The 144,179-nt window shown below is 39.8% G+C and overlaps 3 protein-coding genes across 5 annotated transcripts; 2 read left to right on the forward strand and 1 right to left on the reverse strand.

Moving 5' to 3' along the window:
* Positions 1 to 336: 336 nt before the first annotated feature.
* LOC135711059 (uncharacterized) lies at positions 337 to 59,170 on the reverse strand. Its single transcript, XM_065233803.1, has 9 exons — positions 58,288 to 59,170; positions 43,592 to 43,905; positions 42,947 to 43,535; positions 41,581 to 42,882; positions 40,609 to 41,512; positions 22,364 to 26,107; positions 15,764 to 16,414; positions 15,295 to 15,700; positions 337 to 2,059 (listed from the first exon to the last, which is right to left on the reverse strand). The coding sequence occupies exons 1-9, from the start codon at positions 58,872 to 58,874 to the stop codon at positions 1,335 to 1,337; spliced, it is 9,222 nt and encodes a 3,073-aa protein (XP_065089875.1). The 5' UTR covers positions 58,875 to 59,170; the 3' UTR covers positions 337 to 1,334.
* Positions 59,171 to 84,504: 25,334 nt separating this feature from the next.
* LOC135711067 (L-dopachrome tautomerase yellow-f2-like) lies at positions 84,505 to 101,976 on the forward strand. The gene is made up of 5 exons (XM_065233813.1): positions 84,505 to 84,734; positions 84,808 to 85,010; positions 85,080 to 85,185; positions 100,933 to 101,591; positions 101,660 to 101,976. Exons 1-5 carry the CDS (start codon positions 84,620 to 84,622, stop codon positions 101,957 to 101,959), a joined length of 1,383 nt encoding a protein of 460 aa, XP_065089885.1. The 5' UTR covers positions 84,505 to 84,619; the 3' UTR covers positions 101,960 to 101,976.
* Positions 101,977 to 122,075: 20,099 nt separating this feature from the next.
* Positions 122,076 to 133,056, forward strand: LOC135711068 (L-dopachrome tautomerase yellow-f-like). Of its 3 annotated transcripts, none has more exons than XM_065233815.1 (6): positions 122,076 to 122,141; positions 130,604 to 130,755; positions 130,811 to 131,052; positions 131,113 to 131,802; positions 131,864 to 131,938; positions 132,011 to 133,056. In XM_065233815.1, the coding sequence occupies exons 2-6, from the start codon at positions 130,632 to 130,634 to the stop codon at positions 132,161 to 132,163; spliced, it is 1,284 nt and encodes a 427-aa protein (XP_065089887.1). In that variant the 5' UTR covers positions 122,076 to 122,141; positions 130,604 to 130,631; the 3' UTR covers positions 132,164 to 133,056. The 3 variants fall into 3 exon arrangements, with proteins under 3 accessions (XP_065089887.1, XP_065089886.1, XP_065089888.1); XM_065233814.1 differs by having other exon boundaries at positions 122,083 to 122,141; positions 130,617 to 130,755; XM_065233816.1 differs by having other exon boundaries at positions 122,101 to 122,126; positions 130,617 to 130,755.
* The last annotated feature ends 11,123 nt before the right edge of the window (positions 133,057 to 144,179 follow it).

A 144,179-nucleotide genomic window follows, 5' to 3' on the forward strand; every position in this document is an offset into this window, starting at 1 on the left:
GAGCATCCCGTGCACCAGCTTGGACTTCCGGCCGTTCGGAACAAATTTATTGGTGGTAGGATCAATATTAAAATGATATTGAACCTACTACCAGTTGATTTGTTAGATTTGTTAGAGATTCAGGGCCAAACTGCTGGATGCTCACTATGCCCCTCTTACCCCTATATCCGGTGTATATTAAGATAATCGCCGGTTCTGAACCTTTATCCCGCCAGTGAGTAAGTAGCAGAGGGTTACTAGTCGTAAAATGTCGAATTCATACGAAGGAATTTCTCAATTTTTGCATAGAAAAAAAAACTTGACCCTCGACGGCAGCTATTCGGTATTACTGTTTCTTTTCATTTTCATTGTTGTTTTCCCTCGGTTGTGAATGAAGGTATTTACAATATTTAGTTAGAGCAACACTTGGAGCAACATTGTTCTCAATGTTTCTTAGGTCTGAAAGCATTTTTCGCTTCAAATTTGTTTGATCTGTTTTCTGCAAGGTAGTTTTTACACTTCTTCGATTTCAGAACAGCAAAACGTATTGGTGTTGTGGATATTCTGCAACACGCGGCGAGTTATGTATATGATTCGTCATCAACTTTAGTACGTTTGGACAACTTAAAGACGCAGCTTTGGATGAAACGCACTTCACCCTTTCGGTGTAACTATTTTCTGTTGTGATAGCAGTGGTAGTTGTTGATGCATATGTAGGTATCTACTAAACCAATCGTTCAAAAATTAAAATAAAATGAGTCATAGGACACATTATTCTTACAATCGGATTCATCTATGCATAGGCATGCAACATTTTCGATCTAACATGATCAGCAGAATGTGATACGGTATGGGAGAGTATTGAACAAGTAACACGTGGGTGAAAGCATCATTACGGACGAGTAACCTCTCGAAGAGGTGTTAAAGTTTGTATTTTCATTTGAAGACAAAAAAGCCTTCACAATTTTACGGGGCTACCAGCAAAAATACCCTATCAGATAGTCGGCATTTACGATCAGAATATACTAGAAGATAGGTTTCGCCAACTCATCTGACATGATATTTCCCTGGCACCGGGCAGGTGGGAATTCCACCAAGTGGCAGTCAAATTTGCATTTTCGTGTAGTTTTGAGCTGGCAGAGGTTCCCTTTCTAGCGCCCTACAAATCCGTTAATTTCCTCGGTGCTTCCCTAATTAACTGAGTGTTGGCAAAATGGTTTTATGGTTTCTATGGCACTTCTGTTTGAAGGCAAATTGCAACTGGCAATACAATGTCTATTGTTCAGTTTGGATTTCTAGGAACGATCGCGAGAATATTCCACCAATCACACATTACACTACTACACGATGTCGATTCAATTGCTGATAATACTTTGGGCAAGTTCAGCCGCCGAAGGCTTCCCAGCTCCTGTTCCGTTTGAGGAACTTACAACACTGCCCAAGCTGGGTGCTCTACCGGCCGTACCCACTCCGAACGCACCACTGTCGTATGCGATCGGATCCGAGTTGGACTGTTGCAGTTGGGTCAAATTCAGATTTAAATTCAAACTAAGATTACCCGTCGAACTGAGCAAATCGTTGTACAGGTCATCACACGAGTGGGCGTGGCTACTCATCGATGAAGAGATTCCGTCAAAGATCGATGCCGACGAAGCCGGACTGTCCGATGTAGCTGGGTAGAGCATTGTAGATACACCCGTCCCAACCGACGAAGCCGGAGTGCTTTGCTGTTGATGAAGACCCTTCTGCGAGGGTGTGCCAATCGGGGCTTGAGGCCGAATTGGTTGGATATCTTCACCGATACTAACGCCACCGGGATTGTTATCGTTGCTGATACTGCTACTACTGCTGCTTCCACCGCTGCCATTAGAACCACCAACGTGGTTGCCGCCAGTAACCGACGCAGAAGCACCCGGAGATTTCTTATTCGTCACCACAATGTCCTTTACGTTCAGATTAATTTTGGGCTTGTTTTTCGGTGGATCGAAATAGTAGTTGAAGCGCTTGAACGATTCAATGTCACGCTCCTCCGATTCCAGCTCGTTGAGGTTGACCATCTGGTTTGGCGCAAATATATTTTCTAGAATAGTAAGCAAAGTATTATTTATAACCAACAGATTCTTTTGCAACGGTGGACAATGTGTAACATTCCGCATTTCGATTTCATTATTATTTTCGATTTCATAGATAGGTAATATACCTACTTCCAAAATAAAATGTAACATATTCAAGATAGTTTTTGTGCGTGCGCAAATCGAGCTCCCTTTTTTCCCGAACTTACTTAATTTTCATGTTAACCAAGAAGTAAAGTCTAGGATCTCAGCTGTCAAAAATTAAAAAAAAAAAACAAAACAATAGACGGAATATGGTATTTTTTTTTAAATAACTTTGAAAAAAATAAAAACGCTACAATACAAAGTAGTTATTGAAACCAGTGGTGTGCATTATTTGCTTTTATTTACTTTCTCTTTACTAATATAAATAGCAAAAATAACCGTCTCATGGTTCTCAAAGCTTACACCGCTTGGCTCATCTTTCTATGTTACCCGTATCTACAAGCTGGCAAACTGAGCTAATTGAGTTCTAAAACGATAATGAAATCCAAGACAAACAAACGTAACTCTTTCCCCTCCATCGTCGGACACGCATTTAACTTTCAATTTAAATATTATTAGTTTCGCGAATCCCCCACCACAGCGCTGGCATCGACATTTCTATACATTCTATCGAACTATACAACATTGTTTGAGACTTTGAGTGAGTTCCGTGACGATATTTTTAAGGCCTGTCTGTTGTCTCTCTTTATTAGTTTTTGTTTGTCTTGTCCCCGTCTGGATGAGTTTTATCGTCGCACACTGGTCATCGTAGCCGGTCGAATTCTAGAACCGCACTACCGTTCGACGATTTTCGCATAGCTACCTAGGATCTTTGCTACGACATCATTGTTCTCACGGAGACATGCTTGGATTCACGCACGCTCTCTCGTCGGCTGTTCGGCGACGAATACGAAGTTTTCCGTTGCGATAGGACTGCAGCTAATAGCCGGAACGTTAAAGGTGGAGGTGTTTTAGTAGCTGTAAATTCTAGGTTTAAAGCAAGGTTACTAGAAAATAATGCTTGGATATGCTTAGAGCTGGTGTGGACGTCGATTAAACTGGCCGATCGTACCTTGTTTCTCTTTCCTCCCGACCGTATATGCGCACGTGACATCATCCAAACCCATTGCCAATCGGTTTTCTCTGTTCTGGTATACCGCTAAAGCAACCGATGAAGCTATTGTGTTTGGTGACTTCAATCTCCCGGGGATTTCATGGAGAAAAAAAATCGCAACGGCTTCCTCTATCCTGATATGGATCACTCTGTCATCGATTCCAACGCTTCACTCTATTTGGGCAATTGCAGCTCAGCCACTCTTTCTCAAATCAATCATGTTATTAACCAGGACAACCGCAGTTTGGATCTTTGCTTTGTAAGCGCCCAGAACATAACTCCTTTCTTATGCGAGGCGCCCACTCCTCTGGTGAGACTGGATCGTCACCACCCGCCGCTACTGGTGACCAGTCTTGTAAGCGGTCACCGTAGTCGACGCATTTTCTGTGATAATCGACAGCCTTTGCTTCCGACACTTGCAAAACAAGCTATCAAATTACAGTACCAAGCTAAAATGTCATATGACAGGCTCTGTCATACGACACTGTCGCCGAAGACCGTCACGAATGTATGTATTTTAGTTTTTCTCATAATAAGAGCTGCTGATGTTGTGCTTGTGTGAATTCTGAAAATAGCAAGCCATGATGTCCTTAAGCCCGATTCAAAGTAAATTCAAGCATTCAAGTGATCATAACTCAAGAATTAAATAACATAGACGGTTGATCAAAACGTCAAACAAAAGGGTATTTATTCAGCTTTCAAACGATATATAACAAGTTATTACATTTCACCGTTTCGAACGAACTGTCGCACTTTACTTGTGATCGATGCCATCATGATCTGCACAGTCGCTGGTGACACTGTACCGGCGAACTTATTCCACTTTAAACGCATATTTGTTGTGCATTTGTCACTTCTTTACCGCATACTCGAAGTTTTCGCTTGACAATTGTCCAATATTTTTCGTTCGGTCTGAACTCAGGGCAATTCGGAGGATTAATCTCTTTGGCGACGAAATTAACATTGTTTGCAGCATACCATTCTAGTACCTCCTTAGAGTAGTGGCAGCTGGCTAGATCCGGCCAAAACATAACATTGGTCTTGTGTTGCTGAATGAAGGGTAAAATCCGCTTTTTCAGACACTCTTTAATGTAAACTTTCGACGTCATTGTGTGAGACGTGATGAAAACCTTGGTTTTAGGGCCACAACAGCAGATTCCTTGCCAAATCATTAGTTTCCGAGCAAACTTATCAGCAAAAACAAATTTATACATGGAAGGGACATCCCCACGACCAGTTGCCAGGTAAAATTTTCGTCCGGAGATTTGTTTATAATCCATTTTGACATATGTTTCGTTATCCTTTAAAATACAGCCATCAAATTTCGTCAAAACTCGTTCGTATAGTAATCTTGCTCGCTTTTTGACCACTAAATTTTGTTTCAGGGAGCGATTCGGATGTTTACTGGCACAAAAAGACTTATATCCTTCTCTTGAAAGTATGTTACGCACGGTGGAAAAGTTGTAAACGTATTTGTTTGCCAAATCACGTATGGAGACACCTGGGTTGCTTTTCACGTAGGGTTTTTGATCTAATTTCCGTCGTACTAAGCACAACCCGCGCTTTACCTCTCTTTTCTGAACGAGTTTAAACAAAAAATGGAATATTTCTGTCAAAGATGATGGCAAATTTATTCACCTTTCCATACGTACCGTTGGATTTGATAAAGAGTCACAAATTGTTGAGATATTGTCTAAAATCTAACACTGCTTCTTGATTCTAAATTCGTTCTACGAGTTTCAATTCCGTCCTAACGCATTGAAACGCTATTAGATTTTCTTCGTCCTACGGATAAACGTAGAAAAAGAGGATTCGCTAGGAGCGCTTCTTTTGTTTTGAGAACAATGAGCGTAAATATTCATACAATGCGCTCTAACAGGATTTATGTTGTAGCTAATGAACTAACGCATCGGAACAAACCTATTATTGATTAAGGCACGGTGAAATCACAGACAAACAGACGTAACTCTTCATTGTGTATCTTCGTTCATGCATTTAACGGTTGATTTGAATATTATCAGTTCCGCGAACTACTCGCCGCAGCGCTGGCATCGGATCACTTTGACGTTTCTATATACTCTATAGAAATTTCATGCAATATTGTTTACGAGTTACCGAGCAAGCCTGTTTTCCGCGAGAAGCCAGATAGATGTCGTTACTGAGGTTATATGTTTTGAGATACTATGTTTTCAAGAACAAGTTTTTCAAAGAGTTACGTCTGTTTGTCTGTGGTGAAATCATTGATATTATAGATCTTTTCTGATCGATAGAACGGAAATGGGCGATTACGACGAAGTAGCGCTCTACCCTACCTCAACACCTTTCCCCTCAGCTCTTGGTCCCTAGTGCCACTTTTATGATAGATGCGCTGTGCTCTATCCACACTCAGAGTATCCTTGTAACGTTTGATTACAAGACTCACCGTTGACTTTGGGAGTTTTAACACTTTTGCTATTTTTGAGACAGACCACCAAGGGTTCTCTAGATGTTTGTGCACAATTGATTTTCTTTTCTCAAGTTCCATGATCCGTAATTTCGGGATGCGTCGATCAATCGAGTAAAACTTTTCACCAATTTCTTCGTCAATGAAACATCAACAAATGCCTGTCGTTTTTTGTTCCAACCACCAGGGGCGCGGTGGTGTACTAAACCGTGCGTCCAGATTTACTTTGAATCGAGCTTTAGGAACAACATTTTTGATCAGAAATGGTATAATTTACTCCAAATTGAGGAATTAGAACAAAATCACACCATAGTGGTTTGATAATTTTCTTTTTGCTCGAATGTTGTTCTTCCGTTCTTCCGTTTGTGTTGCGTGAGAGAGACGACAGCATGAGGTTTTCGACCCACGGTTGTCAAAACTTAACTTCTTGTTTGTCACAAATAACCATGCTCGGATAGCAGGGTTCATCGATAACTTTCCATCTATCAAATTTTAACTAAAAGTTAAAAAAAATCGCCAAATGGTTCAGAGCCTTAGATTGAAACGTTAAGCAGATGTAATGGAGAAAAGCGAAATGGAATGATGTGAAACGGAACGCAGAATCAAAATAAAACAGCAAATAAGGGGCTGTTCATTAACTACGTCGACAGTTTTTTTTTAAGATTCTGGACCCCCTCCCCTCCCCCTGCGTAGACAATAGTTCATAATTTTTTTTTGTATGGGCCGTGGATAATTTCCAACCCCCTCTAAACTGTCTACGTAGTTTATGAATAGCCTCTAAGGCTACCAGAAACTTCCTTTTTTGATGGTCATAGCGTTACTAGAACTTTAAATTAAAAATGAAACCACCGTCATCGGTTTGGTGAAACCATAGAGGTAACGAATAGCGAATCAAAACAAACATTTTGTAGTACTATAATTTTGACTAGAATTGGGTCCGTTAATCAATTTACTTGGGACCAATAGGCTAGTCAAGTAGTGAGCCAATTTAAAATCGTTAGTTTCGTATTGATTGTTGGTGAAACTGCCATAACTGAATAATAGGGATGGTCGGGTATGTGACCGACCTGAACTCGAAAAACTCGCCAGGTACGGATATGAGTTGTTTTGGGGTGTGTCCTGATCAGCTACAGTTCAATGAACACATATACTTATTTTTAAGGTTTCTGTTTTTGTCAAGTCACATCATGATATGTGATTTGTTGCAGAAATTCATCAAAAAAGCTTGTTTTGATGCTCAAAATCACTACTTTCTTAATTTTTAATACTTTACTAGCGAGATTTTTAGCTCATTGGCTAGTTCATTTAGACCATCTCTTCTGAATAGCTAAATAGGATGATTTTAATTACTGAAAAAAACCACCTTAGGAAATAGTTCCGATACTGTTCCGAATTGATTGTTTTCGGTAACAAATTCAAAATGGAGTTATCTGCAACAAGTCACATATGCAGTAATACAATATTTTGGTTTAACTTCCAATTTGAAATGTGACATTTTGACAGCCACCATAGTGATACCAATCGGTGGAAACTAACGATTTTAAATTGGCTCACTACTTGACTAGGCTCACATAACATATGTGGAACTTCATGCAAAATAACTGACTGAAAGATGACCCCTTTTCTGTGCTGCCTCAGTGGTATAACTGGTATAGTTGGCCATCAATCTGTTAAAATAAAATTTTCATGATATCGACACTGAGCGTTCACAAGGACCAATGTCGAAACCGTAAGCAATGGCTAAATGGCATAAATTTAACGTAGTTCAAAGTCAATCTAGTTCAAAGTCAATCTATAGCGGTGCCGGTGGTGTAGTGGTAAGCGTGATTGCCTCTCACCCCAGCAGGCCTGGGTTCAATCCCAGTCGGCGCCGCCGGGATGTTCTGAGGCATAACATCTCTGATCACGGGAAGTAAAGCCGTTAGTCCCCGGTTCATGAGTTGATGGGTCGATAGGTAGGGTCCAGGTGTGGGAGCTGCCTTCCTGGCGTCGGTAGCATTGGTGCTCAGCACGGAAAACAAGATCGACGGAAAACAAATCCAAGAAAGAAAAAAAGTCAATCTATGCAAGCCACCAATTCCATTGGATAGAGAGACTCTCCATTTACACAATCATCGTGGTGGATTACTTGAGTAGTTTTTCATTCTCGAGAAATTCCTTCCCGAGGCTAAACAGCTCCTTTCAGCAATCGCCAATCTAGAGCTCTCCCCGGTGTCTAGCATACATTGGTGTGGACCCAGAGATTGGAACCTGCCCGGGCCCATTATCGACTTGACGATAAAGAAGAAGTTCAAGGCAGGATCCAACTCTACGGCACTTGTGAGATCCGTCGCGGAACTCCAGAGAACCAGATACTGCAACCACACTATCCGTTACTCCGATGGATCGGTTTCCCGTGAAGGGGTTGGCATCGGCATCACGGGCCCCCAAATGTTCGTACTTCATCGACATCCAGACCAGACCAGTAGCAGAAGCGGTCTCTGCTTTTATTGCTGCTACCACTCTCTCAAACAAGACGATTGCCGTATTTTATTTCTAGCCCTCAACTCAGACTTTATCAAGCACTCATGGATCCAAGCCATTCAGCGGTATGCCCCCAAAAACACTACATTTGTATGGATTCCGGATCACTGCGGCATTCGTGGTAATACGAAAGCGGATCATCTAGCGGCTTCTGGAAGACAAGTCCAACTGTTTACCAAGGAGGTTCCATCGGGGGACCTGAAAAAATGGGTTGCCAACAAAATCTGGGACTTATGGTCACATACATGGTCCCAATCAACAAACATTTTCATTATAAATGTGAAGGCTGACACACGAAGATGGGAAGACCCCCCCTGACCACCGAACTCAGGTTATCCTGGCAAGACTCAGAACAGGCCATACCAGAGTCTCGCATAACTTTTCAGGGAGCGGGCCGTTCCAGAAATTTTGCGAGCTCTGCCGCACCAACTAACACATAATCTGGAACACATAATCTGCCACTGTACTCAATACGAAGGCTCACGAGAGCTGTACGGCAGGCCGGCCTCTTCGATCAAATATGAAACCTGCCAAAATCCCGACCACCGCAATACAAATCTTAAATCTTATCAGCCAAACCAAAGCAAGATCCTCACCAATAATGTTAACAATCAAAACTCCGAACGAAGACAGCACATTGACAGCCTCAGTACTTAACTAGAGGAGGCCTCTTATAGACCTCCTAACATGATAAAAAAAGGACCCCACACTATCTTTTCAGAGAAGAACCAGCCAGCGGCTGAAAGTCTCTATAATAAAGAAATCATCATCATCATCATTACAATGCGATGTAAATTGCTTGTTCTGCAAGGTAAACATCGAAAACATGAGTTGTAACTTCATCCTTATCGACCAGCTTCATATATGATAACAACCGTGGCCTAGTGAGATCCAAATTCAAGATAGAGCTGGAATTAGGACGTAACAGCTTTTGTAAACAATGACTTCTCTCGTTGATTGCTAGATAGTCCAGGCACACCTACACAAACCAACATATCCATCGGGTAGGGGAAGTCTTCCCCCACTCGATGGTGATGTCAATTTGCCAGAGTCATGACTTTCGAGAAATCATCGAGAGAAGTCATTGTTTACAAAAACTGTTACGCCCTAATTCCAGCTCTATTTAGAAGTAGACAACCAACGGCAGCAGCACACTCCAACAGTCCAGGATCAATTCTCAAATCAGACCCATTAAAAAAGGCATGTGTATGATCCTCGGTATGATCTGCCTTCTGGTAGGTTTGTTTATATATTTGTCGATTCAATTTTGGAGTCGGTAAAGTAGAAGTCGATAACGTAGAACATTGTAGAACTATGATGTGCAAAGCTATTGATATCACCATGTGAGGCACATAGACTCCAAGTGTGTCATAAGTCATACCAATAGTGTTGAGGCATGGTTCAAAGCACGACAGAAATGGAAAAATTTAGACTACATGATTTTGCAAGAAACAATAACGTGTCAATTATGTTGAGTGTGGACAGGACACACCAAACTACGTGACAGTTAAAATCAAGCTCTGCTAAACCGTGACCACACACCACCCACCCCAACCTCCCTTTCCATCTCCTCTCAGCCCCTGAACTGCCCAGGTGGTAAATGGGCAGTCCAACTAAATATTACATTCAGCTTTGCCACCTTCTTTAGAAAACTAGCCTAAATCGAAGACAACATATCAAGAAGACTGGCAACATTGCCTGCATCCAAGCGATAGACACAATAGCGCTGCGCGCCCGAGCGAAGGTGGAAGCAACGCATAGAAACCTTTCTTCTGAGGATGGAACCTTTGCTATCCAATTCTATAGGAGCTTTACCTTTGAGCGGCAGATGGGTTGTATGAGAAAATGGAAGAGTTGCCAGTCTTCTTGGTTGGTCTAGTTTTGGCCGTTCTATTTCAAACGTCAAAACCCGAGCAAAGTCAACAATTTTTTTACCGCGAAATTGACCTCTGATGGTCGTTTCCGGGTGAGATATGTAGCTTTAACAAAAAGCCTTGAACTGTTCGTCATTTTTAAAATTGCTTCCCAGTAAAATAATAATAAAAACCTGTATTTATCCACCTATGGTCGTATGTAATTTTTCTCGCATGATGTCGTATGTTGCGTTTTGGCTCATGTCAGAAACTGGCCACTTCCCTGGGGGTTCCTGAAAAATGCCCGAAAGTGGGTGAAGTAGTCCTGGGCACTATATTTGACTTCCATTGATCTTGTTTTTGAATTCAAGTGTGATTTGCTGTGTTGCATGATGGGTTTTGGGTCAAATCAGAAACTGGCCATTCCCCTGGAGGAACCCGGAACATACCCGGAAGGGGCCAACATGGTCCTGGGCACTATTTTTGAATTCATATGTGATTTGATGTGTCGCGTGATGGGTTGTGGACTATGTCAGAAACTGGCCACTTCCCTGGAGGTTCTCGGAATATTCCCTGAAGTGGCCAAAGTGGTCCTGGGTACTTTATTTGATAACCAGTGATCTTGTTTTTAAATTCTCATGTGATTTGATGTGTCGCGCGAAGGGTTTTAGATTAATTCAAAAACTGGCCACTTCCCTAGGGGCTCCCAGAACATGCCCTGAAGTAACCAAGGTGATCCGGTGTACTTTATTTTATTACCATTGATCTTATTTTTTGAATTCTCATGTGATTTGATGTGTCAAAAGATGGGTTTGCAATCTCCAGAACCGGTGTACCGAATCCGAAATTTACATTTTAGAACTAGTCTAAAACAAAATGTAGACCACCGGTGCAAGGGCTCGGTCTGGATCTGTTCCAAAATTTTAGATCAAATCAGCCAATTGGACCGCCGCTAAAGATCCCCTTACGTTTTGAAACCACCCAGCACAACCACTCGACTTCGGGTTATGTTCGATGGTTCAGCACCGACCGACACTGGAATTAGCATCAACCAGACCCAAATGGTGGGTCCAACGGTGCAGAACGATATAATTTCGATTTTGCTGGACTTTCGTTCGTACAAATTCGTCTTCACTGCAGACGCCCCGAAAATGTATAGGCAGGTGAGAATGCACGACGACGACATCCGTTACCAAAGTATGTTCTGGCGCGAAAACCCAGCGAGACGATTCGTGTCTACAATCTACGAACCGTTACGTACGGACTTGCTTTATGACCGTTCTTGGCAACAATGGCGCTTCGCCAGCTTGCAGAAGACGAGGGGGAAGAATACCCGCTCGCTGCTAAGGCGGTTAGAAAATCCTTCTACATTGACGACGTACTTACAGGTGCCAATACGTTGGCGGAGGCGATGGAACTCAAGAATCAAATTATCGGCTTGCTAGGGCGAGGAGGCTTCGAAGTGCACAAATTCTGTTCGAATTCAGAGATACTGCTGGCTATTGTTTCCGAGGAGAGCTGTGTGGACATAACGGATCCCACCGTCAATGCGATAATGAAGATTTTGGGGATTTCCTGGAACCCTAAAGAAGACAGTTTCACATTTTGTGTTGCGGTCTACCCTGAGTCAGATACTCTGCTGACCAAGCGAATGATTCTCAGTTAGATCTATAAAATCTTCGACCCGTTGGGGTTTTTGGGACCTGCAATAACCACTGCGAGGTTGATTATGCACGAACTTTGGGCTTTAAACATGGAGTGGGACCAACCGGTTCCGCATGCATTTGCGAAGGACGGACTATCGTGAACAACTATCCTGCTTGAACAACGTGAAGATTGCAAGATTCATTGCGACGAAGCCTGTAGTTACGAACTCTGCGGATTTGCGGATGCATCAGACTTGGCATACGGCGCCAGTCTGTATGCTCGCACGGAACGAAACGATGGAACAGTGATGATGAATATAGTGTGCAGCAAGTCACGGATTCTCCCAAGAAAGAAGAACAAACAGAAAGAAATTACAACGCCCAAAGCAGAACTACTAGCAGCCCTGTTGCTGTCTCAACTCACTGTGAAGCTATTGACGGCATCGAGAGCGTTTTCAGTTCTGTCGCATTATGGTCAGATTCACAGATAGTCCTGTGTTGGCTACAGAAATCTTCTGACTCACTGATTGTATTTGTTGGAAACCGAGTCAGGCAAATCCAGTAGCTGACTGAAGGTTTTATTTGGCAGTACATACCTTCGAAAAAAAATCCTGCTGATCTGATATCTCGTGGCATGTCGCCATCGGATCATCCAGGATGCAAGCTTTGGTGGCATGGACCGCCTAGGTTCCATAGCGCACAACCGTATCTCGAACAACCACTACCGCTATCGCAAGATGAAATACCAGAACTTCGGAGAACAGTACTTGTAACGGCACGCGGGCCGTCCAGGCTACCGACATTCGACAGAATCAGTCGGTATACTATAGTTCAGCGGTCGATGGCATATGTGATTCAGTTTTGCGATTACATTAAAAGCGGTCGAAAGCAGCTTACTAGAGGATTGCCCACAGTTTCGGAAATGCATCGAGCAGCAGTTTTGATCATCCGAATAGTTCAAATCGAAGCTTTTCACGTGGAGCTACAAGCGATAAAAGGTAATAAAGAATGCAGAATTACGTTTCAAAATTTGAATCCATTTATCGATGCGAACGACGGAGTACTGCGTGTTGGAGGACGCTTAAGGAACGCAACTGTACCGTACGAACACGGACATCCAGCACTACTTCCCGAGAAACATCCGCTCACCGTCACGCTGATACGTCATCTACATCGCGCCAATATGCATATCGGTCAGCGCAGTCTTCTTGGGGTCGTCCGGCAACAGTATTGGCCACTCAAGGCGAAGAACGTCATCCAGCAGGTGGTACGCCACTGCATACCATGCTTTCGGATGAGGCCAAAGAAATCAACTCAACTGATGGGAGAGCTTCCGGATTACCGCCTTCTCCAGTGTTCTCACACACGGGATTGGATTTTGCGGGACCCTTCAACCTTCGATCAAGTGCAACTGCAAGGAACCCGACGAGCACTAAGGGTTACGTTTGTTTATTTGTTTGCATGGCAACTCGGGCTCTCCATCGTGAAGCGGTTTCGGACCTAAGTTCGGAATCCTTCATGGCTGCGCTCCAGCGCTTTGTTAGTCGTCGTGGCCTCGTACAGAAATTATACTCCGATAACGCGACTAATTTCGAAGGCGCCAAAAATGAAATGAATCGCCTTGCCGAATTATTCCGCAGTGAGCAGCACACGCGTGCTGTGAATGAATACTGTGTACCAAGGGGAATCGAATGGTCGTTCAGTCCTCCACGTAGCCCACATTTCGGTGGGATCTGGGAGGCGGGAGTTAAATCAGTGAAATCGCACTTGAAGTTGGTTTTCGCTGAACATCGATTGACGTTCGAGGCGCTGTCTACCGTCCTTACCCAGGTAGAAGCTATTTTGAACTCCCGCTCTCTAACACCTGCTTCTGATGATCCGAATGATCTGACCGCTATCACACCGGCTCACTTCATAATAGGGAGGGAATCCCAAGCCACACCGGAATCCTTGTACGCCCACATCCCTCAAGGCAGATTGTCCCGTTTTTACAGGACATGAAACAGAACAGAAGTTCTGGAAAATGTGGATGAACGATTACCTAAACGAACTACAGAAACGCCAGCGAGATATGAAAGTCACCGAATTCAAAGTTGGAGCGATGGTCGTTATCGTTGATGAAAACGCACCGCCTCTGAAGTGGGCTCTCACCCGCATAATCGAATTGCAACCGGGCAAGGATGGGCACACACGCGTGGTGAGTTTGCGAACCGGGCACGGTACCTCTAGGAGAGCCGTTAAGAAGGTCTGTCTATTGCCACTAGACAACGAAGAGGACGACAATCCTGTGTAGGTAGCTGATGTATTGAAATTGCCAATTTCAACGCCCCTCTGGCATTAAGACAACCTACGAAGAATACAGAAACCATTACACACATCCTCACATGAACCGATTATTAGTTCAGAGTAAAATTGTCTGTTGAATCATTAACACGCGTTCTTTTGATTTCGTCCGAAGAAATTCTTTTCCACTGAAACCGAAACTCTTTCTTTACAGTCCATTTCCCGCGAGTGTCAAGGACAGTCATTTTCAAAAGACTCCACTCGATCCGAATACAAAAGCTAGTCGCTTTCGGATCGGAATCGGATGAACCTTTAGAAATCTCTTGTATCACTGTCTGTTAACTCGAAAACATATTCAAACCGTTGATCAATTCTTGTAAATAGGTAGTATATTGATTGTAACATTAACGATATTTCAAGCGTTTAAAGTCGTAACGGCCTATATAACTGCAATGATCGATTCTCTTCATCGATTTTCTCTTTTGTTAATAACTCGGTTGGATTAACATGTCTCGGTGCGTTTGAAGATGCTTTTGCTAACTAATACAACCTTCTACTAGGAATATTGCGAAGGAAAAAAAAAACGGTAAATTGGTTCACTTAACTGTAGCAAAGCAAAGAGAATATCGATGAAGAGAATCGATCATCGCAGCTAGGCCCTCCAAACCTTCATAAGTGCAACGTAACGGTAATTTTTACTAGATAGAATTGGCATGAGTAAAGGTTGACAATCACATTGTCGGAGTTTGCAAAAATAGTTACAATACATAAACAGTGAATGTACAATTATGAACAAAATGCCTAGACCATTATAAAAACTGAAAATTCACAAATCCCAACAGATTTTCGTTGAAGTTTCATACTTTTGAATAACTTATTCATTATTATAGGTGCACTGCAAATAAAGACGTCAAAGGCGAAGCAACGAATTAAGAATACTTAAACAACTAATCATTACAGCAGCAGAGAAATGCATACGGTTTACAACAAAAGCTGAAAACTTACGACATAAGCATCGAATCGCATCAATACCCACTGGAAACACCTCTCCAATTAGTTCTCGAACCAAGATCTGTCGTTGGTAATTTGGAATGCAATAGAAATCAAATAAAACTGAACACAAGTTTTCACACGATTCATCACTGATCAATCCTTTATTTCAAGTTTACGGAACGGTTCTCTTACAGTAAACTTGGGTAAGAATAATTGTAGACGCTTTTCCAGCGAATGACTGCTACACAATTAGGTATTTTTTTGAAATGACGGTATACAACAGCCGCGACTGTACCATCAAGTCAAGTCATCTAAATCATAAGATTTCAAAGCAAAACTCCTCTGTCTCTGTGATTCTACTGACCTCCATATTCTCCGAGTAACTGTTGCTGCTGCTGCCGACTGATGGGCTGCAGCTGAAGTTGTTGCATCTGTTGCTGCAGCTGCTGCTGCAACTGCATCTGCTGTTGTTGGTACTTTTGTAGGAACAAACTCGTCTCGATATCGTTCAGGGCAAGCAAATTTGCAGAGTCCCCGGCGGTACCACTGCTGGTAGCATTAGACGTCACACCGGTTGCCGCCTCACTACTGATGGTAGACCCTACCGGAGACATTAGCAGTGGGTGGGTCGCTTGGGTTGGGTGGCTAAAGCCGGAAGATGTCATGGAACTACTTCCCGCTGCCGGTATTCGTGTAATTTCAATATCATTGGACAGATTTTGGCTCTGCTGGCGCAAGAACTTTGACTCGTTGATGTTGTGAATGGTAACCTGGTTGTGGGATAGATGGCGTTTAAAAATTGTTGATGGACTGTTAGGCTCTCGCATGCTTACCTCACTATTCAAACGCTGACCGGGCTGCAGGTTCTGCAGGAAAGACAAATCATCATATTTATGATTCGTGGAAGAAGAACCCGCACCCAATCCATCGTAGAAGGGACCACCACCTGGCGACTCATCACAACAGTGTCCACCGCTGCAGGATCCAACACTAACGGAGGAACTATTTCCTCCGAATAATCTCCTGCAGCTGTGCTCATTGCCCACCGACATGGCTGCGGCCGCTTGCGCCCGTGCCTGTGACCTTTCGGAGCCGATTGCACTCACGGTCGATGATGGCGAACTCATTGGGAAATAACTGGTCGAAGGATTCGGAGTGCTACCACCATATTCTTGGCTACCACTCAGTCCGTACTGTAGGCTTTCAAACGGTGAGTAACATCGTTGAGGTTGACCGGTTCCGGTAACAGCTGACAGTGGATTGTACAGGTTAATGCCGCCATCCGCTGGTGAACCTACTCCGTTCAATTGTTGCCACGAACTCTGGTGATGGTGGTGGTGGTGATGATGTTGGTGCTGCTGCTGCTGCTGCTGTTGTTGTTGTTGTTGTTGCTGCTGCTGCTGCTTTTGTTTTTGGGCATTTTTCATCTCACTGCCAATGGCCGTGTTGCACTTCCGTGGAGGTTCAATCGTGGCCGAGAATGGCTGAAAACAGAAATCATGGAAAAAAAATATTATTTCAAATAAGTTACAAACTCCAAACAATGATATTTTTTCATTCGACGGTTCGCTTCGCAAGGAGGATTAGACTTATGGAACACTTATAGCGAATTTGTTTATTATCGGGGTTGGAACCAGTTCCAACCCAGTGCGAAACCGAACTTTTTGTCAGTGCGAACCTTAACCTGAGGTAGGTTTTAAAAACAAACGATCAAACTGACGTTTGTCAGGAAGCAAGCAGAGTCGATCTTGATACCCGATCCAGGTTGGAACTGAATAATAAACAAATTCGCTATTAGTTTGTTTCATTCTTTTATTTACCTAGTTAGGCTTAAAAAAACTCTACGAAGCCACATCGAATAAATTTATAAAAAAAAAACAAGTAACCCAGTGTACTGTATTAGCTAACAGACACTCAGTCCGCATCGTGCTCTCTTGCCGTGCGGATCTATTTGCTTTTTGCTGAAGGAAGTGTTACTACTACCTAAAGCTACAACAAATTTTAACAGCACTTTTCAGTGCTCAACCTGTAAAAAATTTTCTACCTTGTTCAACTCTTATTCCTCTTCGATCCTTGTTTGGACCCTACCCGAGGTAATCCTTCTTGGATATCGATTTGGAAAATTCCTCTTCGATCCTTCAGATTCTTATAGTAATCTGCTTGGAAGTCGATTTGGATAAAAATTTACTGCCGCCATGGCGCCTAAACGCAAAAGAAAGGGGCAAACTCTTGACCCCCCTTCTGATGAAATTAATTTGAGTAATCAATTTGATTTGCTCACGGATGATGAGAATGATCCATCATCCAAGAAAAATTCTAGTAAACTTTCCCGGCTTAATGCCAAGAAGGAAAAGATTCCCCCTATTGTGATAACCACTACCGATTTCCATGCTCTTCGCATGGAACTTTTGAATTTCGTGAAAGTTAAGTTTTCACTACAAATTGGACGTCGGGGTGAATGCCGTGTATTGGCTGAAACCTTGGACGGATTTAAATGTCTTCTCAAGTATCTTACTGAGAAGAAGCACAAATTTTTTACTTACGACACCAAAACTGAACGTGTGTTCAAGGTTGTCATGAAAGGACTGCCCAGTGGTGAATCCCTGGATCAGATCAAAGATGAACTGGCAAAATTACTTGGAGTTGTGCCACTCCAAGTAATCAAAATGAAAATGAAATCCCGTCCTGGCGATTCGCGCAACGGGATTTCTAATGATTTTTATTTAGTTCACTTCAAGTCTAGTGAACTAAACAACCTTAAGGCCTTAGAAAAAGCTAGCCTTATGCTCCATGTCCGAGTGAAGTGGGAACACTTCAGGAAGACTGGAGGAAATTTCCAAAACCTCACCCAGTGCCGTAAGTGCCAGGGATGGGGTCACGGAACTAAAAATTGCTACATGCCAGCTAAATGCATGAATTGTGGTGATTCCTCTCACGCAAAGGACGACTGTCCTGTGAAGGAAGATCCTAAGAAATTTAAATGTTCAAATTGTGGTGAAAACCACAAATCCAATTTTTGGGAATGTAAGACTCGCAAAGCGATCCTACAATCTCGTTCTAACCGTCAGGTAAGAAACGCTCCACGTTTCCGACCAGGTACAAATTCCTCTGCTGTTAACAACGGTCAGCGAGGAACAAATTCTACATTCGTACCCGTAGGTACAAATATCTCCCCTGCTTCAAATGTTTCATCTGTACCTACTCCCCTCGCTGCTAACAATGTTCAGCGAGTTAATGGAGCTACCTATGCTGCTATTGCAGCGGGTAGAAATCAAAATACTAACCAACGTTCTAATGGAAATTTTGACAATTTTGACTTAGGAAGCATTACTGCCCCCAAAATGGAATTTTTACAGAATTCATTAATTGACATGATTTCTGATATGCTTAAATCTAACTCCATGTTTGATGCTATTCAAACTGGAGTAAAATTTGCAAATAATATTGTCATGACTTTAAAATTCAGTAATGGATTTTAAAGCATTAAATATTGTAAATTGGAATGCTCGATCTCTTAAAGATAATGAAGACGAGCTATTTAATTTTTTAAGAGTTCATAACGTGCATATTGCCGTTATAACTGAAACGTTCCTTAAACCTGCCCATAAGGTTAAGAAGGACGCAAACTACTTGATTTATAGAAATGATCGTCTTGATGGACCCTGTGGTGGCGTTGCCATCATTATTCATAGACGAATCAAACATAAAATTCTTTCTTCATTTGAAACCAAAGTTTTTGAAACTTTGGGGGTTTCTGTTGAAACAAAATTTGGACAACTTACGTTTATAGCTGCCTATTTGCCATTCCAATGCGTAGGCCAGCAAAAGAATTTTCTCAAGGGTGACCTCCAGAAACTTACCCGTCATAGGTCTAAATTCTTCATTATTGGTGATTTTAATGCAAAACACCGCTCATGGAATAATGCTCAAAGCAATTCCAATGGTAATATTCTGTTTGATGATTGTTCTGCAGGTTATTACACTATTCAATATCCAAACAGCCCAACATGCTTTTCTTCTGCAAGAAATCCCTCCACTATTGATTTGGTCTTAACTGATTCATGTCAACTTTGTAGCCAATTGGTTACCCATGCTGACTTCGGTTCTGATCACCTTCCAGTAACTTTTGAAATATCCCAAGAAATAATTTGTAATCCCAACAGCTCTACTTTCAATTACCATAGAGCTGATTGGGAGCAGTTTCGAACATTTATGGAATATAACTTCGATCCAAACATTCCTTTGCAAACCAAAGATGAAATTAATTATGCTCTTGAATCTCTGACTACTTCTATAGTTGAAGCAAGAGCTGCCTCAGTACCAAAATGCGAGGTTAAATTCGATTCAATTATAATAGACGATGATCTTCAGCTCTTGATCCGTCTTAAAAATGTCCGTAGGAGACAATATCAAAGAACACGCGATCCTGCCATGAAAGTTATCTGGCGGGATTTGCAAAAACAAATTAAAAAGCGATTCTCTGCCCTGAGGAACAAAACTTTTGAAAATAATATTTCTAAATTAGACCCGAGTTCCAAACCCTTTTGGAAACTCACAAAAATTTTGAAAAAACCTCAAAAGCCTATTCCAGCGCTTAAAGAAGGTGGTAAAATTTTGATCACAAATTTGGAAAAAGCTCAGAAACTTGCTAAGCAATTCGAGAGTTCCCATAATTTCAGTTTGGGTCTTACTAGTCCTATTGAGAATCAGGTTGCTCGGGATTTTCTGAATATTTTCTCTCGGGAAAATATTTTTGATGATTCCTGGGGGACTGATTTGGACGAAGTAAGGTCTATAACTAAAAATTTTCAAAATATGAAAGCTCCAGGTGATGATGGAATTTTCTATATCCTCATCAAAAAACTCCCAGAGAGTACCTTGTCTTTCTTGGTAAAATTATTTAACAGATGTTTCCATTTGGCATACTTTCCTGATAAATGGAAAAATGCAAAAGTTGTTCCAATTTTGAAGCCGGATAAAAATCCAGCTGAAGCTTCTAGCTACCGTCCAATAAGTTTGCTTTCTTCAATAAGTAAACTTTTTGAAAAGATAATTTTGAATAGAATGATGCTTCACATCAATACGAACTCAATTTTTGCAGATGAGCAGTTTGGATTTCGCCATGGGCATTCAACTACTCATCAACTCTTAAGAGTTAACAATTTAATTCGTTCAAACAAATCTGAAGGCCACTCAACTGGAGTTGCTCTTCTAGACATAGAAAAAGCATTCGACAGTGTTTGGCATGAAGGTTTGATTGCTAAATTGAAAAAGTTTAATTTTCCACTTTATATTATGAAATTAGTTCAAAATTATTTAACTGACAGAACTCTTCAAGTAAATTATCAAAATTCCAAATCTAATCGACTACCTGTTAGGGCAGGAGTTCCTCAGGGTAGCATTCTTGGGCCTATATTGTATAACATTTTCACTTCGGACCTCCCTGATTTGCCTCAGGGTTGCCACAAATCTTTGTTCGCTGATGACACAGGCATTTCCGCTAAAGGAAGAAGTCTTCGTGTTATTTGCAGCAGACTGCAGAAAAGTTTAGATATTTTCTCTTCTTATTTACAAAAATGGAAGATTTCTCCCAACGCTTCCAAAACTCAACTTATAATATTTCCACATAAGCCTAGAGCTTCGTTTTTGAAACCTAGTAGTAGTCACATAGTCACTATGAACGGAGTTCCAATTTCCTGGTCAAACCAAGTGAAATATCTTGGATTAATACTTGACCAAAAATTAACTTTTAAAGATCACATTGAGGGCATTCAAGCCAAATGTAACAAATATATTAAATGTTTGTATCCTCTTATAAACAGGAAATCCAAACTTTGCCTGACGAATAAACTTCTAATATTTAAACAAGTTTTTAGACCGGCCATGCTTTACGCTGTACCAATATGGTCTAGTTGCTGCACTACCAGGAAAAAAGCACTTCAAAGGATTCAGAACAAAATTCTGAAAATGATTTTGAAGTTGCCTCCCTGGTACAGTACTACCGAGGTACATAGAATTTCGAATGTTGAGACTTTAGCACAAATGTCCAACAAAATAATTAATAATTTCAGGCAAAAATCGTTGCAATCCTCAATTGCAACGATTAATTCCCTTTATACTTAGATAAGATTTAGTTTTAGTTTTTAGTTTTAAGATATCAATTGTTATACTGACATGCAGGTTAAAAAACCTGTTTAAAATACTGAATTGCCAAGACATGAACAATGTAAAAACACTTAGATATATATCATAACAATTAAGGCTGGTACGTTACTGCAGTAGCTGGAGCACCTAGGTTAAAATGAAATGTAATTTATTTTGAATTTGGAACAAATAAAGAGTTAAAAAAAAAAAAAAAAAAAAAAAAAAAAAAAAAAAAAAAAAGCTAACAGACACATTGCCGGTAATCGCAAGTCAGTCCCATCTGCATTTTTATCATTTTTGAGTTAGCATCATTATTCAGTTTATCTTTCTATGTTTTTTGAGAGATGTGCTATTGAAAAAAGGTGGATTGTTCAAGAAAAATGAAAAACAATACCAAGCCAAATTGTCCCACAGCGAAAAGTAACCGCAAGTCAGTCCCATTAGAAAAACATATGTTTGAAATGTTAGACAATACATCGAATCATGAAATTTGTCTCAAGACAGATTTTGTCCACTTCCCCTAGGGTATCTGGATCAAGTCCAGATGTGGCCAATATAGTTTTAACGATACTCAGTTTGACAGTTTCTCATGTGATTTGATGTATCCGCTTGATGGATTTTGATTTAAAAAGAGGATACCCGGAACATGTCCGGGTGTGGCCAACATGGTGCTGGTCACTCATCATAACTTTTATTGATCTTATTTTTGAATTCTCATGTGAATTGATTTATCACATGGTGGGTTTGGCACGTTTATGAAAAGCTCTGGTCTGATCAAGCCCCATACCCACCAGAATATGTTCCGGCCATTGCTCTGGAACCAGCGGAACAAATCTAGAAACATTCAATAACGTTCTATGGAACCATGGTATCTTTCTACTGTTCAATGCTGTGCTAAACTAATGCAGCATCGTCATAGAATTGTGACTGACTTGCGGTTATTTTTTTCATTGACGTTAAATGTAATCGCAAGTCAGATTTTGGCCATAAAATAAAAATTTCACGATATTTTTCCAATATTTTTTGGTAAACATAGATGCATTCTATCACATTGTACGTTTATTTTTAAATTTATCCCTCCAAAATAAGTGTAAAATCAGAAAACTTGTAAAATCTTTGAACGCCGTTTTCTCATTTCCAGTTTTTTTACAAATGGGACGGACTTGCGATTATGGGCAGTACACTGATGAAGAAAGAGCCCACTGAAACCCTTGAAGAAACTTTCAAACCAATCGAAACGTCAAATGATTTTTTTTAGCATTGCTTCTAATCGTCCCATTGGTACTTACCGGACTGACATGAGACGGTCCATCCGCCAGCAGGCTCATCTCCTTGGCCGACTGCTGTTGCTGCAGATAGTTAGCCGTGGTGACGTTACTGGTGGCCGCCGAGACCTGCGGTGGAACTATTCCGTTCTCCACCAGATAGTTGGTGTTGAACGGCCGGAATCCACTGGTCGACGGTTGCACTCCACCGGCCAGGGCCTGATGCAGTGCCGGATTGCGAATAGTGAACATACCGTTGTCATTCTTGAAAATCGTTGCCCGTTGATCGTAGCCCAGGGGATGTCGAGTACCAGCCGGTTCGGCCGCGGCTGCAGGAGTAGGCCTCGCGGAGCCACCTTGGAACATTGGATTCCGAAGGGTGACAACGTTGTTGTTTCCCTTATGGTTTTTCTGTTTACCGTCGGATTTGGACTGACCACCGTCCTTCGAGGGATCATTCTTATTTTTGTTCTTATTCTTGCGTTTGTTCTTCTTGTTGGGTTTCTTTTCGCCGTCCCCAGAAGATCCTTTAAGCTTGTTGGTATCGACCATGATAACGGCATCCTGACCCGGAGCGGAGTTCATCATTACCGGAGGAGCCATCATTGGGTTCATCATGTACATTCCGGATGAACCCATCATAACTGGCGGAGGCACCACAGGCGGTTCTGGTGGCTGAACCGGCTGCATCGGTTCACAAATCTTCTTTATCGACTCCCGTTTAGCCTTGATGGCTTCCGCTTGGGCGGCATCTACCCGCGTGAGCGTGATACCAGGTGGCAGTTGAAGCCCTTCCACTCGGATTCCACGGCTCAACTGATCCATGATGCTTGCCCCAAAGGAGGTGTCGCCCGGTGGGAAGGTGTTTGGAATTTTCGGCAGAGTGGCACTGGTACCAGTTTTGGAAGGTACCGACGACGATGAGGACGACATGTTGGAATCATGTATCAGTTCCAGCGTCGTATCGGCACTGATGTTGACCTTCGATCGGCGATCGTTCATTGCCGCCTTCGAGAGCCTATCGGCATTTTTCATCGCTTTATCGATATGCCGATTGGCGGCTGCCGGTTGATGCTGTTTCTTTTGCTGGGGCTGAGATTGTGTTGGTTTGGCTTGTTCTTGCTGCTTCATGAGAAGCTTCTTCTGGCGCTTGGAAAGGTTGGGATTATCGAGCATTGGTTTTTCGGACACTTGAGCAACGCTAGCAGCGGGCTTCTTGTTGACGTTTGGTTGTTGTGAGTTGGCAGTGTTATGAGCGTTTTTAGAAGATTTCTGAACTGGCGGTGTCGGCTGAGGTGCTAGGTTCTCTTTATTTTTAACCTGTTTGACATCCTTGGCCGGAGCTAACGCCGGAGCAATTGCATGTTCTTTTACTTTTTCGTTTTTCTTTTTGTTAGCTTTCTTGTTGCCCGTTGTAGTTGATGGCACCGGGACCGGACTGGGTGGAGTCGGTGGTCTTGGTGGCTCTTCAACCTTCGGTAGTTCAGGCACCGGAACTGGTGAAGGCGTTCGCACAGGCACAGAAACTTCTTTCTGAATCACCTCAACTACACCCACTTCAACTTCGACTTCTTCATCGGATTCGGTGTCCTCCAGGTTTAACAACTTGAATGCGTTGTTATCGAACTCCGGATCGATGTAAACCTCACTCTTCTTTCGCACCAGTTTCCTTTTCGTGTGCTTCTCTTTAGCAGAAGCTTTCTTGTCTCGCTCCTTACTGTCATCAACTTTGCTCTTGTCCTTGCTCTTTTGATCCTTCTCTTCCTTCGGCTTCTGCGTACTTCCGCTGGAGCTTATCGAGTCCTTGCTGAGCTTCCTATTCAGGATCTTTCCCAGGGCCTTCTCTGGCGTCTTTCTCAAGTCGCCCTTCTTCGACGCCCCCCCGCCGACATCCAACCCGTCCAACTTGGCAACGATTTCATCAATTTCATCGATCTCATCCGCCAACTTATCTTTCTTCTTTTTCTTTTTCTTCTTTTTCCCCTCGTCACCACTCATCGCAGCGTAGTCTTGTTCTAGCTTTTTAGTCATTTTCTGAAGCATCTGCGCAGCAGCCTTAGCCTGGGCTTCGCTCATGGAATTCTTCCCCTTGTTTCTGATCTGACCTAACCGATCGGACATCCTACCGATTAGCGTGACAATGTCATCCTTCTTCTTCTTGTCCAACGTTGCCCCACCGGTAGTCTGGTGCTGTATTTTTTGCATCAGCTCGTCAATTTCTCGTATCGACTGCGCCTGTTGATTTTGCGACTGATCCCGGAGACTAAGCTTCAGCAGCTTCTCCGTGATCCAAACATCCGTATCGCTTGAGAATTGACTTTTCGCGATCAGATCGTTGAGCTGTTTAATATCACCAGCTGCCATCTTCATGGTTAGCTGATCCAAATGGTTTTGAATTTGTTGCTTGGTGGGAGCCTGGCCCTTACCCGAAGACGAGTCCGGTGAAACAAGCTGACCATTAATAAATGTGTACAGCAGTTGATCCTGATCCGGGGAAGGTCCCTTCGCCGTAACGGTTACCTGCGGTTCCGAATGTGGCAGGAAGGTTCGCTTGATGGTGACCATACGTCGGGCAGGATCTATGCTGACATTATCCTGTGGCATCATCATCGTAGATTGCTGCTGATGCTGCTGTTGGTGTTGCTGAAGAAGCTGCTGCTGTTGTCGTTGCTTCTGTTGCTGTAGTAGATTGATATTCTGCTGTAGCTTGGGAGGAAGTTGCTGAGTTGTCTCCAGTGGCACCGCCGGAACTGGGGGAGAAGACTTCTTTCCGGTTTCTGACTTTTCCTTACCATTCTTCCTTTCACTTTGTGGAGACCCTTCATCCATTTTAAAGCTGAATTCCGGATTGTTACTCCGGATACTGGTCACCAGGCTGTTGATGTCCGTTTGTAACTGGAACTTCTTGACTTCGTAGGCTTTGATGTCATCTAGAAGCTGGTTTTTGTCCTTCTTCTTAAGATTCTGCTGAAACTGTAGCCGTTTCTGTGCTTTCTGCTCCTCCAGATGAAACTCGGAAAACTTCTGACTGAGCTCTCCAAGCTCGGTAATCTTCTTGAGCTCTTGCTTTTTGTGCTTCTGTTTCACCTTCTTTGCTGTCTTTTTGTTGTCCTTCTGCTTTTCGTCATCGTAGTCGCCTTCGATGTACCGCACCAACGCATCCAGGGTTTCCTCCACGGGTTTCGGAGCTACATTTAGGAAGGATGCTGCATTATTTGTGCTTGGCCTCAAAGTCGGCTGCACCGCGTGAGGTTGAACCGGAGGTACCTCCCGAGCACTAATAGCCATCTCCGGTGCTCTTGCCGCAATGTTCATTTTGTTCACGGGAGCCTTCGTAACTACGGGAGCCTTGGCGGCCGTAACAAGCCCAGCAGCTGTTGCCACCGGTATCTTGTTATTGCTAATCTTCAAGGCTTCCATTTTCGATGTGATTCCCGACGACGGTTCTTTGCTTACCGCTGTCGTCACCTGGTTTCCGTTGGTGTTGTTACTAGTGGTACTACTGGTGCTACTGCTACTGCTGCTGCTGCTGTTGTTGTTGTTGTTGTTATTGTTGTTGTTGTTGTTTGTGGTAGCGGTGTTGGTAGTTACCGCGTTCGTTGAGTTGCTTTTGTTGGTGTTGATTTTCTTCAGCATCGCGCTGGGTGGAATCTTGATGTTTTTCAGATTCAACGACTTCAGCTGGTTATCTTTGTTGCTCTGGAGTTGCTTGATTTTCTTTCGCAATCGATCGCGCGTTTCGTTCGTTCGCTGGTTGTGGTTGCATTCCTAGTAAGAAGAGATATGTAACTATTAGTTTTCTTGTCTGCGAGATGATAATGTAGGATGAGGTGGGGTAACATGGGGCAAGATGGGTCACAAAATGATTACATACATTCAAAAGCGAATGTCTGAATTAAACTAACTTAAATCGTGATGTAGCGTTCAGCAAAGATGTTCCTCATAGTTTAAGCTACAAGTGCTGTAATTCTGAGCTAAATCGAGTGTACTTAACCAGATTCGGACCCTGGTATATTTGACGATAGTGAATATGCTTACGATGCGCACCATATACCAATTGGAGGCACCATATTCGACGCAGGTCCAAACTCGATGGACAAGTATTTCGCGAAATAGCTCCCAATAATCAACCACTAGTGTTTTATTAACACTCAACCTTTGCATTCGTCACGAAAAAATTTCTATGGATAGCCTTATTTGGCCAATATATGAGCGAGAGAAAAATTGCACAACAATTATCATAAGAAGTATTTAGTACATCATCCCAACTTTATGTAGTATGGTCGTACCATCTATGATATCGTTAGAGTATGGTACCCGTTTATTACCGCATGCGTGATAATGTTTGCACCATCGTACAAATAAGGTTCCCGTTTCACCTGTGCATACAATGCCTTGGCTTTCTTTGCATGCACGTAACCTATAGCTCATACCGTAGTAGGCTGTGTATAAAAGAAAATGATTTACTTAGTTTGACAGTTGCAGCATGACGAAGTGGCAGCGTATTCGTGATTTGTCCCACGCGCAAATGTCGCAAAAAGACATTTCAATCGCCGTGGGAGTGTTTTGGTGGACCGTCAAAAGGGGTTTAGACCGAGAAAAGAAAGGACAACTATCCGCGAAGGTGGCCACAGGTCGTCCGAGGTCAGCTCGGGTTCCGCGGGATATCGCTGCTATCAAAAGGAATATTCGGGTGAATCCAGTGCGTTCAATAAGGAAAATGGCAAAGGAACACGGGATCAGTGACTTTACGGCACGGAAGATCGTAAAGGAAGATTGCGGGGCGAATTCGAGGGCACGGAAATTAAATTCACATGACCGCAACCGCATCCGGGAGCTACGAGTCGAACGATACAAGAAAATCTTGAACTTCCTTAAGAGAAAAAATTCGGTAATCCTGTTCACTGACGAGAGCATGTTTACCGTCGATCCCGTATCAAATTCCAGAACCGACCGGTATATTAGTTCTCTTCCGGTAAAAGACGTGGCCGACGAGCACAAGAACCTGTATCTGACCAAGCATCCTGCTAGCGTTATAGTGTTTGGATTAGTGGCTTCGGGATTCGGGATTTTAAGTAAGTATGTTCTTCCGTGGATCAAAGAACAGTACGGTCCGAAGCCAAATGTTGTATTTCAACAAGATGGGGCTCCGTGCCACACCTCGAACCGCACTCAGAAGTGGTTGCAGGAACATCTTCCGTTCTGGGCGAAGGATATGTGGCCGCCATCCAGCCCCGATCTTAATCCGCTGGATTACTCAATATGGCGCGTCATGAAGGCCAAGGCCTGTTCTAAACACCACCCGAGTACAGCAAGCCTCAGACAAACATTGACCCGTACCTGGAGTGAAATGGATCCAGACTACATTATTAGAACCTGCCGTGCATTCCGGAAGCGTGTGGAGGCCGTAATTACAGCAAGTGGAAACTCGATCGACGGTTAACATAGTTTAAGACTCTGAGAAACATCCCGTTTTTAAATAAATAAAAAAAAACTCGAAAACGAAATTTTAGAGAATTTTTTAATTTTGACATTGCCTAATGGTGCAAACATTATCACGCATACGGTAGGGTGGTCAAATGCGTCAAATTTCTTCTGCCTTAACAAAGAAGCTAAGAAGTTGGTTGATCAGTTGTTCTCGGCTGACTATATTAATGCAATTTTGTCAAGTTTTTGCAAGGTTATATTAGATATGATGTTTGTGTCAAATTAGGCTCATAGTGTTCCTAATTATTCAACCCAAAATATAGAATCCGAAACCATCACGATCTCTCCTGTTCCTGGACCTTCCGAGTTCTCAACTTCCATCTCCGGACTAGACCCAGTATGCTGATTCAGAATTGAATGCCGCGTTGTGAATTAGAACGCTGGGAGACCTCGAACCACTCGATCCAGTCGTTCTATTTCCTGCCATCAGTGTCGTTCTGGACCTGCGGTCGAGTTCGGTGGTGGGGTCTCCCAACCATCGTCTTCAGGCAAGTTACAGAAATTTTCCTGATCAGCTTCCGTGTTCCAGTGCAACGTCTCAAGCATCTGCCGGCTGTTTCCAGTTGAGAAGCACTTCTGATACTGCTCATTCACAACATCCGCTTTACTGTTCGAACAATCCTAATTCATCTCCGGGACGCTCAATAGACCGCCTTTTTTTTAAGCTCCTGGTTCCCAGTCGTGCCGATTCCTACCAGCGCTCAGCATATCCGTCCTGGACCTGTGGCTCGATATGAATCAGGAGTCTTCTACCTTGCTTCGACAGGCAAGTACAATCAATATACTGACTATTCACTGCCTGATGCCGATCAAATTTTCAGCAATTTGGAATATGTTAGTCATTGTGATGATCCCTCCTTCTCAGTCCTGCCATCAGCAGCCTTCGTTCGTCATAGTCGTTCCGGACCCGCTGTTGGATGTTGAGAGGGGGGTCTTCCAACCCACTCACTATAGCGAGTATTCAATCAGACTTGATGATGGTCAATTATGGCCTGATGTATCTGTGATTTCCAGGAAGAACAGTCGTTCGATTCCTTGCCGCAAGCAGGACGTCGTGATCTTCTACCAAAACGCCGATGGAATGAATTCTGAGGTTGAAGAGTTCCGCTTAGCTGTATCGGATCGTTGCTAAGATGTAATTGTCCTGTGCAAAACGTGGCTCGATTTTCGAACGCTTTCCAGTCAAGTCTTCGGTCCTGACTAAGAGGTCTTTCGTTGCGATCGGAAACCTAGCAACAGTCGTAAATCTACTGGTGGAGGTGTCCTTGTAGCTGTCCGTGGCGGGGTGGAGACAAAGGCCATCGAGAACGGTTCATGGAACTTTGTGGAGCAGGTTTGGACAGCCATCAATCTGGGTGATCGCACACTATTTCTATGCGCTTTGTACAGACGAAAGAGCTTCGTTGGTTGAAGCCAATCAAGAGAGCAGCATTGAGAAGATTTACGAAGTATCGAACGGTTAATTTGAAACTACATTATATGAGGCTGAATCACATATACCAGCGAGTCAGTCGTAAATGCTTTTCAAGTTTTCAACGAGGCACCTAGCGCAAACTTAAGCTACACCCGAAATCCTTTTGGAACTACGTGAACGAGCAACGCTAGGAGTTCGGCCCCCTATGAAATTCAACGGAAAAGTTGCTGCCACCGTTCAGAATATATGTCGCCTTTTTTTTCGACAAGTGTATTCACTAATGAAATACTAACTGACGACCATGTTACTCTGGCTACCAGGAACGGTTCATATATTATTATTTGACGTGATTTTGAGTCGTAGGCTAGTTCATCACGTTATAAAACCGATGGTCTTTTTCTTCTTTTTCTTCTTCTTCTTTTCCTTTATTTAACATCGGTCTCTGTTCCGCAATCTAGTGCCAATCACCGACGGACATCGATTGCCATCCATTGACGGCAACCGAATGTGCAGGAAGGCAGCTTCCACACCTGCGTAGGATATCGCACCCATTCACAACAACACACATGGGCCGGGACCAACGGCTTTACTTCCCTTCCGAAGGAAGACGTGATCAGAGATTTTCATGCCTCAGAAAAATCCCACCGACCTCGGCTGGGATTGAACCCAGACCCATTGGGGTATTAGAAAGCAGTCACGCTTACCACGACATCACCGGCGTCGGCTAGCAGATGGTCAGGCTAGATCCTGCCTCAAAAAAATAGGTTTCCATTTTGTCACTAACGTGACGAATAACTGGTTTTGAATACCCAACGAATGAGACAGACAACATTTTAAAAACTTAATGTAAAGTGAGGATTACATCGGGGTTGTGGTGCGCGAATAAGGTAGAGCTCCACCGTAGGAGACAGTGCCTCGTATGGCGGAGAAACCCCGACGACAGAAATAATAGAAAGGTGAGTAAAACACGATCAGTGCACCCACCGACGGGGGGCTAGATTTGATTATACAAATGGGCGTCCTTGCACCGAGGCGGGGATGCTGCAAATTGAACAAACCTTGCGGAAAGGTGTCCCACCGAAACTACAGGAAATCCTCGCATGGCCAGTCTGGAGTCTTGAGATAATCCGTTGGTCCTTGTATTTTTGGCTGTCCAGCCAGGGGCGTACGGTTTCCTTGATCTTCCTCAGGAAAGTGGTCAGCGACTGGAACCATTCCTGCTGCCAGGCTTCCATAATAGTATTCACAATCCAACGCCTGACGTCTAGGAGGGGTATGTCCCTGGTGTAGCTGGGACGAGATGCACCGGATCCCGCCAGTCTGTACGCAGCCTCGTTTCCGGGAAGACCGCAGTGTCCGGGGATCCACGTGAAGACTGTTGAAGGTGGGGCGTACCGTGTAATGGTTTGTATCCAGGGGTGGCTCGGGGATTCGGCTACTAGCGCTTGAATGACGCTGTATGAGTCAGTTAACACGAGGATCGGTTGATCTGCCGAAGTTATGGCTACGTCTGGAATAGCTGCGGATTCAGCGAAAAAGACTGAACACTTTTCCGGTAGACTTTGACTCATTGCAGTATTCGGTCCTGCCACTCCGAGTTCAACTCCAGCCCGCGACCGCGATCCGTCCGTAAAACGATGAACGTGCCCCGGATAAACCGACCCGAGAAGCTCTGCAACAGAACGTCTCAAAGTTACAGAGTTATCTCCGGCTTGGATTACACTCTTAATCCGCTTATCTATTTTGACGACGTTTGATCGCCAACTCTTCTCTCCATGCCAGTGGACCCTGGCCACCGGGGGGAGGTCACGGTTGACTGCAGTGCGGAGGGCTCTGTTCCCCTCGTTGAGACCCTTTCGTTCCCGGATGTCTTAGCAGCGAGGGCAGCGGCTTTCATAGCAATGGCTGCAGCAGATCGATAGCGGAAAGGGAGGATTTCGATTTCCACACATACGATGCATACGTAGGTACTGTATACCGGAGCGAGGATGTGGTTGAGCTTCTCGGTGGCTAAGCAGGCTGTTTTCTTGAGCGGAATCGGATGATCTTGGATGGTGATCGGTGGTCCTCGAATCAGATGGCCCGAGTGACAGATATGGCATCGTACACTCTTCGGCCCAGAGAGCTGGAAACCAACCGAAAGCGCCCACCTGCTGACGACGGAGACTGCTGCTTGAGCTACGTTCCTGGTCCGCTTAGTCGTTCGTCCCGTTACGACGATGAGTATGTCGTCGGCATAAACGATTACGTGCACGTTCTTGGGCAGTCGGCTGAATACTCCGTTCATTACCACCAGGAATAGCGTTACCGCTATGACGGATCCCTGGGGCACTCCAGTTTCCTCGGGGAACGGATCCGAGCGAGTGTTCCCGATAGTCACCTGGAAGGTGCGATCAAGGAGGAAATTCCGTGATGTGTGATGTGACCTTCCACGTCTTAGCCGATGAGCTGCCTGATGACACCAGGTGTCCATATCCTCTTCAACGCCTTTGAAATGTCAAGGGAGACTAACTCCGCATAGTGACCGTTGTCCTGGGCTTCCTTCAGTACTTTCCCGAGGGCTGCAAAGTAAGTGGAGGAGCCGTGTCCTTGCCGGAACGCATGCTGCCGTTTGACTCCAGGAACTGCCTAAGACGACGATTTACCATTCCCTCCATCACTTTTGCCGCGGAACAAGGCGCAATGAAACATGAACGTTCCAGTAAATGATCAAACGCTGGGTGTAATTGATGTTAATGCTGAAATGATTTCCAATGCCACGACTCTGCTGAAGTCATCCTTCAATCCTGGACCTGTATTTTTAAAGAAACATATTTCTAGCATGTTAATTCCGCATTATCGTCTGTTCCGCATGTCTCTCTCTATTGGCATATGTATTTCCATCCTGCTAAAAATTTGCGCACATGTTTCTCGTCCACATACATCCTCATACGGTCCCGGATACATCGTTAAGTTCCGTTTCGAAGCTATTCGAGCTAGTGATTATGGAACCGTTGCTGTCCCATTGCAAGCAGTATTTGAGTGATGATCAACATGGGTTTACTGTCGGCCGCTCTACAGCCACCAATCTGCTGTGTCTCACTTCATATATAACCGAAAGCATGTCGGATCGGGTTCAAACGGACCCGTTATTTGATATTTAAGCAGACCTGTTAAGTGAAAATTCTAAACCTGTATTTTTGATTCAGTGTAGAGTAGGTCGATGTCCTATCCCTCAAGCGCAATTTTGACAGTTCCCTAACTTGATTTTCTTGTTACGCGTCTTCCGGTTGGAGCAGGGCAGCAGAGAAAGGATCAGTATATAAAAGTTACCGTAGAGTACGGATGTAAAAAACAAAAAAACTATACAGTCCATTTTTTATTTTGACCGCTGAGTTCCGTCCGAAACATTTGGTCCATTCGTCCCGGATGATGAATCGTGCGGAAAATAGTGGAATAGTAGTGATCGATCGTAAATCGGTGGAATAAAAGATTTCTGGCTCTTGAAGAAGCTGGAAAAGTGTGTTTTGAGCCAGTCATAGGGGCAGGCTGAAAAATTGTTCCATCCGATAAGCGGCCGAAATTGAATTGAAATGGCGTCTGGGTGGTGCGGTCGATGAAAATAACGCGGTGCGCATGTGAAACGGCTTAGAAGAGCCGATTGCGTAGTGGATTTTCGCTGTGGCAGCCATCTTGAGACGGCTATTCAAAATTTATCAATTGACGAACCACGCGGTGCGATTTTGAAAGGCCTGGAAGAGCCGAAAGTTGATTTTCGTTCCGTGAATTCGTTGTGGTAGCCATTTTGAAACGGCTTCCGAGAAAATTGAGTGATCCCTGCTGAAAAGGGAAGAAGAAAAAGTGTCGCACGGAAATTTAGCTTGTTGGAAAGTGCCATGCGACTAGTGATTGACAATTCGACACCGGTGATCCGGTGATTGAGTGAAGCATAGAAAACGAAAACAAAAAAAGAATAAGGAAGTTTTTAGTGGTATGCAGCTGCGTTCCGGGAAATTGAAGAAGCTTTTGTTCTCCTCGCCCGTTGCCTCTCCACTTGGTTCTCCTTTGTTTTTCACTCCCAGAGGGGCAGTTCCGACACCGATCCGTAGTGTGCGCGAGCAAAAAGAAGAAAAAGAAGCTCGGCTACGAGAAATCATTATGGCTGATACGGTGGCTGCTTTGGACGAGTGTTTGACGTCAACCCGAGGTAAGGTTGATAGAATACGACAAGCTATTGATGCTGCCGATGCTGATCACGGTAAGTTTAACATTCATGCCCTTAAACTATATGTTAAAACCGTGGACACAGCATATGATGATTTCAACGGATTCCTCAATCGGATCTACCTAGTTGATCCGACGAAAAGGGAAACGTTTGAGCCCAAGTTTATAGATTTCGAGGAGCTGTATCAGTTTGTGCGTATTTCTTTGTCGGAAATGATACAGCAGCATGAAGATGAGCAAAAATCTGTAGCTGATCTAGTCGCGGCTAAACAACTGGAAAGTGCAAAGGCTAACTCTATTAGCAGACTTGGCGGCAGTGGAACGACAGCTCCAGTTCAATTATTGCCATCTCTTTTACTCCAACAAACTCCGCTACCAACCTTTGATGGTAGCTATGAAACCTGGTATAAGTTTAGAGATCGGTTCACAGATGTAGTGAACAAATGCACCGGGGATTCTCCTGCCACGAAGTTGCACTTTCTCGACAAGGCTCTAATAGGGAAAGCTAAAGGAGCCATTGATCAACAGACGTTGAACGATAATAACTATGAGGGAGCTTGGAGAATACTCGCAAAAAGGTTCGAGAATTTGCGCATGGTCGTCCAAGCTCATATTGGACAGTTGCTATCGTTAAAGTCGATGGTTAAGGGTTCTCATGCAGAACTGACAAGTTTGCTTGATGTCGTTGAAAAGCGACTGGAATCACTCGAGTTCCACAATCTGAAAATGCATGACAAATTATCAGAGGCATTGATTGTAAACTTGGTTATTTCCAAGCTCGATATTGACACTCGCAAGGCTTGGGAAGCGACAGTAGAGCATGGTGAGCTGCCAGAGTACAGAAAAACCATGGATTTTCTTCGACAGCATTGTTATATGCTAGAGCGGTGTGAACAGTCGTTGGGACAAGGAAAAACAAAGAATTTCGCGCTTAATCCTCGGATTCCTGCTGTCACCAACAAGGTGCACACAGCTACAGTTCATCAAGAAACCTGTTGTCTGGTGTGCAATGCCGATCACCTGATCGAGATGTGCGACACGTTCAAAGGGTTGAATGTCAACAATCGATACACGAAAGCGAAACAAATTGGATTATGTTTTGCTTGCCTGAAACGAGGACATCGTACAGCAAACTGTAAGATCGATAGCAGCAAACTGTGTTTGTGTAAAAGGAAACACCATCCGCTCATGCACTACGAAGTGAAGAAGGAGTCTACTGAGACGGCGACGGGCAATGCTGAGACAAGATCAGTAACTGAAGGTTCCGGTTCATCAGGTGGAGAACAAATTGTGGCTAAGTGTGAAGTTCCTGTTGTTCCGAATCGTTCGGTGAAGCAAGTACTGTTGGCGACTGCAATGGTTGATATTTTCGATAGTAGAGGTGTAGCGCACAGGTGCCGTGCGTTGCTTGATTCTGGTGCGATGGCGAGTTTCGTGTCAGAAAGAACGTGTGATTTGCTGGGTTTGCGCAAGGAATGCGTGAACGTTCCAGTTGTTGGCGTTAACGGAGCTAAGACAATTGTGAGGTTCAACATTAATGCCATTGTGAAATCCAGAACGACAGAATGCAGTTTCTCCCTGGATTGCCTGGTGGTGCCTCGAGTGACTGGAGCATTACCATCGTTGAAACTAGACGCAACTAGTTGGCCGATACCGAAAAAGTTGAAGCTAGCGGATCCAAAGTTTTTCAATCCGAGTCGCATTGATTTGCTGATCGGAGCCGAGAAATTCTATGAGTTGCTTCAGGATGGGAAGATTCTTATGTCAACAGATCTTCCGTTGTTGCAAGAAAGTTTGTTGGGATGGTTGGTTGCCGGACCAGTATACAACGTTCCAAATGTTGTTAGCGTTCAGGGTTACCAAGCTGAATCTGTGGATGGGCCTATGACACGATTGGAAGAATTGATGAGGCGTTTTTGGACGATTGAAGATCAAACGTACGATCCGTTAGAGAACGATGATTGCGAGCGTCACTTCAAAGCTACTTATGCTCGAGCGGAAGACGGGAGGTTCGTGGTACAATTACCTTTTCGTGAAGGTGTGGGTAGCCTACACAGCAAAAAAATAATTTTGATATCACGTCAAAGTGGATGCACTACAATCATGTCGAAAATATGGTGTAATATTACATGCTAAAAAGGACAAAATTATCATTAATACAATGCATGAACTGACATTACGCTGCTTTTACTGCATTTGTTTATTTATGTGGTCATAAAAATTACATGAAATTTTCGACATGATTGTAGTGCATCCACTTTGATGTGATATCGAAATTATTTTTTTGCTGTGTAGGAGAATCTCGTAACCAAGCAGAGAAACGCTTCAAAGCACTGGAAAACCGACTGGATAGAAATCCAGAAATGAAGAAGATGTATTCCGATTTCGTACATGAGTACCTAGATCTCGGACACGCGAAGATTTTGAATGAAGATGAGATTAAGGTCAATGGAGCATATTACCTTCCGCACCATTGTGTGTTGAAGCCAGATAGTTCGTCGACGAAATTACGAGTGGTGTTCGATGCATCCGCAAAAACCACAACGAGCTTATCGCTTAACGATGTGTTGATGGAGGCACCTGTCGTGCAGAGCCCATTGTTTGACATCGTGTTGCGGTGGAGATTGCCGAAGTACGCTTTCACTGGAGATGCTAAGCAGATGTATAGGCAAGTTGTGATGCATGCTGCTCATACGAAATACTTGAGATGTCTATTTCGGGATGACCGGACGCAACCAATATTGGATTTGGAGTTGCTCCGAGTAACATACGGTGTTGGTCCAGCTGGATTCTTGGCCACGCGATCGTTGGTACAACTGGCGAAGGATGAACAGAATGATTTTCCGGATGCTTGTGAGGTTGTTTTGAAGTCGTTCTATGTAGATGATGCACTTACCGGAGCAGATTCGCTAGAGAAGGCACGGAAGCTGCGTGAAGATTTACAAGTTTTACTGGGAAGAGGAGGCTTCAAACTACATAAATGGTGTGCAAACGATCCTGCGATTCTTGAAGGAGTTCCGTCAGAAGACCGTGAGAAGCAACTGCGCTTCGAAGAAAGTGATGTGAACGGTGTGATAAAAACCCTCGGACTCTTGTGGGACCCAGTGAGTGATAACTTTGTATTTCGAGTGAAACCGATGGTGGAGTGTGCGGCACCGCAAACCAAGAGACAAGTGCTTTCCGAGATCGCAAGACTCTTTGACCCTCTCGGTGTGTTGGGTCCAGCAATAGTGTTAGCGAAGATAGTAATGCAACAACTATGGAGGAAGAAAATCGATTGGGATGAGCCGATTCCCATTGAAGAGTTCAGGGTGTGGAACAAATTAAGATCCGAGTTGTGTGCAATAAACAACATGAAGATACCTCGTCGCGTTACCGTTGATAATCCGTCGGTGTTCGAGTTGCACGGGTTTTCGGACGCTTCGCAAGCAGCATATGGTTGCTGTGTGTACTTGCGTAGCGTGACCGTTGATGGCATCGTTGAAGTAAAGCTACTGTGCGGCAAATCGAGAGTTGCACCGCTTAAGGAGCTGAACCGTAAGGAGAAGAAAGGAGCACCACCGGAAGAATTAACCACGCCGAGATTGGAGCTGTGTGCAGCTGTACTACTAGCTAGACAAATGAAAACAGTGCGCGAAACCTTGAGTATCGACATTTCGCGTGTCGTGCTAAGGTCCGATTCGAGTATAGTGATTTGTTGGATTAGGAAATCGAAGCCTAACCAACCAGTGTTCATCCGCAATCGGATTGCGGAGATTCGCGAACTGACCATCGATGCTGATTGGTTGCATGTTGGAACGAAGGCAAATCCAGCGGACTTGGTGTCGAGAGGTGTACTACCTTTGGAATTAACGAAAAGTGACTTGTGGTGGAATGGACCGGAATTTCTTCGATCAAGTGTAGTTGATGAAACAGTAAATGAAGAAACCGAAGACTTGAGTGAAGAGACGATTTCAGTGACTGTAGTTACAGTGCCCGATGAAGGATTGTACGAAGTGATTCAGAACAGTAGTAACTTTCGCCGACTACAAAGAGTGTTCGGTTACGTAACCCGGTTTATCCGTAATTGTCGTGCAATGCGAAACGAATCAGAATTTCGTCGTGGAAGATTGAACATTGCAGATTTTCGTGACTCACTGTACACTATGGTGAAGATTGTACAAAATGCAGTGTATCGCGATGAAATTAGAAGCGTCTTGAAAGGTGAACCGGTGAAGGGTAAGTTACGAAATTTGAATCCTGTTTTTGATAAGACGGAGAGATTGCTGCGTGTGGGTGGTCGAATCAGGAATGCCATACTACCGCTCGATCAGAAACATCCATTGATATTGCCGGAGAAGAACAACTTTACTGATATTGTCATCGAAGCAATCCACCGTGAAGAACTACATGTCGGTCTAAATGGATTATTGGCTAAAATCAGGCAACAATTTTGGCCAGTAAATGCGAAGCGTACGATCAAACGCGTCCTAGGGAAGTGCATCAAATGCTTCAGACTAAAGCCGAAGGATGTACAGCAGTTTATGGGTGATTTGCCGATTGCACGCGTCACCGCTGCTCAGCCTTTCGCTAGAACGGGAGTAGACTACGCAGGCCCTTTTTTGTTGAAGCAAGGTCGGTCGAAGACACCGATCAAGTCGTACGTTAGTGTTTTCGTCTGTATGACTACTAAGGCGATACATTTTGAGCTTGTGAGTTCCTTATCTGCAGAGGGATTCTTGGGGGCATTGCACCGCTTCGTTGGACGCCGTGGGAACGTCAGTGAGATGTTTTCTGATAATGGAACCAATTTTGTCGGCGCTGAGCGACAATTGGCCGAATTGCGAGAGTTGCTGAAATCTCAATTGCTGGAGAACAAGCTTGAAGATTTTTGTCAGCCTCGTGGAATCTCGTGGAGTTTCAATCCACCGAAGGCTCCGCACCAAGGTGGACTTTGGGAAGCCGGAGTAAAAAGTATGAAGAGTCATCTGTATAAGGTGATGAACGAATCGTACTTCACCTATGAAGAGATGACAACATTGCTGATTCAGATTGAATCCATCCTAAATTCAAGGCCAATAATACCACAAAGCGACGATCCGATGGATTATGAGGCGTTAAGTCCTGGTCATTTCCTGGTTGGCCGAGAATTGACAGCTATAGCCGAACCGTTCTACGATGGTCTCAAGGAAAATACGTTGTCTCGTTACCAATTGATCCAAAAACGAAAGCAATCGTTTTGGCGAAGATGGTCATGTGAGTATATAACCGGACTACAGAAGCGCAGCAAATGGAACAAAACTCCCACGTTGCTTCGTGAAGGACTGTTGGTGATAATGAAAGATGATAATTTGCCACCGCAAACTTGGAAACTGGGGCGTATTATCAAAACTCACCCTGGAAATGATGGCGTTGTTCGGGTAGTAACCGTACGAACTAACAATGGCACGTACAAGCGATCTACAACGCAAATTGCTGTTCTACCCATAGAAGATGCAGAACGGACCAGCCAAACGGATAAGTTGAGCCATCCGGCTCCTGGGGGAGGATGTTAAGTGAAAATTCTAAACCTGTATTTTTGATTCAGTGTAGAGTAGGTCGATGTCCTATCCCTCAAGCGCAATTTTGACAGTTCCCTAACTTGATTTTCTTGTTACGCGTCTTCCGGTTGGAGCAGGGCAGCAGAGAAAGGATCAGTATATAAAAGTTACCGTAGAGTACGGATGTAAAAAACAAAAAAACTATACAGTCCATTTTTTATTTTGACCGCTGAGTTCCGTCCGAAACAAGACCTATCCGCAGCATTCGACAAGTTGAACAAGGTGTATGCGGTAATCTTCTGAGTTGGTTTCGATCGTATCTTACGGGTCGCCAACTAATGGTTGTCATAGGAGATTACAGATCAGCTAGCTTCTTCACCACAGCAGGTATACCTCAGGGAAGTCACCTGGGACCGTTGATTTTTATACTGTACTTCAACGACGTCCATCGAAGCTCCTCGGTTATCATATGCAGATGACCTATAAATCTTCCTACGAATCCGCTCGTTCGCTGACTGCCACTTTCTTCAATGTCAGCTGAATGTATTCGCTAGTTGGTGCATTTTAAACAAAATGGTAATGAACCCAGCCAAATGCTCCGCTATTACGTTCTCCGATAATATTTAGCTATGATATGCTTGGCTCGACAGTCGAACGCGTGAATCAGGCGTAAGACTTGAGTGTGATCTTGGATTTGCAGCTATCATTTAAGCAACACATTGCATATGTTGTCGATAAGCCGTCAAGAACTTTAGGGTTCATTTTTAGGATAGCTAAAAACTTCAACGACATCTACTGTTTAGCCGGCGCCGGTGGTGTAGTGGTAAGCGTGACTGCTTTCTAACACCCCAATGGGTCTGGGTTCAATTCCAGCCGAGGTCGGTGGGATTTTTCTGAGGCATGAAAATCTCTGGTCACGTCTTCCTTCAGAAGGGAAGCAAAGCCGTTGGTCTCGGCCCATATGTGTGTTGAATTGAATGGGTGCGATATCCTACGCAGGTGTGGAAGCTGCCTTCCTGCACATTCGATTGCCGTCAATGGATGGCAATCGATGTCCGTCGGTGATTGGCACTAGATTGCGGAACAGAGACCGACGTGAAATAAAGGAAAGAAGATCTACTGTCTAAAATCTCTCTATTGTTGGCTTGTTCGATCGACGCTTGAGTATTGTTCAGTGGTTTGGAACTAGTTTGCGGTGCTGAGAGAATCGAATCTGTTCAACGTCGGTTTCTTCGTTTTGTGCTACGTAGATTGCCTTGGAATGATCCGTTTCGATTACTCAGTTACGAAAGCCGTTGTCAACTTATCGACCTAGAACTTCTCCGGCCTAGGAGGGACACAAGCAAAGGGAAAGATCCCTACCCGGAATGTTGATGTTTTGCGTTGGTATCTTATGAGTGGTGGGAAAAGGGCATAAGGTTTTTTTTACAAAAAGCTTGTATGCCCTTTTCACATGTTGTTCTTGAATTATGGGCATTGAATAATTTGCTGCCATCTTACATAATTTCTTGAAAGTATTGAATATGTATGACTATTCGCCCTTCTTCGACCCCCTTTGGCTACGCCCATGACTGAATGTACGAAAGGTAACTATAAGCATAAAAATAGGACATTGGAATGGGAATACAAAATAACCCAATACTCACCAAACAAACACTCTGACCGAACAGTGTGCAATAGTAGCACACGCATGAACCGTCCCCTTTCTCGCCACCATTGGCCCCTCGGTGGCAGGATTTCTTGTGCTCCTCCTTGGACTGGACAATGTTTGCACTAGTTGCGGCGGTGCTGGTGCTCGTGGAAGGAGTTGCTATCGCCGTTGCCGGTGCTGTTGCGGTTGCCGTTGCAGCTACCGCCGATGTCGGTGCCGGAGGAGACACTCCGCCAGTGCCAACAGCAGGCGAGGGATGCGTACTGGTAGACTTTGAACTTACCTTACCAGGTGCGGTTGCCGTGGGTCCGGAAGCAGCGCTGGATCCAGCTGTTACCACCGCACCAACCTTCGGCGCTGTATTGATAGTTTTCGTTACCACTTTACCCGTCGGTTGTTGCGAGGTTACACCTGCCGGGGCTGTTCCTTTGGGAGCGACCTTGGAGGGAGTATTGGTTGCTTGATTTAACATTGCCTTGGCAGGGCTAGCGGAGGCACCAGATTTGCTGGGCGGAGCGTGACTAGCAGACCCCACCAAAGCTAAAGACGGTATACTTCCGCTGCTGGAAGAAACTGTGCCTTTGGAAGCGGTACTGTTTCCATTTTCGGTTTGGGTGGTAGGAGTGCCACTGCTGCTGCTGCTGCTGCTGCTGTTGCTGTTCTTAGCTACGTTTGCCGATTTGCTGTTGTTGCTGTTAGTGTTGCTGCTGCTGCTGCTGCTATTGTTGGTGTTGTTGCTATTACCGTTGCTATTAGTACTACTGCTACTACTGTTTCCGTTGCCGCACTGCTGGGTTGCATTGCTGTGCTTTTGCTCGTGTATTTGCTCCAAATCTCGAACCATGTCCTTCAGCATACTGTGCTCTTTTTGAAGGGTCTTTAGCTCCGTTTCGAGTATTCTACGGAGGAAGAAAAAAAACATCAATCATTTAGATACGTATTTAGGGAAACAATCAAATAAACTTACTTGTTACTCGCCGCAAGTTTTAACGCCTCGACCAATGGTTTCTTGATTTCCTTTTCGAAAATCTCCGATTTCGTTACGGTGTCGGTGAAGCATTCCTTGCAGTCCTTGCAGATGGCACCATCGTCGCTGCAGAGTTTCACGATCGGTTCAATGACTGCGGCCGCCATCGTTGCCGAACTGGGACCCGTTGCCGGGCTGGTAGCTGTAGCAACTAGAACCCCACCGGATGTAATTCCCTCCAGCTTGGCCGTAATTGGTAGATCGTCACCGTTGATAGCAGCCAACGCTTCCTCCGGCAGAATGGAGCTCCAGTTTACACCGAGCAGCTTGCTCTGCATATCGTTGGCTATTAGCTGCCTCAATGGGGAAGCCGGTGTGCTCCAGTTGAATAACCGCGAGCCGGAAACGCTTTCGAAACATTTCATGTCGAACTCAATGTCGGTACCCTTCGCCAAGAAGAACTTGGTGAAATACTGATAGATGACATTGCGCTGCGGAAATTGGAAATCTATAAGAAACCACTCGGCGAAGGCGGACGCCATATCACTCAGCAGAGCCGACTCGGAATCGTCCGATTCCCACAGCAAGTCGAGAAAATGCAACGGATGAATCCGGTCGGCTACTTCCGTTCGCCAGCGTTTATTGATGTCATCGCAGAACCTCTGCATGAAATTCTTCACATCAATGTTCCAATTCTCGGCCATCTTCCTTCGCTCCTCTTCCTTCAGAGGATGATAGGACTTGATGAGAAACTTGGACAAATTCAACGGGTAGAGCATAGCGATAATGTTGATCGCAACCCGACATGCATTGATTTTACACGGTTCGCTTTGGAAGATGCAAAACCGCTTGGGTTCGAGTGTCGTCCAAGTGTACGGTACCCGATCCGGCAGATGCTTGAAAATGGCCCACGAGATATGGTAGAGACTAGTATTATCAACCAATGCATTGCTTGTAGCTACCACAGTGGAACTTGAACTGTCCTCGTCCTTCGCCGGAGAAGAACAACCACATTCAGCTTGCTGTTGCTGCTGCTGCTCCGCTTCGGACGAGTCTGGTAACGCAATTTCCGTAATAGAACTTGAGGACGATCCGGAAGGGGAAGAATTCGTCATGCCATTTACGTGCCTTCTTTCTAGAGCCTGTTTGTCACTGAGAGGTTTGCTGAAAAACTCCCCAATGTAGTCCAGATAATCCCGATCTAACTTTTTGAAAAATGAACACTTTGCACAGTATAGTTGCTCCTTAGACTTGCCCAAACAGGTACCACCGGCGATTAGACAAGTGCAACAGTTGCATTCACTATAAACAGAAAAAAAACGATCAAATGTAACCAACTGAAGCCAATCCCTCAGAATAAACTTACACATAATGAGTGGCCAACGCAAAGTTACACTTCCGACACTGAATGTTTTCGATCGTGGCCGCCATCCGGGGATTGGTGCAAGTGATCCACTTCGTCTTGAGACAATGCACCACATAATGCCAGACCAGATTTCGATCCTCCAGGGCTAACCACTCCACGATGGGCCGATCCCTTTGTCGCAGCACTTCAGGATCAAAGTTGAAATCCGACTCCTTCACTGCCACCAGTAACGAGTGGGCTGAGCTGACCCGCTTCCTTCGTGCCGAATCCTCCTTAGCCTTGTGGTAATCATGCAACAAGGACCAAACATCTCGCCAAATCTGCGAAGTGGAGTTCATCTCATCGTCAAATTGAATAAACCGGTAGACCATCGTTTTATATTCCTCATCGAAGAGCAATTCCTTCAACTTCAGTATGCACTCGGGAATGATCCGTTGCACTTCGAGATACACAAACCGCTGATACATTCGCTTGTTGATCAGACACCAAGTCAGCGAAAATTGCTGCAAATGACCGCGTTGCAGCTCGAACAACAACGGAGACAACGACTTGGCCGAATGGCACAGCTTGTCGTAACCGTCGAGGATATCTGAAAAGAACAATCTCACACTTATTTTGCTTGGCAACATTTAAACCAATACTCACAATTGAGCAGCTCCGTAGGATTATACTGCAACTCGCCGTCGCTGGTTTCGGTGATCAGATCCTGCAGTCCTTGACTGTAGGCTTTCACGATCGACCGTAACTGCAGACAGAGCAGCTCGAACAGCTGGTGCGGATCGCGAGTGTAGAGCATGCTGAACACCAAAATGAACGTCATCTCATTCGACAGTGGCAAGTTCGAACCGAGCGAGATTTGAATGTTCTTCTTGGTGTTGATCCGTCCGTCGGTCAGCCACTTGAGGGACGACTTCTCCATCAACTCCATGTAGCGACTGTACAGTAGCGATTCGTTTTGCCTGTAGAAATGGAAACAAGAATAGAGTTCAGTTTGTTTCTTGGAGAGGAGGATCTCAATGGACCAAAAGTCTTGGGAGGCATTAAAGGGGTAACTACTAACTAGTTCGATGAACATGTTTAAAGCTAAACTTTGTTTATTTCTCATTCATTCTGAGCTAAAATACATAATGATGATTCAAATTGGGCTAGAATAAATCATTGCTGAGGTCCAGAGACAACGTTTGACAGCGTAGCTGTATGTCCAAGGAAATCGAGACAATTACCTCGATCGGAGCGGAAATCGAACCTACCGCCTTCAGATTGGTGATAGGGTCAGGTTAGGCAAGAGTGCCATATAGGACAAGAATGCATGAAACTCTGAATGGTGTTCCTATGCAGCATTGCAGAAAGTTCTGTTTACAATGAAGTCGAAAATGAAAGTATTTATAATAATTAGACATAAAATAAGGATTTTCGAACATCAAAATATTTCTCTCTACAATTCTTGCGTTAAGGCATCACTATTAATGGTTAATGGAAATATTAATGACAAAGAATAGATAAATATTTTCTTTAATTGGTCAAAAGTCACCTTCTTAAAAATGACCCTCACATGGGGCAAGAGTGCTACCCAAGAGGTAAGTCACTCGCACACCAATCTGGGTCATCTTTCTTGTCAGTGTGTCGCAGGTGTGCCGGTCATAGAGCAAGCTGCGATTGTTTGTAAAATACCCAACTCGGTATTTCTGACACTTTGAATGTTTTGGATTGAAATTTTGGTGTGTTCATAGGATAATAAATGTCCTGTGTTTTAGGGTTTCATAATGCCCTCAAAGGCAGACCAGAAACCTAGCCTTTCGTGATATGAAAGCAACGGTCTATCAGCGGCCGGAAAGAGTTGGAACCGGTGGGAAACATTGTTGGAGACCGACTATAGAGGATGATGAATAGACTTCTGTAGATTGTGTTTTGTGTGAGTTGCAGCATTATTTAAACTAAGGCTACTAATGGGGTCTGATTAACTGCTCTCTTGAGCCCACTCTAGAACCTACATTTATTATTTAGATCTACACACTTAGATTTTTCTACCAAGATCGGCTGTGCAAATCTCGGCAAAAAAAGTTTTACTGAGATATCAGCAAACATTTCATTTGTTTGCTGAGATTCAGCTAAGCATTATCTGAGACTCAGCAATCAAATGTCACTTTTGCTGAGATTTCAGTGAAACTTATTTTGCCGAGATTTGCACAGCCGAGCTCGATAGAAAAAACTAAGTGTGTATAAGTGAACTGCTGGTCTGAGTTCCTCTGGTATATTCAATTAGAGGATGTTCCTGAATACACAATCAAACAGCAATGTTTTGAACAACTTCAATGACAGTTGCCCAGTAGTGCTCCCATTTTATTTACAACAATCCAATGCCTACGAGATTGTGCCAATGGATGTACCCAAGCTGTGCCGAATCTAATTTTGGCACAATATGCTGAGTGACAACAACAAACTCAAAACAACCCCTAAAATGGCTCCCATACTTTCACCATGCTGAATCATGAGTCCCTCCTTTTCTCATATCATTGCATGCAAAATAATAACCCAATGCAGGTCAATTGAATATGCCTAAATGAATTAGTTGCAATGAAAGTATGCACAGTAATGACAGTATAATATAGTAATTGAATAAAATTAATATTTACCTGTTAATAATGATCGAAATTGTTAGAAAGTAAGCGAAGTTGTTAGTTCACATAGTTTGGCATTAGCGTGATGGTATATTATTATGATGCTGATTAGACGAAGACTGAAATCCAGGATGTTCGGTTGATCGTCGCTACTTGAATCGCTGAGAGTATCTTCCGAGTCTTCATATTCTGATTCCACCATTGCAGTGAACAATCTTGTCGTGGTTGTTTTAAACTCGCTTCTGTAATTAACCACCTCTTGCCAATAATCCGCCAATCGATCGCTTCTTTCTACATCCTGCCTTGCGCTGATTTTCCATGATCTATCTATCTATCTATCTATCTATAGGGCTTTCCAGATAATCTTTTATGATGGTTCTGTTTCTATGAAAGTAAAATGATGGTCTATTCCTCTATCATGGCAATATGTTACTCCAGCGTGCAGATAGTCAATATCGTTGTCTTCTTCAAAACTTCATCGTTTTCATCTAAAGAAAAGAAAATCGCCACTTGATCAAACCAAATTCAAAGGTAGTACCTGTGGGATGTCGCATTCCAAAAGTTTTGAACCTATTAAATATATTTAATTTTTGCAGCCATCTGAAAATCAAATCAAAGTCAAAATCATAATTCTAAACTTCACAATTATTTAATTTTGGCTAGTAGTTAAATTTCAGCAAACTTTTGGTTCGCTACATCACAACTGGCATCACTAGTGTGCATCTTTCAAAATTTAAAGATACAGACAAGCCCTGGGACCTGGTTGCAGTTAAGTCACCAAATTTGGCATATGGCATGAGATATCATCAATAATTAGTTATGTATTGAATAATATTGTAAAATTCAATAGTTAAATTGAGTGAACAGCTGCTATTGCTGTTGCTAGCACGATTAAAAATCAAAAGGCTATGTTTATGAACAAGAGTTATTCGATTTCACTCCACTTAAGACCCATGACCCTGTTGCCCATAAAGGTTGGCACTCTTGCCAAATTATAGTTAAAAAAAAAATTGAGATGACATTTAGAAAAAAAATCTTCAACAACTTTTGACGAGATTTAATTTGCATTACATTGCTGATTTAAGAAAGCAATGTTATGGACTTGCAATACGGTGCACAAACTCCTATAAATATCCACTGTTTGACATATATACAGTGCTTACCCGATTTTGCCAGCTTTTATCCCGATTTTGTCAGCCTGAAGATTTTGCTGAACTTTTTGATTTTGACGTAGGACTACGTCCGTGATTTCTATATGGGAGTACACTTTGTGAAAAACAAAAATGGAACATGTAACAAAATTATGAAAGATTTTGAACGTTAATAACTCAGCTGCCCCTGGACCAATTTCAATAATTGTATCACCAATCAATCAGATATATTTGTACGCATTTGATAAATTTAAGATTTTATCATTTTTCAAAATATCACTATTGAAAATTGTAACTGTTACTATGCTAATTATAATTATTACCGATTGCCTGCGAAAACCGATTTCCCTAACACAGATTTCAAAGTTGAATTCCATCCGGTTTCACTAAACGGTGATCATTCAATCACCACGTGGTTGTTCTCAAGTACACAACGAAAGGTTCCCCGCAAGCAACTAGCTATCAAGACTGGCCTCAACTAATCGGATTCAGTTCCAATCACCGTGTGTGGTGATGTCCGGTCGTCGGCATCAGCAGCAGCAGCAGTGCTTTCGGCGCGTGGCGTTGCACATTGTTCTCCAATACACAACGAAAGACTTCCTACAAGCAGTGAGCTGCAGCCCACCTGAGCATCCATAGAAGGAGGAGGAAGCCGCACCGCTATTGATCGGAATCAGTAGCTCTTCGTGAGTCGCTGTGGGCCATATATGCCAAGCACGTCACCCTCATGCCAAACAATAAACAGCTCACCAGTCTCATCTGTGTTTAACACCCTAATAGCTCAGCATTACTCAACTATCACGACAAAACGATCCTTTTCAGGACCACCATAAATTTGGAAAAGAGTATTTTTTTTGACATTTGTCAAGGTCATCAAGGATGTCAGTTCCTATATCAAGATAGAGCTGGAATTAGGGCGTAACAGCTTTTGTAAACAATGATTTCTTGCGATGATGTTTTGAAAGTCAAGGCTCGCCCACGCAAAGCAACATCACCATCAGTTAGTGTGAGACTTCCTCTACCCGACGGTTATGTTGTTGTTCACAAAAGCTGTTACGCCTAATTCCAGCTCTATCTTGATATGTTTAAAACTAACATACCATGTACTTTAAGGCAACATTGGGAGTGCGCTTCCAATAACCAAAGTCGGTCGCGGCATGAAAGTGGTCTGATTTTGATCCAGAGATGATGGATTTTAATTTTTAATACGCCAATCGATATGAATTTTTCTACGAATCCGTTAAAATTAAGACTTTATCATTTTTCAAAATGTCACTATTGAAAATTGCACGGATGTGCAATTGTTGCTATGATAATTAAAATCATCACAAATTTTCTGCGAAAGGCGATTTCCCTAACACAGATTTCAAAGTTGAATTCCATCCGGGCTCATCAAACGGTGTTTATTCAATCACCGCGTGGTGTGGTGCTGTACTCCAAAATCAGTAGCTCTTCGTGAGTTGATGTGAGCCATCTATGTCAAGCGCGTAATACTAAAGCGCATAAACAGAGAGAACCCCGCTCAAATTCCTACTCCTACATAAAACACAAACTCCTTGTTAACTGCAGGAGATTATAAGCAGTAAAATTTATTATATAAGACCACGTAGTCCTACGTCACCATTGCGTACAACCCCATAGGGCTGTCTTTTGTAGTTTTTAAGCATGAATTCTCAAGCATTTCACTCCAAATGACACGCAACAATGCGACACTACACAGCTGTATCGAGTCCCTCCCGATAAAGGTAACTAGGTGGCGGATAGAGCTGGGATGGCTACAATACAAGTTATGGACAGATACCCCATTCAAGAAGAAGGTTTCATGATCGCCAAAATTAACGGAATATTCATATGCAGTTGCTACGCACCCGAAGGACGATGGAGCAGTTCTACGAGACGCTGGTTGGACTTACCGATGAGCTGAGGAGGAGACTTCAATGCTTAGGCAGTGGAGTTTGGAAACAGATGAACCAACGCAAGAGGGCACATTCTGTTGGAAGCTCTGGCGAAGCTGGAAATTAGGCTGTTCAATAAAGGCACCACCAGTACTTAACGCAGAGATGGCCGGGAATCCATTATCGACGTCACTTTATGCGGACTGCAGTCCGTCGCTGGTGGAAAACATGTATTGGAGAGTGTGTGAAGGATATACCCATAGTGACCATCAGGCAATCCGATATGGCATCGGCCAACAGAATCCTGTGGCAGTACAGAGCACGAGAACAGCGTGTCGTGATGACGAGGATCAGATGTCAAGTCATACCCGCTGAAATGTGCTTAGAGAACCTGAAAGTCATCGTGGAAGGGCTTTTCTCGAAGCACGAAGCAAAGTCACCAACGAGCAACTCGTAGCAGTGCCTGCTGGATACACTCGGAAAACTCTTGGAGAGGATCATCCTAAACAGGCTGACGAAATACACGGAGAGTGAGCAAGGATTGTCGGAGAGGCAGTTCGGATTTCGAAACAGGAAGAGTGGATGCAATTCGGACAGTTGTCGAGAGAGCCGAGAAGGCGTCGAAATAGAAGTGGAGAGGAGATCGATATTACGCTGTGATAACGATCGACGTCAAGAATGCGTTCAACAGCTCTAGCTGGGAGGCCGACGCTACTTCCAGAACCGGGTTCTGATCTAAGAGCCAAATATGGGACAGAGATCGATTAGAATCACGGTGGGAATTTCACAAGGCTCCATCCTTGGTCCAACGCTCTGGAACGTGATTTAAAAAGGTGGTCTAACGCTGCAGCTACCCAAACGAGTTGAGATCGTTGGCTTTGCGGATGCTGGAATTGATGGAAATGTTGGCGACCGAGGCGGTCGACATAATTGGAAACCTAATGCATGGAGCGAAGCTGCAGATAGCTCACAACAAAAGCGAGGTGGTATTGATCGGTAACTTTAAAGCGCTGCAGCGGTCAGAAATTACCGTTGGGGAGCACGCAGTAAACTAGAAGTGGGTGTTGAAATGCCTGGGAGTGATGGTCGACGACCTTTTTGCTTGAATAAAGGGTGATACGGTCAAAATTTGGTCAATATCAACTTGACGTATTTCTTTCAATTTTGCATTTAAAAAACCTGAACACCCCTCATTTTGAAGGTGTGTGTGTGTGTAGAATGTTGCTCCTATTTTGATTTTGGAATTCACTCTTCAGTTGTCAAAATGCCGTCCAAGCAAGAAGAGCAGCGTATCAAAATTTTGCTCGCGCATCGCGAAAATCCGCGCTACTCGCACGCAAAGTTGGCAAAATCGCTAAAAGTTGCCAAATCAACCGTTACAAATGTAATTAAAGTGTTTGGGGAACGTTTGTCGACAGCCAGGAAGTCTGGATCGGGGGGAAATCGAAAACCGGAAGCCGCTGAGACGACAAAGAGAGTTGCCGGTAGTTTCAAGCGAAACCATAACCTCTCTCTCCGAGACGCCGCAAGTAAGCTGGGTGTATCGTCTACAACCGTGCATCGAGCCAAAAAACGAGCCGGACTATCGACTTACAAGAAGGTAGTGACTCCAAATCGCGATGATAAACAAAATACGACGGCCAAAGCGCGATCCCGGAGGCTGTACACGACGATGCTGACGAAGTTTGACTGCGTGGTAATGGACGACGAAACCTACGTCAAAGCCGACTACAAGCAGCTTCCGGGACAGGAGTTTTATACGGCAAAAGGAAGGGGAAAGGTAGCAGATGTTTTCAAGCACATGAAACTGTCAAAGTTCGCAAAGAAATATCTGGTTTGGCAAGCCATCTGTACCTGTGGCTTGAAAAGCAGCATTTTCATAGCTTCCGGGACTGTCAACCAAGAAATTTACGTGAAAGAGTGTTTGAATAAACGTCTGCTGCCTTTCCTGAAGAAACACGGTTGTTCCGTACTGTTTTGGCCGGATTTGGCATCTTGCCATTACGGTAAAAAGGCCATGGAGTGGTACGCCGCCAACAACGTGCAGGTGGTTCCCAAGGACAAGAACCCTCCCAACACGCCAGAGCTCCGCCCAATTGAGAAATACTGGGCTATTGTCAAGCGGAACCTAAAGAAGACCAAAAAAACTGCTAAGGGCGAGCAGCAGTTCAAGGCAAACTGGCTTTCTGCGGCGAAGAAGGTGGACAAGGTGGCTGTACAAAATCTGATGGCAGGGATCAAGCGTAAGGCCCGGCAATTCGGATTTGGAAAAGCGGAAGCCTAACTGAATATTTTTCTGAATTTTATACTAATTGAACTTGAAAAAGAAATTTAATTTGATTTTTTAAATAAACGATTTCAGCGATTTACACGCGTTTTCCCTTGACCAAATTTTGACCGTATCACCCTTTAGCCACGTAGAATACGCCTACGCGAAGGCAGCGAAGGCCATCAACGTGGTAGCCAGAATCATACCGAACATCTCGGGACGGCTCCTGGCCAGAGCTGGTAAATATCACGGCCGTCATGTGAAAATGAGAAAACAGGTCCTCTCACTATCACGAGAGGAAACATTCATGAGATAAATTGTCATACGGCTTTGACATCAACATTTCTCATCTGATGATAGTGACAGAAGTATCTCTGTAAATATCGCGTGAGATCTTTCATTGAAAATGACATTTGCCAGCCCTGCTCCTGGGTAGTGTATTTACGTTGATACTGAGATATAAAGGTTCAGCCTTGGTTGCAACGCTAAAAAACAAGCGGAATTTAAGGAAACCGAACGGTACGTACCGGCTCAAAAAACCCTACGCAAACTTTTCGAGACATTTGGTGTACCCTTTGATGTAAGAATAGTAAACATTTATCAGTAAATCCATTAATAGTGGATAAATAATGGTTAAAATTGATTTTAAAATCATTTTGATGGTTGAAATATTGAAAAAGAAAATTTCCCGTTTTTGTCAGCCTAAAATTTCAGATGGGCTGACAAAAATGGGAAAGTACTGTAGAACGTAAAATTTTAAAATGGGCACTCTTGCTCCATAGCAGTATTGTCTAGTAATTGCAGGTTAGTGTATTTTTAAAGCAAAATATAACGGGTAAAGCAAATCAGTACTTAGGGTTGTCGGTATTATCGGGTATATTTTTCAAAAACGGTTGTCGGTATTGAGAAACCTAATACCGGTAAAACCGTGAAACCTTGAACCCGGTAGTTTATCATCATTGGAAAATGCTGCACATAATCAGGAAATATGCAGTATTCCTGCCAGAGGCGTCTCGTCCGCATATCCAACCTGTTAATGGAACAGGTAATCAATTTTATCTAATCGTATATATGTACATTTTTGATTGTTTTACTAAACCATTATATTTTGTGAAAGATAAGCAAACACCATCCTCAGCAAACAGCCACAGCGTGTTCAGCTTAGCGAATGAACGAACAAGGCAATACGATTAGTTGTCGTTGTGTAAATTCGCCTAAAGGTAGCCTATAGGTATGAACCAACAAAACGAAACGCTTACATTTCTGATACCGGAATTCGCCTAAAGGTATACTCATTCAGCGGCCAAAAGAAAGAATAGAGGGAGGTCGTTTGCTTATCTGCGTCCACCCGCTTACGGGGAACCTATGGGCACCGTTGCCAGAAGCTTTCGTTTCCATTCAACCCTATGCAGTAATAGCCATTCGAAAACCTGGCAAACCGATTGCTATGCTTTCGTGCATTAGGAAATGGTTGGAGAAAATGATCCTTCGGAGACTCGATCGGTGGGTCGAATCAAATAACTTGCTATAAAATACCACAGTTTGGGTTCCGCAAGAGCTAAGGAACAAACGATTGTCTTACCACAAATATTCAATTGGCCTTTGCGCACAAGGAGCAAGTGGCTTCACTATTCTTGGACAGTAAGGGGGTTTTTGATTCATTGTTCATTGAAATTCTGTCTGTGAATTTTTGGAATTTTAAATAATTTCTTGTACAATTCGTTGTCAGAAAAGCAAATGAACTTTTCTCTTGGACTACTGGTACCTTCAAGGATTAGTTACATGGGCAGATATCAATAACTGTTAGGCAGAACAATGCACACTAAGACAAGTTGCAGATGGCGGTGTGGTTTCCATGAGAGGTCCACATGCCGTGGACTTGCAAGGACCATTGCAAAGTTCCTTAGATAACTTGTCTTCTTGCGCTAGGAATCTAGGGATCGAACTCTCGCCGCAGAAAACTGAACTGGTGGTGTTTACTCGAAAGCGGTATCCAGCCCAAATGCAGCTTAATCCTTTGGGCAGAAACATTATCCAATCATTGTCTTACAAGTACCTTGGGGTCTGGTTTGATTCAAATTGCACTTGGAATACCTACATTACGTATTTGAAGCAAAAATGTCAGCAGAGGACCTACTTTATCCGTTCAATTTGCGGCACATGTTTATGACTGTCGTAAGAACTCTGCACTCACCAACAACCTACTCGGAGATCAAACATACAGCACCCGGTCGACTCAGGCGACAAGAGCAACGTTCGTGGAACCCCATCATATCATGTTTGATATTCAGTTGTTCTACATTCCCCATGAATTCTTGTGCAATGTCCTGATTTATTATACGAATCCGTAGAGCTTTGTGGGACCTATTCTACATCATGTGAGACGTAAGTTGTATTGGATTAAAGTATTTTAGATTCTCTAAAATGCTAATCTTGTGAACCCGGTAAGCACAAAGTTCAGAAATAAATGCTTTAATTCATCCAAGAACTGTCTTATTCAGGCTCAATACTCAGGGCTGGTAGCGATCACTGCTGTCAAAAATAGTGATTTTAGTTACCATGTTGTAGAAATAAGTGACCAAATAGTGACTTATAGTTGTAAAACGAGTGACTAAAAAGTGACCTAAGAGAAAATAAATGTTTGATGTTTTAAACTTATTCAACAAGTATCTCATAAACACTTATGTACGATATGTCCAAACCCACGGTATTAGTCAGGGTGCCTACTAACTGCAAAAACCTGGAAACCTAGAATCCTCAGGAAATTTTATTTTTCCTTAAAATACCTGGAAGGCTCAGAGAATTTAATAATTTTCTTACTAAGGATATTTAAAGAACAAAATGAATTTTAGAATACAAGCATTTAATGTTTCTCGTTATTTACATTCACACTTTGAACTTTATAGTTCCACAGTGAACTTATATTCAGGAGCAAATAAATTAAAAAAAAAAAACAGAGGCTTGAAATGTTTTTTTTTTTTTTTTGAACATGCATATTTCCTAGAAATTTTAAATTTGAACTAGTTCTCGACTTAAAAACTATAATACTTCAAGAAATTTTCAAGAATCTGTAGTAAAAATCTATGCACAGTTTTAAAAGCTCGTGGAATTTTATTATAATTTCTAAGGACCTCATTTCAATGACGTTCTGGGAAAAAATCTTTCAGAAAAACATCAAATGTAACCTGCTTTTAAGGTAGTTCTGATGAATTTAAGGTTTCTTGTGAAACCTGAAAGTTTTGAGTAAAATTTCAAAAAACCCTGAATTGAATTAAAAGCAAATTTTAATGAAAACTCTGAAAATTTCTGAGGAGCACAATCCTTCAGAGCAAAATTCCAATGGCCTTCTGAGGATAATTTTATAAAGTTGTGAAAGAAAACGAATCCGGAGCATAAGTCCTTGGAAGCTTTTTGAAAATACTAAAAGGAAATACAATGTGAGTAGAATGCCAAGGGAAGGAGTGAGATTCAAAAAGGGATTCTGAAATTGATTCAATGAATATTCAGATCCAAAGGCTTTCTTATTGTGGAGAATTTTAAGGTAATTCCGAGGAAAACTAAAAGAAAACTGAATTAGAAGGATAGCTATATTGAAATGTTGAAGAATATTTCAATGGAAATCAGAACTACCTGAAAGTTCCCAAATTAATCCCGAAATCAATAAAACTGCCTTGAAGTTCGTTTGTAGTTTGAGAAACTAGCCGGATGCTCACAATACTTCTCATCAAATACTTAAACTTCCCTGAACTTTATAGGACTTCTCTAAATTTGTTTAATAATCCGGCAAATTTCTGATTTATATATTCATAATTCCCTGACGCTTCTAACGTTTCCGGATCAATCATAGAATTCATGGAATACCCCATAATTCCACGGAACTCCTTGTAAGTCTCTGCTAAATTGCTTAAGTTCATGGGATGATTCTGAAGCTATCTGATCATCCTTGAAATACTCGGAGCTTCGCTGAATATCATGAAACTATCTAAAAGTATCTAAATTTATAATAAGTTCTCTGGAATTGCTTGAAGATAACTCTGATGGCTAAAAGTTTTCGCTTTTTTTAATTAATGGAACTTTGTTGATTTTCTCTAATCAATTTAGCTAAATTTTCGCATTTTTAAAGTTCTTGAAATCTCCATAGTATAACACGCTTAAAATACTCTCACGTTTTCCGGATGTTCATATAATTTTTATCACGTTCCAGAAATTCTCTCGGAGCTTTGCTGAAGTTTCCGGAAATTCCCTGAGTTTTTCGCAACATCTTTAAGGTTTCTACAATTTCCTTGAAATTATTTGAACTGCCCTTTGATTCTCTAATCTGTCTTGATGTTCTCGAAGCTTCCCTAAAGCTCTCAATTCTATTAAATAAATGGAATTCCCGTAAACACCTTTAAATTTCCCTAAAATTCTCGGAACATCTTAAAGGTTCTCGATTTTTTTTCAGCACATCATGGAACTATCCTGAATTATTCTAAATTTACGATTATAGATCTTTAAACTGCTCCAAAAGTCTGGACTAAAGCTACGGAAACTGTTTCTCAAGTTCGCTTGACACATGTGAAGTTCTCTGACATTCTAGGAGCTTCATAAAAGTTCCCGAAAATTTTCGGATGCTAAAAGAACCGCTTCCAGTAAGTTCCCCATATTTCCAGCGTATTAACTTCCCTTATGTTCCCGCAGTTTGTTTATGGAGCTTCACTAAAATTCTCAGCATTTCTTTTCATTACTCAGAACTTCTCCAAAGGTTCTACAATTACGAACTTAAAATACATTATTTATTTTTTTCTTGATTCTGACACTTTGAAAATTTTCAATATCTTGAACATGGAATACGAAACTTCAAGATATTGAAAAAATTTAGATCTTTGACTTACTGAAATTAAGTAAGTTTTAACTTTATTACCTGAGAAATTAAGTAAGTGTTAAACTCCAACATTCAATGGGAGTGTTCACTCGGCTGTCGACAAAAGCAGGCCACTCTCGATGTGTGCTACGCGATCGTCTGTTTCCTCGGCAGCAACCATTGTGTGGTCCTCCTCATTGTTCTTTGTCAGCAGTTCTTTCGGTCGATGCGTCGTCGACTTTGGAAAGCAACCGTTTCGTGATGAGTGTGTGAGTGCTGACCACGTTTTGCGTCCATTGCTGCAATGGACGCGCTCTGACCCTCGTTGGCGTACAACAATTTGCCATACAATGAAACTACTGGAAGCGGCTCCAGTTCTGATGGAGGAGGCTTTTTGGATAGCGGAAGATAAAGTGTTTATTGTGTTGTACCTTTTGACTATAGTTTTAAGATGTATTGTATAGTGACCAAGAATCCTCGGCTCTGTAAAGTTAATTCGGTTGAGCCTTATCAAATAAATTATTATACAAAAAAAAAAAAAAAAAAACATTCAATGGATTTGATTGTAAAGCTGTTTCTTGAAAACTGATTGCCATGTCTTAAAAAAAAGTATGGGTAAATTGCTGTTGTTTTTGATCTACCAAAAAAAAAAGCATATTTTTAACGCATTTTAAAATAGCTTTCTTATTATATTTTGAAAAACCTGGAAATTTTGAAAAACTTGAAAGTTGAAAATAGTGACTGATTACAAGAAACAGTGACTTTAGTTACTTGGCCTTAAAAAAGAGACTTTTTAGTGACTGGCTTGTAAAAATGTGACCAAGTCACTAAAAAGTGACTCGCTACCAGCCCTGAAATTGCGTTTGATGTTGCTATTGCTAGCTAATAATACAACCTTTTGCTATACTGTGAAGGAAAAATTTCGAAAATAATTAATTATTGGTTCATTCAACTGTAGTAATGCAAAGAGAAAATCGATCATCACAGTTAGGCCCTTATGATTCAAAATGCTAGATTTAACGCATCGCAGTCAAATAGTTTGCTTTTAAACTTTTTTTTTCAGAACCCATTTCAGTCACCTCTGGGATGCGCCCCAGGGTTCTCATTTGGATCCACTTCTTTTTATTTTGAACCTAAGCGACATTTCTCCTACATGAATAAAAAAATAAAGGTAGGGTAAGTGCTTCAGTTTTGGCCCTAGTGTCTAACTCAAATTTATTTGGAATAAATTTTCATGGCTTTATTCGCGTAGACATATGACAAAATCTATGTTCTAACCTTGGCAATAAATTTGAAAAAAATGATAAAAATAGAAAATCAAGATAAGACCATTAGGGAACACCATGGACCAAAAACTGGTTCACTTACCCTAGCTGTGACGAAATAAATCAAATTTATTGTTTGTCACAAGTATTTTTATTTAATGGTATTCAAAACCGAGTTATTGAGACTTTATTTTTAACAACAATCAACAAACGTAATAGGGGAAATGGATGTAATGTCGGCTCAATTGCCCCTAATTTGGGCCCATACATAAATTCAGCAATCGACTAAATTTTCAATAGCGACCAAAAATATCCTTTAGTACCATCCCAATGAAGCATTCATCTAGATAAAATTGATAAATAGCAGGGCGATGAGCGCAATCTTAGATCCATAGGTCAACATAAGAGCCATTTCCCCTACTTGAAACTATTCAGTCATTATCTTTATCGACATGACAACCATGTAATACCATGAACGAACAGTAGCCCGGATAGTATAGCTATCCCCAAGTGGTTTGTATGATACCCCGAATACGTCTTTAACGTCTTTCCAATAGTCGTTTTTATTAGAGAAACAAACAACTTCATAGGGGTACATTTGGCAAGATTTAATTTTTTTCTTACGAAAATGAAAATATTCAAAAATAAACTAAAGTATTATTTAAAAATCTATTTTGCACTAAAAGCTATAGCTATAGCTAGAATACAGGATATTTCTAGGTTGATTATTAAGGTGCTCCTGCTCAGACTATCCCGAATGGTTGCTCTTCTTTCGGTTGCATAAATAATAAGCCGTAATGTCTATTTGGCGCCATAACATTACATTCTTATAAGAATTTGAAAATAAAAAATATCACAACTTGACATTTTTCAACTTTAAAGGACGGATGCATTTACTATTCACTGCACCGAACGATTCCCAAACTTAGATTATTTAAGTAAAATTTGATATAGTTTTAGTTTTGTCTCAATTGTTCAACTTGATTGTTGAACAAAGTAACAACATAATATATTATGTTTGTACGAAAATCGTTCTACATTGCTATTATTACGGACAACACTGTAGAAGGTATTTAATTAGGAAAAACAAAAACATATGCATTAAAACCTTTACCCTAACTTTCAATTGCTAATTGACTCTATAATTATAATTTTTAATAAGGCAAATTTATGATTGTTTTGGAAAAAAAAATCACACTAACTTGGATTCAGTATGTAAACAAAGTCGAATCAGTGAAACCTAATAGGAAAAGATGTCTACCCTCCCTCCCCCAGTGGACTGTTGTACAATTCTACTTACTCCGGAATAAAGTCGTAAAACTTTTTTATCAGCAACTGCAGCCGCTCCCACAGGGTATTATACTCGAAGTCCTCCACAAACAGCTGAATGATGGTTTCCCGGTAGTTGAAACAAGCACCACAGCAGCAGCTCAGCCGGAAGAGATTACTGTCGTGCTGTTTTTGTTGTTGTTTTTCCACTGCTTCCAAAGTGTCACTTGCATCGCCATCTTCCCCGTCTTCATTGCCATCGCCTTCCATTTCAGCGGCAACAACATCAGCCGGAATGGAAGCATCCAGCTCAACCCCAGAGTCTTGCTGATTGCCACTAGTTTGCTGCTGCTGTTGCAGTACCTGATCCTCCTCAACCAGCGCCGAGGACGGGACCGAGTTCTTCTTTTCCTTCTTCACAACAACCGTATCGCCAACAATCACTTTCTGTGCAAGCACTTCTAAAGAGCGCTGCCAATAGGAAATGTCCTTCTCATTGCAGCTTTGCTGCTGCTGCTGAGGACTTCCAGGAGATCCATTTGGCAATTCCAGTGTTGTGGTCAGTGCGCTCGTTGCTGTGGCTGCTGAGGAGGCTTCCTGTAGCAGGGCAGAAGACATCTTTTTTACCGCGCCGCACCTTCGGCCCCTTCGCGCTGACCGCACTTTTCTGTGTCGTCGTCGCGAGTCGCGAATTTTTCCGCCGCTTTCCCCGTGGATTTCCGATGGATCGCTGCCGGAACTGGACGAGCTATTTAACAATTTTATTACCGCTTTTAACCAACGGGCCGGTAAGAATCCGTTTCCGAATACACACACATCAAATTAATAAGGCGTACAATGAGAAAAAAGAGTTTTTTCTTTAGTTCGTCGTCGACTCTCGCAAGAACCTCTGGCACACATAAAAAACTCTTCTAGCCGTCCCAACTTTTTTTTTTCGTCCGTGTGCGCAACGGTTGGCTACTCTGACTGTCAATCGACAGGAGCTGTCAATTTGAGCAACTTGACGTCCATTTATTGAGCAACAAATTTCTCTCAGTGCCGAGGGATTACCAAATGGGATGTCCAGAGCAATATAGTGCATGTTAGAAGTTTGTACACCACTTTTTACGAATCGGTATTCGAGATTATCGTATTGCACATTTCCCACCAAACTAGACAAATAAGCGTGTTTTTACTTATTATTGCACAATATTATCGTTTCAGTTGAAAACCGGAAAATCACACACGCGCCAATTGAATTTACACTCGTTCTGTACGTTAAACATTACGTCGGACATAGTGCGCTGTATTCGCACAATGATGCGCTATTCAGCGCACTATGTCCGACGTTATGTTTAACGTACAGAACGAGGGTAAAATTGAATGTCGCGTGTATGTTTTCCGGTGTCCAACTTGAACAACAATATTAATGTGATGAAAAGTGCGCTTTTGCCGAGACATTAAATCGTTTGGGTGTCTTCACATCGCATCGCATTGAGCAAGTTCAAAAATTCGAAGGTGGTAAAAGAGTAAAAGTCCTTGACCATTGTTTGAGAGTATTGCCACCTCCGTCCGCTACCGGATTGTACAATATGTGGGATTGATCTCGGCCATCTCCTTTAACTTTGTTCACTTTTGGGACTTCTTTCGACGCGGAGTATGTAAAATAAAAACACTAGTCACTTGTTCTGAGTTCGAGTGTTAACTAAAAAACAGATGTTTATTGAAAGGCATTTTTATATGTAAACATTCGAACAGCTCACATTTTGAATACATAGAATAACTGCATTCATGCTGTTCATCCAATTCAATCTATTCAAACCATCCTAATAAGGTTTTGCACCGTCGGGGTTAAACTCAATCGGATGACAGTTCAGTGGTACTGTTTACGTGGACTTAGTCGATTTTTTCTCGATAATTCAGACTACAGTGAGATGTAAACCACACTTCTGCAATGACCGCGAGCAACATCATTTCACCGCGCATTTCCTCGAAAATTCTCAAATAAAAAATCGGTAACTTCTAAGTGTTGGAAACAGAACCACTGAACTGTCAAAAAGATCAGCCGATGAAAACTGAGTTCGTTTGTGACGTCACGCTGCAGTACCTAATGATGGGTTCGGAACAGTTCTCGATGAACATTTCAAATGGTCCTATCTGCTTTGATCGATTCTCTTCATCGACTTTCTCTTTTCATAACCACTGCTGTGCAAACAGATTTCGCGCTAATTCTACCACATAGTTTGATAAAGGAGGTTCTTATCTAGCGTCCAAAACGTCAAATACAACAGGGAAAGGTTTTGCAGCTGAGTTATTACCGAAAGAGAAAGTCGATGAAGAGAATCGATCAAAGCAGATAGGACCATTTGAAATGTTCAACGAGAGTTGTTCGAATACGACCGAACTCCTACATCTCCAACAATCGAGAACAGTTACTGCTATGTGTGGTGTCGATCATAGCATATAATCAACAATCAATACGAAACTAACGATTTTAAATTGGCTTACTACTTGACTAGCCTATTGGTCCCAAGCAAACGATTAACGTACCCCATTCTAGTCGAAATTATAGTACTACGCAATGTTTGTTTTGATTCGCTATGACATTTTGACAGATAAAATGAGGGGTTATTGGATTTTCCTATGTTTTGAGGGGTGAATCGATTAGCTTGGGACCGAAGAGAGTACCAGAGCTGAGCCAAAAAGTTGAGCACGTTTTTCCGGGACCTACTAGTCTTAGGTCTTAGAGTTACCTCTATGATATAATTACCTTGACTTGTATTAATCTTGAAGATACTATACCTGAACCAAATAGGGGAACTGACGGCTTCGGCATGACATACTATTTTCGGCAACCCAAATTGAAACACTATTTTCACTGGATTTTTTACGAAAACACTTCGCTGAATGCATGCAAACGATTCTTTATGCTTTCAGCTTCCATTTGACTATATTTTTACCACTGAGAAAAATAAATCTAGCAGGGTTTTCTTGAAATGAAACACACGCACTACAAATTGTAGCTGATTTCGAGTTGCCGATAATAGAACAGCAGATTTACATGCAGTTCAAATGGAACGGTTGCCGAAGAAAAACTGGTTGCCGACAATACTCGCTCTTACTAGAGAAGATTGGAGCTTTGTGAAAGCATTTCAAAACAGTTTTTGACAATTCTTTCGATTGAAATTGTTAGAGCAGCTGGCAGCAAAAGATTGTAAACAAATCAATACTGCATATGTGTGCGTTCCATATAGAAAAAGGCTATAGAAAGAAGGTCGCTGCTTAGGTTGCCGAGAATACGTAAATTCCCCTACCTACACTGATAAATTTAACTATTCCCATTTTGCTTGAAATTTAATCAATTTGACATTAAACTCAGTTGATGAAAATAATCCTCTATTTCTAAAAAATAAGCATCTGAGATTAATCTCAGTTTAATCATGGTTGATTAGATTGTAGATTATCTTTTTTTGAATAAATTTTAATCATTTTTGATTCTATTTTAATAATTTTTGATTGAATTTTAATCTTTTTTGATTATGTATTAGTATTGAAAAAGAATAAAATTTAATACTGGAAAGATTATTTTGATTTTAATCATGCATGACTACTGCCGAAGTAATCATGGCTCGGACTCAATAAGGTGAAGCGGGAATCTGCATACTTTTTAAGCTTTTTTGATTTAATTTATCTTTGAGTGTAGATACATTGCTACTACCGCTGAACATACCCTTGTATTAACCAAACCTTGAAGCAGAAATAAAATAGTTTTTGTCTATCCACGAACCGGAACGGACGCGTGTGTTTATATATCTAAATTCTGATAGACCGAAACCCTACACTATGTACGTCCTTGGGTCCTTGCAACTGCTGGGGATTGGAACGATTGTTTGTTGGAAACTTATTTAAGAGAGATGCATGTTAAACGTTGCTGGCAGATTTATAATATCAATGGGGATATAATCAGGCACAGTGAAAAATTGCAAGGAAAGGGACGGGCCTGGGATTGTTTCGATGGGTGCATCGATTAGCTTGGGACCGAAAGTTGAGCACGGTTCTTCGGGACCTACTAGTATTAGAGTTACCTCTATGGTAGTACCATAGAGGTAACTCTAAGACTAGTAGGTCCCGAAGAAAATCATTATTATTTTTGGCTCACTCAGTACCAGAACAACGGTCCCAAGCAGTCCCAAGCTATTTCACTCACCCCTGCATGTTCTGCATGAATCCACACACCCCTGATGTTATCTGTCAAACTTTCATAGCGAATCAAAACAAACATAGTGTAGTAATAGAATTTCAACTAGAATAGGGTACGTTAATCGTTTGCTTGGGACCAATAGGCTACTAAAGTGGTGAGCCAATTTAAAATCGTTAGTTTCGTATTGATTGTTGCTTATTCCTTAGTTCAAAACGAAAAAGTGTGCGAACCATAACTTGACCTTAACAAAAATGGTTAAAACAACATGAGTTAATGTAAGTGATGTGAACAATGGTATTAAAGCAATCTGGATGGAAACTAAAATGTTGTTGTTCCCACTTCAGGGCAAAAGATTTAAAATAGTGGGCATGAGCAATCAGTATTCCTCCGATGCCTTCATTGAGCTTAAGCACGATTGACCACCCACGGTTGCTGTTATTGCCAGATCAGACAACAATCAATACGAAACTAACGATTTTAAATTGGCTCACTACTTGACTAGCCTATTGGTCCCAAGCAAACGATTAACGTACACCATTCTAGTCGAAATTCTAGTACTACGCAATGTTTGTTTTGATTCGCTATGAAAGTTTGACAGATAAAATGAGGGGTTATTGGTTTTTCCTATGTTTCAAGGGGTGAATCGATTAGCTTGGGACCGAAGAGAGTACCAGCACAAACGAAGTGACAGACGGAGCGGCTCGAAAACTTTGGTGACTAACCTTCTATTGCAATTTTTCAGTGTACCACATGGCAACACCACTACTACTGGATTGTACCACTACTACGATTCACCAAATGTACTAGAATATTTTGGTTCTATCTCTTTCACTCTACTCAAAACTGAAATGCATAAAAAAAATGACAAAATGATACGCACACTGTCAAAGAATCACTGTACATAAAATCAACTTTGTTCAAATCAAAACAAAAAAACTAACCAGGATGATGGCACAAGCTTCCAAGAAAAATCTATTACAGTGAACCACATTATTTAAATGGATTTTTTCACCAGTTAGTCGTCTGTCACTTCGTTTGTGGTACCAGAGCTGAGCCAAAAAGTTGAGCACGTTATTTTAGGACCTTCTAGTATCAACAATCAATACGAAACTATCGATTTTAAATTGGCTCACCACTTTAGTAGCCTATTGGTCCCAAGCAAACGATTAACGTACCCTATTCTAGTCGAAATTCTAGTACTACGCAATGTTTGTTTTGATTCGCTATGAAAGTTTGACAGATAAAATGAGGGGTTATTGGTTTTTCCTATGTTTCGAGGGGTGATTCGACAAGCTTGGAACCGAAGATAGTACCAGAGGTGAGCCAAAAAGTTGAGCACGTTTCTTTGGGACCTACTTGTCTTAGAGTTACCTCTATGCTAGTATCGAGTTACCTCTATGGATCAGATGTAATTACACAGAGAACCAACAGATGATGCCTGGTATTTACATTTATCTTCAATTTGTAAAAACTGGTGATTTAATATTTAGTAATAGGGTAGAGCACTACTTCAGCATAATCGCCCATTTTGAGCCTATCGAACAGAAAAATTCAAATAAATCCATTGTTTCAGAGATCAACCCACAAATAAAGGATTTTGTAAAATTTCGATCATCTGAACACCCCTCATTTCGCGATTAGAGCTATATTTACGGAGATAAATTGATTTAAAGGTTTGGAAGGCCCACCAGCCGACAAATAAGGATTTTGTGAAATTATCTCCTGTGAAATCCGGGTATGAAAATTTCGATCATCTGAACACCCCTCTTTTCGCGATTAGAGCCATATTTACGAAGATAAATTGATTTAATTTGTAAAATTATGTCCTGGGAAATACGGGGATAGAAATTTCGATCATCTGAACACCCCTCTTTTCGCGATTAGAGCCATATTTACCAAGATAAATCGATTTAAAGGTTTGGAAGGTCACCAACCGATAAATATAGGATTTTACCAAATTATGTAAAACCAGGTATGAAAATTTCGATCATCTGGACACGCCTCATTTCGCGATTAGAGCCATATTTACGGAGATAAATCGATTTAAAGGTTTGGAAGGCCCACCAGCCGACAAATAAAGGATTTTGTAAAATAAGGTTCTGGGAAATTCGTGTATGGAAATTTCGATCATCTGAACACCCCTCTTTTCGCGATTAGAACCATATTTACGGAGATAAATCGATTTAAATGTTTGGAAGGCCCACCAGCCGACAAATATAGGATTTTGTATAATTATGGCCTGGGAAATACGGGGATGGAAATTTCGATCATCTGACACCCCTCTTTTCGCGATTAGAGCCATAGTTACCAAGATAAATCGATTTAAAGGTGTGGAAGGTCACCAACCGACAAATATAGGATTTTACCAAATTATGTAAAACCAGGTATGAAAACTTCGATCATCTGCCCAACAAACAATTGAGAGCTCTTATAAAACACCTGAGTTGATCAAACGTTGAATAATAGCTTCCAGAGTTGAACAAGAATGTAGTTGTATTGCCATTTGATTAAAAGTTTTAAAAGCTATTGGAGCACTCCTAAATGATTATTTACGTTCGGTTTAACTATATGCTTTATAAGACCTACGATAACTTTTATAGCACCTTAGTTAAACTGATTCACAAAAGCTATACAGAACGTGGAATAAACGCATCACAACAAACCATTGGGAGCTCTTATACAACACCTGAGTTGATCAAACGTTGAATAATAGCTTCCAGAGTTGAACAAGAATGTAGTTGTATTGCCTTTTTGGTTAAACGCTTCAAAAGCTGCTTGGAGCACTCTTAAATGATTGTTTACGTTCGGTTAAACTGTTTGACAGGAGCCATATAGGATGTGGAATAAACGCATCAAAACAAACCATTGGGAGCTCTTATACAACACCTGAGTTGATCAAACGTTGAATAATAGCTTCCAGAGTTGTACAAGAATGTAGTTGTATTGCCATTTGGTTAAAAGCTTTAAAAACTGCTTGGAGCACTCTTAAATGATTGTTTACGTTCGGTTAAACTGTTTGACAGGAGCTTCTATAGGATGTGGAATAAACGCATCAAAACAAACCATTGGGAGCTCTTATACAACACCTGAGTTGATCAAACGTTGAATAATAGCTTCCAGAGTTGTACAAGAATGTAGTTGTATTGCCATTTGGTTAAAAGCTTTAAAAACTGCTTGGAGCACTCTTAAATGATTGTTTACGTTCGGTTAAACTGTTTGGCAGGAGCTTCTATAGGATGTGGAATAAACGCATCAAAACAAACCATTGGGAGCTCTTATACAACACCTGAGTTGATCAAACGTTGAATAATAGCTTCCAGAGTTGTACAAGAATGTAGTTGTATTGCCATTTGGTTAAAAGCTTTAAAAACTGCTTGGAGCACTCTTAAATGATTGTTTACGTTCGGTTAAACTGTTTGACAGGAGCTTCTATAGGATGTGGAATAAACGCATCAAAACAAACCATTGGGAGCTCTTATACAACACCTGAGTTGATCAAACGTTGAATAATAGCTTCCAGAGTTGTACAAGAATGTAGTTGTATTGCCATTTGGTTAAAAGCTTTAAAAACTGCTTGGAGCACTCTTAAATGATTGTTTACGTTCGGTTAAACTGTTTGACAGGAGCTTCTATAGGATGTGGAATAAACGCATCAAAACAAACCATTGGGAGCTCTTATACAACACCTGAGTTGATCAAACGTTGAATAATAGCTTCCAGAGTTGTACAAGAATGTAGTTGTATTGCCATTTGGTTAAAAGCTTCAAAAGCTGCTTGGAGCACTCTTAAATGATTGTTTACGTTCGACCAACCACCAACCACAATTTTGTTGCTAAAAATAGCACAAGTGATAGACACGTTTATATGACCATAAGGCAATGATTATTCGACTGCAAGAGAAGTCACTCAAGATGAGCTTCATATACTTCTCTCATATGATCAAAATATGTATTCAAGAATAGAGCAGATGGAAACAGAAGCGGCTGGCAATCCGGGATCATGAGTTCGAATCTTGCTTCGAGAAACCCTCGGTGGAGTAGAGGTAAATTATATATATAGGTGTTTATTAATAAATGCAAACATTAATTTAAGACATATATCATACAATCAACGATAACATTTCTAGATAAATTCTCTCAATTAATTATTAGGGAGATTAATCGAAAGAATATCAATCAAAGATTAAACCGATGCTAGTTACTACTTCCTCCATGATCACAGAATGTGTATTATGGCATAATTACATATTTTTTCAATGTGCACAAATAAATTAAATTAATAAAAACTGTACAAGCAATTATTTTGGCGTACCACAACAATTGTTAAATTAATTTTAATCTGTGAATATTGTGAGTACTTACACAACGGTTATTAAGGAGTCATTAAAAAGTGCTATAAACGCTTTTCACCGCTTGCTGTACAATGATTATTTAGGAGTCATAAAAGAGTGCAACAAATGCCTCTCAGGTTCACTCTCTACTAAATTTCAAAGCAGCTGTCAAGAAGTGTCTACAAACGTTGTATAAGAGCTTTCACCAAAATAATAAAGGTTGAGTTTAAATATGTATCTATAAACGTTGTATAAAATTTGCTTCTATCCGGTTGTTAAGGAGTCATTGAAAAGTGCTGTAAACGCTTTTCACCGCTTGCTGTACAATGATTATTTAGGAGTCATAAAAGAGTGCAACAAACGCCTCTCAGGTTCACTCTCTACTAAATTTCAAAGCAGCTGTCAAGAAGTGTCTACAAACGTTGTATAAGAGCTTTCACCAAAATAATAAAGCTTGAGTTTAAATATGTATCTATAAACGTTGTATAAAAGTTGCTTCTATCCGGTTGTTAAGGAGTCATTGAAAAGTGCTGTAAACGCTTTTCACCGCTTGCTGTACAATGATTATTTAGGAGTCATAAAAGAGTGCAACAAACGCCTCTCAGGTTTACTCTCTACTAAATTTCAAAGCAGCTGTCAAGAAGTGTCTACAAACGTTGTATAAGAGCTTTCACCAAAATAATAAAGCTTGAGTTTAAATATGTATCTATAAACGTTGTATAAAAGTTGCTTCTACTCCTATACCGCGTAGACATATAATGCTGTAGTTGAACAGGTTCTCCAAACCAGTGTAAACAAGAGTTTTACAGAAGTTGTAATAAACAAATTGTACAGTTATTATTCAGCATGCAGTTGAATAAAATCACAATGGAAGCGTTTCTTCAACAAGAAATTGATTGTGGGTAAACGTTTTACTGAATACGTTAGACAACACCTTTGTGTTGCAGTTGTATAGGTTCTCCAAACGAGTGTAAACAAGGGTTTTATAAAAGTTGTGGTGAACACATTGTGCAATTATTATTCAACATGCAGCTGAACAAAATCAAAACGAAAGCGTTTCTTCAACTGGAAATTGTTACTTGGGTGAACACCCCTCTTTTCGCGATTAGAGCCATATTTACGGAGATAAATCGATTTAAAGGTTTGGAAAGCCCACCAGTCGATAAATAAAGGATTGTGAAAAATTATGTTCTGGGAAATCCGGGTATGAAAATTTCGATTATCTGAACACCCCTCTTTTCGCGATTAGAGCCATATTTACGGAGATAAATCGATATAATTTACAGGCAACCAATTCGCGATATATTCCGCATAATGTTGATCGATGTTACAAAACCATCCATGGACCTTACTGACTACCATAACCATTACCAATAAATTTCGCAAATCATAAATAAAAAGGTTCTAATATAATTCCTTTTCCAAAACTGTATGGAGAAAACAATAATATGGAAAGCTTAGTGTTCTTAATAACCAATTTTTTTTTAATTCTTTATTAAAGAGATTTTTAGCCTTAGGCTAGTTCATCTCTAATTAATAACCAATTATTTGTAAGGTTCACTTAAAAAAAACATAATACTTACGGTTAAAACTTTATCACAACTTATGTAACTTTAAAGTTACATACCCATTTCAGTTAAAGTTTAGCAGGGATTATAAATAATTTTTAACCATTTTCGCAGTGGCGTCCCGTAACCTAACTTTTTACCTGTGCACCAACTTTCAAAACCAGATTTAATGCCATATTCATACTCGATTCGGTTGAAAAATACACTTAATCTTCCAGTTTACTCGATATCTATCCATTGCAAAAATATTTTGATAATTCAGTGCCGAGATTTCAAAGGGGCGTAATTGCATTTGTAAACAATGGGTTAAGTAGTCGATTTCTTGCGAATGAAAGCTCACTCATGAAAATGAAGTATTTGTAATTTAGAGGGGTGGGCTTTTATTTGCGAGAAATCGACGACTGAAGCCATTGTTTACAAAAGCAATTACGCCCATTTGAAATGATGGCACTGAATTGTTTATGTTTTGAGAGTTGGTGCATAGGTAGATTGAGGTTATGGAAACGCCACTGCATTTTTGGTAAGGTCTGCAACTGCATTCAATTGCAACTTCTCGAAAGACGGTGAGTGTATAGTCGCTATATTCATAGTCAGGCGGATAGAATTTCGGGAGCCAATTGAACTGTCATATAGCGGAACCAATCGAGCAAATCACGACCAACAACAGAAAAGTGCACATCAGCTATGGCGAACAAAATTTCGGAAACCGTTTTCTCGTGACTCAAGGCTCGCCTACACAAACTAACACCATCTTTAGGTTGTGGAAAGTTTCCCCTATCCGATGATGCTGGTAATTTACCTTCCATTGGCGAGGAATAATAATCAACGTTTTGTTTATAAAAGTTGATAGTACACGGAACCAAATTTTGTTCATTTAAGTTAAAAATATATATGTTTATTAAATAAAAATATGAATAGTTCAAAGTAAATTACAAACATGTTCTCAACAAAAATATGTATGTTTAGAATAAATTCAAAAGCATGTTTATTTCAACAATACATAACCTGGGTAATCAATTTTTAGCGTGTCCTTTTTTCCTTCTTGTTTACATTCGGCAAACTTAACCGAAAACGGCCTGCAAGCGGCGAAACCGAAGTAGAGGGTCCGGAAACCCACGCAATGTTCCAAGCTCGACAAAACCGGTGGAACATCACAATATTAACGGCAATCCGTCGTTTCTGATACCGATCCCCATATCATCCTCACCCCCCACCCGACGTCGAAAGAAAAACAGATCATCCCCGAACACTAAACGTAGAAAGAGGCCGGTATGAGGACCAGCGTCATAAACGACAAAATGACGCTAATATCACAAAGTTTCACCAGTTTTACTGAACTGGATCGGATCGGACACCCACCCCGACGGCCCCCCGGATCCAAACATCCACAGACTTTCCATAATCGCAGGAATTTCCATTAATTTGCTATCCATTTTATTTTGATTTATTCAGCATTCAAATGCTAAAATAATTTCAAAATATGTTTGTTTATTTTAAACATGAAAAGCATGTTTAAAATAAACATATTAATTTTTGATTGCATATAGTTTTCAAATAAATCAAAAATATTCACGTTTATTTTCAACGCGAATATTTTTAAAATAAACGTAACATTATTTTTGTTTTAAACATTATTATCAATGGATTCAAACGTAGAATACGTTTGAAATCAACCTAGTTTATGTTTGTGGCCAGAACAAACTGAATTTACGTTTAAATTTACCTCAAATATTTTTGTTTCGACGGTAATTTTTTCTGCGTGTACCTTTTCAATTGTTGGTCTACAATATATTGAATTGGTTCCGCTTTTTGATAGATCGAAATTCTATCCGCCAGACTATGAATATAGCGACTATTGGCAAATCAAAGTTGGCACTCGTGGAGAATAGACGAACTATGAAAGTGATGATGGTTTTAAAAATTTTCCACGGAGAGCTATACGAGTGCAATCTTAAAAAGCTTTTATTTTGAAAATGGAGCATTGTATTTAAATCTGGTTGTTGCTACAGTTGTAGAAAAGCTGAAATCTATGCATACACCTAAAAATCTGAAAAGAAAATATTTTTTCTATATTATATATCTATTGAGTAGTCCTTAAGTTTTCTACTAACGTAGCATTAACCAGATTTAAATAAAATGCTCCATTTGCAAAATAAAGGCATTTAAAGATTGAACTCGTATACCTCACCGTGTAAAATTTTGAAACCATCATCACTTTCATAGTTCATCTATTCTCCACGAGTGCCAACTTTGATTTGCCAATAGGTGAGTGCTGTCCATTTCATGTGAACTCGGCAATTGACGAGTGCACGGATGGATTTTAGTTCACTCACTCGACAAAAAGTGACACAACAGCGGGGCCCTGTTTACTAAAAATGAACACATATGTGTTCATTTTTAGTAAACAGGGCCCCGCTGTTGTGTCACTTTTTGTCGAGTGAGTGAACTCAAATCCATCCGTGCACTCGTCAATGATGATTTCGACTTTACTGATTCACGGGCAACTCCATAGACGAGTGCACGGGTGAACTTTTGTTCATCTACTGAAAAAAATTTGACACAACAGCGGGGCTCTGTTTACTAAAAATGAACACATGAATAATGCTCGCGTAACATTTGAAAAGGGCCTATCAACTTTTGTAAATAATTTGCTAGGTCCTTTCCACGAGAACCGAAGTACGACCACGCAAACCAAGAGCACTATCGGGAAGGGGATAATTTCCCCTACCCGATGGTGTTGTTAGTTTGCGTGGGTGTATTCGGTTCGCGCGAAAAAGGCTTAACAAATTTTGTGTACGAAAGTTGATAGGCCGGTTTCAAATGTTACGTGAGTATTATTCATGTGTTCATTTTTAGTAAACAGGGCCCCGCTGTTGTGTCACTTTTTGTCGAGTGAGTGAACTCAAATCCATCCGTGCACTCGTCTATGCCAAAGGACGATAACGATTTTTATGCTTCCGATCTGATTGTGTATTTTATTTTGTTGTTGTTTGTTTGTATTATAACCACTTTAACACATTCGTGACTTTTCCGGGCATGAAATATGAACTCGTGACCCTTAACAGGAGAGGCATGTATAATAACCACTATGCCGGGTCCTTCCCCATTGTATTTTGTTTTAAGTTTTGTATTTTGTGATTATTCAATTTCCTGTGTCTTTTTCGTCTTGTATTTCATTCAACGATGTGGAGCAATTTTAACACATTTAAATAGGCTTTATTTAGACAACGAAATTCCGATGAATATAATAAATACATAAATATCAATATAAGATTAAAAAAGTTTCCGCTCTTTAGTAAACCAGAATGTCAGAATCATTCAATAAACTGATAATCCGTTCACTGAACTCCTAGAAAACATGTTTCTGTGTTTCATCCTTTCGGCATAGGAAGAGGAAAGCAGTCCAAAATGCACCCGTGGCGTAAACATGTCGGACGCGGATTTTAATCGCATTCTAATTGCTGATTCTAGTTATGCCAAAATGGTAGTTTAAGTACTGAACAGAAACACTGCTCGTCAAATTGCGCAAATTACGAATCTGAACGCTAGCATTTGGAATATCGTCTGCTATAATTTCATTTTTAGTACCCGCGACCTCAACTATTTAATCTGGATGAAATTGAAGCTGTATGCAAAAACAATAATAATATGATAGAAGTGTATAGAAGTCATCAGCATGTGTATATTTAAACTGGTTTTTTTTAGTTTAATCTCTTGGCACAGTAGGGTTTAGATCTAATTTCGGCCTACTAAGCACAACCCGCAATCGTTTTTCAAGCGGTTTTTTACACAAAATAGAATATTTCTACTACAAATTTGGATTTGGTAAAGAGTAACAATTTGTTATGAGCATTTCCAGACCATCTAGATTCTACCTTCTCAGATTTACGTAAAACTTTGCATAATTGCTTATTATGGTCAATCATTCACATTTGAGTTAAATTTCGGCTATTATGAATTCCATATTTTTTAACAAATCATAACTCGAAAACGTACGTCTTTCCAATCGAAATAATCTCTGAATGAAAGATGTAGGAAAAATATTCTCTTTTCAGGAAAAACTGCAATTAAGTTACAGCATTAGCATTAGCATCGAACAAGTTGCACAATATCGTAGGTAGTACGAATTCAAAACTATTAAGAGCAAGACTGATATCTATTACTGGACAGATAGTAAGTAGAAAATAATTACTCTCCCAGATAAAGACTTATCCCCCTCCAACAGTTAAGGATTGTCCTGGTTACTTCCTTGCAACTGGTAGGGATAGGAAAGGTATGTTAGTCCAACATTTACTTAAGAGAGATGCAGAGAACTCTACGACCCCTCATAAATGTCTCGAGAATTTAGGAATTATGTTAGTAGAAATGCAAGCCATAGGATACATTCAATCAGTGTTGATGGCAAATGTAGATTTTTTTTTAATATACGGTGAAATTGCTGTCGATAAGCGTCTGCTGGAATAAAATGAAGATATAACATGGTGAACTCACCATCGTTGTCACATCCGTAGCTGATTAATAGGAATGAGTTATGATGTGTTTTATATATTTTTTATTGATAGAGGGGAAAACCCGCGGGAATGAAAATAATTTAACTACCTCTTCTTCCGTAGGCACAAAACCTCTATGTCTTTTCAACTTAAATCATAATTAATTGCAAATTTCAACAATAAATCATTATTCACATGGAAGAAATAAAGTTAACAGATTCAAGATGATAGATGACATATACGATAGATGGCATCGCAGAACTCTCGCTGAGATGTCTTCAAGGTTGCTAATATTAATATGTAAGTTCCTAAAGAAAATGATCTAATACGAGATGTAACTTTAGTGCATTAAATTTGAGGCTTGTTTTGAAAAGATTGAAAATCCAACATACAAACATATGATTAAAGGCCGTCCTATCAAAAGTCTATCGAAACTAATTTGTATCATTTTTTATTTCTGGTAATTATTATTAACTATTCTTATTTATGCTTATGATATCTACTTAAAACACATTACAAACTAATATATGTGTTTATTCCGCTTCTCGCGTGACGCGTACCGAGTCGAGTCGTTTATGTCACCCAATTCCCGTACTCGAATAGAGTGACAATTGTCGATACGAATGAACTCCGATGAACATTCGGTGTATTCCCATAGTCGATGTATATCGACAAAACTCGTATGCGAGTGTTGTCGATACGTCAGAAGCAATCGAGAACGTTTGAAAAGCGTGAAAATGGAAGTGAAACGGTAAGTTTTTATTTTTCATGCTTTAGAAAATATTTTGATAACAAAATTATATTATTGTAGAGTCCGTGCGACGAACTAAAAGCAGTTTGCTTTCCGAGGAAATGGAGGAAATATTCGAAGCAAGCTGTTTCGAATCTTGTTGAGAGAAGCGTGGATTTTCCATTATTTACCGGAACTTTAGATGAAGGTGCAGCCACAGACAAACAGACATAACACATTGAATATTTCTCATTGTAAAACATCGTCGCTAAAACATTACCGCCACCTGTTGAGTACACTGTGGTGGGTAGTACGCTGCACAGATGGCGGTAGTGTGTAAACGTCAAACGCAAGGGAATTTTCTATGCGCGCCACAGGTGGCAGTACTACCAACTGAGATACTTTCAAATTGACCGTTAAATGCTTGTTCGATGAACAACTTATGAGTGTTATGTCTGTTTGTCTGTGGTGCAGCTGTTCTTACTAACGTATGGAAAACTTGTACCAATAAATTAGTTGAACAAAAGAAAACTCGATGTGAATATATTCAGAGGAAAATTGATCAGCATCAAAACAACAGCAAAGAGTTATGGAACATTTTGAAATCTTTGATGAAGCCTAGTAATTGTAAATCGCGGACCATAACTTTTGATGGCATATTAGAACAGTCAGAACCAGTAATTGCTTCTAAGTTTAATGACTATTTCGTCGAGAGCGATCGAGCGTCTATTGAACTGATCAATGAACCGGACGAAATAAAACAGCCGATTAATAGTAATTCAACATGTTGCACACATTAGAGAAAATTTTAGAACTTTTTGTAAAAGGCCAGCTGTTAGAATATTGAAATAGTAACTGTTTGTTGATACTGGAACAATCGGGATACCGGGAAGGTCATTCTTGTGAAACCGCGTTAAACTTAGTGTTAGCTAAATGGAAAGAAAATTTGAAGCATAAAGATACGATTGTTGCTGTGTTTTTTGGATCTAAAACGCGCTTTTGAGACAATTTCTAGGCCCTTATTGTTGAGAACAATCAAGCGCTTTGGAATTTCGGGTTCTGCATACAAATGGTTTGAAAGCTATTTATCTGACAGAACACAAAGGACTGTTTTTAATGATTTTGTATCTTGTTCCGTTGACAATTACCTTGGAGTGCATCAGGGAAGTGTATTAGGGCCCCTTTTATTTATTATGTATATTAATGACATGCGACTGAGTTTTACGGTTTTGTGATATTAATCTTTTTGCTGACGATAGTTCATTGCAGCTAAAGATTTAGAAGAAGCCGTTTCACGCTTGAATGAAGATTTGCGTTCTCTAAGTAGATGGTTGAAGTATAAACAATTGAAATTGAATATAAGTAAAACTAAATTCATGATAATTTCGCGGAATCGTGTAGATATTATGTATCTGTTGTTATTGATGATGAAACAATTGATCGCGTTCAGGAAATTAAATATCTTGGCGTGATTATTGATGACAAACTCAAGTTCAATTCTCATATTGACAATGTCATCAAGAAAATTTCCAAGAAGTATGGAATTCTATGTCGCTTGAAAAACGATTTAACTATTGGTAGTAAAATACAGTTATACAAATCAATCATCTCCCCTTTTGCCCTTCCATTTTATTTTTGGCCAATGCAACACAAATATCGAAATTACAGCGTTTGCAGAATAAAGTAATGCGTTTGATTTTAAGATGTAATAGATTCACTTCCTCAACTTTTATGCTGGACGCTTTGCAATGGCTGTCAGTGAAGCAAAGAATTGTGTTTTTGACTATGGTGTTCATTTTTAAAGTAGTTAACGGTTTGCTGCCTCGATATTTGTGTGATCGGATTGAAAGAGGAAGTGATTTTCATAGATATAACACATATAAGCCTTAAAAAAAACTAGAAACACGGATGAAGTAAGAACACCACATCTTTTGAATAATTCTTCACAAAATTAATTATTTTTCAAAGGTATAAATGTTTTCAATTCGATGCCTAGACACATCAAGCGTGCAACTACTCTTACAGAATTTAAGAGACGCTGCATTTCACATGTAAAAGCTGTTTATTGAGCTGTTAAATTTTTATGAATGGATAAATCATGTATCTTGACAAAGTTATCTCTAACGGATTATTTTGTATGGAGACTGTCATAAAGACATTTTAGTAATTTGTGTAGCATATACAAAAAACTACATTGTTTGCCTCGATGGTGATGATGGATTTTTAGTTTTTTTGATTTTGTAGTAGTAATAGTAAAAATAGCTTTGAGTTGTCTACAATGGTTTGAGCCACGCTGGCGGAATACAGGTATAAATGACTAATACGTGGAAATTGTGGCAAAAGCCTTGAATTAGTAAAGGGTTGGCTGGAAGCCCTGGCACTGCGGAAGCTTAAACGTGTAAATCCCAGGTCACGTGTAAATGGAAGTATTTTCGAAGACTATACTTGGACTTTTGACAACAAGTTACACCTTTGAATGTTTTTGGTTGATGCCTATAGCATATTTAACAGGACATTTATATCTGTAATTTTAACCAGCTCGATTTTGTTTGCAAACCTGGTTAAAATGTTTATATTTAATTATCTTAAAGATAACACGTCCAGCTGAAACATTTGTAGGGGTAAGAGATGGGACCATCATCATCCTGGTTGATCGGATGGAAGCACATCCGTCGGTTGCCAGAGGGTTAAATCATGTATCTCGGCAACAGCTGAACCGAATTTTACGCAACAACAACTAAATAAAAGGTCTTCCAAAGGTTCCAAAACACGAAGCTTACACGCAGAGAAATGATTTTTAAATTCAAATGGATATATTTTTGACTTATGAGCTAACGCATCGGATCAAACGTATTAGTGTTTTGTGCATGGTGAAACCATTGATATTATTGATGATTTCTGCTCGATAGAACGGAAATGGGTGATTACGACGAAGTAGCGCTCTTCCCTACTGCCCAATATATTTTGCTCATTTGAATAATTTCATTAGTTGGGTTTGTCGAAGGATGCATCGGATACCACTACTTACACACCCCCAGGCTTAGCGCATTTCACATGTACACTAGCGCTAGTTAGTGAGAAAATTCTGAACCACTGTCTGCCAGTGACAAGACTATGAGCTCCTGAACAACTTTGTCGGAGACAGTAACTTTCTATCTGGTCAGGATCTCGATTTATTCCATGTTGTAATCAATGAAGTCAAATCCTACGTAGTATGGTCACAGTTTACGCGGATTCCATTTACATTTTCCCTACCATCCACATTTTTAGGTGTTTACTGTAAACAAAGTTTTGCTTGTTTCGATCAAAACAAGTATTCTGAGGAATACTCGTTGGTTTAAGATCGATTGGTAACTCAGCAACAAAATGGCAATGGAAAACTCATGTGTGTTGTACAAAGTACAACAGCACGAGTAACGGAGGGTTAACCTTTCTGTATTATTCATCAGTTTGGATATGTACAATACATTCATTTCAAGGTTCTAGATTTGGTCTGCCTGTAACTGTAACTTCACCACCATGTCCTGAACCAGGTCCCAGTCAGCCTCGTATTATTCCGTCGTCACCAGAATTGCCTGTTCTCTCCAGTAGAATGGAAGCTCACGGCAACCCGACTGAAGGAGAGGACCCAGTTGACGAGATGGTAGAACGACAAAGGTTGTTACGCCCTAATTCCAGCTCTATCTAGAATTATTCACCGATAACGAAACTGAGCCTGAAGCAAACTATCTCAGCCACAACTCTGTGTAAAACCACTTTTCGATAGAATGTAAGCACCAAACGCTATTAATGATCCAAGCAACTAACGCCCCATGATTATGCTCAATCAACTGTCCCGCAGGCAACACTGGTGTTTCAGGCGCGTAGAATTGAGATTTTCACGTCCGGTTGTATTGGTGCGATATGTGAGAGCGTGCTAGTGAATATCCGAGGAAAATACATAACAAATCGATGTCAAACTCATTTTGACAGGTCTACTTTCATATATTTTTTAGGTTAGCCAGAGGAAAATAATAAACAACTTTACACGGCGTTGCTTCCGCTAGTGTGCGTGCGTTAAACGTCACTAATCTCTATAGAGATTGCTGAAGTGTGATTGTGTTAGTGATTTGTTTTCATCGGGAAAATTTTCCGCTATGAAATTTTTTTTCCCGATGAAAACATTTTGCGTATACGTATACGTAACGTAGTGTGCGTACGATAAACGTCAGCAACCTCTATAGAGCACAAAATCATGGCTACTATGTCACACTGCAGGACACAGTGTCGCCCACAAAACAGCAGCCCGATCATGCCACAAGACTATCAATCCCTATTAACAAATCCATGTTTCAATCGACCACCGTGACGCTGCAATCGCAGCGGTGATAAGTTCAAAATAATGTGTCAAACTGAATACATTTTTGAAATTTCAACCAAAAAACTATTATTTTCTATTTATTCTAGCGAGTTTCTGTGGAAGTCAAAACATGATCGGAGCAAAAAAGTAGTACTCGTAATAATGGTACATAATGCTGAATTTTATCGTGCTTTGTCTCGAAAATATCTTCCAAATAAACAAACATCATCCAAATCACCCGAATCGTCCACCGACTAAATCTATTGTCACTTAAAAATTAATTTCAGTCGGTGTATTAATCAGCAGATTAAATCGTTTTTCGTCTGGTGCTACACCGAGCAATCGGCCTATTTAATAGTTTTTCGTCGATTGATTTAGTCCGCCAACTTTGTCTGTTGTTTAATCGGCAGATGATTTCAAACCTTAACATGTTTTCAGTAATTTATAAGTCTTGAAGTAGCTTTTTATTTAAGAACAATACATTACAAAATAGTTTTATGGATTTTGTACAAGATTCATCCATGCTGACAAGAAATTTTTCATGAAATTACATTGAAATTAAATAATTTTGCAAACAATCAATGAAATTTTCAAGGGCTGTCACAGACTTATCACCGTCGGTTATTGCTTATTCCTGCCACCAGGCGCGCATGAGTTTAAGTTGGATTTCTCAATATTCTGCAAAGTTGTAGCTGAGAAAATTATCCACAAGAAGAGCCACAGAACTTTTGAACAGTGCCACACGGAAAAGGCCAGAAGGCAATGAACAAGAAGTACGGATACCCCACAACAATCCCCATACAAACCTCCAACGGCCTGCACCAAGCCAGTCCCCCACTAAACGAGTCCAAAAGTCACGTATAGTCTCCTAGGAATCGGTCGTCAATATAGGTAAATCATTCAGCAAGATTGCTCCATTGAAGATCACAAATAATTTGTTATAAATACACTACCCGTCATAAGTATTAGACCTGTTCATTTTAAACGAAATGTTCGGAATGTAACGGGTCAACCGTGATTACTGTTCGTCATGTTAATTTGAACTTCTCTTCAAATTTTCAGCAAAATCGGTGATGATTTAGAGGTGCTTCAAGTTAATTTTATGTTTTTAAGGTAATTTACGGCTTACAATATTTGTATCTCGAGACTGAAATAACGAAAACTGCTGTAACAACTTTCATAGCAAAGTTTAATGTGTTATGTATCAACGTTGTAACCAAAGGTTGACTATTCGAAGTGATTTTATTGAATTTTGACTTAGTTTCATGCTCGAAGATATCTTAAAATGTGAAGAATTTTAAAGTATTTGTTCTACGAATTTTCCACCCATATGATATAAAAATGTGTAGTGTACGGCATAATGTTCCTCATATTGTTCTAGAAGTTTCGTTCCAACATAGTTTTCGTGTATATTTCATAGATTGAGAGATAAAAATCAGAAAAGAGGCCGTTTTAGCTAAAATTCACAAGACAACAGAACCAATAAAAGTCAATTAGATTGACAGAACATAGTTGCATTGCTTTTCAATGACGACCGATGACTGTTTCATTGATATATGATTTTTTCATAAATATGAACCCTCAGTAGACGTGTTTTTTATCAAAGGCAAATGATAGCCTCGACAGAACTGAGACTATCCGAAAAAATAAAGTAGTGGTCTGGAAGAAGTGAAGCACTAGTTTCCAAAGTGTAGTGAATTGCTGCCAGTTCAGCCACATACACAGAGCTTCAAGTTTTCGAGAGGCGCTATGAAACTCATTAAATACACCAAACCCAGCGGACTCCTCTATTAGAGATCCATCTGTGAAAAACGTTCTTGCAGAATCAACATGGCCAAACTTTGCAGAGTATAATCAACAATCAATACGAAACTAACAATTTTAAATTGGCTCACTACTTGACTAGCCTATTGGTCCCAAGCAAACGATTAACGTACCCCATTCTAGTCGAAATTCTAGTACTACACAATGTTTGTTTTGATTCGCTATGAAAGCTTGGCAGATAAAATGAGGGGTTATTGGTTTTTCCTATGTTTCGAGGGGTGAATCGATTAGCTTGGGACCGAAGAGAGTACCAGAGCTGAGCCAAAAAGTTGAGCTCGTTACTTCGGGACCTTCTGGTCTTAGAGTTACCTCTATGGTATAATGCCGGAGCAATCATAGGACGATGATGCTCTGGAATTCCGCGGACTTCCTGCGTCATAGATAAATCAAAATTCACTGAATTGCCGAAATCGGAGAAGACTACACGATTGGGAATATTTCTTGAAGCGCTGACATCCTGTGTTAAACATAGGTAGTACAAAGTCATAAAACATGTTTGAGGATTTAGCTCCAGAAGCTTCTCAAAGTTTTCGATCACCAGTGGGTTCATTACTTTGCAACAGGTGATGAGCCTCAGAGATAACACTGAAAAACGGACGGATAGTGGCAACATGCCCGCCAGCACTTCGAGACTCATAGTATGAGTCGAGTACATGCATCTTAACGCGATACGAAGACAACGATACTGGATCCGTTCCAGCTTGATGATGTGTGTTTTAGCTACCGACTCGAAACAAAAACTACCATATTCTAGAACCGATAAAATCGTTGTCCGGTACAAACGTCAGAAGATCTTGTGGATGGGCTCCCCACCATGTTCCGGTAATTGATCGAAGGAAATTGATCCTTAGTTGGCATTTTCGTCTCAGATACTCAATGTGGGATCTCCATGTGCATTTGGAATCGAACCAGACCCCGAGATATTTGAAAGACATGGAATGAGTGATCGGCTTACCCAAAAGTTGAAGCTTAGGTTGTGCTGGGCTATGCTTCCTAGAAAAAGCGACCAACTGAATAGCCCAAGTAGACAAATTGTCCAAGGTATCCTGTAAGGGTCCTTGCAGGTCAACCTCTTTTGGCCCTGTGATAGACACTATGCCATCATCTGCAAGTTGTCTCAACGTGCAATTGTCACTAAGACAGTCATCAATTTCTCTAACGTAGAAATTGTACAAAAGGGGGCTTAAACATGAGCCTTGGGGGAGACCCATGTAGCTAAATCGAAAAGCTGTAGAATTTCCATGAGAAAAGCTCATATGTTTTTCTGACAGCAAATTGTACAACAAATTATTCATTAATGGAGACAATCCACAAGCGTGGAGTTTCTCTGAAAGAACTTCAACGGATACTGAATCAAAAGCCCTCTTGATATCCAAGAATACAAAAGCCATTTGTTCTTTCTTAGCAAAAGCTAACTGAATTTTCGAGGAAAGTAACGCGAGACAGTCGTTCGTTCCCTTACCCCTACGGAAACCAAATTGAGTATCTGATAGAAGGTGGTTCGTCTCAACCCATTTGTGAGGAGAAAAAGGACCATTTTCTCCATCAATTTCCGAATGCACGACAACATCGCGATGGGCCGATACGAATTGTGATCCAACGCGGGTTTATCAGGCTTTTTAATGGCTATCAACCTCACTCGTCTCCAATCGTCGGGAACAATATTGAGCTCCAAGAACTGATTGTACAAGTTCAACATGCGCCTCTTAGCGACGTCTGGGAGGTTTTTCAGCAAGTTGAACTTGATTCTATCGGATCCCGGGGTAGAATTGCCACACGAATTCGCGGTTTCGCGAGGAATCAACTGCGACGGCACGGAATCCGGACACACTTTTCGCGCGAATTTAAGAATCCATCGATACGAGTATTCCTCGCTTTCGTTGTTAGTAGACCGGTTACGCATTCTTCGCACCGTACTCCAAAGCGTATTCATAGACGTTTCGCGAGACAATCCGTCCACAAACCGCCGCCAGTAGCCCCGTTTTTTGGCCTTGATGGCTCTTGAGTTCGCGTTCAAGAGATGTGTATGCGTCGAAATGCTCGCGTGTTCCGCGTTTCCGAAAAAGTTTAAACGCGTCGGACTTTTTACGGTAAACCTCCGTGCATTATTGAACCCACCAGAGCGATGGTGTTTTCTTACGAATTGACGATCGCGGCACCGGTCGTGTTTGAGCTTGAAGTGCGCTGTCGACGATGAGATTAGAGAGGAAGTAATATTCCTCCAACGGCGGAAGCTCTTCCACTGACGATACTGTCTCGCCTATCGCGATTGGAACTTAGTCCAATCGATGTTACGGGTTAGACCATACGCGACGTTAACGGATTCTGACGAGTTGAACCCACTGGTAATCGAAATTTTGATCGGCAGATGATAACTACCGTGCGGATCCTGGATTACATGCCAAGTGCAATCCAACGATAGTGAATTGGAGCAAAAGGTGAGGTCTAATCTGCTACCATTCGAGGATGGACCAGCCAAACGTGTTACTTCTCCATTGTTAAGTATTGTCATGTTGAAGTTGTCGCAGAGATCATAAATCAAAGTAGAACGGTTATCATCGTACAGCTCCCCCCAGCCTGTACCGTGGGAGTTAAAATCTCCCATGATCAACCATGGAGCGGGAAGTACCGCACAAATGTCGAAAAGTTGTTTGCGATTAACAGAGACTCTAGGAGCAATATATACAGAAGCAATACAAAGGCTCTTACCTTTAACGGTAGCCTGACATGCGACAACTTCAATACCGGCGAATTCGGGAAGATTCACTCTATAGAAGGAATGGCACTTTTTGAACCCCAAAAGTACCCCTCCTCCACGTGAATCCTCACAGTCCAATCGAATGATGTTAAAATCATAAAAAGGGAGATCAATTTCTGAAGAGAACCATGTTTCACAGAGGGCAAATGCATCGCAATTATTGTTATGGACTAAATACTTGAACGAATCTAATTTCGAAATAAGGCTTCGATAATTCCACTGTAGAACAGTGATCAAATCCCCGACCTCGTTTGGAAAATTATCCATCGAAGGAGATGATAACTGCAAAAAATACATGAAGTTGGCAACAAGATAAACATCAAAGCAATCCTGGCATCACTTGCATTTGTAACTGCTTGAGTGTGACTTCGCCAATGAACCGACGAGCGAGTTCATGAGTGATTGTTAAACGATTTTAATACTCCTCCCTAGTTGAAGCAAACCATTTGTAAACATTGCAGATTGGAACCGCTTTTGACACTTCGATTGGAATCATAACAGTGTCTCCGCTGGTCGCCCTATACTGCGTCCTATCAAAAGATAGTGGGCAATAATTAAACGGCACCTTAAGAAAGATGGAAAAGAACCAAGCTCTGTTAACTGCTTCAAGAAAGTTTGGTCTGCAGTACAACGAAAAGTTAGGAAGAAAGTTGTGCAGAATCTAATGGGCGGTATCAAGAGAAAAGTCCGAGCGTTCTTGAGAAATGAGAACTTAACTCACGTGAAATCGGTCATATGTATGTTGATTTTCATTTATATAAAGTAAACTTATGAATTTGTTCGAAAATAATTATTTTTCTTTGAGAAACAGGTGTCTACTTTCATTAATGAACAGTCCGAAGTGACGAAACAACAATTTCAAAATGGCCGAATTCCAGCACAAGCTTGGTTCATTGCCCCTAGCGAACAATTATGCGAAGTTTTATGAAATGCTGAGGGTAAAATTTGAAATTCGTTTATTTTCGTCGCTCAATATATTATTACTGAATATTTACTGAGAGTCTATAGAAATTTAGTATTAGAACAAGTACAACTTAACTATTGAAACGGTTCTCGAATTTCGGTTGATATCAACTGCTAAAAGCCTAACGATAGAGCTTGCTTATTAAGCCACAGTTATTCAGTTACTTGGCAACCAAGCAAGACTTATGTACCATAGGACCATTTGCAAAAAAAATTCTACGTTGGATCATTACGATGCGAATTGAAAATTCGTATTTTGATGTCATGATTTCGAGGGTCGAGTGTCACCCCTAAAATCTTCGTAACCCCGCACCCACACTCTACGCTACTAACCAAACTGCTCGATAGGCCAGAAATGGGCGAATAGGCTGAAATAAATTGTTACCCGTGTGCGAGTGATGCGAAACTGTTCAAATAAAAGAGGGAATAATAAATCACACACAAAAGTGAAAAAAAAAAATAGATTCAAACTAAAGAGGGTCCAGTATAAGAGAGGAGCGGATTCAAAACAAACTGCCTGGGCAACCTATGCCTAGGTGGTTTCTAGCAACACTGCCAATGCAATCAAGATAGGCGCTGCTCAATTGACTCTGGCTTTGACAGTTCGTTTTGGCTCAAAACCAGCCAGTGCGCACCTCTCTTATACTAGACCCTCTTTAATTCAAACTAAGTAAACGACTTCTATTTCGCAGGTGTTTACCTTGCATAGAAAGCATGGAAACTACCGAATGATTTTTCTACAAAAAAATAACGTAGGGTTTAGGTAGTATGTTTGTCCTACTATAAGCACAAGCCGCGATTTACCGCTCTTTATTGAACGGATCTGCACAAGAACAATTGACTGTTTGATTTGAAAAATAGTCTTCATTTTCTTCCAATCGAATGATTGACTTGCTTAGGTCGAATGCATAAATATTTTTTAATATAAGATGAAAATAAGTGCTTAGGCTGAAGTAGCTCTCTACCCTATTGGTGACCAAATTCAGGTTTGGTTAAAATTTCCGTTCATCTTTTTCTCCCGCTCTCTTCGTCATTTTGGGAAGCTGCGTTGGTATAATCGAACATCTCGGGATCATTCGTAGTCAGTCGGCAGCAAGACTCGAACCAGTTAGTAAGTGTGAGGTGTATAGAAAGGAAGGAAGCCAATCTGTGATAAGTGTAGAAATTCAGAATCCACCGGGATGCTGCGCCTTGCGTTACTGTGCGTGGTAGCATTGGCTGTCCTGACGGCTGGTCAGAGGCAAGTCGAGGAAGTGCTAAAATGGCAACAGGTCCAGTTCGACCTACCGGAAAGTGGTTAGTGTCTAATCGATAAATCTATGAAGAACAATGGTAACTGAAAAGTAACTGCATGTAATTGTGTCCACAGTTCTTTCCGCCCCAGATGGCTACATCCCAATCAACAATATTCCGATGAGTGGCGTTCACTACAAGAATCGTGTCTTCGTAACGGTTCCACGGCGACGATGGGGTATTCCATCTACCTTGAACGTCATTGACCTAACACCGCCATTCCCCAACGTGAACGCCGTTCTGAAGCCATACCCATCTTTTGAACTCAACGAACTTCGGGTATGTATTTGAAACTATATTCATGCAAACTAGTATCAGCTTATCGTCAATATGCTCTTTTTATCCTAGGCCGATCTGCAACCCGATGCGAACCGCCTGGTAACCGTCTACCGTCCACGAGTTGATCGTTGCGATCGTCTGTGGTTTGTCGACACCGGCATGATGGAAATCCCCGGTAAGTAATACTAGTTGACTTATTTCGAATTGAGTAATGGTGATAATTTCAACAAGCAGTGAACAACCTTCACTCTGATCATCTTTCCATTTCGGATTTAGTGACGGAAAAACCAAAACTTGCACGGAAAGGAAGGTGCTGGAGGTTATCAACTGATTGTTTTTATTTATTTATTACTCTTCGTTTCCATCACGCTTCCTTGCTGCTTGTTTTTATGCATATATGATAGAGAGTAAACAACCGTTCACAGACAAACAGACATAGTAAATAAAAAAAAAATCACTGTAAAGAGCGTCGTTAAAACACCATCGTCAATTGTTGAGTACGCTACTAAGGATAACTCGGTATGGCGGTAGTGTTGAAACGTCAAACGCTAAGGCAGTTGTTGCCTATGCGCGCCACATCATGCTTGATCGGTGAAAAAACATGCGAGTGTTATGTATGTTTGTCTGTGGTTCAAGCAACCTTGTTACCTTCGGATTGGAGTTTTGAAAAATTTCCTTTATAACTGACAAACCGGTTAAATGATTTTAGCGACATTCGGCTGTTTTGCATATTCCCACTGGACGCAGACGATTCAAGGGAATGATGTCGGCCTCGAAGATAAGCCAAGCCTGTATGTTAATTGGTGGTTATTTTACATGTCGTTTGTATTGATATGTTGTAGCTTATTAAAAAAAACTAGTTTGGAAAAAAAACCGGCTTGTTTCGTTAATTAATTAACACATCCGCTTTGTTGTTTTGGCACAGATGAGTCATACTTTTATTGACCTTAAGCGGGTTGAAACTTTGCAATTCAATAAACTTATTAGAAAATATTTATTACTTGTTACAGCTGATATTCACAGTGTTGCGACTCATAAAAAAACCTGGTTGAAATTCAGAAAGGTTTTGTAAATAGCCACCACAGGTCACATCTTTGCTTGATTTCCTATTCATATGGGACATTTATGCTTTTATGACCATTACAGGAAGTGACCAAAATGTGTTTTGAACTAGCATTCTGCATGCGACATTCTTATTCTTATAATCCTTAAACTTACTTTAACGATGGTCATAATCATAATGTTTGTTAACTCCTTTCGGTCATACCCTACTTTAATACCGTCACGATTGTCTTTGCGTTAAACCGGTTTGTGCAGTTTAACATACTCGATATAAAAACAGTTTTTTTTATTTGCGCCATATTGTTAAGGTGATACTCTAAGGAAGCCTTAGCGTGAAACTTAAAAGGCACAAATGTCAGCTTCCACAAAACATACATATTTGAAATTGTTACTCCTTGTTTACTGTGCTACTACGAACAGAGAGTAGCAATTTCAAATTTGTATGTTTTGTGGAAGCTGACATTTGTGCCTTTGAAGTTTCACGCTAAGGCTTCCTTAGACTATCACCTTAAGTGTTCCATATATTGAACGATTTTATATACGTTTTCGGATTTAGTGACGGAAAACCAAGACTTGAACGAAAAGGAAGGTGCTCGAGGTTATCAATCGAGTTCATCAACTGAACTTCTCCGATATGCATGAAACTTTGCATAAATAAAGGCTTGTTAGTCACTTATTCCAGTTTGAGCTAAAATTCAGCCATTTTGAATCTCGCGAAAAAAAAAACTTCAAAAAGGCGTAGGTGTTTAATCTTTTTCAAAAACCATAAATCGAAAACATTACTAACAAAGGCGATGCGTAATTCACCTCTTTTTGTCACATCTGTACCAACATTACTCTAAATCTCAGTTTTCCAACAGTAAAGGTCAATTATTTTGACTATAGTGCACATCAGCCATTTAAGCCACTCTTCGCTCATCGTGCTTCTCAAATACGATTTTACCCTCCTCATTACCCAGAAACTTTTTTCTGCAGAAGCAATGGTGCTTGGAAGACACACAAAATTTGTTTTCCAAGTTTGAACACTTCTGAAAATACATCTTCCAAATTGGTGTCATAGCTGGATGATACGATTTCCGAAACACCCTTTCCTTTAAAATCGTCTACATTGGTGTACAAAATTTTCAGTTCATTAATGAGCCTCACTTTATCGTTTGACTTGAATCGATCACAAAAACTGTTAACTACATCTTTGGGAATTGTTTTATCATAAGATTCAAATTTGGAACCATCTAGTAACGCCGAATAACTGAAATGATGAATGTTTGTAGCGAATATCTAATTCCTTCAATATACGATGCAGCAAAGAACAATATACTTTATAATATTTAGTGTGTTCATGCCGAAGGTCATTTGGTATGCCTGTTGTTTCGAAGCAAGATGTTAGTATTTTGTCGAATCTTTCCTCTCCTTGTAATTTCGTAATGTTGCTTTTTGTTTCATTGACACTTTTGGAGCAAGTAACAAAATCTAGTTCCTTTGACTGCAGTGTCAGATACAAGATATCAGTAAAGCAAAATCGTATCGAAATCTAGTAGAAACCCGTGGATACCTCTGGCCATAGAGCAAGCTTCACTAGGTACATTTCCCCTGAACATGAAAGAATTTCCAAATAATTGCGTTCAACGACGTTGACCATGTGCGCGAGTTGTAAGCCCATTTCACTTTGCAAAGTTGTTCGGCGTCTTCATTACATGTCCGGCTATCGCATCTGCAGACTTATCCCCACTGACATCTTCAATTTGGACTAATCGTTCGACGACTCTTCCTGTATTGAAATAAGACACCATGGTAACTTAACAATAGTTAACGCACAATCCTAAAAAAGTAGAAGGGTCTGTGCCTAGGGGCACGAACGGAAGCTTGACGAAGGACCGCTAATGGACGGAATAAATATGAAGAGCATTAAGTTCTTTTAATTGATCAAATCAGGCATAACATTTGATAACGGCACAAAAGCATTTGTAAACAAACATTCTAAGGCCCTTTACACGCGAACTAAAGTACGCCCACGCAAACCAATACCACTTACGGAAAGGTGATAGTTGCCCCTAAGCGATGATGTTGTTGGTTTGCGTGGGCGCACTTTGGTTCGCGTGTAAAGGGCCTTAGAAGGTTTGTTTACAAATGCTTTTGTGCCGTTATCAAATGTTATGCCTGAAATATCTATTATCTCAACTCTTTCCGTTTTTGAATTGTAGGCGATCCAAATTTGTAGTAATCTTTTTCAAAAAGAAAGTTGATTACGAGAATCAATCAATATCACTTGCACCCCTGCTTCCAAGTTTGTGTGGTCGTTCCCAACAAACAATTTGAGCTGAATAAGCTATTTTTTAGCTTAAGAAGCATATTTGTGCCTGAATAAACAGTTACTCAGCTTGCAATGTTTGTTGGGTTGGGGGCTTGTGGTTCTGAATATGCACAAACAAGCATAGATAAATTCTATTCCTACTCTTTACTGATGTAAGCTTGATGGCCCTGAAAAGGGCCGTTTTATTGAAGAGGACATCCATGGCCACTTACGCTTGGCGTGTTTAGTGTAGGTGACGGACCTCATTTTCCACGAACACCTTCAGCACACCTCGTAGATCAGACCGGAGATACGTCAGACACTGCCACGGCGAGCCAGACGACGGATGGTGGTTATCTCGAAGAATTTGCGATGACGATTGGCACCTCCTTTGCCACGACCAGCCACGACCTACTGCTGCTATTGCTGACCACGCCGTTCGAAGCGAAAATGAGTTGATACCAGACAGCAGCGCTGCTTTATATCTTTTTAGGTTAAAGCAGAATGATGTGCAACCAAGTGGTATAAAAGCTACAAAGACTCCTCCCATTATGAGTAGTTTGCTATCAAGTAGCGACACTGGCTATTTTCTTTTTGCGTACACGGCGAATGAGAACACCCCAAATTTGAGTTTAGTTCACTCATAATCGCCAAAAGTGTAGGAACTCAGCGATGAGTAAATTTGTCTCATGATTTCCTGTGGAAAACCTAAAAAATCTGCCAGAAAATGAGGAAATTGACGAAAATTTTATTCAGTCTCGAAGTAGTACCAATAGACTGAGTGAATCCAATCTTTACTTTTCTCAAATTCGGGAATTTTTCCCTGGAAAATCCTGGGAAAACATGAAGAATATTTACTCATCGCTGAGTTCCTGCACTTTATTTCTAATTTCTGAGATAACTAAACTCAAATTTGGGTCGTTCTCATTCGCCGTGATAGATATCGGCGCCGGTGGTTAGCGTGATTACCTCTCACCCCAGCAGGCCTGGTTACAATCTCAGTCGGCGCCATCGGCATGTTCTAAGGCATAACATCTCTGGGACTGGGAGCTGCCTCCCTGGCGTCGGTAGCATTGGAGCTCAGTACGGAAAACAAATCTCGCGTCACTTTTCAATAGGTCCTATCTACATTGATCGATTCTCTTCATCGACACTCTCTTTCGTAAATAACTCGGCTTCATAAATGGTTCCTGCCATCTTCGTCGAATTAGATGCTAGATTGTTGCTTCTTCCATCGAAAATATCCGGCCGTGGCGATTCAAAGTTGATCAAGGTTGATCAAAACAATTTCTATCCCTGCTTCCAGTTTGATTACATGAGCATTTTGTGTGGTCGGTGGTTCTGAATATGGACAAACAAGCAGATGAATTCTATTCCTACTCTTTACTGTAATAAGCTTGGTGGCCCTGAAAAGAGCCGTTTTGTTTCCAATGTTGGTGATGATTTAACCTCTGAAACCAAACAGAGTGCGTCTCTGTCACTTCAAAAACGTAGATAACATCCATGGCCGCTTACGCTTGGCGTGTTTAGTGTAGGTGACAGCATCACAGATCTCATTTTTCAGGAACACCTTCAGCACACCTCGTAAATCAAACCGGAGATACGTCAGACACCGCCACGGTGAGCCAGACGACGGATGGTGGTTATCTCGAAGAATTTGCGTTTGGTTCTGAACATGGCGATGAGTGTGTAAAATATTACGCAATTCCATCCTTCCTATTCGCACGCGCCCGAGGATCGGAGGCGAATGCCACTTCGACTTGTTTCGTCTACTTACTATTCTCTGACGACTGTGCTGGGGAAGCAGAATATGCATGTAGGTTATTGGTGGATTTGTTAGTTAATTCAACGCTTTTGGACAATGCTGAACATTTAACAGTTTTTCAATAATTTCTTGTTGAAAATCAACATTCGGAAGCATTGTTTTCAATGCGTAGCCATATTTCTGATCGATTGGTGATAAAATTATTGAAATTGGACCAGGGGAAGCTGAGTTATTAACGTTCAAAATCTTTCTTAATTTGTTACATGTTCCATTTTCGGTTTTCACAAAGTGTACCCCCATATAGAAATCAAAGACGTAGTCCTACGTCAAAAAAGAGAATATCTCACAATTTTTAGACAATACCGAAGTGTTGTGGCAAGCTTTGATTTCCTGGAATTGTCAGTAGTCTCATCAACCATCACTACTACACACTCCGCATGCTGCACCTCACCAACCATTTCATCCATCATCATCTCGCCTCTGATCGTGATTAATTCATTTTGTGTAATGGCGGAAACACCGAAGAACAACACACTCTTGCTAACAAAATCGTTGAAATTCGGGTCATGGAGGGCGAGGAAAGCACATAGGTCTCGGTAGTTTCCACGGTTAGATGATTGATGACTCTCATCATGCCCCCGAAAGCTTAGTCCATGAGTCGCCAGATAACACACAATCTCAATCAACTTCCACATTCCCTCTCGGTTTTTTTTTCTGACCAATATATTGTGATTGTTCCGCTGTACCTCTCGGCCATGGTCTATTGCTTCGTTAACTCGAATCTTCCCAAAGCCATCGCGTTATCAATACACGGTAAAAAGTTGTCACATCTAATCCAAATGCTCTTGCACTTGACTCAGTTTGTCATGCGGCACTATGAATCGAAGTGATTTATCATCGATTTTCAAGTGATTTGCGTTTTGAAACAAATTGATTTGTCGTTGAAAAATATGTACTGTACAACACCTTTAAATCAAAATGATTAACATTTGAATTGGCACCACTGTTTTCATCCATTGAATTTGATTAATTTTGCTTTTGGAAGCAAATGTCAAAAACGCACATGCCAAACATTACATCTTCGCGAGAAGTAATGTTTGGCATGTGCGTTTTTGTCAACAACAAATTAAATAAGAGCGAGAAAGCAATAATTCTCCATTTCTACTCGAAATAATTTGCATTTTAGAGCGCGAATATTACGAAATTGTTACTGTACTCAATAATAGTGTATTATTCAAATAAGTTCTATTAGAAAACATTGTCAATCTTATCAAATTGATTGCTTAATGTTACTTCTACTACAAGCCTTGTAATGTTGTTCAATATCACTTGGACACATGTGACCTGAGAAGTAATATCATATATGTTCTATGGTCATATTCTGAATAACATATAACAAGGCTTGCAGTCTGAACAAGGCTTGAATATATTATTTAAATCCATATTCAGCAAACATGAAATCCAAGAATAAATTAGTTAAATTTAAAGTGATGGATTTTAAATATCAGTATGCTCGACATTTCGAGGGGCCTCATAGCCTAGTCAGTAAAGGCACGGTATTACCAAGCCGGAGGCGGCGGGTTCGATTCCCGGTCCGATCGAGGGAATCTTTCGGGTTGGAAATTTTCTCGACTTCTTTGGGCATAGAGTATCATTGTGCTTGCCACACAATATACAAATTCATGCATTGGTAATTGGCATCGAAAGCTCTCCATTAATAACTGAAGAAGTGCATTTAGAACACTAAGTTAAGAGTACGCAATAAGCTAATATGCACTAAGCAATAAGCTTGAAATGCGAATAAGGAGAAGAAGAATGCTTGACATTTCGAGTTCAAAGTGCAGCACATCAACAACCTATACATTATCAATTTCCTTCACTCGGAAACTTACACACTGGAAGCATTACGCAAATATGGCACTAACCGGCATTCCTCCTAACAACTGCTAAAAGCTATTGTAAAATAATAGTGACAACTAATCTAAGCTGTTTGCTCACAAAAAAAATGTTTTGACATCTCGTTCTGAGCTGAAATTTTAGATGCAAACAAATTAAAGGGAATTAGTTGCAATAAAAATATAAAAATCTACCGATCGATCACAAGGTGCTTGGCGTTGTCCGGCAGTTTTAAAAGGGCTCGAGTTCTCTCATTCCTGATTGGGAGAGAAATCTTTGGATCCGATGTGAACATTAATCGCTTGAAGACATCTTCGAGGTTAACAGTTCGATCGATCTTCCGAGCGTGATGTTCACGGAAGTTCCTAATAGACTTATTCCTTGTCTCCTGTGCTTCCTCGCTCAAGCATACCGACTGGTAACAACGAGTTCTTGATTATGCTTGCCCCATGTACTAGCTTTTTATACACAGTTGGTGACAACCATATAGTTCTACATATAGTAGGTGCGTTTCCTCAGCATACACCTGATATGCTTCGTGGTCGATCTCCTCCTTGCTATTTAGAACCACCAGTAGTACACGAAACCTTTCCAGAAGGTTTCGGTCCAAACCTGTGATTCGTGCAACAGCTTCGACATTTTCAAAAAATGTGTCAGATGAATTTCCATCGTTGGTGTTACCTCCTGACGGCAACGGTTCGCTTATGTGAAGCCCCACTTTCTGTCGTAGACCTAGGCGGATCGTTTCTTGGCGATCTCTCACGATCAGATTTCCTCTGATCACGCGCCAGGTCGGTTTTTCTAAGGTCATCTTGTATGACACGTTGAGAAGTAGCTCCATAGTGCGGATCTTTGCATGTAACGGGGAAAAAACTTGTGCACAAATGCCCAAATCGTAAGTCTACGATGGCGGTACAGCTTCGTTCAACCTTTTCCCAGATCTCAAGCAGGTAAAACATTTCTGCGAGCTAGTTCCGGTTACATCGTTGGCAACCTTCGTATCTTGGGAACCCGTGATCTTCCCTACATACAGGCGATCTACGAATTCCTTTGTTTGTCTGATGTTAGAGTTTGATGTGACCATCCCCTCCTTTCCAAACAATTTCCAGCCATTGTGTCCCAGTCTTATTATCGTTCTGTTTCTGTGCTACTTGCTCCTGCCCAGCCAGGATTTGGTCAACCGTTCGAGAGTTCTGAAGGAGGCTTCAGAAACCAGTTTCCTACCTAGCTCCTTCCAATCGAAATTTTTACCCATTAACCTCGAGCCCGCCACGAGTAATTGGTACCCAATACTAACCTAGAACTACTGCTGTTTAAAATGTAAATTCAAGCATTACTGATAATTGGCTCCGCAAAGTGTCACACACGACTGAGCCTAGTAAATAAATGAACTAGTTAAAAAAAAACCTTCGTATCTACCATGGTGAGCATCATTTTGGAATCAACCAAACTGTCGGTGTCACCAACTTTCACTTCGTCAGAACCAAAGCGGAAATCTCGTCGTTCATCTTGTCAACAGTTAATCTTATCAGTTTCTGGCTGTCCTTGGCGTACACCAACTCTTTTGGTCTACATAACGAAACCGAAGATGGTAGCTCGTTATTCCACGTGATCGTCGTGTTATCAGTACCTTCTTCGCGGCATTCAACTCTTAGTGGGACGATGCAAGAAGCAAACATGTGTGAATCTTGGCATTCCACCAGCTCCCCAGACTCACTTATGTCCACAAAAGTTTGCTTGTAGCTAATTCAAAATTATAAATTTAAAAGGCACATTTAAAGTAATGTTGATATACGTACCGTGCATGGTTGCTTGTACCATCGCAACCCCACTTGAACAGCACAGTAAATTTGAACGAAGAGCTGGGAGTGATATTTAGGTGACTGAGCAGCCGCTGAACCAAGTGGTCTACCAAACTTTGCAGAGGCACACTGGATTTGGATGGTTGAACAGAAATTCCTGCATATTGGAAGCTGGTTCAAAATTCTATAAAAAATAGTGATCAATGATTTTTACCCGGTCGATAACACTCTAATTTGACCTCAATGATGTGATATCGTTGATGCAGGCTCCACATCGATGGCGGCTTCAGGGCTCGAGATAAGCTTTTGGATTCGCCTTGCTGCTCGCCGGAACCCGAAGCTGGAAGCGTTAGCATATGCGGCGAAATTAACTTCCTCGCGAAAACTTCGATCTGAGCTCTTTAACTCGGCTGAGCTTCGTTCGTCTACATGCTGCGGAGAATGTTTATTGCTTCGAATTTTAATCGTCGGAAACAATTCCACTCCTTTCAACCATTCCGCATGACGGAGCTGCAACACGTCGCGTTTTCTTCCGCTGCTGATCCACTTCTATCTGAATTTTGCGATGAAGAATTGTATCGTTTTGCAGGCTTTCTCAACATCTACGTTTTTCACTCGTTGTATTACAAAATCAAGTAATATTTTCACTTTCTTCCCGGCGATCAGAAGATTCACAAACTCAGATTGAGCGTCTGCCATTTTTCAAATACAGCTGACCTTTGACTCTAAGACCAAGAACTGCCAATACGTCTCCGAAAATGAACAAATTATCTGTCAAACGCGAACCAGCCCTTGTGATTCAATGCGATTGCGAAGAAGAACAAGAAAAAAAAAAGAAGCCAGTTTACAAGACTCATCTTTGACTAGGGAATCTCCATAGGGGATACGATCTTCAAACTTCCAGTCAATGCAAAAGAACTGTCAAAGAAATATCAAAACAAATGGTTCCAATCGAATCAATGGCGTTTTTATATGGTTAGATCGGTAAATTATATGGGTGGGAGGAATGACCGGTTATTGCCACTTTTATTCATGTTCTATAGCTTTTTTCCTTAAAATTGCAAATTTTCTAATTCAAATACCTTGAGTTAAAACCTCTGCCATTTTTTCAGCAAATATAGAACCAAATTTCTTCTTTCCATTACTTTCAATAGATTTGAAATTGGCTTGCGCGTTTTAAAGTTATATTAGTTTGAAAAATACTTGTTTCTTACCTTAAAATGACTATATCTTTTGATTCGGTGGTCTAAACGTCATAATTAGGTGATCAAAATGTGTGTTTTTTAAAGCTCTAAAAGTATTCTGAAGAACAGTTTTCTCTAAATACAAAGCAAAAAAGGTTATGGTCAAAATTTTTTTTTTTTTCATGAATCACCCTAATTTTCTAGTTGTTTCAGTAGAATGCGTAGATGATGAGATAAAAATTTGACGTCTTGGACAAAGTTGCTTGGTTTTGCATCCTCTACAAATTTGAAGAAGTAAAAAAAAAAATCACAAAAATTTCCCTGAAGAGTTAGATTGTTGAAGTCACCCTAAAACTGAACCAATGGTGACTGATCCAATGAAAAGATGCGTTTTTTTTATTAAAAATAACCATAAAAGAGAGCTTAACGACGTATTCGGGGTATCATCCAAACCGTTTGTGGGATAGTTTACCGATCCGGGATACAGTTCATTTATGGTATTTGTTTATTAGGGTAGGTCACAAAAATCATGGCTACTATGTTACACTGCAGAATACAGTATTGCCCACAAAACAGCTGCTTAATCATGCCATAAGATTATCAATCTCTTAATCAATTAATAAATATTTAGTTTAAAGCTGGGCTGAAAAACGATCTTCTGCAAAGTTGTGGCTGAGAAAATGTCCCATAAGAATAGCGATAGAACTTGTTAATAGTGCAATATGGAAAAAGGCTAGAAGACAGTGAACAAAAAGTTTGGGTTACCCATAGTAATTTCCATATAAACTTCAAATAGTTTGTGCCAAGTCAGGTTCTTACCAAATAAGTTTAAATTTTGGGAGACTAATCAGGACCCGTTTGAGTACTGTGAAGCGAACATTTCAAATATTGCATCAGTCTACTGGGCAGTGCACATGTTGCACATGTGGTCGCGACGCTTCTGCGTCACTTCAAATCGATAAGACATCTGAGACAAAGTTGTAGAAAAAAATAATTGCTTTCAGGAAACATACACACGGTGCAAAATTCCAAAATATCCAAAAAAGTGTTTAAAACTTAAATAACCAAAAATAAGCCTCTTCAATATGTTTTGAATATTTTGCATTAGAACACTTATGAAAAACGCAATCTTTTGTGAACTTGTTAAGTGGGAAAGTTTAAAAATTTGTCCAAAAGTAGTTATTTTATGATTTTTAATTAATTCCTAGGTGTCTAACTTGAACATTTTACGGAAGATACGCTTACGAATAAAAAAATATGTTCAAAAATATTGAAGATGGTTAACTTTTAAACACTTTTTTTAAATTATACATCATTTTGAAGTATTTTGCGAGATTCAAATGGCCGATTTTTTGCTCAAATGTGAATGACATATAACATACAATGCAAATACAAGAGGTCGAGTCTTGATTTTATCTTTTATTTTACCTGGAAATACTCATAGGTAAATGATTGTTGAGCTGTTTCAAAATTGTAAATGTAAAAACATAAAAGTAGCGGTAATTTATTTATTTATTTATTTATTCCTTCGTCTTCGATATACTCGTTCAGACTGCAACTTAATCTAAATTTCTAATTCTAGTACTAAACACATTTTTGCTAATGTTAAAGTCAAACTGATCATAAACAGTGTTGAAAGCACGTATACAGGTACTCAGAGGGTTGTTATGTCCATAGCTTGTTCTGTGATGAGGTACGTAAAGCGCAGCGTGAGTTCGAAGTGAACGAGATGGAGCGTAGAAGTTGACAAGCTGACGCAGCGCAGGGCAGTCGATGCGATCCGTAAGAATGTCGAAGATGAAGATACGCTGCAATTTCAGGCGTCTGGCAGACAGCGTTTCCAAGTCAAGTATAAGCAGCGTGAGGTATATGGAGGCAGGTGTGTTTCATTGTTCCATGGTAGGTGGCGGAGAGCAAACCGAACGAAGTATTTCTGAACTCGTTCTAATTTGCTGGCTAGTGTAGATTGATACGGTGTCCAAACAGGTGCGGCGTATTCAAGTATGCTTCGTACCAATGAGCAAAATAACGCCTTCAAAGCATAAGCGTCGGTGATGAAGGCTGCATGGCGTCGAATGTATCCTAGGACAGCAAAGGCCTTTGCAGCTGTTGTAGAGATTTGTTCGTTGAATCTCAGTTTGCTGTCCAATATAACACCTAAGTCACGAATAGAATCTACACGTTCCAGGGCAGAGGGCCCGATCTTATAGCTGTATTTCAACACAGTGCGGCAACGTGTGAATGAAATCGCTTTACATTTTTTTATGTTAACGTTCATCCCGTTCTCTTCGCACCATTTCAACAATTCGTCAATGTCGTTTTGTATGGCAGCACAGTCCGAGACCGATGCAATTACCCTGAATAGTTTAAAATCGTCTGCGAAGAAAGATTTGCCAGACGATAAGCGGAGACCGAGGTCATTGATGTACAGAATGAAAATAAGTGGTCCTAGCACACTTCCTTGAGGTACTCCAGAGGTTACGTCGAAAACTGATGACTCTTCAGTCTCGATTTGAACAAAAGCTTTGCGATTTGTTAGATAAGATTTGAGCCACTCAATGATCCAAATCGGGAAGCCCATGTGCAGAAGTTTCTCAGTGATATGGATGTGTGGTACGGTGTCAAACGCTTTAGAGAAGTCCACGTAGACTGAGTCAACCTGGCTACGAGCCTCGACTTCGTGGAACAGAGTGTTTGTGTAGCACATCAAATTGGTCGTTGTTGATCGCCGTTCCACGAAACCATGCTGGAACTCGCATATTAACGGTCTAGATGCATTGTACAAAAACTGGTGCACCAGTTTCTCGAAAACCTTACCGAGGCAGCAAAGTATCGAAATGCCTCTGTAATTTTCTACTCGATTTAGATTGCCAGTTTTGTGGATTGGCACCATTTTAGCAGTTTTCCACATGGTTGGAAATTCGCCTTTTGACACCTTAAATATCAAGGTTACGGGCGTCACTAGTTTTAATGCACAAGCTTTGATAATGGAAGGAGGCAATCCGTCTACACCTGCTCCCTTCGAAACATCCAGGTCGTTCAATAATTTCAGTACCTCCTCTGGAGAGATACATACAGTAGGCAGGTTCACGTCGTACGATGGCACTCGCTGGAAACTTCCGGGAAGAGGAATCGGTGGAGAAGTACTGAACACACTTTTGAGAAAGTCAGCGAATAGAGTTGCAGATTCACTAGGTGTTGCAGCTGTCACTCCTTCATATTCGACATTGCAGGGAATGCGTTTGTTTGCTTTGCTGTCCCTGACGAACTTCCAGAACGATGCGGGGTTCTGCTTCAAGTTTGACTGGAGATTGTTGACGTATGCTTCATAGGTCGATGCAAGGAGTTCGTTGTAGCTGCTTTCGATGTTACGGAGGTTGTTCTTGTTCTCGTCTGATCTCACACTGAAAAAACGATTACGAGCCTTACGAAGCCTGTTGCGTTGTTGACGTAATTCCCCTGTCCACCAGGGTTTTCTGTTTACCGCGTTGGAAGTGCAGTGACGGCGAGGAACAACCTTGTCAAAGATCCTGTGCAGTTTATCATAGAAAACGGACACAGTTTCGTCTATCGAGGGTCGATTCAACAGTGAGAGCCAATCAACAGCCGAAAGTTCGTTATTCACTAGGTTTACGTCACATCTTCTGAAGTCTAGATAGGTTACACCCATTTGAGCGCTGGCGTGATTCCTCGTAGTGTAATGAGTATCGAGTCGTAGGAGAAATGGCTTGTGATGGGGGTCAATTTTCAGGAGCGGAACTGGAGGGTCAATTAGCTCAATATAGTCCGGAGCGTTAGCGAATGCAAGATCGAGAGTCCTGCCATTGACGTTCACTAAAGAGTTGATCTGAACCAAACCCCATGCAAATATCGGCTCGGTAAGCGCAAGTTCTTGTTCTGTTGAGGCGTTTGATGGTAAATGACCATTGATATCGCCATCGAAGCGCCAGCAGAGTCCGGGAAGATTATAGTCGCCTAACGCTAGAACAACGTCATCGTCTTGAAGTTTATCGCAAACCTTTCGGATTGCGTCGGCGTGAGCAGAGTACATTTCAGGACTGGAATTTGGTCGAAGGTATATTCCAAAGACGTATACCGAACGGTTTATAATGGCTCTAATGTTGGCCTATGGATCTAAGATTGGGCCCTTCGCTAAAAATATGCTATTTATCAATTTTATCTTGATGAACGCGTCATTGGGACGGTACTAATTTATTTTTGGTCGCTATTGAAAATTTAGTCGGTTGCTGAATTTATGTATGGGCCCGAATTAGGGGCATTTAGGCGGGTGTAAGGTCATTTTTGGTATTTCGACGTTTTAGGTTAGATGTATCGGCATTTTCAAGATTGTGTTGAGGGTTTTTATGACGTCTTTAAAAGTCTTTTCGGAGTTTTGAAGCCTTTTTGAGACTTTTTAAGCTCATTTTGGAATCACAGTTGGTCCCGAGTTGTTTTTTGCGTGACTATTTTGGCATTTTTAACCCGTTCCAAAGGCATTCTTGTTTGGAATTCGGGCAATCTTTTTATGGAGTTTTAAAGCCCTTTCGCAATCGACTAAAGTTTGAGAATCACTGGCTTTAGAAAACATTGAGATTAATTATATATAGATCGCAAATTGACGCAAGAACTCATTTCGGGTAGTGAATCGAAATTTATTTGGCCCAACCCCTACTAGACATAGAATTAAGTGAATATTGTTACAAACAATGAACAATGGATCATCGGCTCCGTAAAGCTAACTCTATTGAGCCTTTCAAATAAACGAACTAGATACTATTAGATAGGTTCAATCGCGTTAGCTTCCCTTTGGCTGCAAGATTGCATGAGCTCAATGGAACAAGATGGTCAGTAGAGAAGTTGTACCAATCACGACTATACGTTCCTATTATGGTGAGTTCCATTTATGGCCTATTGGAATAACTGGAACACACCATGTTACGAACGTATAACCAACCGGTGTAAACTAACGATTTAAAATTGGCTCACAACTTGACTAGCCTATTGGTCCCAAGTACATCTTATAAGCGTACCCCATTCCAGTCGGAATTCTAGTACTACACAATGTTTGTTTTGATTAGCTATGAAAGTTTGACATATATAATAAGGGGTTCGTGGATTTTCCTATGTTTCGAGGGGTGAATCGATTAGCTTGGGACCGAAGAGAGTACCAGAGCTGAGCCAAAAAGTTGAGCACGTTTCTTCGGGACCTTCTGGTCTTAGAGTTACCTCTATGGTATAACCAACAATCAATACGAAACTAACGATTTTAAATTGGCTCACCACTTTAGTAGCCTATTGGTCCCAAGCAAACGATTAACGTACCCTATTCTAGTTGAAATTCTATTACTACATTATGTTTGTTTTGATTCGCTATGAAAGTTTGACAGATAACATCAGGGGTGTGTGGATTCATGCAGAACATGCAGGGGTGAGTGAAATAGCTTGGGACTGCTTGGGACCGTTGTTCTGGTACTGAGTGAGCCAAAAATAATAATGATTTTCTTCGCGACCCAGTGGTCTTAGAGTTACCTCTATGGTATAACCCTGATTAGTACATCTACTCTAGTACATTTTCTAAATAATTTCACGGCACTTAAATTTCGTCACACAAATTCTCTCTCCTAACAATTAATACACTCAAATCTGATTTTGTGCGACTTTTTTTGTCGTAATATGATCGTGTGATCTTAAATTGCAACCAGATTTAATGCGACTGGTTTAAAAATAATCATAGAAAAATATGGTGGTATCGAAATTTATGAACTTATTTTAAATGAGGAAAAACAACACCACGTAAAAACAGAATTGAATGTGTTTATAACCCTTACTGCCCCCTTGCTTGATCAAGAAGAAACCTTGTTTACTAAAAAAACACTGCAATGTTTAAGCCACATCACTAACTTTAGATTCGTCAATTCCACAGGTAACTTCACCATCGTTCAACGTCCTTCGATCTGGTCCATTGATCTGAAGACCAATATGCCACTCAGTCGCTATGAAATTCCCCAGAAGGATGTGGACACTGGCTACGGTCTTACCTCGATCACTCTCGATATCGATCCAGATGATTGCGAGAAGGTGTTTGTCTACGTTTCCGATTTGCAAACCTATCGCATGGTGGTATACGATCACCAAAACCAGAAATCTTGGCGTTTCCTGCACAACTACTTCTTCCTGAATCCACTGGAGGGCGACTACAACATTCAGGGAATTCCATTTTCGTGGGATGATGGTATTTTCTCGATTGCCCTGAGCAACCCAGATCCGATAACCAAATTCCGTACCGCTTACTTCCACGCTCTGTCCAGTAACTCCGAGTTTACCGTGTCGACTGCCGTGCTGCGTAACGAAACTGCTTCGAAGCGACACTATCACGGCAAAGATTTCGATCTTCTCGGATATCGTGGCGCTCAATCGCAGTCTAGCATTCACGGTTTCCATCCTGAAACTGGTGTGATCTTCTTCGCTCTCATCCAACTGAACGCTATCAGCTGTTGGGACACCAGTAAACCTTTTGCCCCGCAAAATATGGCCATCGTCTACAAGAACGACAATGACATTGTCTATCCAAACGATCTTTCGGTGAGTTGTTCTCGTAAAAGCCTTAAGTCGTAAAAAGTAAATAATCGTTAAACATTTCTCATCAACAGATCGACAACGATGGATATGTGTGGTTCATGTCGAACTCGATCATCAAGCTGTTGTACACGCAGTTGAGCTTGGAAGAGTTCAATTTCCACATTTGGCGTGCAAACATTAAGGAAATCATTAAGGGTACGGTGTGCGACCCATCTGTTCCGGCCAATATCGATCACGTTCAACGTTTTGGCGAAGAAAGCAACGGCGATCGTGTGACGTTCGTGGAGTACAAGGACAAGTATGGCCCAGGTGGTGGCCCGTTCGGTGGATGGGGATCTGAGGACAAGAGAAAACCGGGACGCAGACCATAAAGAAGTTTGGCACCTAACCTTTTGATTGAATAAATGAGATTTTCATACTTTTTAAGGTAGATGATACTGTGGATTAATGCTCTGCGATAAACAATAAATAAATAAATAAATTGATTGTTTTTGTTTGTTGCTGTTTACAGGAAATGACAAGGCTATCGTACTTAACAGAGAATTCAATTAATCAATCACCCTAATTACATTTATCAGGCGATAGCCCAATTAAGTATTGTATCTATCAAACTATGCGTATCCCTTCGAAAAAGAGTTCATACTAGCACCAAGAGACACTACAGATAGGAGGCCTTGGTCACCTGAACGAACCAAAATGATCAGAATTTCTAAAAATAGCTCACAGATTGAATAGAAGGTTCCAACGCGCAGTAACACCACGAAGTGACAAAATTTTGAACTTATTTGTTCAGCATCCGGAAGTTCTCAGTCACCCGAACAAGTTTGTTTACCTTACGGACTTCGGATAATCAATGACGATCTCGTTTAACGATTGAGGATAGACTCTTGGTTTATTGTGCAGGTTCTGTACAGGAAGGTTTTTGTTTATCTTTAAGAATCTATAGGGGAAGGATGGGAAAGAATGTAAATGTAAACCTGAAGCGAGCGAAGCGACGCGGTGGGTTTGTTGCCTAAACATTTGTCGTGCATATGAGTGAAGCTCATTGAGTGCATATATAGTGGCATTAAAGAAGGTTACTAAATAAAAAAGTAAGAGGTTGCATCCAAGACACGCTCGTAGAATTGACGTAGGACCACGAAAGGTAGTTTTGATGTCACAGCAAAAGTATAGTAAATATTAAATTTATTTCAGTGAAAAAGTTCGATAGGTTGAAACCCAGATCTCCATCCAGATTTTCTTTCACTTATTTAAAATAATCACAGGACAAAAATTGTCCAATGTACATTTTGAAATGATGAGTACGTGATTGTTACTTCGGACATTTGAACTGCCTAACATGATTGGTGATCATTTTCTAAAGGCGGGCATGGTTAGGTTAGGTACTCTATTCTGAAATCTGTGAAATGGAATCTAGTATCATGTAGAACAAAACGTCCAATAAAACACTCATTGATTATGTCATTGAGAAAAATTGTCCAATGTAACATGTCCGATGTTACATTCGGCAAGATTTTTTTTTACATAATACTATTAATATTAGAGGCTTAAAATTTGCATCCAAAGGCATAAAGATAGGTACCGTCTGACATGCTCAGTGCTCGGTATCAATATTCGGCGACTGTGTTCGGGAAACCACTTTTCCCATCACGGAAACGCCTCGTTTTCTGATGACAAAATTACGAATTTTCGTGCACAAAACACACGGAATTTTTGGCTTATTCAATAGATACAAAAAGAAAATTGATTGGAGGAATTTCTTGCTAAAATTTTTCCAATCGCGAGATATTCACGATCAATCATATAAATTCGAGATTTTTTTTTTGCTTTCTTCTAGCATCCTGGAGAAAACCTTATGAAGTGTTTCTGGTGAATTGACATGGTCAAGTGGTATTCGGTCAATGCGAGAATTTTTATGTACCACTTCAATACTTGACGCATTTGGCCACAAACGTTTTGTTGCTGGGTACATTATCAAAGAGCTTTGGCGGTGATGTGGCTGGCAGCAAGGCGAGCGAACGTTCAATGAAAATTAACTCATAAAAAAACTTTTAAGGTGGTCCTGAAAAGGACCGTTCTGTCGTGATGGTTGATTAATGCTGAGCTATTAGGGTGTTCAACACGGATGAGGCTGGCGAGCTGTATGTTGTTTGGAACGAGGGTGACATGCTTGGCATAGATGGCCCACAGCGGCTCACAACGACCAACTGAATCCTATAAGCGGTAGAGGCCAGCCTTGATAGCTAGCTGCTTGCGGAGAGCCTTTCGTTGTGTACTGGAGAACATCATCACTTTTCTTCTTCTTCTTCCTCGCATTTCAAGCTTATTGCTTATGGCATATTAGCTTATTGCGTGCTCTCAACTTAGTGTTCTAGATGCACTTCCACAGTTATTAATTGAGAGCTTTCGATGCCTGTACCATTTTTGCATTAGTATAATTGTGTGGCAGGTACAATCATATTCTATGCCCAGGGAAGTCGAGAAATTTTCCAACCCGAAAAATTCCTAGACCGGACCGGGAATCGAACCCAGCCACCTCCAGCATGGTCTTGCTTTGTAGCTGCACCTTTATCGACTGAGCTAAGGGAACATCACCACTCACCACACGCGGTGATTTAATAAACGCCGTTTAGTGAGACCGGATGGAATTCAATTTTGAAATCTGTGTTAGGGAAAGCGCTTTTCGCAGGTAATCGGTGATAATTTTAATTATGATAGCAACAGTTGCACACTCGAGCAATTTTTAATAGTGACATTTTGAAAAATGGTAAGTTATTAATTTTTTAAATCCATCATCTCTGGATTAAAATCAGATCACTTTCATAACATAACCGACTTTGGTTTCTGAAATTGCACCGCCAATGTTGCCCTAAAAATACGTTATATGTTAGATTTGAACATATGGGAACTGACATCCGATTGATGACCTTGCCAAATGTCCAGAAAATACTCTTTAACAAATTCATGGTAGTCCTTAAAAGGACCGTTTTGTCGTGATGGTTGAGTTATTGTGTAATAGCTGTAATAGTAATAGGGTGTTCAACACAGATGAGGCTGGTGAGCTGTATGTTGTTGAAATAAGGGTGACGCGCTTGGGATAGATGGCCCACAGCGACTCACGAAGAGCTACTGATTCCGGTGCGGCTTCTTCCTCCTTCTTCGGTGAATGGACGCTCATGTGGGCTGCAGCTCGCTGCTTGTGGAGAACAATGTTTAACACCAAACACCCAACAGGGGCAGTAAAGTGTGGAAACCCAACGTTGAGTATAATCATATTTACCTACTTTTGGGTACAACTAACTTACTTTTGGGTAGAAAGCGAGTGGAAAATTCCATTTGAATTGCACACAACTAAAAGAAAACTACTTTGACCCGCTTTATCTAGTGAAAAGAACTTATTTTTGGGTAGTTTTTTCTAACCGTGTCTATTACAATACAGACATCCCCCGAATTGCACGGTACGTAGTGCAGTTCGTTCAGAAAGAAAATCATGAAATAACAATAATATATAATAGGTACATTATATTGTTGACAATATATATATTATTATATTATATATATTATTAGTATATTATTGAATCGTGATGAATGTGGGTCATTCAATTCCACTACCTTATTTGCTTATCCTTGACAGATAAGCGTATTTAGTCTACAATGTGCAGACATCTTCTGTGTCCTCTACTAATACTCGAATGAAGAAACCATCACAACTTACCGAATATATATCAACCTAGGTACATTTTCACTTAGAAGCTAGGTAAACTAAAATATAATCTCCTGATGATGATGATAATAATGATGATGGACCCACCTCTTACCCCTACAAAGGGTTAAGTTGGACGATTCAAATATTCACAAGAATTCCCAGCTATCAAAGAATACATTTAAATAATCAACTAATCATTCCAATACACTAGCAATCCCATAATCAGATGCTATCGTAATTTTCAGCAGCGTCAGAAATGCTCACGGACCCCCGACATTCAGCCAGAAAACTTACTACTAATTCAAAGCATCAGGCAAGGTTGCAAAGACTCATTTCAGCTAAAATAATGTTTTTCGGAATAATAAAACCAAAAGATGGTATGATGGCATGTTTTACTTGTAACTTACAAGAAGAGGTTACAAAGTATGCGTTGGAAACATAAAACCTGTAAATTTTGCTTTCTATGAGTCACAATCAGCGATTTGCTGATCGCTGAGTGCGTGAGTGAGTGAGTGAGTGAGTTTGTGAAAAATCGCTGACTGTGACTCTCATGAAGTGAAATAAACAGGTTTAATATGTCAAACACATTCTTTGCAACCTCTTCTTGTATCCTACCAATTCAAAATTTGATCATGGCATCTAATTATTTCATAATTTAGAAAAACATTGTTTTAGCTGAAATGAGTCTTTGCAACCTTGGCATCAGGATTACAGGGTGAAAACTTCGTCTCGATACGTTCAGTATTTAAAAAAGTTGTACTATGGTCTGTATCTACATTAATCCGGACACCTTCAAATCACTGTTACTTTTGAAATATTGTACGTAGAAATAACAAATTTCGCTGAGGCATTGCTGGGAGTCATTGATGAAAAAGACTATCATTTGTGTTTACAATCACAAATCCTGACTTGTAAATACGGGAACTAACAAAAAAAAATGGATTTAACTAAATCCACACTCAAAATAAAATTTCGTTCATACAACGAAATCGCTCGTTGTACGAATTTATTCGTTGTTTTCCCAACCCAACCCAACCAGTGGGCCAGAAGTGGTGGTTCTGGAGACCAAATAATGTGGAGTGTGTTAGTGAGGATGGATAAAAATAAAATCATCATTGGAAGGAATAAACATAATAAAGAAATTAAAAAAAGGCATCAGACCGGACTCGAAAATCAAGAACCTTGCGATAGTCTGTACGGCACATAAAACCACAGCAACCAGTAATTTGATTTATTGTGGTAGCTTGGTTAGACCGACAATATTTTAAGAAAAAAAGTGTCCCATCTTCACCACACAATCAGCACTTTAGGCTGTGAACCATTAGCCGAGTTAAATTTAACTCGTGGTTAAAAGTGACATTTCGAAAGTTATTCTGTATGTTCGAAAATCCCTGTGCTGTCGACCGACCGGTTTTCGAGAAGAACTCAGCCACGGTTGTCAAAATTTAACTTCTTGTCTGTCAGAAATAACCACGCTCGGATAGTAGGGTTAATCGATAACCTTCCATCTGTCAACTTTTAACCAAAAGTTAAAAAAAAGTCCACCAAATGGTTCAGAGCCTTAGGAGACAAAAAGAGCAGTTCGACAGTGAGCATTCATAAGGGCGTATACGCGATGATCGATTCTCTTCATCGATTTTCTCTTTTCTTAATAACTCGCTAGATTTAACGTTTGTCGGTGCGTTTGTTGTTGCTTTTGAAAGCCAATACAACCTATTACAACTATACATTGAACAAATTTCACAAAATTGTTTCGCTTAGCTGTAGCACTGCAAAGAGAAAAACGATGAAGAGAATCGATCATCGCGTATACGCCCTTATGCATGCTCACTGTCGAGTTATTGACTTGATTGTACGAAGTTGAATTTGTATATTATACGAATAAGGCGTAATATCAGCATTGAGGCAGATGACAGAAAAAAACGAATGTTTCGTATCATCTATGAAAGATTTGTTTTATATACGATATTCATTATTACGAAACGGTTTTCAGAGAAATAACGAAGAGAGCAAACCGAGAAGTGATAGAAACATTGGACGTGCTGATCCTGTTATGGAACGAAAGGTGAAGAGGATATTGAAGGAACACCCGAATCTCTCTGTTCAAACGGTGGCTCGTAAAATAGGAATGTTACCTGCGTTTGGGCTGAAGTCGTATAGAGAAAAAAAAAACAGTTCCAAATCGCAACGACAAACATAATTTGACAGCAAAATCACGGGCTCGACGTTTGTGATGTGTTTCTGTTTGGAGAGAGATTCTTCTTTTATAGAAATATAACTGTTGACTCCAGTATGTATCAAGTGCAACTGATCAACTCAGCACAGTGTTTATTTCATTTATTCATTCTCCTGAACATCACTTATCGCCTCACTTTTCGTGTTCTCTCTTTCCGTTATTACCGCAAAATCTCTCAGAGGGTTTAGACATTTGACCGATCATTATAGTTCGTACTGCGAATATTTGACATAGTTTTCATACGTTGTTATGGACGATGAAACTTATGTCAATTGAGGATTTCAAGCAGCTTGCAGGGCTGGCTTTCTATTCTGCTATGGCCAAAAATGCTACAGTGAATATTTCAGGACGAAGAAGGCATTGAAATTTCCCTAAAAATTCCTTATTCCGCAAGCAATTTTCACGTGTGGTCGAATGAGTAAATCTTTCGTCACTAAAGGCACTATCAACAAGGAGACTTACCAGAAAGGGTGCCTGCAGAAGCGATTGCTACCCTTCATCAAAAGCCACAAAGAAAACCCTTTGTTCTGGCCCGATTTGGCATCATGCCATTATGCTAAAACTGTGATGGAGTGGTACGAAGCAAATCAAGAGAATAATATACCAAAAACCGCAAATCCGCCAAATTGTCCAGAGTTACGTCCAATCGAGAGATATTGGGCTCTGATGAAGCGGAAGCTTTCTGGAAAGAAACAAGGAATCAAAGATATTATAGGTTTTACCCCGTAACGTGGGTAGATCACCTTTTCGTGGTACGTTACGGGATGTAAGATCTGCCACCGATTCCTAGTCCTGATTACCTCAAACTAAGGAGACAGGAATTTTTCAGTAATCAAAGGAACACATCATAGTCCTTGTTACTTTTTTATGCCTTGTTGATATTGACAAGACTCGGCTTGTCCATCGAGGATGATCCTGAAACAAGGAAAAATTAGTTAGTTAGTCTTCATCTATGTGATTCCTAATCTTCTATTCGTTGCTCCCTAGTTTGAAGTTGTTAAGACTAGGGTTCTGATGCATGGTCATTATCGGTGTCATTCCTTAATTTTGTTGCTAAGACCGTTCGCAATGCTGTTGTATTTTATAAGGACTGTTTCCATTTGAAACTAGAACAGAAACGCTCCTCTCGCAATGCTGAGTTGCAGTTTCATTATTCGAGCAGTATTTTGCACCAGATTTGCATCTGCTCGACTATTCTGTTTTATTTCGGAGCGAGTTTGAAACACGAATGGAACTCTGTTTCAAATTTCTTTGGATGTGTTTAAAGATGTTTCGAAGAGCTTCACAAACAAAAAACGAAGAACTTCATAGAGAACAGTAAATATTATGGAACTTGATGATTACAAACATCTTTTAGAACTGTGCGTTGCGCTGATCGTGTTGCAGTTTTATTTTTGACAGTTTCAAATTATTGTCAAGTAGTTTAAAACAATTTTGAAACTCAGCATTGCGAACGACCTAAGGCTGTTCGCAATGCTGTGTTTCAAAATTGTTTCAAACTCCTCGACAGTTTTAAAATTTGAAACTGTCAAAAATGAAACTGCAACGCAATCAGCGCAACGCACAGTTTCAAAAGGTGTTTTATATGCTTGTATTGGTGAGGTTTTTTCAATTTGCGCCTGTTTGCCCGGTGTCCGAGCCCGAGGCAGCGTTCTCAGTCAAGTAAAAAAATTGAATTTGAAAGCAACAAATATGGAGTCGGATCACCAGTTTTTGATTGTTGATGAGTTGTAGGATGACTCTGAACCAGATGTTTTGTTGCTGGAGCTTGAAGGTATATTTTATCTTAATATGCAACATATAATATTATGCTTCGATGATCAATTATTTTGCAGAAGACTACCGGCCACATCATCATCGGCAAAGCAGAGCCTACATCCGCCGTAATTTTCAAGAAACACATCAAAAGTTAATTGCTGACTATTTCGGAGAACAGCCTCGGTTTACCGAAAAAAATGTTTCTAAGAAGATTCCGCTTGACCAAATACATGTTTTTAAACATTGTTCAGGCCCTCGAAGCAGCGAATGATTTTTTTAAACACAAAGTCGACGGGGTAGGAAAGCCTGGTTTGACGCCTCTACAAAAATGTTGTGCGGCGATCAAGCTGCTGGCCTATGGAACTGCATCTGATGCAGTAGACGAATACTGCTTGAAAGAATTTTGTGCGACATTGAAACAGAGTTCAGAGAACTTCAAAGAAGTTCAGAGAAGTTCAGAGAAGTTCAGAGAAACTCAGAGAACTTCAGCAAACTTCAGGGAACTTCAGAGAATTTCTGGGAACTTCAGAGAAGTTCAGGGAACTTCTGAGAAATTCAGGGTACTTCAGAGATGTTCAGGGAACTTTAGAGAAGTTCAGACAACTTCAGAGAAGTTCAGAGAAGTTCAGAAGCTCAGAAGCTCAGAGAATTTCAGAGAACTTCAGAAAACTTCAGAGAACTTTAAAGAACTTCAGAGGAGTTCAGAGAACTACAAAGAAATTCAGAGAACTTCCGAGAAATTCATAGAACTTCAAACAACTTCAGAGAAGTTCAGAGAAGTTCAGAGAACTTCAAAGAACTTCAGAGAAATTCAGAGAACTTCAAAGAAGTTCAGAGAAGTTCAGAGAATTTCAGAGAACTTCAGAGGAGTTCAGAGATGTTCAGAGAAGTTCAGAGAACTTCAGAGAAGTTCAGAGAACTTCAGAGAAGTTCAGAGAACTTCAGAGAAGTTCAGAGAAGTTCAGAGAAATTCAAAGAACTTCACAGGAGTTCAGAGAACTTCAGAAAACTTCAGAGAAGTTCAGGGAACTTCACAGAAGTTCAGGGAACTTCAGAGAAATTCAGGGAACTTCAGAGAAGTTCAGGGAACTTCTGAGAAGTTCAGGGAACTTCTGAGAAATTCAGGGTACTTCAGAGATGCTAAATAAAGCGGAAAATATGTAAAATCAACTGAAGCTACTGCATGAGCAGTCCCAGATGATAGAGGTGGATAAACTGTTTATTCTGTACATTTTCTACTATACTCTACTCTAAGACCATTTTCGTGAATTGACCACTTTTACGGATGTTCCGGATCTTTCGGAAGGACACCCCAGAGCCACCAGGGTCCATTTAGTGGTCACAAGTCTAAATTCTACTTGATGATCCTTGAAGAAGTGGAAATCGACTAAAGCTGGCAGTGGGCAGATATGGATGATATGTTTGTGCTAGCAAAGTTGCGCGGGATCTGTACCTTTCTCTGGAGACCTCATTTGTTCCGAAATTCCAACTGAGTGGCAAGATATGTCGATTGAAAAAAAAGTGCACCGGTTTGCTCCCTTCACCCCTATATACTTTTCTTACCTGCCATATTATCACTGTTGAATTTGGGACACTTCTTTAAAATCTCCCAGCATTCCATGTAGCGGAAATCCTCGCCGTGTTTTTGCGTATACAACTGAATGGCTTTATCGAGCTTATCTTCCTCGTTCGTCCCGCTTTCATTCAATCTAATGATGGCTTTGTAATAGCCAGAAAACTTCTGAACTGCGCGGCTAATAACGCCCCACCGCTGTCTCAACCCCTCTGGAGTTCTCGCCTCAAATGATTTAATTTTTGCCTTGCAATCATCGTGGACAGCCGACCAAAAAACTGTCACATTTTTATCGGTGCCTTTGATAGAATCTAGCGAGATGTTGATCCAAGAGATACATAATTGTTCACTTTCTTGGTCAGAGAACTTCTTGCCTCGTCAATTTTGTGACATGATCTGTTTTGTAAGGAGGAAAAAAATAATATGATGAGTTACAATAATTTCAGTCTTGAGGGCCTATCAAAACTGTAATGTTAAGCTCCGTTAGAATATTTTTAGTAGACAAGCAAGACTTCCCTGGAGCTTCGTCAGGTCTTCCCGAATCTTCCTTAGGACAGTCCAAATTTACGGCAGGAGTTCCCGAAACCTCAGCAGGACTTCCCGGAACTTCGACAAGACTTCCCGGAACTTCGACAGAACTTTTCGGAACTTCAAAAAGACTTCACCTGAACGTCGGTAGGATTTTCGCCAAGACTTCCCGAAACTACGGCAGGACGTCCCGGAACATAAGTCAGACTTCCCTGGAACTTTTTTAGGGCATCCCAAATTTTCGGCAGGACTTTCTGGAACTTCGTCAGGACCACCCTGAGTTTCGACAAGACTTTCTGGAACTACGGCAGGACTTCCTGGAACTACGACAGGTCTTCCCGGAACCTTATCAGGACCACCCAGATTTTCGACAAGACTTCCCGGGGGAAAGAGAAGGGACCATCATCATCTTCAGGACTTCCCGGAACTTCAGAAAGACTTCCCTGGAACTTCATCATATCTTCCCGGAACTTCTTCAGGATTTCCTGGAACTTCGTCAGGACTTTTGTTTTGTTCGGAACACCCGGATTTTCTGCTAGACTTTTTGAATCTTCGACAGGACTTCCCAGAACTTCAGTAGGACTCCTGGACTGAATAGCATATCATTGTGCGAAAACAGCGCACTCCTTCCGCATAATCATGAAGATAGAGCCAGACAACCAGTTTTCGCAGGCGATTCAACATCCTCAGCACCCGTCGTATTTTAATGTAGCTCTTTGGCTACAAAGCTCAGCTTGAAGTGAGCTGATCGGATCAGATTCTTCTGGGTGTGTGAAACTTACCTATGGTCGACAGCTTCCACACAATTCACGACCATAGGTCAATCGTACGTGTATTTGTTGGAATCGCCAATCAACACGACGACGAAAACATTCGACACGTAGTTAATGATAACTTGCTGACTAATTCGCAATACTTGGTCCCCGAGAGAGCAGGCAACAGGTACTGCGATCCATGGAAACCAATCCCCTGAACGTGAAATTAAAGAGAAAGTGTCAGCATTTACGACAGCAAACGCCACTTTCCATCCTTAATACGGTTTACGATGCACATTTGTTGGGCGGCCGTCAGCACCCCCGAACTGGATGCGAAAATTTTCGCATTAGGCACCTCCGACACATCATTTACCAATCTGAAACTTATCCAGGAAGTTCCCAAATATTGTATCGCCACAAAGACACATCGCTCTGAAACCAGAGGAATTCCTCCGCATCGGACCAACCTATGCAAATCAGTTTCCGCTGCTATTTGTTGTTCAGTTTGCTGGGAGGGCGTGAACGGTCATATGCTCTATGCGGAAATTATTTCAAAAACGCACTGCAAAAAATAAACGTTTACAAATAAATAAATCAATTTAATTACCTGCTAAATCCGCGATACGAAACTGTTGATAGAAGATGAAGCGAAGGGAAACGTTTTTTTTTCTGTCTGCTCTGCCGTCTCTGCTGGTTAGCTACCATCTGTCAACAGTGGAAAGCTCACAAATACACTCACAGAAGTTTTAAACAGAGTTCCATTTCTGTTTCAAACACGCGTAAAAATGAAACAGAACTGTCGAGCAGTTGCAAATTTGTTCCAAACAAGTGCTCGAAAAATGAAACTGCAACGCAACATTGCGAGGGGTGTGTTTTTGTTCTAGTTTCAAATTGAAACAGCCCATATAAGAAACAACAGCATTGCGAACGACCTAAGGAATCCTAATTTGACTGACAAAGGGGCGCGCCTTTGGAGGATATTTCAACACTCCGAAGGGTATAAATAGCGGGGCCTTTCAATTAGAGTAGGATCGTTGCGATAAATGCAAGAATGACTACTGTAAAAACATCGAATATTTCATCATTTCTCAATAGTGATAGAGTAATACGACATGCACTAAACTAAGGACACGGGATATACTACAATAGATCAAAACACTGGTCGCAGTGGTGTTAGGTCTCGAACAGAGGAAAAAAGATATCAAACAGTTCCAACCAATTTGGACAAATACGGCCACCACTGTATCTGAGGAGTCTGTACAAACCCTAATGGAGGAGTTAAGCGGAAAGTTCGAAAATGATATGCATATACCGAATAACTATGGTTTGACTTCGTGAATATACCATGAATCTGAAATAAACAACTACAATTGAAATATAATGCAAAATTTGTGTTTAACTTAAGTTTTGATGTGTCCGAATTATTGTGGATACAGACTTTATACAAAAACAATGAATAAATTATAGAGTTTTATCTGCCTAATTCACAACGTTTCAAGGGTCCTTCCACACGTAATCAACGACTTTTTTTATGTATGGCCAATGAAATTGATCTCAGCTAAATCTGGCATCACTTCAGTTTATCACCCTATTTGAATCGGGATGGTTGTTTAGTGTTCCTGCTGTTGAGCCAACTCGGACAGCGCCGTTCCGAGTGAGATTTCTGACCATATTTATTTGGTGTACGGTATATGTAGGTCCGTAATGCACAGTTATCTAAATAAATTCAGGTGGGTGCCAGAGTGACAATGGGAAATTCTGCATAGAGGTTTGGATATGCTCCAGTGAATTCGAAATGAGTATAAGGTGGACAACCGTGGTAAATGGGGAACGAAAGTGATCGATTGTGAGGGAGGCAAACGAAACAGCAGTGGTAGTCATTTGAGGACTGTGAAAGAATAAACATCTTCATGCATATTTGTTTGCTTTTTCAATTGTGAGTACATTGGTAGAAGATTCTAACCTATCCTGTCACCGATCTGCCACGCTGACCTCTCAAACACGTTTCGTCTGTGTAGACCAAATTCATCGGCCATTCGACTCGGCTAGATCGCCCAATCGAGTGCACCGCATCTGCCAGCCTACTCGCCGGTCATTCGACATCCGAAGGCGTCGTTGTGGTGAATTTCTACCGCCAGATAGCCATACTACACCCTCAGTTTAGCAAGGTAAATTTCGGATTTGTACAAAAATCTATAAGAAACTACTGCAAATAAAGATTCTGTTATGTCGGAAAGACTTCTCAAAGAAATAAAATAAAATTCATGTCAATTAACGTTTATTAACGTTAATTAAGTTTATTTCCACAAATAAATTCGACAAACATAATCACCGTGAGAAGGATTTATACGAAAATATGGATTCAGGAAAAAGTAGTTTGGTCGCTACAGTGTGTTACAAGTCCTTATTGGTTTCCGCTATATGGCAAAGTTGTTCCTTTTTTATATTTAAAAGTTTAGATAATATTAAACGAGATTCAAAAAAGATTAGAAAGTTCAATGTTGTGGTTGAATAAATTCGCCAGATGTGTGTGAACAAAGCCTGAACAGAAATTATTATTAAAAATAGTACAAGCATGCAGTTGAATAAAATCGGCAATAAGTCGTTTCTTCAATAGGTGATTGCTTTTGGGAAATTTCCTACAACTTTGTCTCAGACGTCATTTCGTTGATTTATTGAAAAAAATATCGAATGTACCATTTTTCACCAATTTTAATAATTGCCTATAGCAAACAATTATGCAAAGTTTCATGGGAGTAGGTGGAGAGAGTTAAGTCTGATTGATTATTTAGTTAGCGTGGAGCTGCTAACTGCTTAGACTTGAGGTACACCGGGGCAAGTGGGACCGTGGGTTAAGTGAGAAAAGCCATTTTAAAATCGAAATGCTTAGATGTGGGAGAGATAAAACGGAATATTTCATAGAGCCAATGGCGTAATACCATAGAGGTAACTCTAAGACCAGAAGATCCCGAAATAACGTGCTAAACTTTTTGGCTCAGCTCTGGTACTCTCTTCGGTCCCAAGCTAATCGATTCACCCCTCGAAACATAGGAATAACCAATAACCCCTCATTTTATCTGTCAAACTTTCATAGCGAATCAAAACAAACATTGCGTAGTACTAGAATTTCGACTAGAATAGGGTACTTTAATCGTTTGCTTGGGACCAATAGGCTACTAAAGTGGTGAGCCAATTTAAAATCGTTAGTTTCGTATTGATTGTTGGTAATACTGCTGTTGACGTTATTGGAGTTTTCCGTTTAATAGCACGCACATTTAAGTAGTATTAGGTCAATAAATATAAATATAAAAGAAATACTTTGAAGATCCGAATTTTGAAAGAAAGAAATAACTTATTTGCCAGTTTGTATAACTACCAATCCCACCAAGATGGACATTCTCTAAACAGGCCTGATAGAACTATAAACATTTTAAAAGATCTAAAGTTGAAACGCAAATACAAGAAGTAAATATCAATTAAAGTAAAAAATAAATAAATGTATAACTGCCAAACCTAGAAATATTTTCAATTTATTAGAAACATTGCACATAAGGGCTGGTAGCGATCAATGCTGTCAAAAATAGTTATTTTAGTGACCATGTTGAAGAAATAAGTGACTTATAGTTGTAAAAAGTGACTAAAAAGTGACCTACGATAGGAACCTTTAAAGCGAAAGATTCAATAGAAATTTTATGACTAAACCTCCAAGCTTCTACTAAGAGCAGGAAGTAGGCCGCGCAGCTAAATTGACGTCTTTTTGTTTTGCTACGTAATGAAATTCGGAAGCGGAATTTTAAAAATTGTGTAGTGGAATTAAAAGTGGATTGCGTAACGGAGACAGCAGTTTGTTCCAGCCGACGCTAACACACAGCTAAGTTATATTAAATAAAAGAACTGATGCTCAAAATACGCGTCAATCAAGAATTCTACTTCTGCTTGATTTAAAGTTTCAATACATTCAGTTTATTGGTTTATTAGCATCGATAATTTATTGAGGCGGGACTTATCGTGTGTGGAAATAGCTTCGGAATGCTTGCGTTCTTGAAATGGTCTAGAGCTGTCACCATCTAACTCCTGGATTCAAGCTTCTTGCTGTCATAAGACATGATTGCAGGGAGATTTTATCCATAATGCCACTACCAGACAGTGGAATGTCGTCTAAAAACATACCTGCTGATAAGTAGTAGTTTCTAGTGAAAGAAATGATCTCCATAACATCACTAAACATAATCACGAGCAATGACGAAGAACTGCATCCCAAACCCCATAATAAACAAGAAGTGGATGCATCCAAAGAAACTTTTAAGCGCAAAAGAATCATTACCAACATAGGAGAAAATTCGGTAAGATCCTTCCATTGCATTATTTTATGATTCTTCAATATTGTACAAATATTTACACATTACACACAACTACACATAGTAACTCGGAGCGTTTGGTACGGTATGTCCACGCATCTTTCCACCCCTGTAGATTCAAGAAAAGCTGCCATTCATTTCCAAGAATCATCTTTGCGGCAAATAGAACGCAGTAGGCCTGGCCGTATTGATGTTTATATCATACTAGTTGAGTGTGCCCGGTCTTGCTCGGGATTCAATATTAGCTTGAGTTTATGCGCTGATTTAAAAAAAAAGCATGCTATATTGTACGTAGCCCCCCCCCCCCCCTATTATCTAAGGGGCTACCCCCTATGATTATCTCCTTATACCCCCACACTCGCCTCCACATGCCTAATTTGGTTCCATTTGCTTGATTAGTTCTCGAGTTATGCAGAAATTTCTGTTTCATTTGTATGGGAGCCCCCTCTTACAGAAGGGGGAGGGGTCTCAAACCATCATAAGAACCTTCCACGGCCCCAAAAACCCCTGTATACAAATTTTCACGCCAATCGGTTCAGTAGTTTCCGAGTCTATAAGGGTCAGACAGACAGACAGACATACAGACAGACAGAAATTCATTTTTATATATATAGATCTCAGATATGCTGTAAACATCAATTAGACAAGAAAAATGATTAGACCTCATCTAACCTAATCATTTTCCAGGATGCTTTCTCGTACTGGCTGTGTTAGATTAGGTTAGATTAGAAACCTCCAAGCTTCTACTAACTGGAAAAACCTGAAAACCGTAAATTCGCAGGGAATTTTATTTTTCCTGAAAAATACCGGGAAGTATCATGGAATCTTATTACTCATGAAATTTAATAATGTTCTTACTAAGAATGCATTTTAAAATAAAAACATTTAATATTTCTAGTTATTTTCATTCACACATTGAACTTTATAGATGCAGAATGGATTAATCTTCAGTAACAAATGCATTTTTAAAATTCAGAGGCTTCAAATGATTTTTTTTAGTTCTAGAATATACATATTTCCCACAAATTTTATAAATTCTGAACTGAAAAGTTATAATACTTTATAAAATTTTCAAGAATCTGCAGTCAAATTCCTTGCACAGTTTTAAGGCTAATGGAATTTTAATATAATTTCTAAGGACCTCATTCCACGGGAGTTTTGGGAAAAAAAAATCATGAGAAAAACATCAACTGCAATCTGCAATTTTAGACTTCATGTGAAGCCTAAGCTTAAGATAGTAAACTTTAAGCGAATTTTCATGAGAAATCTCCGTTGAATATGGAATGGACTATTCTGAGGTCTTCATAACTACTTAAAAGTTTCCGAAATATTCCTAAAGTTAGTTAAACTGCCTTGAAGTTTTTTGTTTGAGAATCTAATCTGATGCTCGCAATACTTCTCATCATTTTTTTAACATCTCTTAAACTTTTTCGGACTTCCTAAAGTTTCCACAACTTTTTTTATAATTTATGTAATTTCCCTGCTCTGGAGTATCTCTGCTCTGAGGATATCTGATCTTTCTTGATTTTGTTTTATTTAGAGCTTTATTAGCGAGATCAATATTTTTTCGAAGTTCTCGAAACTTCTCTAAAGTGTTTGCAGTTCTTATGAAGCTTTTTGTACTACCATGAATTTAATTGAACTGCTCTAAAAATGTCTAAGCTTGCGTGAACTTTTGGAATTATGTGCAAACCTCAATAATTTTCTTAACATCTCTAAAGTTCTCTGAAAATCTGGGAACTTCTTGAAATTTTCCGCTAATTTAGTGAAACTAATGGAACTGAACTCCACTAAAATTCCCTTTGTTTTTGGAGCTTTACTAAAATTATTTGAAATGCTCCCGAAATGTCCATGAAGTTCTCGGATCTTTCCTTAAGTTCCATAGACTTTTATGAAGTTCTCGAAATGTTTCTGAAGATCTCTGTACTTCTGTGAAGTTTTCGAAGTTATTCTGAAATTTAAGGAACTTCTTTGGGCTTCCGCAGCGAAACAATTAATATAGTTCTAGGATTTTCACTTGAAGTTATAAAGATTTGTCTGAACGTCAAATTATAGAAACTAATTTATAACTTCTTCAATCTGCTTTAGTATTTTTTTTTTAAAGAACCCACCATTTTACTGGAATTGATTTATTTGCCTTTAAGTTCTACAATTTTTCTTAAGTTTTATAAAGTTTAGCTCACGGAGCTTTTCCGTACATCACTAATTTTCCCTGGAAGAAGTTTTCTATGCTTACCTTAATTCCTCTAAATTGATCAAATGTTCAAGCTTCAACAGTTTTCGGATCAATCATAGAATTCTCGGAATATCCCATAATCTAAGGAACTCATTGTAAGTCGCTGCAAATTTCTTTAAGTTAATGTGATTTTTCTGATGTTATCCGATCGTCCTCGAAGTACTAGAAACGTCACTGAAAATAATGAAACAATCTAAAAATATCTAAATTTCTTAGAAATTCTCTGGAATTTCTTGAAAATATCGGTGCATGCTAAAAGTTTTCGCTTTTTTTTTAATTAATGGAACTTTGTTGATGTTCTCTAATCAACTTAGCTAAATTTTCGATTTTTTTAGATCTTGAAATTTCCATGGTATTTTCTCTGAGCAAACCAAATTTTCCGAAAATTCCGGTTTCTGATTTTTTTAACAGCCCTTTTATTCTCTGATCTGTCTTGATGTTCTCAGAGCTTCCTTAAAACGATCAACTCTAATGAAGATCTCGGTTCTGCTTTAAAATAAATTGAATTCCCGTAAACACATTTAAACTTCCCTGGAATTCTCTGGAGTTCTGTGAAGTTCCTGAAATATTTCTGAAGTTTTCATAAATTTTTTGAAAGTCTGAATCTTTCGGAAAATATTATGGGTTCTCGATTTTATTTCAGCATCTCATCAGGGTGGCAAGTGAATTTCCATTTTGAAATTCCTGGTTTTTCCTGGTTTTCCTGGTCAATGATTTAAAAATTTCCTGGGTTTAAAAACCATGCATTTAAAAAATTTTAATAAAAAAAATAAGGTTAATCCTTGTACCATCATTCTTCGCGCAATGCGAAATTTCACAAACCAAGGTATAAGGTTCATCTTTATCTGATTGTTTTCTGTAAAGAAGCTAGTAAGGAGCCGCGCTACTTCGTCGTATCATGGCGCCTATTTCCGTTATATGTGCAAAAACATCTCTGCTTACAAGATTAATTACGATTGACACTGAAACATTTGCAATAACCCGTAAAATGAGCGATGTTAGAGGTGTATGACGAAGAAAAGCTTAGATACGACGGACTAGCGTGGAGCCCTATCTAATGTCTGAAATTTAGAGATCTATAAGCCCCTAAATCTTGAGATTTCTGTTTTTGAAACTGCGATTTTTTTAACTTTATTAATGAGATTTTTAGCTAACGGGCTAGTTTATCTCAAGGTGTGAAGTGTGATATGAATGAGGACTCTTTAAACACTCCTTGCTTCTAACAATTTTACGGATTTCCAGTTTGTTTAAATGTTCCGCAAATTGTCAAGGATTAAGGATCTTATTTAGCGGAATTTTGATTAAAACTTGACTTCAAAATCATATGATTAAAAGATTTCATAAACAACGCTGGTTTAATAACTCTTAATATTAAAAAGACTGACTGCTGAAGTTCATAGAAACTCCCTAAAGTTCGTAGAACTTCCCTGAAGCGTTAAGGTTTTTCCTTAACCTTTGGAATGGAAGGAACCCTTCCGTTGAAGTTTGTATTGCCTGAATTTCATGGGACTTCCCCGAAGCTCGAAGGACTTTTTTAAGATCTAAGGACTTCCCTGAAGTTTGAAGGACTTAACAGAATATATGAGAACCCTAAATTTAGAAGAGCTTCCCTGAAGTTCATAAGGCTTTAAATATCGGAGGGTTTTCCAAAAGTTTGTGGGTCTTTTCTTGATTTCTTGGAAATTCCCTGAAGTTTGGAGAGCCCCCATGAATTTCGTAGGACTACCTGTAGTTCATTCGACTTCTCGGAAGTTCTAGGAACTTTTTTGAGGGTGGAGAACTATGTTAAGTTCAAAGGACTTCCCAAGAGTATTGAAGACTTCTCTGAAGCTCGTAAAAAATCCATAAATGTCATAAGATTATCCTTGTTTTAAGAAATGCCTAAATGTCGTAGAAGTTACATTAAATCTGTAGAAAATTCTGTAAAATTCGTATATTCCCCAAAGATTAAAGGACTTCTCTGAAATTTATAGAACTTCTCTGAAGGTTCGGAGAGATTTCCTGACCACCGTAGGTCATCACAGTAGTTCACAGGATTTTCCTGAAACTTGTAAGACTTTCCCGTATTTTGTAGAACTTGCATGAAGTTCGAAGGCCTTATCTAAAGTTTTTAGGTATAGAACTTTTTTATTGAACATGTTGAACAGGTACTTCAAAGTAGTTACGCGTCGGCACTGCTTAAGTATGCTATCAATTAAGCACAAATCATACATGCAATTGATTCGAGAACAAAATTAAATTAAAAATAAATACAAAATATATTTACGAAATTCTCAGGGTAAATTTTGTTCATCAATGTTTAGTTGTGTGAAAGATTGAGCTTGAACAAAATGGTTAGTTTTTACCTGATTATAAAAAGAAACTTTGACATACATAAAATTTAAAACTTATTTAAATTATACAAACAAGATTATTTTCCTGGTGGACTTATGAAATTCTTGGTTTTTTCTCCCGGTTTTTCCTGGTGAAAATAAATTCCCGACTTTTTCCCGGTTTTCCTGGTTTTCCTGGTTCACTTGCAACCCTGCCTCATGGAACTATCCTGAATTTGTTTAAACGCACGCTTATAGATTTTTAAACCAATTCAATAGTCTGGGCTAAAGTTTCTGGGTCTTCCCCTTAAGATTTCTGGAATTCCCCAAAGATCTCTAGATCTAGTTTTTCTGAGATCAATAGAACATCATTAAAGTTTCCACAATTTCGTTAGTACGAATCGTCAAGACATTAATAACAACATTTTATATCCTTATGTTGACCGTTTGTTTGATTGAACAAAGAGATTTAAATAAATAATAGTGGTTTATTACATTTTGAAAACGCAAAATCTGAGTTTTTTAATGAGCACCTATATGAACTGATATAATTTCAAAAATTGTATTACAAGATCATTTTTCTTGTATGGTTGCTACCCTAACATTCGGTAAAGCTCATAGAATTCACTTTTAAATTGAATATTTTACAAAGAAATACAACTCCTCATTTTTTTTTTATAAGCTCGAACTTTAAGTCTACTGTAAAAATCATTGAGTAGTCACATGCGACAATTGACAGTCCAAGTTGACTTGACTTTACCACCTCTATTGATGCATTTCTTGTGAAATAATAGAATAAAAGTTTCTCTACAAAATCAAGCGATCGAAAATTGAGTCAGAGCGGTATTAAGATTAGCAAGCGTTGCTAACAACAATAAACAACATCATGTCGTTGAGGTTCCCTGCGAATGCTAATCTTTCTTGTAGAGGAAAAAAATATTGCTACTCCCCATGTATACAACCTCACCAGATGCATCGAGAGTCCTTATAATCATCGACTGCAGATGCAAACACTATTAGTTTACCGGTAACCGTTGAACGAGCTTTGCTCAGTGTGTTTGATCGAGCAATCGATTGTGTTATTATAGCCAGTGAGTATGCTTGAAGAAAAACGTGATGGGTGTTTCTACAGAGTGTAGTATCATCAGTGATAACTATAGTGTTATTGTACAGTGAATTAAAAGAAATCCTGCTTTATCAAGCAACTTCTAGTAACACATTTCTGAAATATCAAACTTTTCCTGACAACGTTTCTTCTTTTTATGTTGTAACAATTCAACAGAGCAATAATTTCCAAAGGACATTGCCGAAAAATTATATATCTTTAAACAACCAATAGAAAATAACCATAAGATGTGCCTAACAACCTATTCGGGATATCAATCCTATGTGCTTATGTGACCTAGTTGCACTGTTTCTGACATCGTTCATGTATGGTAGCTGTATATTAGGAGTATCAAACAGTAGATTTGCTTTTTAAGCGAATTGCTTTTTAAGCGAATTGCTTTTCCAATGTCAGAAAAACGAAGTGAGAAATTATTACTGCTCATCTTGGACTGGATCAATGAAAAACCTCTTTGTGTCAATTCAAATGTAATGATTACTCTTTGTGTCGCTTCAGTGAAATCAGATTTTCTCCATCGACTGCCAAGTTCCACAACCTGAGTGAAAAGTGGTTAACAATGTTTGTACAAAACTGTACATGCCAACTACGATCCCATGGATTCGAAATCCCACAGAGTAGAATTGTGACAACATTGAAAAAAAAACCAACTCTATCCAGGTACACCGGTTGTGGTGTAAGGCGTAAAAAGTGTTAAGAAAGTTTTTTTTTTCCACCAAGATAATAACATGCATCAGATGAGTAGGTGATTGGGTTGTATAAACTAAACGTTCGGTTTATTTACCTTCGTTTTTGCAAAACAAAGATTACGAACACTAGGTTGATCTAATTTCCGTCCTACTTAGCACAACCCGCGTTTTACCTCTCTTTTTGATCGGGTTTGAACAAAAAATGGAACATTTCTGTCAAAAATGACTTCTAAATTTATTTACCTTTCCATACTACCGTTGGATTTGATAAAAAGTCACAAATTGTTGAGATATTGTTCAAAATCTAATACAGTCAACTCTCCTTTACTAAATATTGAAAGAACCTTCGAGTTAGGGAGGATATCGACCTACGGAGGTAAATTTTGGAAAGTTGTATGGTAGTGATCGAAGTAGCTTGGTTTTCCATCGAGTTAGTTTGAATATCGAGTTCGGGAGAGTTGACTGTATATATTTGGAATTTTGTTTTACGCATTCTGGCATGAGCATACTGCCTTATATCACATATAAGTCCTATATGAAAAAGTTGTTTTCAAGAAAATAGCAGCCACAATTTTGAAGTACATTCCCCATGTAAACACTAAATTCAGGTCACCGAGGTCGCTAAAAGTTTAGGGTAAACAGGTACGGCCCCCTTAAGGAAAAGTAGCTATATTTTTACCGTTTTCACTTTAATTAACGGGATAATCACGTATATATGTTGCTTTGGGTATTAGAAATAACCTGTAATCATTTATTTTTCATCAGTGGCAGTTAACATAGAAGTAAAGTTTTTTTCGGCAAAACTAAAATTCTGGGTTCATCCATTAGGTGGAGCAATATGCTCTCACAACAAAGATACTTTATACTCTATTCTAAACGGATAGTACACCACTCACCAAAGGTGTGACATGCCCCAGAGCATTAAATTTAGATGTATCATCATACAACACAAAGATGGAATAAACACTTTCTTAAATATGCTTACCAAAAGGTTGTAAAAAATTACACCGGAAGGGTGCTTTTTTGGATTTAATTTATTTTATTTATATGCGACAATTGACAGATAGCGGCGCCGGTGGTGTAGTGGTAAGCGTGATTACTTCCCACCCCGGCAGGCCTGGGTTCAATCCCTGTCGGCGCCACCGGGATGTTCTAAAGTGCTCTGATCACGCGGAGGTAAATCCGTCGGTTCCCGGTTCATGAGTTGATGGGTCGATAGGTAGGGTCCTGGTGTGGGAGCTGCCTCCCTGGCGTCAGTAGCATTGGTGCTCAGCACGGAAAACAAGGTCGACGGAAAACAAATCAAGGAAAAAAACAATCGACAGCTGTGAAACTTTTGCAGCAGAGTTGTCCTATCACCTACTTGGATTGCCCATCAGTATTGTATTTCCGGAGAACTTTGAGATTTGGGCGTAATTGCTTTTGTAAACAAACACGTCAATCGCTGATTTCTCGCGAACAAAAGCACTATCTCGCGAACAAACTATACCAAATGATAAAGGAATCATTCCTATCCAGCTTTCCATGCTCGGTAATGGCGGCCTGTTTGTATGAATAAATGTATCCTTCACTGTGCTTTTTGACACTATCTGAAGGTTCGGATTTTGACCCCTCCCTTTCCCTCTCCCAGGACAGAAGAAAATGGAACAACATACGCCCTCCAGTTAGTGTCAAAATGCACAGTGAAGGATACATTTCTTCATACAAACAGGCCGCCATTACCGAGCATGGAAAGCTGGATAGGTGTTTGTGTTGTTAGTTTTTTAGATTGAGCTTTGATTCGCGAGAAACTGACAAATTACGTGTTTGTTTACAAAAGCAATTACGCCCTAATCTCGAAGTTCTCCGGATTTATGTTAAGCCGGAATTCGTAGAAATTCAAATTGGGTGTGTTTTATACCATCCTACCCTACCCGGTTTTTTAACAACAGAAAAAGCCGGTAAATTATCAAATGACGGTTAAACACATAGGAAGTCAATGAAATCGTCAAATTTATATTTTATCCGACATTGTTACGATGTGCCCAGCCCACTGTAGTCGCCCTTTCGCATTCGATCTAAAAAAATTAACTTACAAACTTGCTGCAATGCTACTTTATGATGCAATTATTTTCTACAGTGATTTTACAATTTCCGAGTTAAATCCATTCTTTTCAAAATTGGTTTAAAATTTTTAGAAGTGAGACCAAATCAGAAACGATTCAGAAAATTCCTAATTGAGTTGATACTTCAAAGCAGATTCAAAACTGAGTCGAATGAGTCATCAACATTTTTTTCTAACTGAGTCTAAACATTTCTGTTATGTTATTCAATCCTTTTTAAAGTGGTCAAAGCTTTCCTGAAGTGATCCAACATATCCCGAACCCAAGTTTTAAAGAATTGGTTTCGCATTTTCTGGAGTGAGGCCATATTAGTTGATTTCATCTCTCTAATAAATGAATCCAAGGTTTCCTGCATTGATTCAACTTTTTCCGAACTGAATCCAAACTTGTTAGGACGGGTTTGACATTTTTTTAAGTGAGCCTCAGATTTTCGTTAACTGTTTTAGCATTTGCCAAGGACACAATCTTGTTTAGCTTAGTGTAGAGAGTTTTCCGAAGTGAACCGACTCTTTTTTAGTTTAAATTTTTCAAACGGAGTTCAACCTTTTCTGAAGTGGTTCAATACCTTCCTTAGGGAGTCCTTTTCTGTTGAGTGATTGAATTATATTTTGTGTAAGTCTGAACATTCCTGAAGTGATTTAACTATCTTATAACTATAGGAAAATCCACGAACCCCTCATTTTATCTGTCAAACCTTCATAGCGAATCAAAACAAACGCGTAGTACTAGAATTTTGACTAGAATGGGGTACGTTAATCGTTTGCTTGGGACCAATAGGCTAGTCAAGTAGTGAGCCAATTTAAAATCGTTAGTTTCGAATTGATTGTTGGTATTATGGCATGTTTTACTTGTAACTTACAAGAAGAGGTTACAAAGTATGCGTATGAAACATAAAACTTGTAAATTTTGCTTTCTATGAGTCACAATCAGCGATTTTCTTATCGTTGAATGAGTGAGTGAGTGAGTGTGTGACTCTCATGAATCGCTGATTGTGACTCTCATGAAGTGAAATAAACAGGTTTAATATGTCAAACACATTCTTTGCAACCTCTTCTTGTATCCTCCCAATTCAAAATATGATCATGGCATCTAATTATTTCATAATTAAAAAAAAAAAAACAAAACATTGTTTTAGCTGAAATGAGTATTTGCAACCTTGCTTGTATGTTATTGAATGGACCTTGCTGAATCCATATGTGAAGGTTAAACCGGGTTTGTAATTCGAAAAGTATATTTCTAGAAATTTGTGTTTCCTTTTCGGCTAAGTTGGATTTTGAGACCGTCCTTGAAAGTTGTACTTGGATTTTATAGAATGAACCTTGCTGAATTCAAGTTTAAATTAAAAAAAGTACTTATTTTTGTTTTTCTTGCTCAGCCAAGATGAATTTTGGCTCCTTCCTTTGAATATTAGGGGTTGGATTTTGTTGAATAGACCTTCCTGAATCCATACCTCTAGTTAGATTTTGTGAAGCACGCACAACTGTTGTGAAAACTGGGTTTAAATTCACAAAGTAGGTATTTTCATATCAATTTGGGGTTCCTGTTCTGCCATGTTATATTTGAATAAGGAGGAACCATCGAAAACAGAACGTTTTTTTTATTAGAACTATTACGTTTGTGTATTCCGCTTGATGATTTACCCGGAATTTATCAAAACCCAAAATTTAGTATTGCTATGATCCTATTCATCTACATTATTACCAATGTTCCTTGAAAAGATACGAAAACTTATGCGCGGAATGTCTTGTTGATAACCCGAGTGTTACACATAATAAAGTCAACATTTGTGGCTTCGGTTGCGCATTATTGTCAAAAACCTCGACTTCAAAGAAGTATAAGACTAAAGCGAAGGCTAAGAAGTAATGTAAACGCTTGAAATATGTGGTTTAGATGTAATGTAAAACGAATTTTGAATGTTTTATTTATTTTTTATTTAGTTTTTATCCCCCCCTCGACTGGTGCGAGCATCGAGTGACAAAAGAAAAACGTGTGATTTGTTCCGGCCTTTAAATGGGGTTAACTGAACAACGTATGTACAAGTTGGGAATAAATTTTAATTTTTTTTTAATTTTCTATGATTTTTAAACTTTTACCGCTCAGTTCCGTAGTTCAAAAAATGCCAATCAGTGGAGGCCTAGAATGTATAAACATTTGAATATTGTGAATGAAATAAATGAAACTCGTTCATTTTTTCGTCACTGACAAAGATTGACCGCATAACAAAAAGAGTAACTTCGTGAATTATGTACACACTTGGAAATTTTCGCCCGACTTCGGTAATTTTTACCGAAATCTGAACAGCTGATTTGTTCGGTAAAGTTTATGCAATTTAATTCAATTGCTTTTCAGTTACTTTGAAACTAAATCAACACTAAAATGACAAGATTTGATCGTAACAAGGTTGAACATGTTTTTAAATTATTTTTTTAATTCAATGGACTTTAAAATGAAGGTCAAAGTTTTACCGAACGTTCAGCTGTTCTGATTTCTTTAAAATTTACCGAAAACGAAAACAAAATCTTAGTATGTATCACATTATTGTTATCAAGGCTATTACTGTCCCATTCGTTAAAACAGCCAACTGAGAAAAACGCTGCTGAAGATTTGAATCTCCATTTGAATCTTATGGAAGCGACAACATAGTTTTGGTATTTTTTCGTGACTTGTCTGAACAAAGAAGGAAACTTTTCAACTACATTGTATAGTGATGGAACTTGACAATCGATTCCAATGAATAACTCATTTTCACAAAAAATACTAATGGGACTGTTATGCCGCAACGGGCACTTAAAGAAGTACATGCTTTTCAGTCCGCATCGTGCTCTCTTGTCGTGCGGATCTATTTGATTTTTGGCGAAGGAAGTGTTACTGCTACCTAAAGGTACAACAAATTTAAACAATACTTTTCAGTGCTCAACCTGTAACATTTCTACCTTGTCTGACTCTTATTCCCCTTCGATCCTTGTGTGGACCCTACCTGAGGTAATACTGCTTGGTCATCGACTTGGAACATTCCTCTTCGATCCTTCAGATGCTTAGTAGATTCTGAGTAATCTGCTTGAAAGTCGATTTAGAGAAACTTGGTTCTGCCGCCATGGCGCCTAAGCGCAAAAGAAAATGGCAATCGCTTGATCAGGGGTCTGATGAAATTCAATTGAGCAATCAATTTGATATACTTACGGATAATGAGAATGATCCATCATCCAGGCAAAATTCGATTAAAAATTTCCGGCTTAATGCCAAAAAGGAAAAGGTTCCTCCAATTGTTGTAGCCACTTCCAATTTCCACACCCAACCGGGGGATGTAAGATTCACTTACAATTATGTGGGATTCATCATCAGAGGATGTTAGTGGAGACCGCATGAACCGAGGATGCGATATACCTAGCTGCGGTCCAATGCAAGAATGAATCTCTGACTACTTCTATAGTTGAAGCAAGAGCTGTCTCAGTACCAATATGCGAGGTTAAATTCGATTCAATTATAATAGACGATGATCTTCAGCTCTTGATCCGTCTGAAAAATGCCCGCAGGAGAAAGAACAAGCAATCCTGCCATGAAGGTTATCAAGCGGGATTTGCAAAAACAATTTAAAACGCGATTCTCTGCCCTGAGGAACAAAACTTTTGAAAACAATGTTTTGAAATTAGACTCGAGTTCAAACCCTTTTGGAAACTTACAAAAATGTTGAAAAAAAACTCAAAAGCCTATTCCAGCGCTTAAATAAAGTGGTACCATTTTGAACACAAATTCGGAAAAAGCTCAGAAACTTACAAAGCAATTCGAAAGTTCCCATAATTTCAGTTTGGGTCTTACTAGTCCTATTGACAATCAAGTTGCTCGGAATTATCTGAATATTTTCTCTGGGGAAAATATTTTTGATGATTCCTGGGGGACTGCTTTGGACGAAGTCTATAATATCTAGATCTATAACTAAAAAAATCAAAATATGAAAGCTTCAGGCGATGATGGAATTTTTTATATCCTCATCAAAACACTCCCGGAGAGTACCTTGTCTTACTTGGTAAAATTATTTAGCAGATGTTTTCATTTGGTGGATAAACATGCAGCTGAAGCTTCTAGCTACCCTCCAATAAATTTGCTTTCTTCAATGAGTAAACTTTTTGAAAAAATAATTTTGAATAAAATGATGCTTATCATCAATACGAACTCAATTTTTTCAAATGAGCAGTTTGAAATTCGCCATGGGCATTCATCTACTCATCAACTCTTAAGAGTTACCAATTTAATTCGTACAAACAAATCTGAAGGCTGCTCAACTGGAGTTGCTCTTCTAAAAAAAGCATTCGACAGTGTTTGGTATGAAGGATCGCTTAATTGAAAAAGTTTAATTTTCTACTCTATATGTATTATGAAATTAGTTTAAAATTATTTAACTAACTGAACTCTGCAGGTAAATTATCAAAATTCCTAATCTGAACGACTACCTGTTAGAGCTAGAGTTCCTCAGGGTAGCATTCTTGGGCCTATATTATATAAAATTTTACTTCGGACGTCCATGATTTGTCTCAGCGTTGTCACAATTCTTTGTTCACTGATGACACAGGCATTTCCGCTAAAGGAAGAAGTCTTGGTGGTTAGGCCACGTGTAGCAATGTCTGAAAAGTATTACATGTAACGTTAATTTGTTTAAATCTTCCTTTGGCTAGTTCTCGATCAGTAGTTCAACTAAAAAAATGTATTAAATATTTGTGTAGGATTTTATAAGAATCCATCACCATTGGACAGGACATAATCAATGCACAAAAAAGGAAAATTTTCACTCTTATCAACAACACAAAAACATCAGAATCCCATAAATAAATTGTCAAGCGTTTAATCCAGTACCGAATACATGCTTTTGATTTCAACGCCCTCTCAACGATTTAAATTCAGTGTTAGTTTTGTGGTTGTTAATTCTTTATTTAGGTCCTAACTTTAAAGCATTCAGGGGCCATTATTTTCTAGTTTTTACATTTTTGGAATGTTAATGGGACTTATAAACAACTTATAAACTTATATACATACATTTCACATTCCTTTTGTTCAGCTCTTAAATATCTGATTTTAAAGATTTTATCCAAACAAAAGCTTATTAATAGGTTGAATGTATTGCGACACTGCTAGAAAATTGGATTCATCACTTATTTATGCTTTAAAGTATGGATCTTTCCTTTTTAAGAGTGAAAACACCTTGTTGAGGTAACGGCTCGGGAGTGGCAGGATGTGGCCTTGAAAGGACCCTACTTGTCAGTAGCAATTATCCAGCACTCGGTCAATTGGTCATTCACCAAACCACACTCACTTGAACAATACCGAACTACTTTTCAGGACACAATCACATGGAATTTTTATTGCTTCCACTCAACTTAAATAATTTACAATTTTTAAACAATTTCACTGGCTCAGGTACTGCCGATCGACTGAAATTTAATGACTCATGCGATTTAAATCTACTTGAAACAAACAGCTCACAGGTTCTATGTACTGGACTGACGACTAATCTAAATAAAATAAATATCCATAATAAATTAGTTAACCCAATCAGAAAATGGATTCTGCAATTACTACTTCTACCCGGTCCTGAACACACACACCTAAATGAAACAAAACCAAATATTTGCATTACCCTAACTCAGTACAAAATTCCAGACTGAAATCAGACAAATGAATCAACAACTATGGTTGATCACCATCATAACCATCGCACTGAGATGTACCAGAGGGGGAGAATTTGAACTAGTATTTAAATGGAAACAACTGGCACATGACAATATGTTACAACCTAATGGTAATTATCTTAAACTTTCCATACAATTACATAACCTTAATATTTATGTTTATAGTACCTAAAGATATCGTCTTCGATGGATACTCATCTCCAAACAATAGTGTCGATGAAACGTTCAATAGCTACAACAACATCCCCATGGGAGCAACACACCACAAAGGACGCGTTTTCATAACCGTTCCCCGGAGACGTCCCGGAGTACCCGCTACCTTAAATGTGGTTAACATCAATAAACAGAAAGGTGGCATGAGCCCACCCCTCACGGCCTATCCGGAGTATATTATAAATCAATTGCATGTACGATCCACCAAAAAAAAAAGGGCAAACCGAAGCATGAACATTTTTCCACTTTTCCAGAGTGATTACCATGCTGACCCCAAGCGCATCGTTTCCGTTTATCGTACCACAGTCGACAGATGCGATCGATTGTGGTTCGTCGATACGGGTATCCTTGAGTACCCGAACAACACCATGCAAGTGCAGCGTCCCCAGCTGTGGATTATCGGTCTTAACCACGACCGAAAGGTGCGTACCTTCGAGATACCGGAATCGATCGTTCAGCAGGGCGTTGGAATGGCTAGCCTGGTTGTCGACGTGGACGCCGAGGATTGTCGGAAATCGTTCGCCTACATTCCAGATCTTGTGCAAGGGGCCATCTACGTCTACAGCTTCGAGGCCAATCGGATGTGGTCCTTCCGCCATGGCTCATTTCAACATGATCCGGAAAGAACCGCCTTCAACGTTGCCGGTCAACGTTTCAACTGGGACGATGGAATATTCTCGATCACCGTTGGCAATCGCGATCCAGTGACTCGTTCGAAGCCGGTATACTATCATCCCATGGTTAGTACATCGGAATTTATCACTTTTGCGGAGGTGTTGCAGAATGAAGCCCTCGCAAATGCCGGTGGGTATGAGAATCTTTTCCACAGAATCGGCGATCGTGGTATTAATGCTCAATCCACTATGCATCACTACGATCCGGAATCGCAAGTGCTCTTCTATGCTGAGGTAAACCGTAACTTGATCGGTTGTTGGAATACACGGGTAAAAAACCGGCTACAAGTTGCCAAGAATAATTTGATAATCAATGCTTCCTCTTTAACAGACCAACTTCTCGGCAGAAAACCATGACATCATCCATCACGATAACGAGCGATTAATTTATCCCACCGATCTGAGTGTGAGTTGCATTTACCCCGTAATTATTTTTAATAACAACGTGTATTTCATTGCATTTGGTGGTTGATTGCAGACGGATGTGACTGGGGCTATCTGGGTGCTATCCAACAATCTCCCCACATGGATCTATTCCAGGCTGAACGAAAACCGGTACAATTTCTACCTGTGGCGCCAGACACCACGAAGAGCAATTGAAGGAACCAAGTGCGCAGCATCGTTTGATTGAGGAGATAAAGAGATCTGATACAATGTAGTTTTTCTGAATAGATAACTAATTTGATTTGAAATACAATTTAGGTACAAACAAAAAACATCATTGACGACGTTGAAGCCATACTGTTAAAAATAATTATTTGAGGACCATGCATAAATGACGTAGCATTTTAGGAGGTAGGGTTACAGTCTCGATATTTATAGCCTGGCGGATAGAATTTCGATCTATCAATCAAGAAGCGGAACCAATTCAAAATATTGGAGACCTATATTTGAAAAAGTACCACCAACTTTCCCTACCGCACTGATGGTCTTGGTTTGCGTAGCTATTTGACAGCTCAATTGGTTCCCAAAATTCAATCCGTCAGACTATAAAAATTGCAACTATAGGTGGGGTGGGTCTGCAAAAATTGTGAAATAATAGCGAATTTGTTTTTGATTCAATTCCAACCTGGATCGGGTATCAAGATTGGGTCTGTTTGTTGTCTGTTAAAGCGTCAGTGTGAACGTTTGTTTTTGTAACCTGGCTCGGGTTGAGGTTTGCACTGACAATAAGCACAGGTTCGCACGGGTTGGGACTGGTTCAAAGCTGGATGATAAACAAATTCGCTATATGAATGGATTACATCATGAAAAACTCGTTTAAATATTGGTGCTCCGAGACTGACACAGTAGCATGAGCATAATTGACCGCCAGCCGATATTGCCAAATTAACTGTAATTAGATCACCAACAAAAATGAAACCTGGAACTAGCTATCATCCTCAATGTATAAAAACTGGTGATCTCAAACATTATAATAGGCAATAAAAGGTCAATTAAGGTCATTGAAGAAACTCGCTTTGTTCGAAGACTCTGCACTTGTACGAAAGAAAGAAAACGACTAACTAATCAGCGTTGCCAGACATACTGGTTTATCGGTTAACTTGATACCGATATACAGATAAGGTTTCTCAGAATACCGATTTTTTAGTTACAATACCGATTAATACCGATTTTGTTTTTATTAATACTCAAAATGATTACTGCCTGCCCGCACTGAATTTTCAGAGGAAACTATTGTGAGAGACTTTTATCTTTTTGAAAATTACAATTTTTGAGCCTGCTCTAAAAAAATTCATCTTCAAAAATGTATTATGCTTTATGCTCTTTTCTTTGCCGTTTTTGGTAACCAAAAAGTCGAGAAACAGCTGATGGTTCCATCCCAGTAATTTCTGGAAATTGAGAAATACTTTTATTCAGTGTAAAAATAGGTCCATAAAAACGTTAATTTTTGAACTTCCTGAAATTTCTGAAATCTTTCCTTCGAAGTTTCTACCAACTTTCCCTAGGAATTTCCGTCCACCTTACCCTGTAAAATATTTTCCGATTCCTTCTAGAAAGCTATTCGACTTCCCTTGGAAGCTTCTTCTGGCTTCGCTCGAAAGGTTATTCCGTCTCCTCCCGTCAGTTTTTTCAACTTCTCCGGAATTTCAGAAATGGTTCCAGAGTTTTATTGTGGTTCCATTAGTTTCAGGAAAATTTCAGGAACTTTTCAGAAGTTCTGAAACTTCAGAATAGTTTGAACTTTTGGGTAGATTCAGATAAACTAAAGATAGTTTCATCAACTTGTGTTCAAATCCAAGAAACCGGAAATCTCAGGAAAGCCCAGAGAACTCCAATGAACTTAAGGAAACTGAAATATTTTGGAAACTTCACAAGCCCAAAGAACTCCAAAGAATTTTCATGGTTTTCAGGATAGTTCCATTTGTTTCAGGAGAATTAATAATATTTTCGAGCAGTTTTGGGACGACCTTCTACCAGCCATTATCAGAACATGTAGCCATGAATACGAGATTTTTCCAGGTTAGCATAAATAATACCCTATTTTGTCGAGGTTCTAGAAGAAAAAATATAGAAAAATGGTTCCACGGTAAAGTTCGATTGGTAGGAAACGTCATTTTCAACTGCTCGAATGATATGATCGATTGAGATAACTTTAGGGAAGCATTAGTACAAATAAATTAACCACTTCATTCGAGCACTTAAAATGACGTTTACTACCACTTGAACTTTGAAAAAAAAAAAACATTATTTTGAGATTTTTTCTTCTAGAACCACGAGAAAAGTAGCCATCATTTATGCGTTTCATAAATTAATAGAAACTAGTTGGTCCAGTTTTGTGCAATCGCTGGTAGATAGTCACGCCAAAACTGCTTGACAAAGTGATCAATTCAAGGAAATTTCTGAACCTTTAAATAAGTTCAGAAAACTTCAGTTAAGATCCGAGATGTTCATGAAAATTTTGGTAACGTAAGGGAAGTTATATGAACATTAGAAAATTGTGACAACATTTTAAGGAAAGTTCTGTGTTTTTTATCGGCTGTTTCGAGAACTTTAAAAAAATAGCAGGAAGTTCAGAGAACTTTAATGCTGATGTTCATTAATTTGAAAAAATAAAATATTATTGAAAGACCTTAAGAAGATCCAGGGACTTTTACAGAAGATAAGAGATTTTCCAGTAGTTCCATAATAATCAAGGAGGTTACGAGTACTTCGAAGATGATCAGAGAACTTCAAAACAGCCCCATTAAATTTAGGGAAATTGTAAGAACTTTCAAGGAGTTCCGAGTATGAGATATTTCGAAGTGCAAACATTCCTGAGTTCCGAAAACTTCAGGAACATTATGAAATTTTCAGGGATGTTTTATGAATATTAGGAAAATTGCTGGATCAATTGAGCATGTGAGGAACTTCAGAGATTATTGTGCTAACATCCCCCAGAAATCTATTTCTTCCAGATATTTTCCTATCATCTCCTTGAAGTAGTCGACTGTTCCGTAAGTCCTCTGGCGTCCGACTTTTTCCAGAATTTTCATCCAATCTACCTTAGGAAGATTCTCCCAGTGTCTCCTGGAAGTTTGTTCCGTCTTCTCCAAGAAGTGCAATGAAAGTTCTACCGGATGTATCTATCGAGTTCTCCCAGAAGTTTATTTCGTCTTCCTCTGGAAGTTTCTCCATAAGTCACTCTCCGTAGGTTTTTTCTGCCTTATTGGAAGGTTTTTCCGAGCTTCTCCTAACTTCCCCTGGAAATGGCTCCTCCGGGATTGGCTTCCGATTTCCAAACTTTTCTGGCTTCTGGATTTTTTTCCGAAAGTTTCTATAAAATGTTACCAGGAGTTTCTCAATATTTGTCTTGGAAGATCCCCATTGGATGTTTGTTAGACATTTTTTAGAACTTCCTTCAAACTTCCTCCACAAGACCTTCTTTATTCTTCCTTTGGCAGTTTTGTTGGTACCATTAAGAGACTAATTCAAATATTTCTCAGAAGTTTCTTCCGAGTTACATAGAAAGTACATCTTTCGATTTAAGTCAAAAAAAAAAATAGTGAATACCGATAAATACCGATTTTTCTTATCATTTGATACCGATAATCATGAAAACAATCTGGCAACGCTGTAACTAATCTTGAACGAGAAGGAGTCTGAGATTAAACCCATTGCCAAGTAAGCAAAAACGGTCGCTCTAAGGCATTTCATAACCAGCTATGATAGATTTGTTTTTGTAATCATTTAAAACCGGCACCGACAACGATGAGCACGCAATGTGACTCTAAAACTCATTAATAAGTATAAAGGGGCCTGGGATTTATCCCAAGATATTCTACAAATGAGCATGAGCATGAGCATTGACGACCATACATTTACTAATTTTTTTTTTTCCTTTATTAGAGAGATTTTTAGCCATAGGCTAGTTCAGCTCTTAAAAATTTACTAAAAGTTAAGTTTCAGCATGAGGCTGGTTCGCCTCCGCGCATTTACTAAAAGTATATGTGCTACGTTTGTTTTTTTTTTTCAATTTAAAGTGTCCATTTTGTCCAATATCATAAAAGTTTGCATTTTTTGATAAACTTTAAAATAAAAATATGTTTAGTAATGAGCAATTCCATACGAATACGCAAATCGGTTAGTTTTTGTATTTTTTGATTTGGTTGAAAATTTGCAGAAACGTTCCTTATGACCGACTATGCCATTTTGCATCTTCATATCGTCAATTTGAATCCAGCCTTATTTTTAAAAAGGGCTTATTGACAAATATAAAAAAAAATTCAAAAATATCAAATTTTGCTCGAAAACTTTTGGTCCAATCTGTTTGGTGTCTTGGGCAATATTGCAGATAATGGATGAAACTATTTGAAAAAAAAAATACCCATTTTTTTTTTAATTTTAAATAAAATCTTTAATTTTTTTTTGTGATATGTTTTAGGGGATAAAAATGCCATCTATTGCACTATAAGTCAAGATGGATTAATTATGGACAAAAAAGTTCTGATTTAAAAAAAACTCAAATTTTTGGAAAAATATTCAAAACTTGGTCCAATTAGTGTTTCGACTTTTTATAATGAAAGTACACCAAATTTACAAAAAAAAGGCACTCAAGTTATTTTTCAAGATGTAGCGGTTTGAAAGTGTAGATATCTTCAAAATGTTGGTAGTTTTTGACCATTTTTAAATGTATTTCGCGGTTCTCCAGTTCCGACAATATTTTTTTTGAAAGATCAGAAAATTTTACAATAAAAATGCTCTTGGTGGCTCATCAAAATATTAAATGTCTTCTAAAATATAGAAATAAACCCATGCGACCTTTTTCATGCACCTCATAGGTATAAACTTGTTGCTAAAATGCTAACATGCTACCAATTCATGGTACCAAGTGGGTTGGTTTTGAATTACCTACGTCCATATATAAGCCAAATCTGACACGTAATCAACATTAGAATATAACACGCTACGTATCTGTGAAAGTGGCCTGCTTAAGTTCAGTAATTCAGAAGACTACCACTTCAGTTACTATGAATACTTTTCATTATAAGTGCATAAACGTGTTTAAAAAAAGTTGCTCGAAAAATGGCCGAATCTCACGGATACTAATATACAGAAATTAGTTGATCTGGGTTTTGTGGAACAGAACCAACTTAGTAAATTAAAAATGTGTGATTCTTGTCGTATACAGTTTTCTAAGCGTACCGAACTATCAAGTATCGACGAGTTATCGAACTGCGATGAACAAGATATCAACATGAATGTTTCAAGTCAGGAATCTTTAGAAACAATCGACTCTAATGTTGGCGAATATTCTCAAAGCGTTAATATTGCACTTTCCAACAAATCTATATCTAGTATTTTGACATCACCAATTGATATAAAAAAAAAATGAGTTGTGTTAATCATGCTGTGAAGAAATATCATGAAATTAATCAAAGAATCAGAAAGCACCTATTTGCACTTAATGCAGAAGCAAACTTCCCAAGTAACATTTAACGTTTTATGAATTACTACAAGACTTCTATAAAACAACATTCATTAAACCCTGGTCAAGATAGCTTTACCTTTATTACATCCATCAAAACCTCATTAAGACAAGAATCTGTCTAGTTGAAGAAGGTTCTAAAGAGACATTTCAAGAATTACTTGCTGCAAAAAGGTTATATGAAGAATGCCTTGAGAACCATTTGAAATCCTTATTAAAAAATACAACAAAAGCCATTTAGCACCAATAATTGTGCCATTTGCCTTTGACGCTTGCTAAGCGCACTAAAAATAAAGCATCAATCAAGATTAAAAGGTATACATAAATATCATCCGATCTTGCCAAATTCATTATTCAAAAATGAATCTGTCAAAAATCCTCATAAATTTCCTCATCATTAAAGTTAAAGAATTACTAAAATCATCGAAACTCATATCGTGGTCTATTTTTAGGAGACAGATTAAATCTAATGTGAAATCTGCTTCGGAAAATCGAGAAAAATATAAATTCGCCTTCGGAAAACGTTGATTTAACTAATTATTTTTGATTTAAGAAACAAAATATAGTTATATGTTATGTTGATCATTGCTCACAGCCGAGACGATTTGATGATTTTCGTAATTTCTATTACGGCTCATTGATAAATTGATGAGAATAAAGTAATTTTAAAGGAAAAACATCTTGAAAAACGAAGATTGTAAAACAGCAAATTATTATTATTATAGTCCATCTGACTTGATAGTCTCAATGAAACACTTAAATCTAAATGTAGTCACTCATTAAAAATTAAAAATTGGTCAACAGCAAACGATGACGAAACATCGAGGCATTGATGTCAAAGTCAAATAGGTCAGAGGCTTCGTTGAATTGATGAATCATGGCGACAAAGGAACTGTTTGCAGCATAGTTGGTTGCATGTACTACTTCATGTAGCAAGGTTCTCGGACGGAGTGTTCGGGCAGGAGCATACAGATTAATTTTGGCCAGTAACTCAGGAACATCATATTCTGCGAGTAAAACTTTAGCAACGAAGACGACCTGCGATATGTTTCGTCGCTTAGCAAGAGTATCCAAACCCAGTAAACGACAGCGGTCAGCATACGGTGGTAAATTCAGCGGGTCACTCCATGGAAGATAGCGCAGTGCGTTTCTGACGAATTTGCGTTGAACAGCTTCGAATCGTCCACTCCATACAGCTTGGTAGGGATTCCAGACTACACTCGCGAATTCCAGTAGTGAGCGTACCAATGAACAGTAAAGGGCTTTAAAACACAGAGGATCACGAAATTCCTTAGATATCTTGAACATGAATCCAAGCTGTCGATTAGCTTTGTCGATCGTGGTTGAGAAGTGGCGAGTGTATGTGAGCTTTTCATCCAACATGACACCGAGGTCTTTAACGTGATCGACACGTTGAACTGCAGTTCCAGCAACGTTATAATCAAACAAAATGGCAGTCCTAGTTCGACGGAAACTAATTACGCAGCACTTTGAGACGCACAGGACCATAAAATTACGTTCACACCAATCATTAAAGATTTCAAGAAGGTTTTGTAGTTCTAAACAGTCGGCATAGCCTCGAACGACTAGATAAATCTTCAAGTCATCGGCAAAAAACAATTTACCTCCTCGTAGTAGAATAAACGTTATAAAATAACAATAAGGCGATAGCATAAATATTAATTTTCCATAAGCCATTTGTGAAAAAGCTGTTTTGCTTTCATGAAATCGCTAACAAATGCAAAACATTTTAATGCAACATTTTTGAAGATAACTTGCAGACCGAATTGTTTTAATCTGAAGCCATTTTGCTTGATCCTATTCCGTTTAGTTTTATGACGGCATTCATAATGGCAAAGTTGCCTGGAAAAAGTTAAACGTCAAAATTCGTTTATCTTTCGATAGTTTTGTTGTGCGATCATTGCAACGATGTTCTACTCCAGCGTTGGGTCAACAAGTTGCGTGACATCCTAGATAAGGGCAATTCATCTATTGGCAGCAGTTACTCAGGAAGTGAGTCTACGTAACTTGGAACAGGTGGAAGCTTAATCGTTCCCGAAAAGTTTTCCTTCTTCCGGATGACTTTCCTGTCAGCAGTTGTCCGCAGTCCCAGTTTGGCACTGATGCTATTCGGATCATCATCACAACGTTATTACTGGAGAAGGCTGCCATTAACAATATGCTGTGTATTCCCACCAATGTTAAGCGTCTAATTTGACGGCTTCCAGTGTTTGGTAAACCGCATTCACTTCGCTCCTCTCAGCCGGCTGCTATGTTGTTGTTGTCCGATTTTTTCGGAGCTGCCCTCCCAGAAAGTTCTGGAAATGTATTTCTTTTCTCTTCCGTTACATGTAAACATATATAGATTTTTCCATCTAGTTTTTCACGTAAATTTTATGTTTTTTATATGTAGATCGGTTCGAATGTTTTAATTTCAATCCACATAAAACTGTAATAGGTAGTATAGGCTTTTGAAGTCAATTTCACATTATTTTCATGTAACATCTAAGTGAAAATTACTCAAAGTGAAAAGATTTTTCCCCAATCCACTAGAAAGCAACATAGATTTTATAGTACTTTCTAAGTGAATTTTATTATACCTTAACTTAAATTTTAGTAAATATCTTCGTATCATCCAAACTGTTGTAAGGCGTTCTAATATGATTTTTCGAAATAATAAAAATAACTGGATAGATATTTGTTTATTTATTTTATTGTTCAGCTTAATGCAGATGGTTTCTTTTATCTATTTACACGTTTAAGCTATTTTTTACACGTTAAAAAAAACTTATGGTAAATCCAATGCAATGCAACTGGGAAGCTCTCCTGACAGAAAGCTGACTGTAAATTTCTTGCGTATTCCAGCCGCCCCCAGCCAGCTGCACTTCCTCTGCCAATCTTCCGGGTTAGATGGTAAGCAAATCAAACTCGTCGATTCCTCGCTCTACAAAAATATATGATTAGTAAATGGTGTATGATGACGAAAATAAAACAACTTACTTGTCAGAAAATTCAACAAATCCAATGGTATTTGCAAATCTAGCAACAGCAATAAACCGTTTCAAAACTTATCACATTGCATTTAATATGATTTGTAATGAATTTTATTAACGTCATGTACTTTTCAGATAATTTATAATTTCCAGTGAAATTTATGTGACACACCTTGTATAGACCAGGTTGGCCCTATACGCTATATGACCAAAGCGCAGGGTTTTTTGAGAAAAATTGTTTTTAAGGGGAAGTTTACCGGGAAATCAGTTTCTTTCTTAGATTTTTGTCAAAAATAACATGCAAAAATATGTTTTTCTATCTCATCTTGAAAAAAATTGGACCCTCAGCAAAACCGAAAAGTCGATGTTTTGTGGTTTTTTGAGTCCAACTTTACGCCACAAAAAATGTTTTTTGACGTGAATTTTTTTTTTAAACATTAGAAAAAATGTGATGTTTTAGATTTTTGATACCTTTTTTCAATATTTTTAGAAAAATCAAAACGTAATTATTTTTTTTTTCGGAGCGTAAACTCCCCCTTCAGACTTTATTTGAAATTTAAAAAAAAAACTGGGTGATTTTTTTTAGAGTGCATTGTTTTTTTCAAATAGTCTCATCTATTATCTGCAATATTTTCGAAGACACCAAACCGATGGGGCAAACAGTTTTCGAGTGAAAATTTTCTGAAAATAAGCTTGATTTTTTTTTTTCTATATGCCCTTTTTAAAAATAAGGCTGGATTCAAAATGGCGATATGAAGATGCAAAATGACATTGTCGGTCATAACGAACGTTTCCGCAATTTTTCAACCAAATAAAAAAATACAAAAATAAACCGATTCGCGAAATCGTAGGGTATTGCTCTAGAAATACGTATTTTTTGCTTTTGAAATTATCATCTATCTTTCAGTACTTTTTGATCAAATTTTTATCTTGTTATTATTTTTATGCAAAGCCCATCAATTTTTCCAACTTTGTCTCAGACCGTTTTCGCACTATAACTTAATGAAAAACATCGAATAAGCCGTTTTGAAAAATGAACTGCGAGTCGTACGTACTCCAGTATCCACTTGGTGTATTGCCCATAGCAAACAATTATGCAAAATTTCATGGAAATCCTCTAAGCGTTTATTATTATCTTCTTTGCATAGCATTAGCATAAGCATTATTGACCGCCCACGGTTGCTACTCTGTTATTACCAGATCAGCTGCAATTACACAGAGAACCAACAGATGATGTTTGGGACTAACATTCATCCTCAATGTGTAAAAACTGAAGATCTAATATTTAGCAATACCAGCGCCGGCCGTGTCCAATAGGGAATGCGAAGGAATGTGTTGACGTGATACTCGCTGTGAAGGAAACCGAGAAATCCTCTGCGCTTCCACGAGAAATCACTGGGATGTTGGATGTGGGGAAAGGTTTGCAGCAGCAGGGATCGTTTTTGGTAAACTAATGCTGATTGTAGTGATTTATAATAGGTACACAAACACAAAAACGCACGCATACACACGCACTCGTGAGTATAAAGGGTGATACGGTCAAAATTTGGTCAATATCAACTTGACGTATTTCTTTCAATTTTGCATTTAAAAAACCTGAACACCCCTCATTTTGAAGGTGTGTGTGTGTAGAATGTTGCTCCTATTTTGATTTTGGAATTCACTCTTCAGTTGTCAAAATGCCGTCCAAGCAAGAAGAGCAGCGTATCAAAATTTTGCTCGTGCATCGCGAAAATCCGAGCTACTCGCACGCAAAGTTGGCAAAATCGCTAAAAGTTGCCAAATCAACCGTTACAAATGTAATTAAAGTGTTTGGGGAACGTTTGTCGACAGCCAGGAAGTCTGGATCGGGGGGAAATCGAAAACCGGAAGCCGCTGAGACGACAAAAAGAGTTGCCGGTAGTTTCAAGCGAAACCCTAGCCTCTCTCTCCGAGATGCCGCAAATAAGCTGGGTGTATCGTCTACAACCGTGCATCGAGCCAGAAAACGAGCCGGACTATCGACTTACAAGAAGGTAGTGACTCCAAATCGCGATGATAAACAAAATACGACGGCCAAAGCGCGATCCCGGAGGTTGTACACGACGATGCTGACGAAGTTTGACTGCATGGTAATGGACGACGAAACCCACGTCAAAGCCGACTACAAGCAGCTTCCGGGACAGGAGTTTTATACGGCAAAAGGAAGGGGAAAGGTAGCAGATGTTTTCAAGCACATGAAACTGTCAAAGTTCGCAAAGAAATATCTGGTTTGGCAAGCCATCTGTACCTGTGGCTTGAAAAGCAACATTTTCATAGCTTCCGGGACTGTCAACCAAGAAATTTACGTGAAAGAGTGTATGAATAAACGTCTGCTGCCTTTCCTGAAGAAACACGGTTGTTCCGTACTGTTTTGGCCGGATTTGGCATCTTGCCATTACGGTAAAAAGGCCATGGAGTGGTACGCCGCCAACAACGTGCAGGTGGTTCCCAAGGACAAGAACCCTCCCAACACGCCAGAGCTCTGCCCAATTGAGAAATACTGGGCTATTGTCAAGCGGAACCTAAAGAAGACCAAAAAAACTGCTAAGGGCGAGCAGCAGTTCAAGGCAAACTGGCTTTCTGCGGCGAAGAAGATGGACAAGGTGGCTGTACAAAATCTGATGGCAGGGGTCAAGCGTAAGGCCCGGCAATTCGGATTTGGAAAAGCGGAAGCCTAACTGAATATTTTTCCTGAATTTTATACTAATTGAACTTGAAAAAGAAATTTAATTTGATTTTTTGAATAAACGATTTCACCGATTTACACGCGTTTTCCCTTGACCAAATTTTGACCGTATCACCCTTTAAACAGAATATAAAATGATATTTAATTGAACTTTAACTTTATCTAAAGTTAACTTCAACGTAACTTCAACTTAACTTTAACTTAATTTTAACTTAACTTTAACTTAACTTTAACTTAACTTTAACTTAACTTAAACTTAACTTTAACTTAACTTTAACTTAACTTTAACTTAACTTTAACTTAAATTTAACTTAACTTTAACTTAACTTTAACTTAACTTTAACTTAACTTTAACTTAACTTTAACATAACTTTAACTTAACTTTAACTTAACTTTAACTTAACTTTAACTTAACTTTAACTTAACTTTAACTTAACTTTAACTTAACTTTAGCTTAACTTTAACTTAACTTTAACTTAACTTTAACTTAACTTTAACTTAACTTTAATTTAACTTTACCTTAACTTTAACTTAACTTTAACTTAACTTTAACTTAACTTTAACTTAACTTTAACTTAACTTTAACATAACTTTAACTTAACTTTAACTTAACTTTAACATAACTTTAACTTAACTTTAGCTTAACTTTAACTTAACTTTAACTTAACTTTAACTTAACTTTAACATAACTTTAAATTAATTTTAACTTAACATTAACTTAAATTTAACTTATCTTTAACTTATTTTTAACCTAACTTTAACTTAACTTTAACTTAACTTTAACTTAACTTTAACTTAACTTTAACTTAACTTTAACTTTACTTTAATTTTACTTTAACTTTACTTTAAATTTACATTAACTTCTGTAGGCTAGTTCATCTCTAAGCTGAAAAAGTGAATATTTATAATATAAATGCATCATACAAATGAAATATTATAATATAATCCTAGAGGTGTTTCATCATCGAAGAGCTGAAAGCAAGCTTAAATAATTAAAATCCATACATCCCGCATGCCACCACCCGATAATTTAAAAGAG

Source organism: Ochlerotatus camptorhynchus, unplaced genomic scaffold (genome assembly GCF_037179485.1).
Source record: "Ochlerotatus camptorhynchus isolate MF236.1 unplaced genomic scaffold, CSIRO-AGI_Acam_v1.1 ptg000417l, whole genome shotgun sequence".
Lineage (NCBI taxonomy): Eukaryota > Metazoa > Arthropoda > Insecta > Diptera > Culicidae > Ochlerotatus > Ochlerotatus camptorhynchus.

Bases quoted from the DNA above. Each gene is read 5' to 3' on its own strand.
- LOC135711059 (XM_065233803.1), bottom strand. From the start codon at position 58,874: ATGTCTTCTGCCCTGCTACAGGAAGCCTCCTCAGCAGCCACAGCAACG. The intron at 42,883-42,946 runs GTAAGTTTATTC...TTCTGTTTATAG, and splicing joins GCGTTGGCCACTCATTATGT to TGAATGCAACTGTTGCACTT. The intron at 2,060-15,294 runs GTCAGTAGAATC...TTACTATTCTAG, and splicing joins GTTACTCGGAGAATATGGAG to AAAATATATTTGCGCCAAAC.
- LOC135711067 (XM_065233813.1), top strand. From the start codon at position 84,620: ATGCTGCGCCTTGCGTTACTGTGCGTGGTAGCATTGGCTGTCCTGACG. The intron at 85,186-100,932 runs GTAAGTAATACT...TCAATTCCACAG, and splicing joins CGGCATGATGGAAATCCCCG to GTAACTTCACCATCGTTCAA. The intron at 101,592-101,659 runs GTGAGTTGTTCT...TCTCATCAACAG, and splicing joins TCTATCCAAACGATCTTTCG to ATCGACAACGATGGATATGT.
- LOC135711068 (XM_065233815.1), top strand. From the start codon at position 130,632: ATGAATCAACAACTATGGTTGATCACCATCATAACCATCGCACTGAGA. The intron at 131,053-131,112 runs GTACGATCCACC...CCACTTTTCCAG, and splicing joins ATATTATAAATCAATTGCAT to AGTGATTACCATGCTGACCC. The intron at 131,939-132,010 runs GTGAGTTGCATT...GGTTGATTGCAG, and splicing joins TTTATCCCACCGATCTGAGT to ACGGATGTGACTGGGGCTAT.